This window comes from Spermophilus citellus, assembly GCF_964194105.1.
Source record: "Spermophilus citellus genome assembly, chromosome: 16".
In the NCBI taxonomy this organism is placed as follows: Eukaryota; Metazoa; Chordata; class Mammalia; order Rodentia; family Sciuridae; genus Spermophilus; species Spermophilus citellus.
In genome coordinates, this window is record NC_138196.1 from 8,122,205 (window position 1) to 8,266,383 (window position 144,179).

The window sequence follows — 144,179 nt, forward strand, 5'->3', positions numbered from 1 at the left end:
ACTATCCCTGAAAACATTTCATCAGCAACAGTGATAAGAGCTTTTATAACTGGTCAAGTGCAGAGTTTTGTTTTTCCATTTCTATGGAGTATAAGATTCATCTATTTGTAAGTGGAGAGAGGTTGTCATTTCCAGCTGATGGACATGGTGCAGGTGGCAAGGGACAAGGCATTTGCATAGAGTATCAAGTCACAGCCTGAACTCCCAGTGGTGCTACTCCAAATGCCTGCCTGTCCTAACTTCTTGAACTTTTCATGTGTCCAGGGTGAGAGATTTCCCAAGTGAGTAGAGTTATAAAATAAATGACAACCCATAGTGGGATATAAGAAAAATATGGCAAAGTCTGTAGTGACTTTTAGTTCTTCATCTTTATGTTTCACCATGAAATAAAGCATAATACAGGGATGGCACTTAAATGCTATAGGACAAATTTGCCTTAGTTGGATAATTCAGTCTTGGTCTGAATATAGGTGCTACCCATTCTAAATTTCTATATTTAAGCACTAGCCTTTTTGAGCTTGACAGATGGTTTTATTGTGTTTGAATACTTTGTTGTGCTACATATTGTAGAGCATATCATCCTTTTACCTATCACTTGCTTTCTGAAGGCCTGATACATTGGATGAATTAAAGTTGAGAGAAATCCTTGTGACAATGCCATAAATGATAATTGCACATTCCATATACTTTCTACTGTTAAATTATTTTGCCTTGCTAATTTTCTCTCCTAGATGGAGAGTTCTGCACTGGGAATGTTTCTAGAAGCCAAAGGTTTGGGTCAAATTTGGCAAATGTCATGTCCTTGATTAATTTTCTGTAATTATTTCTAATAGAGTTCTCACTGTCTCAAGGTGGTGGAGGTAGATTGGTATTAGGTTTATTAATCGGCTTTTAAAACTGTTTTTTATGACTAAATCTAATTATAACTTGACTCTTTCATAAGGTGAGGGGAAGGAGTGACACAGTTTATATATGGAAATAAACCAGCATAATACTTCCATCTTTTTTCAGTGTTGGGAGGAAAATGTTGAAACCTGAATGGGGAGTCCTAGTAGGTAGTATTCAGGCAAACTAACATTTCCTTGTTGAGGTAGGGCGGTAAGAGGGAGAAAAAATTTGACAAGTTCTATTGTAACATTGCTTAGGGGTGCTGTTTGGTTAATGAGAAAGTACCTATGGGGCTGCTCAAGTTATTGCAGGCTCAGCTATCTGGATAACTGGCCATCCAAGTTTTGGGGCAGTAGAGATGCTGCAAAATGGGTCAAGTTTCAGAAGGGTAGGGAAGGATTATTGTAATAATGTATTTTTATCTTTACTCACTTCATCCCGTTCCTCTGTATTTCCTATCACTTGTTCCCACCGAAGATTGCATAGTTCTTTATATTGTTTTCCTGGATTTATTCTTTTTTATGCCTTGCAACACCTTTGCCCATAATTTAAGACTTACTTCCTCTTTGTGGGATAGTATTTATTCAAATTCCATCCTGTATTAACCTCTCCATCTTTTGTCTACAGAAAGCCCTGCCCAGTAAATCCAGATTTTTAAAGTATTACAATTCCTCTAACTCTGATTGTCAACTGTAGGTGATATGACATAGACCCCATTTGAATTTTCAGGGATTTTTTTTTATAGGAAAAGTCAGTTAATAATAAGACTTTGCAAAAGCACTCAATATTTCTAGAGCAACACTGAATCATTTTGTCATGACATTCAATAATTTGACAAAATTAAAATATTACACTATATTTATATTACTAGCAATTTATTTAATAATTTTCTCTTTATTGGACATTTAGATTATTTTCTTTTCCTTGTGGAGTGACATTTAAATGAATTTTGACCGTATTCGTAAAATTTTTTCTTACAGAAACGTAAGAATATAATATATGTATTGGGGAATCTTTTAGAAGTTTTGAAAGATATTTAAGTATAATAAATTGTTTTGATAACAATTAGCCGACAAATAATAAATTATCATGAAAAATATGCTTTCTTCATTTAATTTTTAAATTTTTAGGTCTGTTCTAACACATTTGTCAGATGGCATGTACATAACCTGAAATCCATTGCCAGAGACATAGATTTTCAACCACAATTGCTATGCAAACTTTTCAGCTAACATATGGCTCATTATACTATTAAAGGTGACAGAAATTGATGTGTGTCTTTTGCACTATCTGAATTCTTTCCCTTCATTTCACATATTACTGGGATGAATCATGCTTGGAAGCTTTTAGATGTTATTGGGGTTTAAGTTTAAATATCAAGCCTCAATCCTTTTCCTAGGCCATATGTTTAATACCATAATGCCTGCATTAAAGCACAGGGATATATTGAACTGAATAAAATAATAAAAAAATATTTGGGATGATATTAACATAAATAATAAAATTTTTATATATGAAAGTAGTATATATTTGAAAACTAATTACAATATGTTTTTGAAAGATAAAAGCAATCCTGTGTATTCTTGGCTTGAGCCTGGAAAGTAGCTTCATTATGTAGGGGCAAAACATTGAGAGGAATATGAGAAATCCATGATCTGTTTCTAAAATGGTTCTCAATCAGTAACAAACAAACAAACAAACAAACAAGAAACACAATGCAAGGTGCAGATCTAAGCTTCATAGTTACCCTTAATGGCATAATTAAGTTATTTTTTTTCCTTATTCCTTAAGAACTTATTTTTATTTTCTTCAGAGCTCTTGAGGAGACATTCGACTCATGAGAAAATGGTTCATATTATATAATGTCATTGCTTTAGGAACAAAATGTTCATTACAGTTGGAAATTATTTCTGAACATAATTTCAGCTATACCATCAGAAAAAGAATGGAGACAAAAGAAACTCCTAACCCTTTCACCTTAGTATTTATTTAAATTTTAACATTTTTATTAATTCAGAAATTACTTTAAATGAGCTATCAAGGAAATTGATGTAAAATTTAAAAGTATAGGATTTATTTTGGAGAGTTACATTTCTAATATAGAATACATAACATGATTTTGAGATGTTTGCTCTGATTTATTAATTTTACAATATAGATATAATATTTTAAAATGTAATTAACTTTGAACAAAAATATTGAAGCACTATTAAATAATTGTAAGAGCCAGAATTTTGGCCATATAGAAAAACAAAAATAAAAGAGAACAAAACAAAATCCTAAAAACATACTTTAAAAAATATGTTCCTTTTTTACCAAAATATCCATTTGTATAAAAAGGTATTTAAGACATCAGAAACCAAATGAAGTTAAAAAAAGAAGTTTTGTGGGTGCCACAGTAAACAATCTCGAAAAAAAAGATTGGAAAACATGAATAAGAATGATAAATTATATCATTTGAGAAGTAAATTTGCCCTCTCTCAATTCCTTGAACTTACTCATTTTTTCATCTTGCTTAAGTGTTGCCGTTTATTAAGAAAACACTGAAAAATTGATGTATTGACATTTTCACTTATGATCAAAAGCACTTTGATGTTATTTCAAAAACAATACCATAATAGTCCTGTTGTAAATTTTATGATATTCTGTTGTCTATTTTAACACTTATTGACTTAGAACATTTATGGAATATAAATTTTTAGAACTTTTTAAATGACCCATACTATGCATTTTACTCATAAGTGGATCACATTTTTTGTAAGTGGGCTACATTGTGAAGAAGGAGGACAAAGAGGATGTGGAGGAGGAGGAGGAACTGGCTGGAAGAGGACAAAGAAAATGAAACCAATGATCTTTCTGCTCTTCTTGTTTCTTCTGGTTCTACGTGTAGTCTTGCTGGAGAAAACATGTCAATCTATCACTGATTGTTTTACCTCTACTGACTTATCCTAATATATATCATCATCTAAATTTATTATTAAAATATGATAAATTCTTTGTATATTAGGGTTTTAAAATTGATTTTGATTGATAAAAGATTTATACAGTCAGAGATTAAAAATAAAAATCATGCTAATGGCTTAGAATATACAGAGACAAAGCAATCCTGCCTAGGAATACTATGATTTTTTTGAGTTATAATAGTACAGAATATCCATACTAATCTGTGTTTTCACCTGAGAAGGTGATGGCTCCTCTTTCATTGGTCTTCATCATAAAAACTGGATCTTTTCTTTGTCCTACATCAGTGAAACTTAAATAGTAAATAAGGGTTGCTCTGGAAAGGAGAACTGACTAGGGTATTAAGTTACTTCAAGACTCAGATCATTTGGGTGTGACATGTATGAAACTAGAATAAAGGAGAGATGTTTAAAAAAAAAAACAACAACAACAACAAAAAAAAAACGCCAAGACCACTACCTCAGGGAACTACAGCCAAATGGCCAACATCGAGACTGTCTGGACTCAAAAAGCAGATGCTGCTCTCCAAAATGACTTTATTTTGAGGGGGGCTGTGGTGGTACTAGGGATTGAGCTGAGGGGCACTTAGGTGTCTCACTGAGTTTCTTAGCTCCTCGCTTTTGCTGAGGCTGGCTTTGAACTTGCGGTCCTCCTGCCTCAGCCTCCTGAGCTGCTGGAATTACAGGTGTGTGGCGGAAATGACTTTCTTAATTCTGCACTGAGATTGAATCAAACAGATTTTAACACTTTATGAATTGACTAAGGCACCTTCCCTGGTATAGTTTGGAATTAAGAGGGTACTTAGAGGCTCCAGTTTTTTCTTTCTTTATTAGGGAAAAAAACAAAAAACAAAAAACACACATCTTCAGAGTGAGGAAAAACGTCTCTGAACTCATAGAGCATTTAAGCTACCTAGTTGCTCAATGCTCAAGATTCCATTATGGTCTGTGTCCTTCTATGCTAAATTGAGATAATACACACCTACACACAAAGACACACATACTCACATACTCACATAGATTCATGTAGTAGATATTTTGTTGCTTACTTGAAAATTTGGGGCTGTAGATATTTTTGTTATTTAGATAAATCATCTCTATAGCAAGGTTATTTTGAACTTTTACTAAGTGTTTGATTAAACCTAGTAACTTTTATATCCATCCATGGAAGATGTTAATATGCTAAACCCTGGACTGGGGAACATTGTTTCAAGCACAACAGGCCTTGCTAAGTTCAAAATACTGAATTTTGAGATGAAATGGCAAAACTTCTACTCATATTACAGATATATTTTTTTAAAAATTATTAATATACGTCTATAACAAATGAAAGATATCTAGTCTCATTTTGTCTTTTTCATTCATATTTGAATTCTCAATTTTTCATATATATGATGAGTAAAAGAAAATAGTGTGTATCTTTAATCAACGAAATCAGTATTTTAATAGCTTATAATTTATCTGGTTTCAATTCAGGTTAGTTCAAAAATACTTGTCTTCTCAAAGGAAATGAATTTTAACCCTTAAAACATTTTCTTAGTAACTTTAGTGAAGGAATGAATCTGTTATTCTATTATCATGAGGGGATTTTTCTCTTACAATAGTTGATTTCGCTACATCTGAAACGGCCTTTTTACCCCCTTTTAAGTTTAAATTCATCTTTAAAAGGGACACTTAGAAAATCAAAATCATAGGGCTAATGAATATAAAATAAAAATCACTATTTAAATTGGTAATACACCACTTGACTTGACTTTCCTTTGTTATTTATTTGAATTTGTAAATATATTAGTTAACATTAAAAACAAAAGTATTTATTTGAATGTGGTGATTCTAACCTAAATATTTTTGCTTTATGTCCTTTAATATTATGATAATGCTGTTATAGCTTCACTGGCTATTAATCTGTCTTCAAAGTAGAGGCTCATGATATAAATTTATGACACTTGTATGCTAAATTCATTATTGTCTATGAAATAATATTGGTGAGTTGAATGTAGCATTCAAATGTGTTTTCTCTCATGTTTAGGAAAAAAATCAAGCAATTTTTTGAAATCACTATCATAAAAAAAAGTCAGATTTAGTGTTCGAATGTAGACTGATGCTTAATGATTAAAAAAAGATTAAAACTGAAAATCACTAGATACTACTTGTTATGACATTAAAGTAATCTAATACTTGTAACGTTGAAGAAATCATTGAAGGCGATTTGTTTTATTTTTTTATTAGAAAGTATTTTCTCTAAATTACTTAAACAGTAATGTTTTAAAAAGTATAAATACATTGTTTAGGTTATTATTCATTTTGTTAGACTATTCCTGTTTTTCAAAAACAATTATTTTCTAAAAATAATTTATTCTTTGTAAATTGAATATAGTGATTTCACTATAATTGTTCATTTTTTTATTAATATGGTAAAATAAGACAAAAAAATGAGTGAAATAAAATTGTATATTACAAAGAAATAGATTTAGGGTATTTCATTGATAAATTTTTAAATTCCTCTCCACGTTTGTTTATAATTGACATATTTTATAAATATATTATTTGGCATTAAAATTTGTAAAGTATTTATTTGCATATAATGAGATTAACTTGAATATATTTTGTAGTATCCTTTAATATTGTGATAATATTCTTATAGCTTCAATGGCTATTAGTGTATCTTCAGCGTAACTGTTTGGGATATAAACTGTACTGGGGACTGAGCCCACGGCCTTGTATATGCTCAGCAAGTATCCTACCACAGCTGTGCATCCCTTTCCTGTTTATGGATGATATTCAAAATAGAATTGTGGTCAAAATATATTACATAAATCTTTGGTATTTTGTGAAAAAAAATTGTGAGTATATCTGATTATTACATCTCAGGACAGAATTTTCCATGATTAAGGATATTAAAATCAAATGCAACAATAGTTTGGAAGATAGAGTTGTATTAGTTGTCCAAAAAAACTCTATATATTTAATTCTCAAATTCATTATTCAAGCAAAATAAGTGTATTTTCATAGTTTTTGTTCAGTAATTATGTTGGTATCACATGTCAGTGAGCTATATACTTTTAAGAAAAATTCAAAGTTGTTTGAAGAAAGATGTGAAGATGTTTCTCTAGAGCATAGAAAACTTGGAGTCATGGCCATAAATTTTACCCATGACAATAGAGAGCTTTTTAATGAAGTAAAACATGTTTTTTATTTTTTATTTTTACTAAAAATAGACACCTTTTTTCAGCATCAGTTATTCATGACTGTAACTATTACACCATTCCTGTACAAAGATTTTGCATATGAGAATCAGCTAATAATATATTATATCTGTGAAAAACAGTCAAAGAAGGGGATTCATAGTTCAGTAGGCACAGAAGGTCAGAATGAAGGATGAATAGTGTGGGACAATGTCAGTTAAAACAGGACACAAATTATATAAGAGTTCCCTATTCTTTCTAAATTAGAAAGGCCCACTGATCCATACTTTAAATTTCACCGAGTCAGTAGAACAAACAACTCAAGCCATTTGGTTGAAAAGTGCAGTCATTTTCTTTGTTTTTAGTGCTTTTTGGAAAATATGCTTTTGGATATACACATTTAGATGTTATGTGCTGAATTATTTTTAAGAATTGCTTGAAAGAATGTTTTGATTGTTATTCCATTCGATTCTCAATCATATAATAATATGTCACCCATTGGCAGAATTTGGCTATTACTAATTTGTACTTAAATCTTATTTTTTTTCTACTAGTGAGAGACTTTTTTTAGTCTATTTTCTTTAATAGGTAGGATACTAAGAAGCTCAAATTCTTTTTTTTTTTTCTTTTTTTAATATTTATTTTTAGTTCTCGGCGGACACAACATCTTTGTTGGTATGTGGTGCTGAGGATCGAACCCGGGCCGCACGCATGCCAGGCGAGCGCGCTACCTCCTGAGCCACATTCCCAGCCCAGAAAGCTCAAATTCTAATATTAACTTACATGTGGCAGTATGTCACCAGCTCAAAATACATCACTTTGGTATTGTGAGAGTTTTAAGGACTTTTCAAGACCAAGTATTAAGATTTCAAAAAAAAAAAAAAATAGTGTTCTGATGCAATCTGTTCAAGAGAGGGATGTACTATAAAGTACTTTTCTAATGGTAAATCCTCCACTAAGTTTTTCCATTAATGCTTCTTTTAATGAAAGAATGAAATGCTTTGAAGAAATTTCTTTTACAAAAATTCATAAAAAGTGATTGTCTTTTTTTTAAATTTTACATTCACAGCATGGGAATAAATATTTTCAATATCTTTTAATTGTCAACGTTTGATAATTACACAAATAGAGAAGAGTGAAATATTTATAGATGAGTATGTATGATCAGTGTGTGGTTCCTTCAGATGTGTTTGTGAGACCTGTAAGAGTCTGACCATGTGAAGCCAGAATTAGGCAGTCAGCGTAGATAAGTAAATCAGGTCAGGTCAAGGAGGCCAATTTTGAGTCTGGGAAGTTGGAGACTGTCCCCTGAGGGATCTTATTAAGAATCTGCCCCTGCTCCAACCTGTTGCCAAGGTCACCTACCCCAGGAATTTCCCCTCCCTACAGGGAGCTATAAGGTTGTTAAGGTGTCTTTGGCTACTCCACCTGGCTCTTCCCTCTTCAGCCCACCTGTTTCCCACCTTTGGGCCTCCCATCAAGCATTCCTGGGCCTAGTCACATGTGCAGGAAGGTGAAAGATAAGAGGGAAAAGGCAGAAGAACAAAGGAAGCCTAGGACATATAAAAGGGCAGAACACTTTGCTTCTAGGGATATCAGAATACCAGCTATGGCCCCCTTCTCTCGAAGAAGAACAAGTCAATGTTGCTCCTTTTTAAATAAACCCTGGTTCTATGCTTGCCTCAGTGTGCTTCTCTAATGTTCAAACTTCAACATGTGGGGAAGCAGGACTCATCACCAATAAACGGTGTATGTATGAATACCCATTCTTGAAACTTCCATGAAAAAAAAAAACTACATTATGAAACAAAAGGAACTATCTAAAAAATAAAAAAATAAAAAAGAAGTATAAAAATTCATTTTCTGAAAAAATTTATACATTTTATGTGCTCTTAAAATGTATAACATTAAATGCTATTAAAATGAAAAGCAGTTTATAATAATTAGCATGCTGTCAGTTGCATTTCACTCCTGTTTAGAATATGAGTAGTGCAATATAGACAAGCCCTGAAACTAAAAAGAACAGGCAGGCATTGCTAACCAGCAGATGTTTCTATCCACCTCAGTGCTTTAGGACCCATACTCTCAGTGCCTGTACTGTGAATTAAATTGGAATAACACTTTTCTGCCTCTCTGGATTTCCATCAAAAATATAAAGAATGAAAGAAAGAACTAATGAAAGAAAAAAAGAAAGTAAGTAGATTTGTAGAAAGGGCATGAAATTGATTTAGCAAATGATTCACCATTGACATTGCAGTTTATTTCCTGAAGAAGTTTGTTAGGAAAAGGTGTCTCAGAAGAGTATTAGTCTATGAGAGTGGATTTTTAAGGGACCCTGCAAGGTGTCACTTTGTACATTGCAATTGGATATGAAGAGTGTTAAGTGGGGCCCTGCAAAATATCTGTATACATCTGCCAGGGAGAATTGTGTTGTTTAATACACACTGCAATTTAATCCATTTAGACTGTTATTATATTGTGACATGTAAACTGAACATCTTTGTTGCATGAATGGAATTGCTAAACAGAAAGAGGAGACTCCATTGTTTTCCACCTTACAGACATGAAAAAATAGGGACAAAAAGCTCTAATTACCATATTTTCACTTTGTCAAAGTAGGGCCCCCACAGAGGTCTCTTTGTAATGCAAAGGATAGTGGAATCCTAAAAGACAAGTTTGAAAGATATTTTGAAGAAATTGGAGAATTCAAGGTTATAACCCAAGAATTGGCTAAATGAAACATTATAGTATTTCTAAAATACTGTATTTGAAGAAAAGATCATCAAGAAGAAAAATATAGAAATAGTCTCTCCATTATGTTTACAAAGTAGAATGCAAATTTAAAAAGTGTTTGTACTTTAATTGAAATTATAAGTTTTCACGCAATTTTGAATTTAGATTAAAAGTTTATTGGTTTTATTCCATTTTTTTCTTATACAAATCAGTCATTTTAGAATGTTCTGGGTTGTATTTTCATTGCCATTTGTGTATTTACTATTAGTTATAGAGCATGATAGATAGTGTAATAAATATATAGTTCAAAATTCCCTTAGTGTTAAAGACTGTCTTGCTCTTTGAAAGTGATTGCTGTCTGCTAATGTATTTATTTTGCCTTTCACATATGTACTGAAAGCATAATAATATTTGAATTATTGGTTATAAAAATACAGTAATATATAGAGTCTTACATTTTTAGAAATAGAGATTGAACAAAAAATATTGAAGTAGAATAAAATGAATTGGAGTATGAACAAAGTTAAAATGACTAAAGGCCATATTAGAAGTCTCTTTGAATTTCCCTGGAAAACTTTGAAAACATCTTTTTATTTTTTTAAAGAGAGAGTGAGAGAGAGACAGAGAGAGAGAGAGAATTTTTAATATCTATTTTTTAGTTCTCGGCGGACACAACATCTTTGTTGGTATGTGGTGCTTGAGGATCCAACCCGGGCCGCACGCATGCCAGGCGAGCGCGCTACTGCTTGAGCCACATCCCCAGCCCTGAAAACATCTTTTCTAATTCTAATTTCCTCAATCTCTTTCTTATAGAAGAGTAGGAGTGTAGAAATTAAATACTGTGTGAAGGCTAAAAAGAGACTTTTTGAAGTGAAATTGGGTTGAACATATTAGGCACCAAAATTGAAGTGCCTTTTCAACAAGATTACATAATGATAAAATTTAGTTAGAGTTCTGTTAACTCTGATCCTTTTAGCAAATGAGTCACCATTGACATTGAAACTTATTTTCAAAATAAGTTGGTTATGGAAAGGTAGGGATTTTGGAAGAGTCTTAGCTAATTGGAGTTAATTTTTAAGGAATCCTATGAGGTGTCAGTATATAACAATTAGATATGAAGAGTATTAAGAGGCTTTCTGCAAAATCTCTACTTCTGCCATGCCTCCACCTCATAATTTTAATTAGCTATATAACTTTTGATGATGCACTGTGTAATGAATAGGGGAAAATTATAGGCTACTATATGATTTGTTTCTGGATATAACTGTGCAAAATAGAATCATAAATAAACAATGAGTGTATGTTAAATTCAGTTTCAATAGAGAATATTGTGTGTTAGAATACTGGTAATAAGAAATAGAGACAACTGATAAGTAATGTTGTGTCCTTGCCTTGTTAATTGTTTCTGTAAGTGTATATGTCCATCAACCTAAATGTAAAAATAGTGCTCTATTCTCAAAATACTTAATCCCCCCCATCAAAGTAGATATTTTTCTATTCTTGAAAGATTAGCAATTTCTTAGATACAACTTTGGAGAAGAAGACATTACTCCACTGATTGATTTTCTTAATGACTTAGTGCATGTATCTAGGAAGTGTTTAAATTTTTTTTTTTTTTTAAAGAGAGAGTGAGAGAGGAGAGAGAGAGAGAGAGAGAGAGAGAGAGAGAGAGAGAGAGAGAGAGAGAATTTTTAATATTTATTTTATTTTTTAATTCTCGGCGGACACAACATCTTTGTTGGTATGTGGTGCTGAGGATCGAACCCGGGCTGCACGCATGCCAGGCGAGCGCGCTACCGCTTGAGCCACATCCCCAGCCCAAAGTGTTTAAAATTTTTAGTCATGGGATTGGTGTTAATAGGAGCTAAGATCAACTATCATTTGTACATGTGTCTAAAAAGATATAATAAAAACAAGCTCACGTATACATGCCCAGGCTAGATGCCAAAATATATGGAAGTCTGTTCTGGATTCACAAAGTCAAAAATCATATGGAAATGAAGGAGAATAGAATTAGTAATCTTGACTATGCTCTGGTGTGATATGCAAATTTCTAGTAGTTGGAACTCCAGCAATCACCCACAATTTAACAGGCAATATGGTCAAATATCCCTGAGATCAATACCAGGTACCCCCTCCAAATGACATGATTTAAAGAAAAACAATAACATCCCATTAAAGACACACATTATTTAAGGCAATATGCAAAATGCAGTTTGATATTTTCATAACCCCACTTCTCCTTTGAGGAGAGGGGAATGAAAGGAAGTGCAAAGGAGGGAGAAAGAGGCAAAGTGAAGGTAGAGAATTAATTTTAGTGGTCTGACCATCCATATGCAACTGAGAGAAGCATCAAACAATAAATTGATCTGAAAATAAACTTTTATGCTTGGTTCACTGGAAAGATAGAAATTATTTTAACTTAAAACCTACATATCTAAAATAAGCAAACTTTACTTTCCCTTAAACACAAATTCTATACCATATTTATTAATCAAATTCCATTCCTCAAAACATTTACTCTTTAGTATTATTTCATGGAAAAATTTATAGTCTTTGTGTGGTCAAGTCATTTCCAGAGAAAGAAGTCATATTTACGAGTTAAAGCAGTGGATACAAAAATAAGTCAAACTACAGATTTGATGTTATTCCGACCAAACAACCAGGAGTTGGAATATGGAACATATACATACAAACTCCTTTCAAATTAAAGGTTTTTTATTGTATATGAAATTTCCATGATGTTTGAGTTGGAAAAAAATCTATGAATTACTTTTTCAAGTCACTAAGAACTGTAATTGTTATTCTCAAAAATATTATTTCTAATAATTAGTATAACAATTATGAATTATATAATTTAATGATATGCATATGTGTATTTAAATATATATTTATATTTCCCAGATTGGATTCAGAAATATAATTTAGTATGTGAAAGAATATATATTTTAAAACATCAATTCTAGTCCTAATTAAAATTTTTTGCAGAACTTGATGGTTTTTAGGTTATGAAATTTAAATTTTGTTCTTTTTATCCTGACTTTGATCTGCACTGTACTAGTGAACACCTATGAATACCTACATCTATACAATTTTTCATGATTCATGAAACATGTGGAGACATAATATTAATTAGCCCATAATGGAAACTGTCATGAAATACAAATCCACTTACTATAGTCTCATCAAAAAAGTTTGTGCTTGGTTTCCTTCTTTAGATATCTTCTTTCTTATGGAATTTTCAATATTTGATGATATATGTGCAAATTTCTGGTTTTACAAATGAATAAACTGGTGCATTTTAGTTTGACATGGCTTTGCTCAAAATCATTTTTAAGAACAATGAAAAATTAAGAGTATGGATTTTGTGATCAGGTAACTGGTTTTGGTTCTATTCTTGCTACTTACTGACTGTGCCATGTAGCTAAATGACTTAAATTCTCTAAGAATGTGTTAACTAATCCATAAATGGAAATTTTAAAAATAATCTATATCTTAGGTTTTAATATTTTACTAGCAAAGAAGGAGATGTGTATTAAGTGCTACCTATTATATTTATGTTTAGTGATACAATTCTCAACCTGGGGAGATTTTGCCACTCAGAATATTTGTCAATGTCTGAAGGCATTTTCTTTCTTTTAACAACAAGGAAGGATTGGTGGTGGTACAGTGCTGCTTTTATCTAATGGGTTGAGCTGGGGTGCTGCTGAATATCCCATGACATACAGAACAGCCCCCAAGAACACAGAAGTGTCCAGCTCATGATGTTAATAGGAGCAAACATGAGAAATTCTGTTAAGTTGAAAAGAGACAAGATTAAATTCAAGTTTTTTTTTTATTCTTAGTTTATCATTACCTATTATAGTCAATTTCATCACTATACTAACAATAGTTATTTTGCTTCAAAGTAATATTTATTGGCTTCTAAGTTTTGCTGATGATTCTCTTCCATGACACATCTATCATTATTATTTAATATTGTGATTTAGCATCTTGTAACTGTAATAATATCTAAATTTAATATGCATATTTTAATAATAAATATATCTTCATCTTAAGTATCAATAGCATTTAAAAATATTTTTTGGTTACTTGTCATTTCCTAAAACCTTCACAGGAAATCAAGAAACTATAAAGGGAAAAAGAAAAGATATTATTTCAGTAAGCAATTTTTTGCAATATCAATATAGATGGAGTAAATTTAATTTTTATTCTCTGATAATTAAGAAAATCTTTTCAGTTCATTTGAAACAATTTAATTTTGCCTATAATAATCCTAATGTCATTGTCTTCTACATTCTAAAAAAAATCTGAAATGAATACATTTACTGAATGCAAAGATACTTCATTATTAGCCTAATCTTTTCAAAAAAGCAATTTTATGACATGCCAAACAACTTTTTTCATTTAGCATTTTAAATTATTGATGCTCATTTTTCCTATACCTAATGCATATTATTTTCCAACTATACCTGAATCATTACATTTGTCAAATACACACTTTATGGGAAGAGCATTCTTAAGTTTCTATGAAATAACATTGAAAAATCATAGGTGCATGGGTGCAGGAAGCTTCATAATATGCCTGGCTAGTTTAGAAATCTAAACATTTGTAATCTTCTTTGAATAATGTGCTTGTTTTAAAAAAAAACATAAGAAAAGTATCTTGTTTGAAGGACTTTTTGAAAGTGTGTAATTTTCAGCTCTAAATTTCAGTAAAGTTTAAATGTTATTTGATAAAGGAGAAAAGCTCTGGTATTTTGAGTTCAAAGCAAAAATTAACATAAAATATTGTTATAAGAGCAATGTATTGATGATTATTCCCTAAGGATATCTGTTATACATAATTATTTTATAGAATGATTCATTTAAACTGTTCAGTCTTCAACCACTTGACTGTAAAATTTTAAATAAATATTTTGCGCTCCATGAAAAAAAATGCACATGTTATAGGTTCACAATTTTAAAACTGTTCAATGAAATAGAACCTTTCAAGTTCAATACTTATTGGTAAGATGTGAAAATGTGTGTGTTTACCACTCTGTGTCATTAAAATCATTCTGTTTACCAAGAGGGGCGAATATGTTTTGTATAATTGCCTGTTATAGATACCTCATTGTCTGCAAAAAGGTTTTTTAGAGGTACAATTTCAGAGACTACCTTTGATATTTGGACCCTGAATGTCTAAATTGGGACTGAAATTTACTAGTTTCTGCAAGAAGTTTGCCCCAGCGTGAAATTTTGAGGTGTGCTACAAATTGAACCAATACATACATCCAATGTGTGCTTTCTTCATGCAGGGATTTGAGACGGCTTGGAGTGACTCTTGTCGGTCACCAGAAGAAGATCATGAACAGCCTTCAAGAAATGAAGGTGCAGCTGGTGAACGGAATGGTGCCATTGTAACTTCTGCTAATGTCACTTCTTCCAGTGACTGATTCTGCACTTTGTAAACAGCCCTGAGATTTATTTTAACAAAAAAAGGGGAAAAAGGGAAAACAGTGATTTCTAAACCTTAGGAGAGCTATGTCTCATCCACAGAATTTGTAATCAGTGTTTTACTAAAATCTCCATATCTTCCTCTCAGTTTCTTCATTTTTCATGAAGCAACAATGACCTTCAGAAAATAAGAACAAAAATACTATCTTATATTACATAAAAATCCTCACTACTACTTCTACAAAATTTTTACATGAAAATACAAATATATAGCACCTTCACAGACTAAATTAAGTCAGCCCCTTTCAAAACTTCCAGGGATCTACTTGAAAGGAAAAGTCTTATAGCCATTTGTGGGCTAAGAAAAGCTGCAGTTTACTGAAATTTACTTCAAGTCTTAATTGTCTACATAAGTGTATTGAAGAGCAATATGATTAGATTATTTCTTAATACATATCTTCTTTTGTAATTTTAAAATGCTATTTACATAGTGTTAAGTTATAGAAACTAGTTTATAAACACATTGCTTGATCAAGGAAAAGTACAATGCAGGGTGTGTATTTATTTTTCTGTGTTATAAAATTTACTTTTTGTTGCTCTTCTAGAGACTATTAGTAATAAATGTGTATATATTGTATATTTTGCAATATATCTGAGAACTGATTTAAGTTGGAATTGTGTGCGTATGCTTGCATATGTGTGCATTATCATTCTGCTTGCATTTTAATAGTGTCTCAATTTTAGCAACATATAAGGACAACTGTTCCAGAGTGTATTACAAATAAGAAAAATAGGGAAGCAGTAAAACAAAATTTAACACAAGCTGGTGTCTCTTTTTCCCTCATGTGTCCGAAAGCTACTAATCTCTTTATTCACTAACAGGAAATGTCTATAAGATTAAATCCCCTTTGGCTTTTTAAAAACACTTTGTGATATCTGTGACAATGGTGATCTTCTCGCCATTAATCTTGCACCCCTGTAAGAAATTTCACCTTTCTGATTCCCAGAAAATATCTTGTCAAGCAAAGTTGACACCAAAGGGCAAATTTTCAGCAGGATGTAGAAGGATTTAACTGTGCTGGCTTCTGTTAATGTTGTTAAATCCAGGCACATAGCACTAAGCATCACCCTTAAGTGTTAATCCTTTGCAACCATTTCCATTGTGCTTCATTTCTAGACATTTTGATACTAAAAAGCAATGAAATGATGATGAAAAATACATATTTTTCCTTCAGAATTTTCTTTATTTCAAGTTTTTTTGTTGATGGATGTTTATTAATTTGGTAATTTCACTTTGCATTCAGTTACTTGACATTGAAATTATTTTGAGGAACCAACCTGAAGTCTTATTTAATTGGACTTATTAGGGAATATAAGTCATATCTTCTGAAGGTTTCATAAATATACCTGGTGAAGAAGGATAAATAAACCATGGTAAAAATTACATAATTTATTAGAAAGCATACAAAACCGAGCTCCTTATGTGAACAAAAGTTCTGTATTATTGCACATTATTAAAATCATGTAATGGCACGTGATCATTCAAGGAGCAGAGTACTTGAGTTAGATATCACTTACTCAATGGTAATAGTAAGTATGTCAGAGTATCCTTGGAGTGGTGGAATCCATAGGACATGTACTTGTGTTACATTAATTGTACTCTCTTTTTCCTAAGCACCTGTTTTACTTGAATGTTGATTTATATAAGAATAAACTTGTGGGGAATAACTTCTTTCTATCCTGCCCACCCTTTACTTAAGCTGTAATGTAACATTTTGTCAAAGCACAAGAAAAAGCCAAAACAGCAACAAAAAAGAAGGGAGAGAGAAATGGTCTAAATACTTTTCAAATTACGCATTGAGTTCCATCTCTGTAGAGTACCATGGCTCCATATAAACTATGCTGTAAGTGTGCTCTATTAGGTTAGTGAAATTTCCAGAGAAAGTTGAGAAAATTAATATTGTTTTGATAAAGTCACAAGTAAATAGACATTACTGTTACTAAAGATGCATTTGTACAATACAGGGAAATGTTGAAACTAAATCCTTTTTTACAAAATAATTGAAGATTGTGTTTCAGTACACTGAATTTTGTAAAGTATGGAAATTTAAGTGATAAAGTATCAATTGAGAAACTTCAAAGTAGGAAAAGACTTAAGAATTGAAAAAGAAAGCTGTTATACATTTGTAGAACAGGTGGACAAGCCAATATTGTTTGGACATAAAATTATTTCCAAAATTGCTTTCCAACTTTGTATTTTCAGAGCCAATTGGGATTTTGGGGGTGGTGCATATTTAAATGACTAGAAGTTACAATGTACATTTACACATTTTCACAAAGAAAGAATATATATTAATTTGGATTGAGTTGATTTTCCTCCTTTGCAATATTGGTGTTCATTTCAGAAAAGGATTCTAATTGAAAATTATATAGTCCCATATAGCTTTCATCCATATCTCAAGTTGGTTGAGAATTTTTTTTAATGTTGATAAGATTTTTAGAACAGATAAAGAGATTTTCAAATAAGATGTACTCTGCCCTCCAAAATAGGAAAGAATACTTTTCTAAAATATTTGTTCACCACTGGATATGTCACCAATTGGAAAGAGCCAATCTCATCTATACCTGTGAGAAATAGAATGAGGAGAACATGACAATTTTCTGAAATACAGTGAGGCTGTAACTCAGGGCAAGATTTGAAAATCTCAATTGTATAATTTTTATTCTATTGAGTATTCATTTTTTCACCCATCAGTTTACCAAAAATAAAGCATAGATTAGATAATTTTAGCATATACAATAGATTTGCCAAATAATATGCAATTTTACTGTAGCAATATCTTTAGGGCATTGTCTTTCTCAGTGTTAGACTTTGAAAAACAGGTATGTCCAGAGAGTTATTTTCACTTTATTGATACCTGTTGAAGTCACTCAATTACTACTTTTATCAATCATAATTTGTTGCTAATCTTGCCATTTGCTCACATGTAATATGACACATAATCAGTTCCTCTTTTTGAAATGTATTAATTGTACATAAAAATGTAAAGATATTCATTGTCCCATTTTTAAAAATGTTAATGTGCATGACTTTTTGTTTCATATATTTTATTCACCAACTCAGTGTTCTGAAATTTTAGGATCATTGTAAAATTATATCCAAGGTTAGGAGTGTAGCTCAGTAGTAGAGTGCTTTGCCTAGCATGTACAAGGTCCTGGGTTTTATTCCCAATACTAAAAAAAAAAAAAATTGTAACCCAATATTTCATGTAAACCTATGTGTAATCAGTATCATTTTAGAGTTGCCTAAACAACACAAAACATTTGTAATTCTGTTTTAGAAAGAGTTTTAACCAGTGTGCAATGATGAAGGCACCATTTCATATCTCAAGTTTAAAATACAACATTGAGCACTAATGCATTTGCATGACCTGCATTTAATTTCTATGTGAAAGTAAAATATTTTGAAACACGGTACTTTCTCCCATTTGAAGTGGGTTCTCAGAAGCACAAGTGTAGATATTTACCTTTGGAAGGTTTTGTGGCTGTAATGGATAGCAAACACTATTGAGTCAGGTGTTAGAAATTTACCAGATGTATAATGTTGCATAGTAAAATAAGGTTCTTTTCTCATTTTGTTTGTTCTAAAAATAAGAAAAAAGAAGAAAACTAATTGTGATAGTAAACTGTCTTTGTTTATGTCCTTCCAGATGTTTAACTCAAAGTAAATACAAAGTAGGTTCAATATGGTGGTGATGACAGCAGTGACGATGATGATGAATAAACAGAATCAAATGCTAGCTTTATTTGAAACTGAATAACTCATCATTATTTTCAACTCTAACACAGCTGGTTACATTGAATATTTTCTCTCTATTATGCTGTGAATTATATAGTAATGTATCAAAAAAGAAATAGATGAGAATTTTTTTCATTTCTTGTTCATTTATGAAAAAGTCTTTTCACATATAAATGACTGAACGTTCTTGTTTAGAATGACCATGTAATTATTGCTTTGAAGACACCAATTCATTTTTTAAAAATCTGTTTATAATAATCAGAAACAAATGTTGCTTTTTCTTCGAAATGTTAATAGAAATAATTGAAGGTGGCCAAAATATATCATGTTATTCCTGCTGGGGGCTTTATTATCTGAAGTTTGAGTGGTCAACATATTTGTTAATCTTTAGACTGCTGTAGTTTTGCGATTAATTATGTAAAAGTGTATGAATTCCACTTATAATGGTCTGAGAATAAACTTAGACTCAGTCATTTGTTGATATGTTATCTTAGTTTCAGGCAGGTGAGAGCAGCTGCATAGCATATTTTATCCTATGATAGGCATCAAGATATCTGAAGTCCCTGTCTCAGAGTTAATTCAAAGAAGGATTAGCATTTCTGTATTTCTTTTCCCATTTGAAGCTCTATGTGCTTTTGGTTTGTGTACATGTTTTTCTAGTGTAAGATATGAAATTTTATATTTTTTCAGAAAATAAAAAACCCTTTGAATACAGTTAAATCCGACTGTCATGCTTGACCCTCTCCCAGTACTTTAAATTTACAATCTTTGTATAATGATTTCAGTTAGTTCTAATAAAAATGTTTGAATTTCCTATGCTATATATATTTAAAAGGCCACCAGGATTTGTTTTTTACAAAGAGATTTTCATGAACATTTGCATTTGAATGATTTTATTGAAAGTAGAAATTGATTGAGATTATGGAACATGAACTTTCTATGTCAACTCCCAATTAAAAGTTATTTGTGACAGTACAGTACAATATTAACTTGGAAAACAAACAGCTGTGTGCAGTATCTACAAAGAAGAGCTTTTATTGACCAGTGTCAGCCTCTGTCCTTCTCTTCACTATGCAGCTGCTATGTTATAGAAAGAGGAGTTGCTTACCCAAGAAAGAGGTATTATTAAGTACAAACCCTCCTTGCTTCTTGTAAGTATTATATCATACAAGTCTCTTTTTATAAAAAGCATAGCAAGGCCTGGACCCATCCTAGTGCAAATGGCACTAGCAGAACTGAGAAGCTGCTGTGAAGTTCCCGAGGACTCCCATAACTCAGCTGACTGTTAACAATAGATTGAAACAAAAGTCAGTTTGACTTGCTTCATCTTAAACACTTAGCAAAGACAGTCAAAGCCAAGACACAGCTATTCCTGGACATTTTAATAATAATGATAGTTAAATGAAACTTCCATAAATAAGTAAACTGGAGGCTACAAAACAGATTCTTAGACAGAAATGCCTGATAACTGTCAAAGGGACTGCTAGAGTAGTTTTAGTCTAAGGCCTTTATTTCTAACCAACGCAGGTAGGCTTGATGTTTGCTAGTATGGTTATCCAGCCCTGTGTAGCAGAATTAAAGATTTTTCTATTGGACACAGAGGTCGTACTAGTAAAAGGATTTTGCAGGATCAGATGGCATTAAATTATTAGACTATATCTTAAAGGAAAAGACATCTGTAACCCTAAATGTTGTGTTGACATCCCTGACATTTCTGGCAATGTGGCAAATATCCTTAAAGATTTACATGCTCAGATAGAAGCCATGTCCTCAGCAATATTGTCGTGGAAACAGTATCTTAACTCTTAGTTCCTGGTACTGCCTGATAGAAAACATTGTTGATCTTTGTCTTGGCCATTATACTCATTGGCATATTTCTGTGCTTTGGCATTTCTTGCTGTATCAATCTGGTTCCAGTACTAATGAACTCTTATTTCTCTTATAGACCACCTATCACTCGAATGGCCCTCCAGCCTATTACTTCTCAATTGGACTTTTAGCATGGACCACTCGATAGACCCGATATTTTTAAGGGGGACTCCAAACTACTTGCCCCAACATCGCCCCTTTTGTCAGCCTGAAGAAGCCAGAAAGATCTTCTTCGCCCCCTTTCCTTACAGCAGTAAGGAGTTCCCAAATTAGAGGGGGGAATGAAGCCAGATTTAAAGTTAGGTAGTCAGTGTAGTTAGGTAAATCGGGTCTAATACAGAGTGAAATCTAAAATGGAGGCCATGCTGGGAATGACTCAGGGAAAACACAGGACAACTCATGGAATGTTAATGAAGTCCCAAAAAGGCCCTAGGCCAAAGTCCACCTCAAAGAAGTGTTAATAAACAGCCCCCAGCAAACTTAAAGATAGCCCATCACAAAGAAGTGTCCCACCCCTCGGGCCTTCCAACCTACATTCCATCACCAAAACTATAAAAAGGGGAGACAACAGCCCTTCCTCGGATTCCACCTCTTGGGTCCCCTTCTTCCTCCGGGAGAAGTCTTTTCTGCTGTCCTTTGATAAACTTCTAATTTCTACTCTGAAAAAACAAACAAAAAGCATAGCAAAAAAATCTGCTGCACTCAAGGAAATGAATCACACTTTCAGTCTTTGCATCTGTATCATAATAAAGTGATATCACTGTGCCCATGAAAATAATCCATAATTCCTTTGCCTGTGCATAAAACTCAGCGTAGTAAGAATAGTATTTAATCTTTTAGTGAATAGTCTGACACAAATATTTCAGAGTACTTTATTACCAAGTAGAATATTCTTGCTTCTGTTTTGCTACAGAAGTAAAGATTGTATAAAAAAAGAAAAATTTCCCCAATCCTGTATTTACTCTTGACCAGATAGGAAAATAGGGTGGCAAAGAAAAATTAAAATTTAATGAAAATGCACCATTCTGTATTCAAATTTTTCATTCTTACTTTTGAAAATATGAATATTATTGCTTTGTTTTACTGATGATGAAACAGGAGCTCAAAGATGTTAAGAAGTTGCCCAAGACCTGACTACTCTTCAAAGGTAGAATGAAACCCATGTTTATTTCATATCAAACACATGAAAATTATACCACATTACTCAGACTCCACATTGTTAATCATGCTATTGAGACAACAGAATAATTTATAACACCTTTTAAATTAAATGACACAAAAACTGAGAAGCATTGAGAAAAAAATAGCTACACATTTTCATGAAGCAAAGTGAAAATCTTGCGTTGAAAACCAGAATCTGACTGATCACAGTCTAACATGTTTAGTTTTGAGGATAAATCAGACTTTGGTAATCAAAAACAATTTATCTGATTTGTTATTCTACCGCTGAGTAGCATCCCAAAGTAATTCATTTTTTCTAGGATAGGTCATGGTTTTTTGCAACAACTACAAAATGATTGCATAGACTTGCAATTTTCTAAAAGCTCAGGAAATCAATAAAAAAGGTTACTTATTTCTAGCTATAGTATCAGAACATCAAGTGTCTGGGCAATTTGCTACCTAGTTGTTAAACCCAAAGTAAAATAAATAAGTTATTAGCAGATTAAAAATAATAAACTATATAAAGCTGTCAGAAATGCAGAATTATAGATTTATTTCAGAGCAAGAGTTATTCTTTAATCTTCCCTATTTTTTTTTAAAACTGTTTAGGAAAAAAATCAAATTTACTATGATGATACTCAATTTGAAGTTTCTATCTCTTTCCAAGTTACAGACAGTAAGAATTAATTGAGAATTGCAGGCAACTTTATGATATTGGATTTCTAAACAAAACTATTTTTTTATTTATTAGCTTTTTGTTACTATTTTATTATAATAAAATTTTACACCAAATCCCAAGTAAAAGATGTCACTCTATAATAAGTGATGAAGATATTTTTAATTAATTATTTTTATATATGTGACAAATTTCTTTCATGAAATAAAATCCATTCATTGTGAATAAATTATTTTAATTATCAATCATTACTAAGTCAAAGATGTTTTAACAAGAGGTTCAAGTTTAGCCTAGTCCTAATGCTTTTCTCAGTTATCTGACAATTAGAAATATAGCTGTGATTTTTAAGCATCATGGTGTCTTTTACTCTAACTTTACTTCAGAATTATTCAATATTTTATATTGCTTTATATTTTAATTTTTTAAAAAATATGTTATAGCCGGGTGTGGTGGTACATGCCTGTAATCCCAGTGACTCCAGAGGCTGAGGCAGGAGAATTGCAATTTCAAAGCCAGACTCAGCTACTTAGGTGAGATCCTCATCAATGTAGCGAGACCTAGTCTCAAAATAAAAATTAAAAGAACTGGGGATGTGGCTCAGTGGATAAGCAATCCTAGGTTTAATCTCCAGTAGAGGAAAAGAGTACCAACTCTAAAGAAAACAGTTGCAACTCAGAAAAATATGTTAGAGGCAATTTTTGTGTCTTTGCTTAAAATGTCCTGTCAGATCCCTCTCATTGGACTGATGGCTTTCCTGGCTACAAAATTCTAAGTTTTTTTTTTTTCCTTCACAACTTTGAGGGCATTGCTGGGTTTTTGTTGGTTTTGTTTTTGGGGGGGTTATGTTGTTGTTGTTATCCATTGTCTCTTGACACATTTTTTCCCTTTCTACCTCAGTGAACTTTTTCCTCTTACTGGAAACTTACAGGAACTTCACTTCTAACACCTGCCCCCATCTTGTTTTACCTGCTGCTTACTTGGTATATCCCCAATTTAAAGATAAAATCCACCATCCGGGAAAATTTTATGTATATTTTTCTTTTATTATCTTCTTTTATAGCTCTTTTCTTTCTCTTGGGAGCTTCTAATGTCTAGATGATGGATCTTCTAAATTTATATCTTCCATATCTTTATCTCTGAACTTTTTCCTGTAACTTTAACCTTAACTGAAGAAGGTCAGGCTCCATCTATTCACTTTCAGATAGTAAGATTTTACCTTCTTCAGGGACATTTGCTTTCCTGGAAGAGCCACATGATTTCTACCTCTTGCTATGTTTGCTGAAATACTTATAATTTCTTTTGGGCTCTACTTATATTTCTTTCAGATTATAAACTTGCACTTTGTCATTCTTTTTGCCACTCTTTCTTGTAATAAACAAAAGAAATACTTTGTTAAATTAATGCAGAAAGTTAAAACAGAAGGAAAGTATGCTATTACCTGTTCTTCCTCTGCCATTGAGCCCATTGTGGAGACTCTAGTTTCCAAATGTATTTTCTCTAAATAAAAATCTGATAAATACAAATTAAGATTTTTATATGTAGCAAAAAGACCATAAGCAATTACCAATAACAGTTCTGTTTGTGAATGCATTTTTCTGTATAGAGTGAGCATTTTCTATGCAAAACAAAACAAAAAACTTATGTTGTTTGTCCATTGTTTTTTTTTTTACAACAGATCCAAAACCATTTTTTTATTTCATTTTAAGTGGCATGAACTTAGAAATAATTCTTTTTTTTTGCCTAGAAGTTATAGTTTCTCTCTTCCACCATCATCTCCATTAGTTTTCTCTTAAGCTCCAGAGAAAAATAAATGAAAAATCTGATTCCAATTAAAATGAAATTCGAGATAAAATCATCATCACTGTTTCTAAGCAAATTTGCACATTAAGATTCCCTCAGAAAATATTCTAAACTGCCACTGTAGGACCAAGCTTGGTGGATATTGCAGAATACACATGAGAAAAATATATTCATACTTTAATATTTGCTCTTGTATTATTTGTCAGGAATAAATTAGGATAAAGTTTTGAGGGTTCTTGATATTCTGGGCCACTGGCCATTCTTATTACCATTAAGCAAATGGTACCCAAACTCTATTTCATAGTAGATAACCTATAGAACATTATGTTGTGAACTTGCCAAGAGTTTCCATGTTATAACATACACAGAAATCTTTTATCATGTCTTTGATGCTAGAGATGAAATGATTTTTTTCACAAGAAGGCATAATGTGCTTGGAAAAGACAAAATTTTATATAGAAATAAATTTATCAAGAATTACGTGAAAGAAGCTTATTCTCTTTTAAATAATAATAATAATAATAATAATAATAATAATAATAATAATAAGACTTTATACTGCTAGAGACCTACTGTCCATCTCAGTTCTGATTATTTCTATATATGGTATTTGAAAGAATTCTACAATACTTCCTTATATTTCTTCAAAGATTTTCTGGTTTGATTCTCAAAGGGATTCTGTTAATCAGAATGGGAGCTCTTCTTTTTGTGGATCAGGAAACTAAATTTCAGTGGTATGGACAATGAAAATCATGGATCTGTTCAGCTGAAAGTCTAAAAAAAGTTCCAAGGCTTATAAAAGTCTTCCTTTAATCTAGTGACTAAGGATAATGGCAAATAGCAATAATACAAGCATTTGTTAAATGCCAACATCTTCCTAATTCAGCAGTGATTTCACTCATCTACATTTTCATCCCATCTTAAAACATTACTTTTACTGATATATTAATCCTGGTTTTCTTTTCAACAAAGACATAAACAGATACACTTCAGAGAGAAAACGACTTTCTTCAGATCACATAGCTCATGAATATATATCATCTTTCCAAATTAACCCTTCTTCCCCTGAGTTCCAGATAATGTTCTCCTTCCTGATTTAGAAATTGTTCCATCAGTTGTCCCTGTTTGAGAATGTCCTCAGCCAACAGTCTTCATGGCTCCCTTCTCTGTCTTCTGCATCTACCTAAGGAAGTAAAGCTTCATGGTTCTTGGTTCTTTTGATCCAGTTTGTCATATGCTACTCTGTCTCTTACTAGTGGGTGTGTGAACTTAGGCAAGACATTTAACCACTCTGCATTCAGGTACCTTATCTCTAAAATGCTGAAAAAAACTGTTTTAAGAACATATAACTAGGAAATGTGAATATAGTACTGGGGCATAATAATTTTCTAGTAAATATTACTTATTTTGACACCATACTGTACATTTCTTTAGTGTAAAATATATTAAAGAGTTACCTTCACTTTTTATCTTTTTTTCTCACTTATTTTACTGCACCTTTTCTCTCCTTACATTATTATAACTTAACACCATAAATAATTTCAAACATAAGATTTAATAAGTTTAGCAAACTCCTTAGTATATGTAATCTAGCTGTCAGTCCATTAGTGTTAATATAACAAAATACTGAATGTTGGGTGATTGATAAGCACTGGATAATTTGTAAAAGAAAAAAAAAAGAACTTTATTTGGCTCAGAGTTGTGGAGGCCCAAGTATCTGAGATCAAGAGGCCACATGTGCTGAGGGCTTTCCTGCTGTGTCTTAACATGATGCAAGCAAAAGGGCAAAGAACAAGTGTAAAATAAATGGAAACAAAACCAGAGTGCACCCTTTTATTAGGAGGTCATATCTGTAATAACTAATCTTTTCCCAGGATAATTAATCAATTTGTGATGGTAGAGCCCTGGTGACCAAATCACCTCTTAAAGGCCCACCTCACATTACTATTGTATTAAGGATAAAGTTTCTGGGCTGGGAATGTAGCTCAGTGGGTACAGTGCTTGCCTCACATGCAAAAGACTCTGAGTTCAATCACTAGCACCACATACACACACACACACACACACACACACACACACACACACACAAAGATTAAATTCCTAACACAGGGACATTGACCAATTTTTTTTGTACACCACTCTGTCTCACTCTCTGCTCTTAGTTAAAAGCAACAACACAAATATCTTTGCTTTAAATAAATAATTTCTATCTCTAAAATAGGGGGTTATTTTAAAACTATAATTATAGTTTTGTTAGACTATTTGAAAATTCACAATCTTTATAAGTATCTCCAATTAGTATTCACCTGCTTTTCCACATATTTTTTCTTGTGAATTAGTATCCAAATAAAGACTATTAATTTAGTCTCTCTTCCTTCTCTTCTGTTTTTCTTTCTCTTTCTCCTCCTCTTTTCTCTCCCTGTGCAACTTGTTTTTTGAAAATATCAATATTTTGTTGAGTAATTAAATATGTTGTTCTTGAGCACATTTCTATATTCAGATTATTTCTGGTAAATTAGAAAATAGATTCAGGGATTGAATTGAATTTAGGTTTGATTTTTTTAAAAGAATACTTCATCGATCCTTTTTGTATACTTCCATCAGGGTACATAGCCTGGCTTAATCCCTCTACTATTGATTGTCTATCACTGACAAATCATCATTCATTAAACATTTCAAAGGGATGATTTTTCATCATTCTTTCCTCATCTAATTGTCACACTATTTTTATAAAAATCTAATTTGCTTATCAACTGTTTAGTTACATGATGATAGAGATTACTTAAAAAAGCTCAAGTTTATAGGCAGTCTACTTTCTATCATTATTAAGAGTAGCCAAATGCTCAAATTCCTTTATCTGTAGCTCCTTGGCTTACTCCCATATTATATTGAACTTCTTCCCTCAATTCCTCTACTCTCATTTTGACTAATCCCTTAACATATTTAATTAGGTCCTTTAGACATTATATCCACCGTAAGTAGCCCTCTACCCCCATTTTCTGATTTGCCTACTTTTCTGGCCATTTATTATCATTCTCTCCACTATGTTTTACTTTTCTGCCTTTCTCTTAAATGCTTATATTGTGAGGATATATGCTCCCATATTTAATTTCCAGTGTTGGTCTGTGTTTTTTTTAATATTGTTCCATTTGTATAATTTTTTACTGAACATCTCTGTTTGGCTGTACTCTAAGCATTTTTTGAATCAGCATACACAAAACTGTCTTTCTTATCTTGGATGCAATGTATGTCTCCTCCCCTATTTCTTGTAAAATTAATATTAATGTTCAATTAAACAAAAGTATCCAAAGTTATATCTTAAATTATCTTTGCCTTCACCTCTGTTAAATATCATCATAAAATTTCACTAATTTCAAATTGAATGTGTTTCTCAGATATATTACTGACAAATGTTCAAAAGAAAGAAAAAGTCAAAAGTAGCACTGGATAGGAAAGATGGCCTAAAAAATAAATTTATTGTCTGAAACCAAATAAACCTACTTGTATGATAATACTTTATTTCATGCATTTCTAGAGTGGAAATTTAATAAAAATATGAGAATGTTGGGAATTCAATTATACACAGTAAGCAACATATTTTTTTTCAAATATTTTTTTAAGAAGTCTTTATCATGAAAGCAGAAATTAGAAAGCATGTGGTTGACTGATCATTTGTTCAAATAAATACATATACCCCATAGAGAAGTTTCTCTGAGCCATGTCTGCAAATAAATTGCATTAGATTATGCTGAAAATCTTTTTCTACAAAGATAGAATTTTAGTCACAGTCATTTTATAGTTTAAGACCTGAAGGGTTTCCACTCTGATATAAGGATAGAAGAAAGTGATTCATTACATGCTTGGCAGAGTGGTAACAGCACTAACCATGTCAGGTAAGGAGAGTAGATCACATAACAACAAATAACTTGGCTTTAATCATACTTTTATCTTCTATACATAAATGAAATGCAATTATGATGAATATTAATCTCAAGAAAAATGTATTCAAAATGCAGTGTCTGTGTTTTCTTTGGGACAAGTGAGTTGCAAACTCCTCAGTCCTTTGCTCAGCTAGTGCTAAGAAAAAGATGAGGAATTATGTTCTAATTTTGCAATGAAACCCTGGTCTTTATCAGGATTTGCTGAATATCCCTCATGATTAATCATGAACTTCGCCTTCATGGCCTGTCAAAACACATGGTATGGATTTTCCATAATGTAAAGTAAGTTTAAAGAAAAGTACAGTATCTTGCTCTTTAGAGAAGATTTTTAGAAAATGTTTCTTGTTCTTTCAAAGAGTAATCCCAAAGTCAAAGTCAAATAGGTTTTGAAATCCTGTCTATTTAATGCATACTTACAATTTCACAAAACTTCCTAAAAATACAAAGTCTTAACTAAATTTAGTGCAATGATTCCTGCAATGTTAACTATAGGACCCTGTTAGCTTGTAGGAATTATTACTATTGCCACAAGGTTGATTATGAGTGGAGTTGCCATCCATGTGAGCATTTCTCTAGTTAACACTAAGGATGATTTGTTTTCCCAACCAGTGTCACTCAGGGAAATAGGAAGCTTATTTTTAGTTTTATCAGTGTCAGTGAAATATACTTGCATAATGATTCGTTTCTTCTTATGCCTAATTTTAATTAAGACCTGTGCAACAACACAAATATGGGGATATGGATGGGATGGGTGGGCCCTAAAACCATAAATATTAATTACTCAAATTTATCCTCTTTGGAACATGTATTTTATGAATTTCTAATATCTAGAATTTGGCCTTAAATGAATAAGGCCAAATACTGAATACATTCTTACTGAATAAAATGTTAAAAGAACAATGGAACCATGAACTTGGACTTATTAATCTCAGAAATAATATATCTAAAATTTGATGTGAATTTCATAAACACACACAAATATGTTAAGTCAATAGACTTTAGAAAAGGAAGAAGAGGATAAGAAAATTTGAGTGAAAACAAATGTGTAACAAGCAGCTGTGAATAGAATGAGTATCTCAGTTGAAATGTACACAGACATATGCAGTTATATACACATATGCACATACATTTTCTTAGATTTTAAGGATATTACGTATTATGTGAAAAAAAGCATTAAAAATAGGACCACAAGTATATAGGACCCAGAGAAATGGAAAATAAATGAAGTTTTTAAAGGAAACTGTGGCAATTTTAAATAGATATTCTCTAATGTTCCAGAACCCAAAGTATTAAAGTTGGCATTATTAAGATATTCAGCATTATTTAACATCAGATATGATAGCCTGAGGGAACTGGGGATCTCCTGCAGTACTTCAAAAGTTGTTTACATATATTTTGAAATAAAAGAAATCATTAAATTCCCACAGGACCATCTGAAAACAAAACGTTAGAAATCATTGACTTAAAGTATTCTATGGAAAGCCAGTGACTTCTTGTATCCCTAAGCAAACAGTTTGCAATAGGACTGTTCTACTATTTCAACCGTTTTCCCCACAGTTTAATCTGAGTCCTAGGGAATCATCCTAAGATATTACTCTTAAGACATAAACTCCATTTCAGCTCTTGTCTAGTAGATTGTGATGATAATAATTAGTAATAATAAATTGGCATTACACATAATCTGATTTCTACTTTTTGTCAACTCAACAGAAAAGTAAACACTAAACAAAATCTTCTATGTAGCTAAGACAATAATATCATAGTAAACAACTTTAAAAATATTAAGAAGTCACTTAACTCTTAGACAATATGCATATCGAAATTTAATGATGTAAAATTTATAGGGCCTCAAGGCTCATCCCCTTTATTACTTCAGTGGCTGTAATTAATAAGGGTTTTATCTTAAGTAAAATTACTAATTTTGATGCTTTCACTCATCAGACCAGTGTTAATGGTTTATATAGATTTCCAACACCCATCTATTCATCTTCTCACTCCTTTAAGTGCACATTGTGTGAGGTATTCAAAAACGTAGATCATGTGCTCTGGAGTCCATTGGATATGGTTCAAATTCCAGCTCGGGCACTTACTAGCTTTGTGACTCATGTCAGGTCAGTATACATCTCTATGCCTCAGCTTCATCATCTGCAATCATCTGCAATGTGGACAATATTAAATATAAGAATGTTACTTATGACAATCTCTGTTATTTTCTGTGGACCTTTAAGCTACTTTATAACCTAGTACCGTTGCATTGCTGTTCCCTATATTGAGGAATATTATTCCCCAGATTACTATGTGGCTTTTATTTCCTGTCTGTATAGCCTCTGATTGAAGATGGATGTCTTGGTTATCAACCTTTGAGGCAAAGTAGTTCCATATAATAGTACATACAACGTGGCACAATGAATATTAAGCTTTCTGCAATCAGACTTCATATATTCCCTTTATAAAGAAGCACAAATATATGGCAGAATAATGAAAACTTTTCTTATTCCAATTCATTTTCCAAAAAGGCAGAATTGTTGTGGATACGTTTCCAAGATTATGACAGAAATGTAGGGATAAGAGTCAAATACAGTTCTTTGCACTTACTGTTGTTGAGGTTATTATTGTCTGATTTTCTAGGATGAGATCTCTGTCCTCTATAAAGCTACAGTCTAGCTGAGTCAGGTATACAGTGAAGAAATTAAGCACAGTAAAGCAAGATGATTTAGGAGCAAGAAAAATGGAATTAGCAATCCCTGGCAGCTAAGAAAAGGCTTCTTCATGGATGTTACATTCTAGAGTTATAATGTTCTATGTGGTAATCCTTTTGCTGCATGTTTCTATTTAAGTTTAAACAATTAGAATCAAATAATTTTAAAGTTCAATTCTTCCCTATCACCAGCCACATTCCAAGTGCTAAGTAGTCAGTGGTATCTGTAGCTATTCTATTGTGTATCACCAATATAGAATATGCCAGAATGGCAGACAGTTCTACCAGGAAGCACTCATCTAGAAGACAGATTGTCTTACGTGGTACTCTGTGTAAGGGATGTCTTAGCGCAAGAATAGAGACAAGAAAACCAACTAGGATAGAGGTATAGTAAGTAAGGTAGATGAGAATTGCTTAAACCAAGAAAATAGTGGGGTTAATATGGGGTGGTAAGTAACAGAGTTCTATTTTAAAAACTAAAGAAGCCTAATGTTAATATCTATGGGATGTGAATGAGTTCATGACACTTGGTCAGGAGAAAAGAAAGATAAGTTCAAAATTTCTGGCTTGAATGACTTAAGAAGCCATTTATAGTGGTCAGAAAATAAAGAGGTTATCTTGTTGAAGGTGAGCTTCAGCAAAACTAGGCTGGTTCTTTTCATGTTTAGTTTTCTGCGTGAAGGCAAAGACCAAACCTCATATCTTGTCTGGAGCTGCTAGATTTCAGCTGTTTCCAGTGACTATTCAAATAAGAAACATCTGCCCACCCTAATAAACCTGAGTATGTAGCTCAGTGTAGTTGCAGTCTATATCTGGAAAATAAACGCTTCTCTCAAAAAATGCAATACAACTTTTATTGGCAAAACTCTGAATCAAAAGGCATGGACATCAATCTGCATTATAAAAAACAAACAAACAAATAAAAAACCCCACTGAGCTTAGAAGTATAAAACTCTAGGGCTGGGGCTGGGACTCAGGGGTAGAGCGCTCACCTAGCATGTGCAGGGCCCTGGGTTCGATCCTCAGCACCAAATAAAAGTAAGTAAATAAAATAAAAGTATTGTGTCCAACTACAACTATAAAATAATAAAAAGAAGTATAAAAATCTATTACTACTTCAAAGATTTCATTTCAAATATTTCTTTTTTTATTTGCTGAATAAATCTGAAATTAAAGGGACAATTCTTCAGACTTTTCCCATGTACTAGAATAAAACAGAAAAAAAAATCTCAAAAATAAAGGAGAAAGGAGATTTAAGATCGCTACATCTTAGAAGACAGGGAATGGTTTACAGCACTGAAATGATCCCTCACACCCCCCATTTCTAGAAGGCTTATTATCAAAGTTGTGGAAGTTTCATTCATAACACTACAATTACCATAACCAAATCACTAAGAATTCTTGTTAAAGCACTGGAGAATGAGTGGAGGATACAGAACAAAATAACAAGTACCATTGGCACTAACCAATCACTTTCCCCCACCCACATCTTAATTGGTATTCCCTGAAATCAGTATATGATGCAAGATGTTTATTTGGGAGGTAACCTCAGAAAGAAAGAGCCGGGAAAAAGAAAGGAAAAAAAAGAAAGCATGGTAATTCTCTGTAAACCAAGGATTCCATTTTACCAGGATCTCTCAGAGGCTTTGAGGGTGCCATTCAGAAATGAGAATCATTAGGTGAAAAAACTGTGTATTTGTCCACTAGTTTCCAGACCACATTGATTGAAAATTAACCTCAGGGGCTTTTCAACAAACTTTCACACTGTCCTTAAACAGGGTTTCCATGTCCTGAAGGAGAAAAGTAAAGATACATGGCAGTGAAGGTGTGTTCTGAAGTTAGACCTATCCACCAAGGCTACACATAAAACCAGAGTCAGGTCAAAGGAGTGTGACTCAGGACTCCACAAATGCTTGTTGCAGCCCAATTCTTGTACTATTCAAATCTTCTCAGGCTTTATATTAAGTCCATCCTTCAAGGCAGAGGCAGCCTCACTAACCTATAACCTGTGAAGTATTTTAGAAGCCATACTCAGTAAGGCTTGATGCTTGGGTTTTAATGCTCAGAAGTTGCCATCTTGAAATTTTAAAACATTTTATGTCTGAATTTGTATTTTGTAAGTGGAATCTTAAATAATAATGAAGCATATGTCAGTTAGGGTACCAGAGGGGAGGAGGGTGCTACTAGTCTTGGCTCTTACACAATTCCACCTTCCCACCTCCTCCCTGGGAAGGGTTCTAGACTGTTCCCTGTGCACTAGCACTGAAGGTGGCTGGTTCCCCCTAACCGTATGGCCTATAGAACAGTGCTGCTAACTTGCACTTCCCAGAAGTAAACAGGTTGCCTTAATGTGGGGAGGCCTGTGTACTATCATCTGGTTTGCCACCAGCAATAGCTTGAAGACAGGTGCAGGGAGAGTTGTCATTGGGTCACATGGTCTGCAGAGTCTTGCAGTGGGGCGTGACAGTGGCAGTCCTGGTCTTGGTCATGGCAAGTAACTTGTCAGGAACTAGCCTCTTTCCCAACCCCAACCAGGTACCAAGTACTTTCTAGTGTGGGAGTTGAAATCCCTTGGGGATCACCCATTAACTACAATCTGGGGCTGCCAATTTTTGAAAAAGGAAAATTGACTCCCTCCAAACTCCTCCTGTCCTACATGGTGTGTTGGTTCTGCAGCTGGCAGAAAGGAAAACTTGATATCCTGTAGGCCACTCACAAATATTATGAGTCAAGGGGGAAATCTTGGGCACTAATGAAGGTCTGCACTTGTCCTGTAATATCCCTTTACCAGGACAACACCTTGAACAATCAAGAGAAATACCAGGAGGAAAATGGAAAAAATATTTTATATGGAATTTTAGTATCTGTGCTGGCATTTGATTTCTGCCTTTTAAGCAGAGGGCCTCACATTTTCATTTTTCTTTGGGGTCCACACATCACATAGCCATCTCTGTTACAAGGAACTAGCCAGCCATAGGCTCTCATAATCTCAAAGGTAAAAGCAATCTTAATTCTACATAATAATAATTAATCCTGTACATGCAATAATTCATTTGCTGTTGGATCAGTAGTCAAAATACAGATTCAGTAGAGAAAGCAGTTTCCTCTAATTCAAAACCAATACATTCAATACAGCATTGCCCAAAATTGGAACCTAAAAAAATAACAACATTTGCATGTTGGTCGCTGTATTAGTTTTCTAGGACTGTCACAACACAGAATCATGATTAGGTGGTTTAAACCTGTGAAACATTTTTTCTTATAATTCTAAAGTCTGGATGTCAAGATCAAGTTCTGCATATTTATTTCTTTTCAGACTCTCTCTTAGATTTGCAGGTGGTCATCATACCTTTGTGTCTACAGGTATTCTTTCTGTGGATCATATATCCTAATCTCTTTCTGTAAAGATGCCAGATTATATTGGACTAGAGCACATATTAATGATTTTATTTTAGCTTTACCTCTTTAAAACTCTATCTGCAAATATACTTATATGGACATTGAGGCCTCAGCATATGAATTAGAGGGGAAAACATTTAGTTCATAATAGTCACCAAGTCTGACATGGCCAATTATTATTTTCAAACTTTGTTTTTTGGACCCAAGTATTCTGACTCTCAAGGACAGAGCAGTATAAATTAGTGCTTGTGTTGTGAGAAATATTATATAATAGAGTATATCACCATAATTTTTGGTGAGTTGTTTCCTATCTGATGCCTTAGATAAGCCTTTAATTGACCGTTCTAGTGTTCTATTTGTTTGAGGACTTCAGTGTGATGTGTGTCTGGCAGAATCAGTAGATTTTGAAGTCACACACTCATAGTCAGTCACAAATTTTCCACCATCAAATGACCTTTTATCTAAGTTTCTGTTATTTGGTAACCCATATCAGAAAACCAGGTATACTATAAGCTCTCCCATGATGGTGTTGGCAGAGACACTGTCATCAGGGAATGCAAATCCACATGGGGCACAGGCCTATAAGGGTAGAAGATATGTGATGCAATTAAACATTCATCCAAATTATTTTTTCTGATATCAAGTGCTCACTGCAAGTAATACAATGGCTCAATTAGCCTTATAAGGGTAAAATGCTTTTGGATGCTGCATAACTTTCATCCCTGCCATTATGACTCTTCTACTCATAAACACTGAGAAGCCTAAGACTCACTGACACCCACCAGGTAAATTATCACATACACCTGGTATGTGTACCTTCTCTGCACTGTGTGGTTTGTAGTCAGCATCATTGTAAAACAAAAATTGTTTCTCTTGTGCTCATTCCTGCAGATCCCCTTAGCATTTTCACTTTTTCAGAAACCATCCTTTCTATCCATTTTGCCTTTCCAAGTCCTTCAGCCAATATGTAAAGGTATTTGCCAGATCCCAGGCTCTATGTGTATTATCACTTCAGGCCACTTATCCCTCCTTCGAAATATACAGCCAAGTGTATGACTTACAAGTCTGCTCAAGGCAGAAGCACTCAATTTTTAACTAACATCAACATAATGAGCTATACAATTTGTGAAATAGAACTCCAATTTTCCTTGATTATCAGATATTCATGGGGATGTGGCCATCTTGAATCATTTAGGTGTACATTGAAGAGATATCAAAGCAATAAAAATGGGTAACATGGGGTATTGTGCCATGACTTCATAAAACTGATTTAGGTCCACTGAATATGCTGGTGCTTATTCCAAAATGGGCTGTTTTGTATGATGGATTGCTATAGCACCCACTGGACCCTAAGAATCAGAACTGGAAATAGCAAAAGCTTTATTACATCATGAAATCCCTTATCATCAGTTCCAAATACTGTTCTTTCTGTAATATATCGTATCCATTGCACAATTGAATGCTAAAACTACAGCATTATATACTGCTTCCATTTCATCTGTTTCTTATTCCAAAACAGCTCAGATGAGAATCTCATTAACAATGATATTACAAGATACTACTTACCATCTCTAATGGAATATATTTTATGTTCCAATGATGAAATTATGTTCTGCAATGATTATACAGGTCAGATAACTGAAAGTACTCACTAAACTCAACAGAAGATACTTATATAAGGTTTCAGTGAAGCCAACATATTTTGTAAAGAGCAGTAGAAAATAAACACAGAGAAGTATATGGGGCCCAAGAAGCTTCTAGGCACACTTTTCCAAAACATATGTAAGATATCCTGATTTCAGGTGAGTTAGGGCACAAATTTCCAGATGGCCCTTTTATGCTCCATTGGACAGGTATCCAAGTCAGTTGTTAATAGGTTTCACCAGGTGTAAGATGCCAATCTACACATCCTTAAGTAACATAAAAAGGTGGATCAGGGTACTGCCAGTAATTATAAATTACTAGCTAGCCTATCTCATAGCTATCTTGGTTAAGAATCAGTAACAGACTTCTACAAATCCTCATAGATAGAAGATAAGCAGGTCAGCTTTAAGATAACTTTATCTTACACAGTGACCTAGTTTCACAATCTCATCTTGAATCATTGCTTACCTGTGCTTTTAACTTTTTAGACTTTTGGGTGTTCCCCAAAGGAGAACCCAAGTCAAGGACACAGTTGGAAGTGATTTATTTAAAACACTCCTAGCACACAGGTCTTGGAAGATTGCTAGGGAAAAGTAAGAAGGAAAAAAAATTAGAATGCATGGAAATCTTATCTGAAATAACTAACAGGTGTAAAAAATTGCTTTCCATAAATGGCAATTTGAGGCTTTGAATTCTGGGGCACTCATTTTGAAGTTTTTGTCCCTTTGGTTAGAGTGCTGTTCTTGAGGTGTTAACTCCTCCATTCTTGCAAGCCTCATTGAGATGTAGATTGAGCTGTCTGTTATGGTTTTAGAGAAGGTCATATCTGTGAAATGGTCCTATGATAGAAAACTTTCAGGCATTTCAAAAACTGTCTGTAAAACACAGCATCAAAAAATTAAATTACACAAATTTATAATTAAACAAATTGTATGCAAAATAAGGTTGACCATCACTAATTTCAATATCCAAAATTACATGCTCCAAATTTGGAAATTTTAGGCTCTAGCATGATACTACAAAGAAAAAAATTACACACCTGACTTCATAAGATGGTTTATGGTCCAAATGCATCTGCAGAAAAAGTATTGCTTAAAACTACCTTCAGCCTACATGTATAAGATGTACTATATAAAATGTAAATGAATTTCATATTTAGTCTTGGGTTCCATCCGTCAGATAACTCTTGGTACATATACAAATGTTACAAAATCCCCCAAATCCAACTTCAAAACACTTCTACTTGCAAGCCTTTCAAATAAGGATACTCAAAATGTACTTTTTATTATCTATCCTCTTTATGCTATTTAAATCTATTGTGTCTGTATGACTGCATATGCATTTATTCTATCAGAACTGCATTCAAATACATCATGCTATAGCTTGAACTTGGCCACAGTAGGAATACTTAAACCATGAAATTCAACTAACAGTATAAATCAGAACTTGATTCCGGTCTCTTGCTCCAGCTCCATCAACTTGCTCCTTACTAGTACATTATTGCAAAATATATATATATATATATATATATATATATATATATATATATATATATATATATAGTAAAGAGAAACCTGATAAATCCTTGAGATGGAATACTAACAGAGTAATTAGGAAATGCCAACCCATGTGAGAGATGAACCAAGGAGATATAACATTGGTAATTAATATATCTAATATAATCTGCAGTCCCTGATTTTGTTCCAAAGTAGTAGTAAAGAAGGAAAGTTTACTTTTCTTCTAGTTCCCATCTGTCCTTCAACCTGCACTTTAGACACATTATTATAAATGAACATAGTTTTGTCTTAATGATTTTGAAGGGTGAAAGCTACAGTAATGAAAGGTCAAGGAATTGAGAGTGAGGTATTGACAGGGATATCATCCTACACCATTTAAATTAGGAATGATAAACACATAGGTTGACATAAAATAAGACAAGGGTAAAAATCTTCAAAAACTAAGAGGTCTTTTTAAAAAGTAAAAAATCTGAATAAGCAGTGAATAATGTATTTGAATAATACATTCATAAAAAGGGAGGTGTGTTATATGTGAAGGGTATAAGAATGATGAGCAATCTATAAATGGCACATCTCAGTTTAGAGTTCTCATAGTAGGACTATCCCTACCCACCTGTGATGCACAATAGTCTTCTCTTTTTCACAGATACCCATTTCACCTCCAGCAACATACTAAGGACCACTTAAAAAAGAATGATAACAACTCATATGTGAGTGTTTACTGTGTGCTAGGACATGCTTATGTCTGACAAATATATGTTATCCTTTAGATCCTCAAGGCACTCTATCAGTTTAGACAGTATTGTCCTTCCCACATTAAAGATGAAAAAATTGGGGCACAAAGAATGTAAGTAACTAGAAAACACCATGCATTACACAGTAAAGCCAGAGGCATGGTGATACAAGCCTATAATCCCAGCATCCTGGGAGGCTGAGGCAGGAGGATAAGAAGTTCAAAGCTAGACTCAGCAATTTAGCAAAACTCTGTCTCAAGAAAAAAGAAAAGAAAAAAGAAAAAGAAAGAAAGGGTTGGGGGTGTGGCTTAAGGGTTTAACACTCCTGCATTCAATCCCTGATTTAAAAAAAAATAAAAAAAAATATATATATATATATATATATATATATATATATATATATATATATATAGTAAAATCAGGATACAAGCTCTTATATTTAATCTAATTCAAATCTGCCTTTACCTTCAGACACTGCTTACCTGACAGCTCTCTCAAATAGTGGAAGATTTTATAGCCAAAGGACCTGTAAACAGAAGGGTCTTTGCTTCTTATAAAGTTTCCAGGTAAACTTTTTCCCTCATATTTCTAAAATCTCAAAACCTTTGAAAAAGAGATCAGCAGAGCACACTAATTTTCTGTTGTGATCAGGTACAAACTTTTCTTTCACTCCTCATTCACTGAACATTTTTACACCATCTTTACTACAGGTTTTGTGATTAAGAAAGAAGCTACAGAACTAAAAAAATACAATTAATAATTTAGACTTAAAGGACCTATATAGAATATTTCATCCATCAATGACTGAATACACTTTCTTCTCAGCAGCACGTGGATCACTTTCTAAACCCAACTGTATCTTACGTCACAAAGCTATATACATGGTAATATGTGTATATGTATTTACATGTAATATATCTCCTTCTAATCACATCAACCTGATCCTACTGTTGTACCTCAAGCACATTAAGCTCCTTTTACTTCTGTTCTCTCTTCTAGAAGTACTCTTCCCCCAGGTACTTCTATAATTTTTCTAATTTAATTAAATTTCAGTTGAAATATCATTTTATCTCCCTCTGCGTGACTCTGTTTTTTTTTAAATTAGGCTTTGCTTATCAGAATAGAAATTATTACTATTTGAGTTCATTTTATGTATTTGTTTTTGAGCTTATTGTCTCTTTCTACTACGAGAATATAATCTATCCAAGAAAGAAGATTGTATCTGCCTTCCTTACTGCTGTTATTTCAATGTCAAGATCAATAACTGACACACAGGTGTTTGCTCAATGAGAGAACAACTTGATTAATAAGTAAGTCATTTGAGAAGATGGAGAATAATTTAGGTGGTTCTGAATTACACATAAAAATGAAACAGATTGAATCTTTATTAAATAATGAGATGGTAATTTGGAAAAAGGAATTATAGTATCGCCAACATTTGTCACACTTTACTGTAATCACATAGTTTACTATCTATCTTTCTTGCTGGATTTTTAAAGTCCAGAAGGTATCAAATGATATTTGTAAGTGCCATTGTGTCTCAATTGCATGACAACTATATCTGAAGGAAAAATCAGCTGCTGTGTAAAGACTTGTTGAAAGAAGAAAATAAAAATGGCCCTGGGACGCACCTGGTTTGGGGGACAAGGTTAGTCATCAAGATACATGCCAGGGAACAATTCAATATAGTCTAACTATATAGTAGTCATATTTAAACCATTTGTTTTGTATGAGGAAAAATAAATGCTTCTGGGGAAAAAATCCTTTTTTTGTTTGGGAAATGTTCTGTAATTTTCCACAAATTATTACTATAATGATGAAAATATTTGTGAGACTATCGCAGAACTAAGGAAAAAATGCATGAGGTGGTTGGTGTAGGAATTTTGAGTTAATTTGATAAACATCACCAACATACTTCTAAATACTTTCATTGCAACATCACTGATAGTGACAAAAGTCTAAAATCTGTTTCAGAATCTATATATATTTATATAGTAAGATAAATGATTTGTAAATTACTTAATACTTCATGTACACAAGTAGCACAGCAGGAAACCCTGGTAAGTTTGCGCTAGATGTACGTCTGTAAGCAACTTAAACATTTTTATTAGAAACAACATTTTGTAGAAATTGTCAGAATTTTGACATTAAGAATGCAGTTGCATGTCCACCATTGAAAGGAAAATGGACCAGAAAAGAAATCAAACAAGAAATTTACCAATTATAAAATTCTTCATCAGCTTTGTTCGCCTTACACCCATCTACACAAATGATCATGTCTCCAACTCTAGGGCTCCAGTGCCCAACTCAAATCCAGGAAAACCTGTCATTTTGTCAGTCAGTGAATATTTAAATGAAGCTGAACCTTTTAATCATTTATTACTTAGATCCCTGCATTTGCAAAAGAATATTCAACATTTATATCATCTCTTTATTGTCCTGTGCTCTCCAGCATTGGCTATTTGTATCTTCTTCTTCCCTAGTCCTTTTCCTTTAGGTTCCATTGCATTGTGTGTCTGTCTCTGTTTGCCCTTTCTCTTATCTCCTCTATTTTTCTTTGGTGTAAAAGAGCTATCGGATATCATACAATTATTAATAGGTAATACAGACTGAAGAAAGATATGTATGATGAAATGATGATTGCTGTTTTATTGGCATTTTTAAAAACAAGAAAATCTGCTATGCTATATTCCACATAGAAAATAGATATTAATTTTTAAAATGTTCTCTAGTTTTCAGAGTAAAAGTCAGTGCAAAAGCAGTTACTCACATTAAGTTTATTAAGGCTGGCTTTATTATACTAGAACTACTCCATTATCAATAGACCGCTTGACTTAAGTAACGTCACTAGACAAATATAGTGTTTTGCACTATTCTGTACTTCTATAAAGAAAGTGGTGGTTTTGGGCTAGGGTTGTTTCTCAGTGGTAGAGCGCTCACCTTGCATATGTGTAGCTATGGGTTTGATACTCAGCACCTCATACAAATAAAATAAAATAATATAAAATAAATAAAGGTATTGTGTCCATCTACAACTAAAAAAATATTTAAAAAGAGAGTGATGGTTTTGTAGAAAAGTACTATTTATCATATAAGATAAATGGCCTTTAAAATATCTTCTCTTTATTTAAAAAAATAAAAGAAAAATCTAAAATTGTACCTTTTAAAATAATATTTTCTAACCAATTTTATACTCTCATAATTACCAGGGTCCTAAACTGAAAAGAAAAATGAAGAATTTTGCTAATTCCTTTTCTACATCTTCATATACAGAATGACAATATTTAAATAAATGTTGTAACATAAATATGGAATGGAAATGTTGCTATCATAAAGAATTTCCTTATAATTATGTTTTCAAAGTAGACAGTTCTGGATTCTTCCTGTACTACAGAGAAGAAACAGATGTTTTGAAGTCAGAGAAATGTAAACCTGAGTGAGCAAAACAGAACAGAAAAAAGGCAAAAAACAGCACAAGAAATTCATCTGCATAGGTCAGGTAATGAGGACCACACTTGGAGTCCCAGGGACTGAGGCAAGAGGCGCTCAAGTTTTAGTTCATCCTCAACAACCTTAGCAAGATCCTGTCTCAAAAGCAAAATAAAGAAGATTGAGATGAAGCTTAATGGTTGGTATAATGCTATGTGTTCAATATCCAATAAAAAAATCTAATTTCTCTGTGACTTAGTGACAGTTATCTTTTTGGTGTACCATGTAAAGCTCATAATTTGTGCATAAAATTGAGCACATTATATAGGACTTTGGACACTAAAATTACAATTTGTTGCTAAAAGTTACAATTACAGATTTTAATAATTTTATTTTACTTGGAGACATTAATTAGTTTAATATAGGAACATTCAGAGGGTGTTCTGCAAAGCACTTAAAATTAATATCGTTTTAATTATAAAACTTTCTAAGGAATGTTATTTGGCAATATTGGGGATTGAATCTAGGAATGCTTTTACACTGAATTAAATATCCTGTCCTTTTTACTTTTTATTTTGAGACAGTGTCTTGCAAAGTTGCTGAAGGTAGTCTTGAACTTGAATCCTCCTTCCTCAGTTGCCAGAGTACCTGGAATTACAGGCATATGCCAGGGTTGTGGAAATGACATGTTAATTGTAATTTCCCTAATTGTTGATAAAAATGAGATACTTAAGCAGGATGTATAATAGACAATAATTATTTTTTGCAATTAGTTCTGTCTTTTAAAAGTTTAAGAATAATAATAATAAAATTTGTTGTGGTCATTATTCAGTACCAGGTGTTCTCTAAGCAATTATATTTGATTTTATAACATCTGTGAATCAGTTATTTTTGTATGTATGATCAAAGGCATAGACAAGTGATTTGTTCACAGTCACATAGGTGTGGAATATTTGAATCTAGTCAAATTGCTCTTACTCCTCTTATGAATTCAAATCTGCTTTCTTACTTGATGCCCCCTCCCCCAACTTATTTTACTTCCTTGATTGAACCTTTTTTCTTCCTGTCACATCTTCCTTTTCTTCACCCAAATTCTATGGAAGAAATGAATGACCATGCAAATGAATTGGAGTAAGAATGAGAGTCACACTAAAGGCTGCTACTTTTTTTATCCTCCTATTTATTTTTATCTATGGTCTTGAGTTTCTTAGTTTGATTGTTTCCCTTATATTTTGAAAAAAATATTCTGGGCATTTTAATTAAATCACATAGAACCCAATATATATTCAAAGCCTTTCTAGATACTATGTGGTGAATATGAAATAATTGCTGAGATTTGTTTCATTAATCATAAAAAATGGCATTAAATTAAATTTTCAAGAGGAAAGTATAGTTTATTACTAATATACCATAACTATATTCTTGTTTTTAAATTTTTATTTTAAGCAAATTCTTTATTTATTTCTATGTAGTGCTGAGGATCAAACCCAGTGCCTCAAACATGCTAGGCAAGTGCTCTGCCACTGACCTACAACCACAGCCCCTATATTCAATTTTTAAAAATAAATATTGCATTCAATTTAAGAGCTCTAAAGATAATGAACTTGAAGAAGAGAAACCTATTAAAAATATAAAATTTAGTCTGGTTCTACCTGTGGGGAGCCACTCTGAATGATTGATTCGTGTCTTCCATCTCCATCTTAGAGCTGAGAGGCTTTGACTGTCACTACATCTCATAGTGACTTGGACATTGCTCTAGTCCTGGAAGTTTGAGGATTCAGACATAGGTGTGGACCTACAGCCCTTGTGTGGAATTACACTCACATGTCCCTTGTAACTCTGCCCCTTCTTACCTTTTGTGGATGGAACTCCCAAACATGCTTGCTCTCTCTCTCTCACCAGCCTCTCATGACTATCCTTCACTCTCCCATTTGGGGAGTTTGAGGCCGAGAGTAGAGGAGCCACCCTGAAGCTTGTTTAAAGGTAAAGTGCTTATCTGTGCTTTATTTAGTGTCCCTGGAAATTCACACAAGCGACCTTAAATTCAGCTGACCCTGCTGGCCGGGGATGGCACCTACCTTCAATGACTTGGAGCCTAAGATTTTTTAAAAGGCAACTGAATAAGCAGTAGTTCCAATAGACTCCAGTCATAACCTTACAGAGATAATAATTCTGATATATACATGTACACAAAGAAAAATCATAATAACCAAAAATATACATATTCTTTGGTGAAATTTCTTCTTCTACTTCAATGTCAGGTCATTGAAGGAACTTGCATGCTCACCTGCCTCTTGTCCCACACTTAAAGAAAACCTCAAAACAGAAAGTTAAGCCATATTGTAAAATGCTCATCTGGATGTGACTCCTTTTTTTTTTTTAAGAGAGAGTGAGAGAGGGAGAGGGGGGAAGAGAGAGAGAGAGAGAGAGAGAGAGAGAGAGAGAGAGAGAGAATTTTAATATTTATTTTTTAGTTTTCGGCGGACACAACATCTTTGTTGGTATGTGGTTCTGAGGATCGAACCCAGACCACAGGCATGCCAGAGGAGCACGCTACTGCTTGAGCCACATCCCCAGCCCTGGATGTGACTTCTAATGCATGCATTTGGGAGATATATTTCTGATTATTATTTAGGGAATATTGTCACTTTGAGGAAATGCAGAAAAGGGCAAATATTGGTAAAGATTCAATAAAACTGTGACTGAATGTTACTTTTCATTAAAAACTACAATACATTCAAATGTATGAAGAATTAACCATTTGTTTTTATTGATGAGTACTCAATTTATTTTAGATGGCTAAAGAATCAAAGCAACAAAGTTATAAAAACAGAAAACTTTTTCTTCTGGATACTTGGAAATGGTTTGCTTTGTTTATTTTGCATTTTTCTTAATTCAAAAGCATCATTAGGAAAATGGCAGCACTCTGGTAAAGCATTTCTTGGGAGTAATTTATTTTTGTGTGGCTCTCAGACATATCACCAGATTTATTTAGGCTTAAACATAGATAATTATTCATTCATTTATTTGTTTTCAAAGATAATTGCCGCAGTCTAGCTGGGCACAGAATCACGAGCCACTCAAGCAGGAACAAAACTTTATTTTTGAAAATGCCACCAATACTCCATACAAGTCTGGGAAGAAGCCGGTCCACCCACGCCGTGGTGTTCTACCGGAACCCCGGGAACAGAAGTTCCTCCCCCGGAATTCCCTCCTACTGTACTTCCCCAACCAATGGGAACTCTCCAGGAGTCCCGGCAGCAGGTGAACAGCAGGAGTCCAATATCCATATGAATGCAAGTCTTAACATAATCATATCATCTCAATGGCTAGCTGGCATCACCTTACAACCAAAAGTGCCATGCATCATATTACTTGGCTGTGGCTCTTAGCAGATAATTAAAATATCACATAGAAAAATAAAACATTGAATGTTTAATTTTTAACTCAACATTAGTTTTATTTAGTTGGGTCCAATTTTAGAAAGTTTTCACTATTTATTACTTATTTTTGGTACCAGAGATTGAACCCCAGGGCACTAAACCACTAAGTCACATCTCCAGCCCTTTTGAGACAGTTCTCACTAGGTGGCTTAATAGCCTAAGTTGCTGAGGCTGGTTTTGAATCTGTGATCCTCCTGCTTCAGTCTCCTGAGTTCCTGGAATTACAGGTTTGTGCCTTCATGCCCAGCAGTTTTCACTGTTCATTATAACAATTCTAATATCTATTAGATGTTCTTTCGCATCTTCCAGTATCAAATACATATTTTTATATAATGCAAAATATGAGATGGGATAGTATATGCCTATCTCAAATACAATAAGGTTACCTTGTGACATAATTATAATTTAGTGCATATCATTTATTAATTTCAACTTTCTTGCAAACTTCCAACGATACAATGCAGACAAGTTATAGTCTCATGATATGTCAAAAGTACATAAGAAACAGTTCTTACTAGAAAAAAAATAAAATTTTTCTATCCATAAATCCAAAGCTATTTTTAGTTAACATTTTATTGATCGTCCAGCATTTGGACAATTCATATATTCCCTTTCTCTTGAAATAGCTCCTATTATACTGTGTTAGTTTTTCTCCTTCAGATATTTTTCTTGCCCCTTTGGGGATTGATTCTCTATATTTCAGCTAAGAAATGTTGAAATTTCCAAAACTTGATCTGAAGACATGAGACAGAGATAGAGATAGAGATAGAAATGGAAGAGGGAAGATAGATTCTGTTCTATTTCTGTTGAGAATGTTGAATAATATACTACTTCAATGTGGCCTAAGTTATAGCAGCATCAATGTCATTGAAGAGCTTCATAAAAATGTAGAATTGGGGCGACATTCTGAATCCACTAACATAGAATGTATATTTTAATGAGTTTTGTGGTAATTTATTTACACATCACAATTTCAGAAAGAGTACACTTTCCTTAGTTTAAAAGTACACATTTCTTAGTGTGATTTTTTTATGTTAATAGCCATCTCTTACTGGGCTATAATTTCTTTGACATAAAATTCTGTCTTAGATAACTAGTGTAGGTACTACTCCAAATTAATTGAACTCTCCAGCCATGAAATCATTAAATGCCACTATGAAGACAATCACAAGTAATCTATAACACCAGATATTGAATTATTCAAATTCCTATTATATATATTTCACCACAGTTGTGTAATACTTACCCTCCTTACTTATGCTTCTTATAAGAAGTTAAATTTCTTTTTATAAGAAGTTAAATTTTACTGACCTGGAAACTAAATTTTGATCATTAAAATAATAAAAAATGTGATGAAGACAAAGCAAAATGAAACTACCATTTGAAGGAATTTTATATGCTTGACCATCTCTATTTACACATAATATTGAAAATAGCCATTTGTGTTTGCTAATTCTAAGATAAAAATATAACCCCAAGAAAGTACATTGCTTTGTCTCTCAATTCCAATCTGTCCAAAATATTCTGTATAAGTTTATATTATTCCTATAATTTTGCTCTATTTTGCTATAATTTATTTTTGTTTTATAATGAACAGCACATTTACCAGATTTTCTTTGATGTATTAACCATGATGCTTTTATAATTTGTTAAATGGAGTATGTTCTTTTTTAATGGAGTAGTTAACCTTGGTTTCATGGGCCCCCAAGAAGACTGTGAATGCATTCGGACCAGTGATTAATCTTCTTTCTGTGGTCCAGTTCTATTCTCATATTTCTTTTTTTGAATTGATATAGCAAGACAAACACATGTTCTTTTTTCTTAACATTTTATAACCTCCTGCAACAACATAATAAGAGATCCAGAAACAGATTATATGATTCCTGGATAATATGGCATCATGTATATTTTAATAATTGGGCTTTTCAGACAAGCATGAATCTACAGCTCAGGAATGATACAATCAAATTGCTTTAGTGCTTTCACTGTTATGCTAAGATTTTCTATTATAGACAAAAGCAAAACATAAAGAACTGATATAATTAATTTTTTTTTTGGTTAGATCTCTCCATATTCCTCCAATTGTCATATTTTTGTCTAACAATACTAAAAAGAAAACTCAATCAAAAAGAGCAATCTCTGCAGGGTGATCCATAATAAAATCTAAGTCTGTATCTTTACAATAAAAATAGAGGGAAAAAAAAAGGCAGACACAGAAGAAGAGATGATCCTTGGTCTCCTCACTTACTGGAACGCAGTAATAGAATAAGCATGAAAACCAGATTTAAAAAGCTTTTAAAACTTTACTCATTTTTCTCCATCATTTTTAATGTAATACTAAGAAATATATTTCATTTTCACATGGTGAATGATTGAAACCAAAGAAGTTAAAGTTTTCTTCTTCCTAATGGAATGGATGTCTTATCTTTTCAAAAAGCAAAGTGAGTCAGTCTGTGTTGCAATTTGTTTGGCTAACACAGCAGTCTGGAGAAAGAGAATGGTTGGCTTAGGGATTGCCACTACTCTCCTTTTTTTCCCCCTCTGTCAGGCATCTCCTGTTTTATTTAATGTTTGTTTTTGGTCTCTGTGACATAGTCAGGGATTTTTATGAAAAAAAAAAAGATGCTATGAAAAAAAAAAGATATAATGAAAGGGTAAAGTTTCTAAGCTGGAAAGTTTGAATTAAAATGTAAAAGATTAGGTACTATTAAGTTCCTCTGTTACACCCAGATTCCTGAGATAGTTAAGACAACGCCCTACTGGCCATTCAGCCTAGGGCCCTGTGCAGTTTGTCACAGGGCCCGAACCAATCAGTTTGAATGTGTACCCAGTTTGGAAGTGACCAATCACCCCTGCCCAGCCTGTTCCCGCCAATGAATGGACTAATCATGTATCAGAGTTGTTGTTCAATTTTCCCGCGCCTCATGATGATTTGTTCTGATGTATGCAAAGCCCCCCACCCTCTCCAAAAAGTGTACTTAAGCTCTGCTTGACCTCTGCTCTGGGCTCCGGGCTGCTCTCCCTTCTTGAGTGAGCATGGAGTCCCAGCGCGCTGGAATGGATCCAATAAATCCCCCTTGCAATTGCATGAAGCTAGTCTCGTGGTCTCTTTCTCCGACGTTTCGCCTGACCCTTACAATACTTTCAAACAATTACTCTAAAATGTGATGATGATTTTTAAGTAAGTAATGAAAAGGGTTTCAAATAAACATAAGAGATGTTAAGACTAAAAGCTATTAAGGACTAAGGACATTAAGCAATCAAGGAAGTAGATATCGAACAAAACACATGCTTAATGGAAATTCAACTGGTGGCATCATACAAAGTATTCTCTAAGTTTACATAAAAATAAAGAATAAAAGGGCCAAAAACCTTGCTCCATTTACCAACTAGAGAAAAACATTAATTAGCAAATGAAAAATTACTGCACACCCAGATAATGGAGGACAGGAGCCAGTAGATAGGTTCCCAGGCATTCAAGGCACTATATTTTCTCCCTAGCCTTCACCCTTGCACTCCTCCAGAATCTTACAGCAATTATTTGAGAAATTGCTGGCATGCTGTCTTCAAATTTGTTTATGGTACTATTCTTGTTGATGGATGAAATTAACCTGTTGGCTCTTTGTTTTCATTGACTAGATGTGACTTCTTTACAACATAATTACTCTTAAATTCTTACAAAAGTATACAGCTCCATTCTTTTTCTTATTTATATCCAACATGGCTTTTTTCTTGACTTTTAATGCAAGATTAAAAAAACAAATCCTGGAAACACATTTTTTATAAGAAGGCAATAATGTGAAATTTTAAGATAGTTATAAATATGATTTTCAAACAAACCTGAATTAACCTTAGATAATTGCAGTTCAGAAGTCTATTTTAAATATCTGTAGAGTGAGTAAAAGTGTCAGTTACATATATATCTCCCTCATCCTCACAGTGGTGGACTCCTGCGGGGCTGTCACATGGCCAATAAAAGAGTGACCTCAGGGAAATGAAAGTGAAGACACTTCAAGGTTTCTTCAAAGAATTGGTTCCAGAACAATTGAATTGGCTCATGTAAGCAGACACATCACATCACTTTGGAAAAATAACTCCAGGGAGGGCTATATACTGATAGAGTCAAGTTTTTCGTTATACATCAATGCAGCAAAGCAGCCCTTGAGAACAAACCATAAACCCTGATGTGGGTGAGTTCCTTTTTTAAAATTATGAATCTCAGAAGCTTCCAAGTGAAAAATAAAAATGACAGTTAAAACAAGAATAACAACCTTGTAACTCTGAATAAACTTGAACAAGTTTCTATACATTTCCTTTAGTTTTTAATTTCTTTTGTTTCATATTTCTTATGTATAATATAGAGATGAGGATGCTAAGGTGTTTACCAGCTAAAGTGTATGATTCTGTGATTTGTAAATGTTAAATGCAGCATAGCAGAGTTTGGCTATGTATTATTTATGTTTACTTTATCATTTTTTTAAACTCATGCTTACAGAAAGTATAATGTCTTTCTAGAAAAAACCTTCATTAAGCATATGGTTATTGAATGTATTGGAAACACTGTAATAAAATATGGGGATCAAGTAGCATTAATGAAATTATATCCTAGCAATAAACCTACAGTAAGAAAGAACAGAAGCTCTTTTCATTTACTATACTGTAGGTGATAACTTCATCTACAGTATGTATTTCTTTGGATAAATTATGAAACAGGTTTTATCTTTCTTTTGAGGCTTCTAAAAAGCATTCCTCAATTTCTGTGAAACTTAATTTTCTTCTTCTCATCTTTCTTTTTCTACTGATATAATGTTAATTCAGCCTTTGACGGACTGGAATGTGGACTTTATAAATGCTTCTTAACCAATTTATTTAGCTTTAAACTCTTTCATTTCCAATTTTATTTCATTCATTCAATGTCTGAATCACTAAATATAGTTCTCACAATGTCAACTGACATCAAAAAGTTTACTTATAAATAAATTCCTTAGTTAGGAATTTATTGCCAACTGGTTTCAGATAATCAATAATTCCTTTTCCCTCATACTTTCAATGTATATATTTTAGTGTTCAGTCACAGTAGATAATTCACACATATTGAAAAATTTTGCATATATTTTCATCTATCTATATAATTCCTTTGTTTCTGAGTATCACGATCAGGTTTCTAAAGCTGTGATAACAAAATCTCAGTTGCATCTGATGCTGTTACCTCCTATTTCAGACAAAAAGTAGATGCACTTGTTTAAGAACAACCCATTATTATTTTTTGCCAGTCTTTATTTTCTTTATTTTAATTTAGTACAGTGAATATGATATTTGTGTTCCCATACAAATCCAACATTTGTGTCTCACTGTAGACACCACTTCTTTTGACTTTCTCAAGTTCTTTGTATTGGAATTATGCTTTTTGTAGTTAGAATAAAAAATTTCTCATTTTGTACTGGGTCATGACATCAGCATTAAAAATGTAACCCATTTATAGCACATAGGTTGCAAAGGTCTGCATCTAGTCTGGCATATGAATCTAAGTTTCTGTATCATATCACATAATAAGCTTTCAAATCTTTCAGTTTGCATAAATGATGCATAAGATGATTCCTGTTAATTTCAAAGGAAACCAAAGAGGCATATAGCTATTTTAAAACTAGAGCTTCACATCACACAAAACAAATGGATAATTATACATCATGGTAAGCAAAAACAAATTCTAATATACAATTAAAAGACAAATGCTGACAGAATTTTTGGAACTTAAAAATACTGGAGCCAGGCATGGTGGCGCATGCGTGTAATCCCAGCAGCTCAGGAGGCTGAGGGAAGAGGATGGAGAGTTCAAAGCCAGCCTCAGCAAAAGCGAGGCCCTAAGAAACTCAGTGAGACCCTGTATCTGAATAAAATATGAAATAGGGCTGGAGTTGTGGCTCTGTGGCTAAGTGACCCTGAGTTCAATCCTCGGTCCCCCTCCCCCATTTTTTTTAATTTAAAAAATGGAAATAGCACATGATTTGTAGTATGGATATTATGATTATTGTAATTGATCAAATTGACTTTCCCCATATAATTTAACAATGATTTGACTTAATATGCAATGATTTTATAGCAAAGCATTTTAAATAGGATGACACATCCTATTTCATTTTGTAGGGCCAGAATCACTCTCATAATAAAATCAACAAACATCTATTCTTAGATGAGTACTTTTTTTTCTCAGAAATAGAATACTGAGCCCTGGAATATTAATGATAATTGTATACCATTAAAATGCAAAGCTATGATCATCACAAAAATAACCATTAAGAGAGTTGGAAACACAACTGTCAGAATAGAATAATTTAATTACAATATTTAGTCTACAAGAGAATTCAGATTAAGAAGGTTTATAAAACTTCTACAAACCAATGAGAAGAGAAAAAGCAATTCAATTTATATATATTTATATAAAGCTTGAATAGAAATTTTGCAAAAGAGAATATCTAAATGTACAAAAAGTTCCCAAACATATATCAAATAAGTGAACATATAACAATAATGGGCTAATACTACGTGAAAAAGTCTAAAACTGAAAGATTACACAACAAAATATTTAATAGGATGTTGCATGACTAGAATTTTACAATATAGTAGATAGGAGATAAGATGGGCACAAAATCTTAGGAAAACTGATGCTACCACTAACTCTGACCATAAGGAAATCCTATGTTCTGGCAATGTCACTGCTCATCATGCTTCTAAAAAAGTAAGTAAATACATATATGAAAAGACATCTACAATAATATTCATTCTCAAAAAAAAACAAAGACTGGAAGGCACCACAAAATCCATCAACAGTGTAATTAGCAACCAAATCGTGGTATTGAAACCAGAATTTTGAGATAAGACTAAATTTCCTGCTTTGCCAATTTCCTCTCAGTTTTTTTTTTAATATTTATTTTTCAGTTTTAGGTGGACACTATATCTTTATTTTACACTTATATAGTTATGAGGATAGAACCCAGTGCCTCATGCATGCTAGGAGAGCCCTCTACCACTGAGCCATAATCCCAGCCCTTCCTCTCAGTTCTTGAAGAGTAAAATACATGGCCAATCTTGGAAGGGAAGAGTAAATGGATTAGGATTTATTTAAGCCAAAAGAGAGAAAACTCCCATCATGTGGGAGTGGGCCTGATAGCTGAAAAACCCATTTTGTTATGAAAGCTAAGGAGTTTATATATGATTCTAGGACACAGCATTGAACATAATCATCTAAAGTATGTATTGAAATGGCATCCTAGCTACCACCCATGTTCACTTCCATCCTCCTTTCTGTAACCCATTCCCCTTCCCCTAACTGCCTTCTGTGTTCACCCTAGCCTTCTGTTTTCCACTTCTGGGACTAACAAATTGGCTGGAGGTTTTCCCACAGATGAGCCTTAAGGTCTTTTACATTTGAAATAGGCCTTGATGGTGCTCATTAACAAGTCTAAGGGTTAGTCTCAAGGTGTAATGGAATGGGGCCCATTATCCTGACTTCCTGCTCACTTTACTATCTATTCTGTTTTATCCTCATTCAGTATAGGAATGCAATAACACTCAATGGCAATAAAAGACTGAACTGCTTCCATATGAAAAAATGCTCATGCATCTTACAAATGCAGCACCTTACAAACTTAATGCTAAATGAAAGAAAACAGACACCAAAGGATAAATACTAATTAAAATTATGCAAAGTTTAAAAACTTGATATTTTTAAAAAGTTTAGAAGTGAGAATGATGGTTGCCTGTATGGGGGATAATGTCAAGGAAGGAGCACTAATGGTAGAGGGATGCAAAAGGATAGTCAGTGTAGTTAATGAATGATTGGGTCAGGAAGATGGGACTGTTTCAGAGGAAACAAAATTGCTAATACTTCAGGAGCACTTCCCCCTCCTCCAGCTGTTGCCAACACTACCTTTCCCAGGGAATTCTTCCTCCCTGCATGGAGTTGTTAATGAGTAGCCCCTGGGGACTCCCTTCCTGCCATATCCCTGGGTGACTTCTTTCTAGCCCTTGGATCACTCCACCTTTTGGGTCACCTAAGCAGGATGGGAGGAGGAGAATGCATAAGAAAAAAGAAATCTAAAATCTAGATAGAAAAGGGGACATGAAAACAAAAGAAATCTAAAATCTATAAAATCTATACATTTCCTACTCCCTTTGGCATCAACTTGAACCCCTTTCTCTTCAGAGGAGCCTTTCTCTCTCTCTCTCTCTCTCTCTCTCTCTCTCTCTCTCCTCTGTTTATTTGATCCTTTAAATAAAACTTTTTAATCTTTCCTCAGCATTTCTTGGGTTTTCAATCTTCAACACCAGGGAAACAGGACTGGAACTGGATTCTCTACACTGGTATCAATGGGACTTATTTCCTTATTTAGAGATTGTGCATAAAACTGTATGCAGTTTGTGAAAATTGATAGATCTCTATGCCTAAAATGCTTAGGTTGTAAATGTATTTGTTTGATTAAAGAAAGCAACAAATACTAGGTGACCTAAAAAGTAGTAAGACACGCTACATCTCTTACATAATCTGTAACTTTGAAGCCAGATTTAAAGTTAGGTAGTCAGTGTAGTTAGGTAAATCGGGTCTAATACCGAGTGAAATCTAAAATGGAGGCCAAGCTGAGAATGACTCAGGGAAAACACAGGACAATGGAATGTTAATGAAGTCCCGAAAAGGCCCTAGGCCAAAGTCCATCCCAAAGAAATGATAATGAAGTCCTTCCTGCCCAGATTACTTCTTTGGCCCACCTGTGTCCCAACCCCTCTCACCTACATTCCATCACCAAAACTATAAGAAGGGGAAACAACCGCACTAACGCGGATTCCACCTCTTGGGTCCCCTTCTTCCTCCGGGAGAACTCTTTTCTGCTGTGCTTTAATAAACTTCTAATTTCTACTCTGACCTTGCCTCAGCGTGCTTCTTTGGTGTTATTCTTCAACATTGGGGAAGCAAGGACTCGTCACCAGTCAACAGCGGTATCAACTTTGTACCTTTGAAATTCCAAAAATAAATAGGAATAGAGGATTAAAAATCAAACATATGCATGTAAATCTGAGACAAAAGACATGATGGAATTTAACATGAATCTTTATTTTAATTTATTCTATTAGATTCATGCCACTAATTTTTAGTCTTCTCTAATTTCCAGTTTGATTGACTGAGGCTGGAATTCCCTACAGTGCCAACAATTTTACCTTCTCATTGGAGAGTACCTAGCAAACAACAGAAACAATTCACAGGGCTGTACAAGTACAAGTTGGGATACATAAATACAGATAAATAAAGACATATATTCAAATACAGGATTTTCTTATACAAAGAATTTTAATGAATAATTTCTCTGTAAACATTAGTTTTTGTTCTTTTACCTGCTTTATCTTACTTAAATCAGTAAAATTACTTAGAAATAATAAATGGAGATTTTTTTTTCAGTTTAACAAAGTGACAAAATAAAATACCAGCCTTTGAAAGCAAAACAAGAACCCATATCTTAATGGATTAATACAATAAAAGCTTATTTATTATTCACATTACCTGCCCTTCTTGTGCAAGCTATGCCTCTGCATATGAGGCAGGTGATCATACTTTTACTTGAGGATATAGACTGATGGGTACTTCATCAATACTCACATTGCCATTGACTACTGAGGTTCTCCATACATGAGATATACAACGCTCACTCCCATTTCATTGGCTAAAGCAAATAAAATAGTTATACCTAATACAAAAGATGCAGAAAAGTACCATCTTACCAGACATAAAAAAATAGCCATAGTATCTCATGGGAGAAAGATAACTATGATAAGGAGAAGTCTAGAAAATTCTGTTGAGTCCCACCCTGGTATGCACATCCTATATAATTTTGCTTTGACTGCATGAAGAACCTGAGAACATGATGAAACATTATTCATACTTGAGATTTTTTTTGTATAAAGTAAAGCTAAAGGGTTGTTAATATGTAATTAAGGTCCAAATCTGTTTATTTTATGGTGATCAAAAGAAATTTTACGGGTGGCCCTTACTTAATCATGTAAAAACACCTGAAAGAGACACATCTTTCCTGAAAAGAAATGTACTTTTGACCTTGAAGAAAACAGCTTCCAGTTGCTCTACAACTGCAAGGAAATCAATTCCATCTACAAACAAATGGGCCTGGGATAAAACACCAAGTCTCAGATGAGAACTCATCTTTAGCCAACTCCTTAATTACATCCTTGTGATACCCTGAGTGAGGAATCCAGATAGGCCATTGCCAGACTCTGGGTTATTGAGACTCTAATATTATAAAGGTATATGGTTTGGTAATTTTTTATACATCATAGAAGCCCAATAAAGATAATATTCTCATATCAACTTCACAATCACTCTATAATTAGATTATTTTATTATCTCTATAAACAAAGAAACTGAGTCATAAGAGGTAATAGAGAGACTAGTACATGGTAGACTAGATACTGTTGCTATGTTATATGTTCTCTTTTCTACTGTACAATTATATAGTTCTCTAACATTCTAGATAATTAGAATTTAGTATTTAAAACTATTACGAAGAAAGAAAATATCCTTTTACATTTTCTGCTGAGAAATAGGGAATCTGTAATGAAAATAGTATGATGCACAATGAGAATAGAGAAATTTACCGCAATGAAACAGAACAGTTTGCATCTTTTGCTCTTTTTATTGTCTTTTTATCTTCTGTTCTCAAAAACAGTAACTAATTCATTAGTCTTATTGCCATTTTATATGCTGGATCTGCTCTTCAACACATCTTCACTTCTTTTTCCTATGCAAATTTTTCCAAGTTTCAGACAGTGACACCCAGGAAAGACATTTTATAAAGCTAAATACTAAAGTTTGGCAATATAAATAAACCAGAAACAATGATCACATCAATCAATAATGCTGTCATATGTGTATATTTATATTTATAAAGCCAAACATTCATTATGGAAGGATATTTATCATATTTATATATTTATATTTACTATTCTGTAAACATATTGAGCATGTCTATTTCATATATGATCACACATAATGTCATTTATTGGCAAGTAAGAATGACTTTATCAAATTATATCTGTTTCATTTAAACAAAATGAATTCAGAAGAAAATGAATTTGTAAACATTACCTAATTTAATGAGTTTGATACACATGCATATTACCTGTGTATCTCAGAAAATAAATCCATTTGGAAAATAAAATTTATCACTACATGGCTCATTGAATATAATCAAGAATGAGAAAAATCAAATTTTAAAAAGCAGGTTTTCATAAAAAAAGCTGGAAAGAAATTATTTTATTATATAGTTTCCCTCCACATTATGCCATATTGGTGAAGTTTCTAGTAATTTTTTCCCTTTTTTTTTTGAAAATGTCCTGTTTTCTATTATTTATGAAAAACTATATGGCTTAAGAATATCTTAGAAAATGACACTGAAAAGTCAATCACATGATATATTCTCAAGGCTAATTGTACTAAATGCATTTAAATTTGTTCTCACATTTTTGGGGTCAAAGTAGTCCCAATTTTTTTTTAGAAAAAAAATGAGTACAAAATGTTCTCCAAATGCAAGTCTTTGAAAATGCCCTGACTTTGACAGTCATAATTTGAAACATTCACTTTAATTTTTGTAGGAATATCTGGATGAAATAATATTTATAAAATAAAGAAAACATTAAAATATTATGGAGGGTGTTTTACTTTTCACAAACAGTATCTATAGAAAAGCTGAATAATGTTCAAAGAATAGACAAATTGGATGTTATTTATTGTTCATTATAAATTTGTATTAAGTTTAATGTTTTTAAAATACCAAAGGAAAATGTTTTGAGTTATATGATTACTTCCAAATTCATATTTCTCTTTTATTTATTTATTTATTTTTTTATTGATTGTTCAAAACATTACAGAGCTCATGATATATCATCTTTCATACATTTGACTCAATTGGGTTTTGAACTCCCATTTTTACCCCAAATACAGCTTGCAGAATCACAACTGTTACATACTCACATTATTACATAACAGCATATTAGTGACTGTTGTATTCTGCTACCTTTCCTATCCCCTACTATCCCCCCTCCCCTCCCCTCCTCTCCCATCTTCCCTCTCTACCTCCTCTGCTGTTGTTCGATTCTCTCCCCTTTTTCCACCCTCCCCCTTGCCCCTCATAACCTCTTATAATTTTGTGTCATTGAAGGTCTCCTACCATTTCCATATGCTTTCCCTTCTCTCTCCCTTTCTCTCCCCCCATTCGTCTTTGTTTACTGTTAGTCTTTTCCTCATGCTCTTCCTTCCTTTTCTGTTCTTAGTTGCTCTCTTTATATCAAAGAAGACATTTGGCATTTGTTTTTTAGGGCTTGGCTATCTTCACTTAGCATAATCTGCTCTAATGCCATCCATTTCCCTGCAAATTCTATGATTTTGTCATTTCTTAGTGCTGCATAATACTCCATTGTGTATAGATGCCACATTTTTTTTATCCATTCATCTATTGAAGGGCATCTAGGTTGGTTTCACAGTATAGCTGTTGTGAATTGTGTCGCTATAATCATTGATGTGGCCTTATCCCTATAGTGCGCTCTTTTAAGGTCCTCAGGGAATAGTCCGAGAAGGGCGATAGCTGGGTCAAATGGTGGATCCATTCCCAGCTTTCCCAGGAATCTCCATACTGCTTTCCAAATTGGCCTCACCATTTTGCAGACCCACCAGCAGTGTACAAGTGTACCCTTTTCTCCACATCCTTGCCAACACTTATTGTTGTTTGACTTCATAATGGCTGCCAATCTTACTGGAGTGAGATGGTATCTTAGGGTGGTTTTGATTTGCATTTCTCTGATTGCTAGAGATGGTGAGCATTTTTTCATGTACTTGTTGATCGATTGTATATCCTCCTCTGAGAAGTGTCTGTTCAGGTCCTTAGCCCATTTGTTGATTGGGTTATTTGCTATCTTATTGTTTAATTTTTTGAGTTCTTTGTACATTCTGGATATTAGGGCTCTATCTGAGGTGTAAGGGGTAAAAATTTTTCCCAGGATGTAGGCTCTCTATTTACCTCTTTTATTGTTTCCCTTGCTGAGAAAAAACTTTCTAGTTTAAGTAAGTCCCATTTGTTTATTCTTGTTATTAACTCTTGGGCTATGGGCGTCCTATTAAGGAATTTGGAGCCCGACCCCACTATATGTAGATCGGAGCCAAGAGAGGGGGAAGGAAGCGGTACAGTTCTATCCCCCACAACGGAAACAAGACAATAGAGTGCCAGGGTCCCCAATAGACACCCTCCACATCATATTTCTCTTTATTTTGCACTTTAATTCTAGCATTAATTTCAGCCTACAATAGTTAAGGAAGGATGCAAAATTACTTAGGAATCTTGAATTGGTCTAAACACATTTGTCCATTCAAAAATGTGGGATCTTCTTTTCTTTTTTATTATTGGAAATATCAAATAAAATCTACTTGACACCTGAAGAGAGCTATCCCCCAACCTCCACACCAACCAATTTTGAGTCCCATTACTTGCACAGTATTTGAACTCCTTAAACTTAAAGAATAACTGTTTTAATCAACTTTTTTTCACTGATGTGACCGAAGACCTGACAAGAACAATTAGTAGAGAAAAAGTTTATTTGGGACCTCTAGGTTTCAGAAGTCTCCATTCATGGATGGCCAAGTCCATTTCTCAGGGTCTGAGATGAGGCAGAACATCATGTGTGTGGTGGAGGAAAACAGTTGAGGACATGGCATCAGGAAGCAGAGAGAGACAGCTCTCTTCACCACAAAAAAATGCAAGCCCCAAAAACATGCCTTGAAAGCTCCACCTCCACCAGCTACCCACTACCTGCTTCATTTACAACTTGGTAAATCCTTATCAGGGGATAATACATTGATTGGGTTAAAGTTTTCATAACCCAATCATTTCACCTCTGATAGTTCCTGCATTGTCTCACACATGAGCTTTTGGGAGACATTCCATATGGAAACCATAACAATAACATATCATAGATCTCATAACCAATAGTTTGCCCCCAAGGGTAACATAGGATACTCACATTTTACATCATCTGGAAACTTCTGAAATACTTTCTTCCATCTTTTTTGAATCTTATCAAATTTATTGAATCACATGGTACCTCAATCCCTGATTCTATCACTGATTTGTGTATTTATGTACACTGAAATTCTGTATTTTTAGACTAAATTCAATTACACTCCTCTCTAAATATCCTTGTAATTCTTGCAAAAAATCTAAAAATATAACTTATTTTAGTCAGATAATAGAATTAATTATGATGAACTATTTATACTTTCCCTTAAAGGGTATTTTGAATAATTAAATATAAACCAAATTTTTATTTGGCTGGATCAAGACAGAAAACTTTTGTCTAGGTAACTCTGTTGATATTGGCCTTTCACATCAAATATGAACTCCAAACATTCATTTTCCTAGAGCATGATATTTTTTTCTATTTTTATTTAATCCTATTTATTAATATAACCCAATACAATTTTATACTTTGTTGGAACTCTCCTTTTCACATTCAACACAGATACCAGGCTCTGTGTCCTACTTGGAGGAACTCCTATTATTTTTCTTATACAAGTTCTGACTGCTATTCTAACTTCTGCTCAGTTTTTACACTGTCCACAAATTTGAAATTTAGTGTTCCAGTTCATACTAATCTAATATTTTGAGCTAATAGATATTGCTACACCAATAATATCAATTATGTTCCAACATTATGACATCATTTATTTTATATCTCTAACAAAATATAGAATTTCTAAGTTTAGAAAGATATTCCCTGACTTGTCTTTTTTTTTTCCTTCTCCATTACTTAGTACTATGGGAATTCCCAGTAAAATAGATACAATAATAATCCTCGAGGGTCAGATTGCATGCATATCATCCTAAAATATAAAATTTCTAGCACTTAACTGTGCACTAAATGTTACCTAATAAAGGTTAATTAATTCATGCTCCTGTTTTAATATTGCTAAAACTACTCATAGTGTTTCTTGAAATATAATCGCTTTGGAGGTTTAATGTCATACATTTGAATAATCAAGAGTATATTTTTATAAGAATATATATAATATATTCCTACTATGTAGACAAAGTAAAGTAATTTTGTTTAAGTTGCAAAAGGCAAAGGGTGACAGAATGCTTTAGTAAAAATGTAAATTAATTTATATAACAATTGGTCATGTCATCCTTTAGTGTTAATGTATACCATTTCAACTGTGAATGTGTGACATAAATGTTAAAAAATGTTTTAAGATTAAGTGTAGAAAATCATTTTAAATTCTAAAAATAGTCCTTAAAGTGATGATCAAATTATTTCCTTTATGAATACATGGTTATTCTATTTGTAACTCTGAAAAGTCTAATATAACTTTTAAGCTATAGTGGTGGCAATGATGCAGGTAGTACATTTGTCTGACTGTGTGCATGGTAGAGTGTGGCATATCCCTGTTTGTGATATACACTAAACTTGTCTCTACTTGTTCATCTGACATGAAAAAGAGCAAACAAAACCATATTAATTAACCTCTACCCTGGTTTACTAAAAGTTGAACCTCCATATTGTGAGTCAACAAGTATCTGACTAAACAGTTACAAATGCAGAAATTTTATCACAAAAAAGTTCTATTTCTATGAAGGTAAAACCTTTCACCTTTCTCAAGTCACCAGTACTTATTTGTTGGTCTATAATGAATCATACTGTCAAGTCTGAGATAAACAGAGTCTTGTTACTTCTAGGTAGCCCTGGTCTGTTTCCGTGATTCAGAGTTGATTTGAATATTTAACTTCCTTTTGGAAAAATCATAATTAAATTACCAGAAGCTTTTTTAATTGTGCCAAGCCTAATAAAGTAATGATATTTATTTAGAGAAAGAACTGGATGAATGAATGTGATATAAATAATCTGGTCAAAATAAAATTGTGGTCCTATTCCATTTTACCTTCCTTTAAGGCATCTGGTACTATTTCATGTGTCAGAATAGTTCACCAGATGAACTGGGCCTGTTTTATTTATGAGACTGTTATGTTCTCATGGAACCCTTTTTATGGAAAATAGCATCATTGATTTAATAAGAAGGACACTGTTAGAGAAGATGTAACAATCTGCTATTTCCTTTCCAACAAACAACAAACAGGATTTCCAAGGCAAAATTGCTAGAGTTGATGTTTTCCATCTGGTGGAGGTCAAGAAAAATGGTAATGGATATATTACCAAAAAGCTAAAGTTTGTATCCAGCTTCAGATGAGAACATCTTCCTATAGTGGTTGGAAAAAGACCTAAATTTTGCATTTACTTAAACTTCTCTTCAAACATTTTCAAGGAATGTTTGAAAAAAATTTAATGCAAGATTGTGTTTATCACTAAAAAATTTTAAGTGAGATTAAAAAGTTTAGATTACCCTTTAATTGTATTGTTCTTCTTTTGTCTTTTATAATTTCACATGTGCAATTTTAATTATTCTAATATATTAATTAAAATACATGTTAAATATAAAGATTCTATAAGCACACTGAAATAAAATCCTACATGAGTCACTTTCTGTGTGACCTTAGATTTGTGACTCAATTTTTCCCTTCTTGAGTTTCGTTATCAGAAACTAGAAGCTGTGATGATTGAATGAATTAATTCATATATAAAACTTTGCCAGTGATTAATATGTACTTAAATATTAAAAATATAGCTTCCTTTACTCTTATTATTAAAATTATTTCATTATTATACCAATTGATAGGGTAAATATTTTGTTTTATATTTTCTGGAAATTTAACTCTCCCTTTCCTATGAAAAAAAGTAAACCTGATAAAGGCTAGAGACATTTTGTATTTTATAATGTTTCTGATTATTTATTTTGAAGGTTTAAGGTTGCAGAATTACTACCAAGTCTAAATTCAAGATTTTTCTTATCCTAGAATTTCAAGTACAAATAGGAATTAATAGTATTATTTTAATCTCAGGTTCTTAGACATAATTTTTCTCTAGTGTTACAAATATGCTTCAACAAATTGTGAGTGATTAAAGATGAGTTTTTATAATGATGTATGCTAAGTTAAATGCAACTGTCAGCAGCATTCACCTTGAGTGAATGTGATTTGTCTAGAATAGGACATGGATTTCTCCCTCACCATAAGCTACTTCAATACTATGTATTGCAGATTTGGATTGACTGACTAGTCAACTGAAAACGTCTGCACATGAACTGATATAATTTCAACAGTTTTGCATTCTATCTTTACTCTGCAAAACAATTATATATATAGATTATTATTTTTATTAACTTGCATCTCTCAGTTTTTGCATTCTTTTCCCCTAAAGTATTATTTTGATTCTGAATAAGATTATTTAAAATCTGACATTTATGAAGCACATACAAACAATCACAAAATAGCTCAATATTCTACCAAAGATGACACACTTATCTTAAATTTAGGCAGATGTATATTTAACTGCCTTCTTGACATCTCTACCTAGACATGCCTTAGATACTCTAAATACATATGTCCAACCATTTACTTGTCAATTGCTTTACTTCTTTTCAATTACCTCCAGTTTTTTCAAGTCATTAAACTTTGAATTGAATCCTGGTTTTCCCTTGCCAAATAAATCCTTATTCTGCCTACTTCTTGGAATTATCACAGTAACTGTTCTAATCCAACTAACTTATTCATATATTCTGACATCCAAATCCATAGTTGAAACTGTAGCCAGAATGATCTTTAAGAGACAAAAATTCCTTAGTATTACTCTCTTTCTTCATACCTCTCAAAGTATAGAATTAAACTTATTATATAAGATGTTCTTGAAATCATTCCTAATCTGTCTCTCTTTTTGTTTATGCTGTAGACATAATAGTCTTATTTAAATCTTTAAAGTTCTCCATTGTCTTAGGTCTTTCAGATATGACTTTCCCACCTCCTCCTCTCCTACCTCCTCTTCCTTTTTTCTCTTGCACACCAGGCATGGAGCTGGGCAAGTCAATGAGTGAGCAAGCTCTTGTGAAGCTTACACTTTCATTCCAAAAGCTACAATAAAATGAAATGGACAAATAAAGATAAGTATTTATCAAATATACTTTTCTACTACCTTTTTTGCCTTTTCTGACTAAAGTGTACTGATATCCTATGTGAGAGCTTAAACATAGTTTAAATCTCACTTCTTCATGGAAACTTGCCTTGACCTTGCAAATTGTTACACTCCTATCTTAGGTGGACAATATTCCTTGCATTTTGTTTTTAATTATGGCATATTTGTCATGATTTGTTTAAGGTGTCTCATTGCTGATAATCTGGAGCTCCAAAACTGTGGGAACATACTAATTGTCTACTTCTATCTATATCTTCAGACCATTGTATGGTTCCTGTGAAAGAGAAGGCATAAATAGCTACTTACTAAGTCATCATTGATTGATCTGTCATAAATTAAGTAAACAACAAAAAAACACATACTTTGAAGTTTAACCAAATGTTACACTAATTAAATCAATGTGAAAACACAGGAGAACTCATTTGCTTATTTTAAATCCTTATCATCCTACATACTGTGTGTGTGTGTGCAAGTGTATCATAGCATCCCTTTGTACTTTACAAAGATATGTAATGATGTTTGTTAATATCCAGAAACATGACTTTAAAAATAAAAAAAATACTAATAATTTTTTCCTTGGTGAAATAGCATTTATGTATCAAACTGTGTAAAAATGTTACATGCAGAGTCATGAACGATCAAAGAGTTAAAGCAGAATTTCATGGAGATAAAAATATTTTAAATAAATAAATTTAAAAATAAAAAATAAGATATTATATTAGAAATACAAGTAATCATAAGAGATTCTATGGACAATTATTCAGCAAATATGTAACTAAAAGAAATGGATACATTTCTAGAATCGTGCAATCTACCAAGAATGGCTCAAAATTCCTTAATAGGACACCCATAGCACAAGAGTTAATAACAAGAATCAACAAATGGGACTTACTTAAACTAGAAAGTTTTTTCTCAGCAAGAGAAACAATAAGAGAGGTAAATAGGGAGCCTACATCCTGGGAACAAATTTTTACTCCTCACACTTCAGATAGAGCCCTAATATCCAGAGTATACAAAGAACTCAAAAAATTAGACAATAAGAAAACAAATAACCCAATCAACAAATGGGCCAAGGACATGAACAAACACTTCACAGAGGAGGACATACAATCAATCAACAAGTACATGAAAAAATGCTCACCATCTCTAGCAGTCAAGGAAATGCAAATCAAAACCACCCTAAGATACCACCTCACCCCAGTAAGATTAGCAGCCATGATGAAGTCAAACAACAATGAGTGCTGGCAAGGATGTGGGGAAAAGGGTACTCTTGTACACTGCTGGTGGGACTGCAAATGGGTGCGGCCAATTTAGAAAGGAGTATGGAGATTCCTGGGAAAGCTGGGAATGGAACCACCATTTGACCCAGCTATTGCCCTTCTCGGACTATTTCCTGAAGACCTTAAAAGAGCACACTACAGGGATACTGCCACATCGATGTTCATAGCAGCACAATTCACAATTGCTAGACTGTGGAATCAACCCAGATGCCCTTCAATAGATGAATGGATTAAAAAAACGTGGCATTTATACACCATGGAGTATTACGCAGCAATAAAAATGACAAAATCACGGGATTTGCAGGGAAATGGATGGCACTAGAGCAGAGTATGCTTAGTGTAGCTAGCCAATCCCTAAAAAACAAATACCAAATTCTTCTTTGATATAATGAGAGCAACTAAGAACAGAACATGGAGGAAGAGCAGGAAGAAAAGATTAACATTAAACAGAGACATGAGGTGGGAGGGAAAGGGAGAAAAAAAGGGAAATCACATGGAAATGGAGGGAGACCCTCATTGTTATACAAAATTACATATAAGAGGTTATGAGGGGAATGGGATAACAAACATGGAGGGAAATGAATTACAGTAGATGGGGTAGAGAGAGAAGATGGGAGGGGAGGGGAGGGGGGATAGTAGAGTATAGGAAAGGTAGCAGAATACAACAGTCACTAATATGGCAGTATGTAAAAATGTGATGTGTAACCGATGTGATTCTGCAATCTGTATTTGGGGTAAAAATGGGAGTTCATAACCCACTTGATTCTAATGTATGAAATATGATATGTCAAGAGCTTTGTAATGTTGTGAACAACCAATAAAAAAAATTAAAAAAAAAGAAATAGAAAATGTAAACAAATCAATATTAAGTAAGAAGACTGAAGCACTAATCAAATACCTCCATCAAAGAATATCCAAAGACCAAACATTTAAAGAAGAACTAATGCCAACACTACTCAAACTTTTACCAGAATTGAAGATAAGAAGTACTTCCAAATTCATATTACAAGTCCAGAATGACCCCAGGACCCAATAACAATACAAATATTGTAAGAAAAGAAAAATTTATGCCAATATTCCTCATGAATGTAGGTTGCAATAATCCTTAAGAAAATACTAACAAACTGAATTCAACAGCACATTAAATGGATTATATATCATGGTTGCAAAGGATTTATTCTGGGCTTGCAAGGGTGGCCCAATTTATGCAAATTGATAAATGCGATATTTTGTATCACAGGAAACTTCCTTCTATTGTACCTACTGAGGTGAACATCTCAATAGGTACAGAAAAAGCAGTTGTCAAAGTGTAAGATTATTTTCATGATAAAAACTCCCAAAAAATGAGATATTAAATGAATGTAGGTCCACATAATAAAGGCCAAAATAAGCCCACACCTAAACTTATACTTGGTGAAGAAAAGCTAACAATCCTTTTTCAAATGATAGATCAAAATAAGAATGCCCCCTTCAGCTGTCAGAAGAAGTCTGCATCACAAGAGAACCAGTTAGAAAATAATGAAAGCAGAGAAAGAAAGAGATAAAAAATAACAATAAGCACTTGTAGAAATATTGCTTTTAAATTAAAAATTTGACTTTAATGCCCCTTAATAATCAAGGTAAACATCCATTATCATTAATCAGATGATATAATCAAGTGAGATCATTATACTCATTTCAAAAATTTGGAAACTAAAGCTAAAAAGTAGATTTCTGAAAGTCACCTAATTAAATTTTAATAATCATTGGCTGATTGTGATTTACTTAATGTGTCAGTTCAATAACATTGAAAAGCTTTTTAAAAAATCATATCTACTCAAAAAAATGCCTTAAACTAGCCTCATCCATTCAGCATAGTACTTGAAGTCCCATACAAAGCAAGAAGACAAGATAGAGAAATAAAAGACATTCAAATCAGAAAGGAGGATACAGAATTATCTCTGTTTGCATAAGACATTATCTTGTGTAGAGAAAGCACTAAAGACTACAACAAAACTAATAAATTGTAGCACACAAAATCAATATAGAAATCAGTTTTGTTTGTATATACTAATAATTTTCTAAAAAAGAAATCAAGAAAACAATCCCATTTAAAATAGCATCAAAAAGAATAAAATATGAATACATTTAAACAAGGAGGTAGAAGATCTGCAAACTGAAAACTATTAGATATTGATGAAATAAATTGAAAATACAAATAAATGAAAAATATCTCATGTTCATAGATAAGAGGAATTAATATATTGATATATACTACATAAACTTGTCTGTGGATTTAATTTAATCATTAAATCCTAAATTCCAATAACATTCTTCACAGGAATAGATAAAAATAATCCTAAAGTTCACATGGAGATACAAAAGACTCTGAACAGCAAAACAAAATCTTGAAAAAGACAAACAAATCTGGGGATGCATTATATTACTTGTTTAAATATAAAACAAGGTTATGGTAATCAAGAGAGTTTGGTATTGGCATGAGAAAAGACACTAGGCCAATGAAACAGAATTGAAAGCTTGGAAATAATCCCCTGCATATATGGTCAGCAGATATTTCAAAAATTTTAAAGGACATACAGTGAGGAAGTGATGAAAAGAAATGCTAAAATACTCTAATTGGTTTCAAAAGAAAGTAGGAAAAGTTTGGAAGATGATTGTATATCTGACCAGGCTACTTCATCATTTTGATCTGTCTAAACCTCTATATTTTATTGAGAACTTTTTGTCTATTTCAAAAAACAGTTTCTCAAGGTTTTGATTTTAAGAAATAAATTTCTTGATATAATATCCTTGATATAGATTGAAATGGAATACCATACTTTCTTAAAAATATGTTCTTTATGATCTTAGAAAGTGCAAATTTGAAAACTGAAAGACTTCTATTGGTATATTTTAGTCGATTTTACTTTTTTCCATTGCTATTATGTATAATTATATATAATGTTATTTTTAATAATTCCTCATTCCCGTGAGAGTAATTTCCTTAGTACTACTACTAATTTATCTATCTCAATAGCTTTCTATCCATAGTCTCTATTCTTATCTTTTGAATAATCAAGATGGAACCATCAGATTCATCTTAGTCTGCTTGGTTCTTTTTGGTCATTCTCACTGCACCCTAACAGGTCCATTTTCAGATGTTAATATTGTGCAGGGAATCCTCTGCTTCACTGATTTTGTATTACTATTTGAGGAAGTTTCCTCAACAGAAGAGTGACATGGTTGTATGGAGAATTAAGGAGGACTAGTATCCTGGCCCAGGTTTGACTGCACTTCTATTTTTGAATCTGCTTGCCTTTAAAGTAAGTACATTCTAGTTGACTAGGCTTGAGACTGAGACAGACTGGGTCCTTCTGTTTATTATTGAGCCAATAAAAGCCAGGATGGAAAGCAATAGCCTCAGACTGGCTATTTCAGTAAAAGTATTAGAAAACACATTGTCCTCAGGTCAAAACTCACAACCTCCACTTAGCTACTTCAGTAGTAAAATTGACATTTTGGTCAAAATATTTCTGTGTTCAATAAAGACTTTAAAAGAGGTTCATGTGTATTATTTTAGAAAAATAGGAGCTGAATCGGATGTTGTAATTAAATCTGATATATACTGTATATATATATATATATATATATATATATATATATATATATATATATATAAAGTATTTCTCAATTGCATTCTAGAACTGGATTATGTGATACTTAATGGATTTGAGTGATAATTTATAAGCATTTTAATATTTACTGTAATTTTTTCCTCCTACCTCAATTTTGGTTATCTATCAATAATTGGCATAAAATTGTGATTTACCCCATGGTATCAGGTATCACACCTGCATAACTTTGACTTCCATTTCTTCTTATTGACTGTGTGAACTTGTACCAGTTGTGTGTTCTGTAAAATGGAGATACAAATAACACCAAAAACTACCATTGTTTTGTTTATTAACTAAGAAAATATGTAAACAGTTTTTAACCATTATTCATTGGGTGAAAATATAAAGAGTGTTTTATTCTTTTTACCTTGATGCACATTAATTCTCAGAAGCCCACATAGCTAGTATCACTTAAGATGTAGAATAATCATGTAGCTATTAGACCACATTTATATATTTTTATAAACCCTCATAAATCTACTTCATGCCAAATATTTGTCGAGAGGATTGATGTTAGAATAAGTCATATGCAATAACTATCCTAATAGTTAAAGTCCATCATAACAATAAATTTTCTTTTGTATTAGAAAAACATTTCCCATAGAAAAATATATAATACTTATTCAACATATCATTTGGTCATCCATGCACTCATTAAACACATCACTTAACATTAATTATTTGCCAGAAACTTTAAGAGATAAAGGGGCTTATATTTTATTCTCAAGTTGTTAATGGTCAGAGGAGAGAAAATAAAGTTCAATGCAATGTCAAAAATGGTGTCAGTAAAGAAACAGTTTCTCAAGGTTTTGATTTTAAGAAATAAATTTCTTGATATAATATCCTACTTAAGTAGTATTGATAACTGGGAAACTAGTTTTAGCTGGAAAAATTAAACGGTATCATGAAAGATACTATAATTTTTTTAGACATTGAAAATTCATGTGATTTATACAGTCAAAAGCAAAGTCTAGGTAAGAATTTAAAATTAATTCATGAATTTAATTTTACATTTGATTGCATTTTAAATAACTCATGTTATTATTTAACTAAATAGGAATTTCAGCATGTTAGTTTAAAATTCAGCAGCATTTTTCCATAGTAAGGGTTGTCTTCAGAAATCATTTAATCATTTTAGATTAAAGGAATAATAACTACAATAAATATAATAACATCATTTTGTGAGATGGCTAGAATAAGTAGAAAATGACATGAACATGTTTTGTTTCTTTGTTTGTTTTGCTTTTTATTTTTTTGATTTTGGTTTTTTTGGTATCAGGAATTGAACTGAGAGCATCTTACCACTGAAATACATCCCTAGCTCTTTTTATTTTTTTATTTTGAGATAAGTTTGTACTGATTTACTTAGGGCCTCACTATGCTGATGGAGGTTGTCCTTGAACTTGTGATCTTTCTGCTTCAGTCTCCCAAGTTGCTGGTATTTCAGGCATACTGAAATCACTCAACATAAGCATGTTTTTTGATAAATAGAAATATATTTTTTTTCACTTGGCTTCTAAGGTAAAACATTTTTTGACTTTGCATAATATAAACTATTTATTAACTACAGTCATCTTAAATTATTCATCATTTAAATTGTCTATTTATTGTTTTCTAAATTTAAAATTTTTTTCTTGTTGTCACCTCTGAACACAATTTTTTGTTGTTGTTTATAGGAACAAGAAGTAGTTTGCAAGCCACTGTAAAAAGGAAAGAACTGAAATTTCTGAAAAAAATTGCCAGAAAAAAAAAACAACATCTTGACATTTTCATATTTCTTTTGCCATTTATTAGGAATACAATAGGTGAAAGCAAAAATCTATATTAGCTATTGAAGGAAATCACATGTTTACAAAAATATATAATTAGATAATAGATTCATTAGTGTGGAAAAGTCTTTTGAAGAAATTTTCATGAAACAGGAGCAAAGTCAAGTGATTTGAATCTCGAATATTTGAAGATTGAAAATGTGCCAAATATCATGTAAAGTCATAGGCATTGTTGAATTATAGTCAATATACTGACTTGTTTTGAGATTTGAATCAATATTTTTCTTTTAAGTATGAATAATAGAAGAGATTTCTGTTTGCAGTGAGCCAAGACATCATTGTGTACAGGTGTATACTCTCCTCTTGTGTGGAAAACCTTCTTTAGATAGGAAATGAAAATGGATACAGTATATAAAACATATTGAAAAGAGGATCTAAATCAAAACTGTTCATCAATGTTTCTAATTGTAAACTCTTTAAATCTTAAGAACAACACTTTTTTACCAATGAGTGTGGGATGAAGAGGGTGAGAAGTATCTCACTGAAATTTCTTTTTTCTTTGAGTAACCACTATTTAAAGATGAAAGGCATGTTTTGCTGCAAAATTCAAAGTCAAAACTAAAATAACAGATGTTTCCAATTCATAGATTGAGAATCCAAGTTTTTAGGAGGAGTGTGGTTTGTTTTACCAAAGTTAGACTTATCAAATTCATCCAAATGTAGGTATTTGATAAAAGGTGAATTTTTTATTAAGAAAATATTTTCAATAACATAGAAAGAAGTGTCTTCTCCTACCCAACAGCCAGACTCCCATCTTAGATGGAAGATTTCTTTCTAAATTTCTATGAATCTGAAAATGCTTTCCCAGTTTTCCTTACTACTAAGGCTAGTTATGTAATTCAGACCTAGCCATGGGATCTGAGAAATTTTCTTCATTATTAAAGTGAATTAAATACATAAATTTCTTCATTGCTTAATGTCTATACATGAAGCATGATTGATTTTAATAAGTGACCATGAGTGATGAGGTAGTAGTAATATGGGCTGAAGATGACATAAGGGTTTTTTTTTTTTTTTTAATTGGGTGCAGTGACACACCTGTACTTACAGCAGCTTGAGAGGCTGAGACAGGAGGACAGAAAATTCAAAGACAGCCTCAGCAATGACAAGGCAATAAGCAAATTGGTGTGAGCCTGTCTCTAAATAAAATACAAAATAGAGCTTAGCGGTGTGTCTCAGTAGTTGACTGCCCCTGAGTTCAATCCCTGGTACCCTCCAAAGGAAAAAAAAAAAAATTTTTTTTTATTGTTGGTCGTTCAAAATATTACATAGTTCTTAATATATCATATTTCACAGTTTGATTCAAGTGGGTTATGAACTCCCATTTTTACCCCGTATACCGATTGCTGTATCACATCAGTTACACTTCCATTGATTTACATATTGCCGTTCTAGTGACTGATGTATTCTGCTGTCTATCCTATTCTCTACTATCCCCCTTCCCCTCCCCTCCCCTCCCCTCCCCTTTTCTCTCTCTACCCCCTCTACTGTAAATCATTTCTTCCACTTGTATTATTTTTCTCTTACCCCTCCTTTCCTCTTATATGTAATTGTGTATAACCCTGAGGCTCACCTTCCAATTCCATGCAATTTCCCTTCTCTCTCCCTTTCCCTCCCACCTATCATCCCTGTTTAATGTTAATCTCCTTCTCAAGCTCTTCGTCCCTACCCTGTCCTTGGTTACTTATAATATGTCAAAATACATTCTACTGTCATGTATATCTAAAAAGAAAAACTTGTGTGAGGTTCTGAGTACAATCTCCAGTAATACACAAGCAAAGCAAGTAAAAGAAAACAAACTTATCTTCTCCATAGTATCTCTGGTAAGATTTGGACAGATTAAAGATGCTCAATGAGTTTCCTCATAAAAGACAAATGGTTGAGAAAAACAACATGGTAATATTAAGTGAAGTATTTATATTAAAATATAACTAAAGTACTTACTTTTACTTATGTTTTTAATAAGCATTGATAGAGACATTCAACTGTGTATATAAGTATTTTGAATGTAAATTAAATTATTTTGCTGGTAAGTCTGTCTCCACAGATATGATCTTGTTTAAGAGCTTTAGGTTGCCTTCCCAAATAACTTTTCTCTCTTAGAGATCAATATCTACTCAAATTTTATTTTGATCTAAATGCATAAGTAAATTTGAAAATTCTTCATTACCACATAGAGTTGAGGCAGAGAATTGGATTACCACCAAATACTTCACTTAATATTACCATGTTGTTTTCTCAACTTTCCCAGCAAATCTGCTTTTTCACATGTACTGTATATTTTCCATTACCAGAGTAATTATTAGCAACTGTTTATCAGGTAAAAATGTTTACTAGCAAAAACTTTGGAGTATTATTCCATTATACCAACCAGTTGTTTCTTATGAGGAAACTCATTGAGCATCTTTAATCTGTCCAAACCTTACCAGAGGTACCATGGAGAAGATAAGTTTGTTTTCTTTTACTTGCTTTTCTTGTGTATTACTGGAGATTGAACTCAGAATCTCACACAACCTATGCAAGCATTCTACCACTGAGCTATATGCTCAGACAAATAATTTTGTTTTCTAATTAATAAAACTATGCCTGTGAGAGAACACTGATAACAACCATACTTAAAAATTATATCCTGCTATAATTTAGACTGGCCTGTTTCCACACTACTCCTCCCTGACTTGATTCTCCATTAGAACAAACTATAAACTTTTAAATGCATCAGATTACATCAGTCATTCCTGAGTAATGCCAGCTTACTGAAGAAGATTATTCCCTACATTGTTTATTTGGGTTAACAAGTGGGTCCAGCAAACCAACTCCAGTTCACAAGCCCCCAGATTCCTCTCAGCTCTTAATTTCCAGAGTTTATGTGCAGGCCATGTACATCACCGAGTACACATGGTATGAAAGTACTTTAAGTAGCCTTTGTGTGCACAGAACTATTGTGTCTCTTAGAAACTTGTAGTTTGGGTGTATTCAAATTCTGGGTGAAGTTCATCCTGAATGTTCCAAGAGCTTCCCATAAATGTCCCTGGTGAATTTTCAGGAGCAAATCATCTGAGATATGGGATCATGATGTACTTCCTTATGCACATTCTTGGGCCTGGTTTCAATATTCTTAATATTTGTTTCAATTCAATCCCACCCTCCACCACATCTGGTGAATTAAAAGATGTTTAAGTGATGTCATTCTGAAACATATTATGTATATTTAAGCTATAGCTGCTGCCACAGAATATATCAGCTTAGGTCAAGCTAGGATTTCTCTTAAGGCTTCAAATGCAATAATTAACAAAACAAGCAAAAAAGATCCATGTGATACATGTAAACCTAGTATTCTGGCACTCATCAAGGGACATATTGGTAACAAATGATCTCACTATAACTCTCAGGTATATCTTGTACCTTCATTTATAGAAAAGTCAAATCTGGGCACTTTTCCAGCATTGACCATGACTCGGTGCTACATCTGAAAAGAGCATCTAGGAGGGTTATACTTTGGTCTACAACATTTTCTCGCAGGAAAATATCATCATATTTTCTTGAAGTCCTTGTTTATGTGTTATCTATTCCATATTATACATTTTCCACACTGCTTATTTACTTATCACTATTCTTAACACTGATTCAGTGTTTAAAGTTATGATTGTTGATTCTAATCTCTTTTCCACCTATGGTACTGCTGTTTCTTTTTTGCCAGGCTTTTCCCTTTTCCATTCCCAGGAAAAAGATCTAGGTTTCAAAATTTGGCAAGAAGTGGTGTGAAGTTGATTGTCAATTCCTAGAATCGAGAGAGTAGAGGAAACTATAAAAGTTTAAAAGACAAAGACTTAAACAAATATTCCTTGAACTAAAGTTTGGAAAGTGCCTACAAAAGGAGGAATAAAGGAGTAAAATGAATCAAATAATGAAGTAACATGAACAATTAGCCTGAAGGACATCCTATTAATGCCAAAAAAAGGGCATAATGACACAGATGAATAAAAGCAATCATATGTGTGGATAAAATTCTCTTTGTAATTTTTGAGAGCCTTCCTGAGTTAACAATTTTTATGTGCTAATATACATGTATTCTTCTATGAATTATTTTACTAAATTTAGGCAGTTGTACAACAATTACAACATAGGTCTGTACATTTCATTTCATCATTGCAAATGTTTGTTCATGCCCCCTTGCACTCAATACTCTCTCTACAGTTCTAGGCAGTCATTTCACTGATTAAAACTTTTTCTTGTCTACAAATTTAAAAATATGAAATCATATTATATTACTCAGCTTTCTGCCTTGTGCCAAATTTCTAAGAAAAATAAACTTTAAAAAGTAGAAAGATTTATTTTGGTCCCAAGTTTCAGAGGTTTCAGTCTATGTTCACTTGGCTTTGTTGCCTTTGGGCTTGAGATGAGGCATAACATCATAGTGGACAGCATGTGGCAGAGAGCTCTCCACTCACCTTGTGGCAAACAAGAAGCAAAAATAGAGAGGCAGTGGGCTAAGACACCAATAGCCCCCATAAGGGCACACCCCAGTGACTTTCCTTTCTTTCACTAGATACTACCTCCTGAAGGTTCACCCATTTCCCAACAGCACCATAAGCTGGTGGCCAAGTATTTAGCATATGTGCCTTTGGGGAATATCTAAGATAAAAATCATCATACATATTACATGTAGTTTTCTTTTTTTCCTCTCATTTTTTAATGTTTTTTTTTTACATAGCATAATGTTTATATGGCTAATCTACATACTGCACCATCATGAATCAATCCTACATTTCTGTTTCTTTGAATTATGAAATAATATTCCACTATATAAAAATACACATTTGGTTATCTGTTCATCAATTGATAGATATTTAGTTGTTTCTAGTTTTGGAGAGTATGAATAATATGACTAAGAATATTCTGTTCAAATCTCTTTATAGACAAATTTTTAAAAAATATTGTTTTAATTATATTTACAAGAAACTGTGTGATAATTTGACATGTATACATCATGTAATGATCATATATTTTTTTCCTATGGGTATATATCAATACCTAGAAGGAGACTTACTAGGTTTTATTGTAAGCGTATTTGCTTAAGGGTCCTCCATCTCTCTCTCTCTCTCTCTCTCTCTCTCTCTCTCTCTCTCTCTCTCTCTTTCTCTCTCTCTCTCTCTCTCAAGTCATCAAGTGCTAAGCATCAAACTCAGGCCTTGTGTGTGCCAGGCGAGTGCTCTACCACTGAATTTCAACCCTGTCATATGCTTAAGTTTTTTTAAAGAAACTACCAGATTACTTTTTACTGCCATTAAACCATCTTAATTTTTAATAATAGACTCATTGGCACTTAGTATTTTCACTTTCCATATTAAATCTACCATAGCTGGTGCTTAGTAGTATCTCATGTTTTTAATGTGCATTTTCCTAATGACTAATGACATTAAAACATTTTCATGAGCTTATTAGTCGTCTAGTAAATATCTGTTCAAATCCTTTGCCTATTTTAAACAAGTTGTATTGTTTTCTTAGTATTGACTTTAATGGGTTATTTTATAGATTATAAACACAAATCCTTTATCAGAGGTAAAATTTTCTCAATTTTAACAGCCAGTGATTTTAACTAATTTTTATGTGATATGCCCAATCACCATTGCCAAAGTTCTGTCTCCAATATGCTTCTCTTTGCCACTGTAAAAAATGGATGTTAATGAGGTTGTAGTGGTGGGTCCAGATATGTAGTATAAAAGAAGGAACAGAATTATGAATTTTGAAATTAGACTATCCTATGATGAAGTAGATGAAAACAAAAAATCAAAAAATAAATATACTATATTAATAGGAGCAAAAATGCTGTTTGTTTTTTCTCATTCTAACTTAGTCCTTTTGTGTTTCATTTATAAGTTATAGAGTTTTTGCATAACTACTATGTTAATGTTTTCATTTTATGACTAAATTTTACATTAAGTAATAAAATATACATCTAATAAAATCATAAAACATAGCATGTTGGTATACTAATTCTTTGTTGAATTAAAATAAAGTAACTACTGTTTAAGAAAATTTAAATGTCACAAATTTTTTAATGTAAAGGCAATTCTGCAACCTGTTACACGAAACTTGAAGAATTGTTTTTCTTATACTTTTACAAATAGACCAGACAAATAAATAAATAAATAAATATCCAGAAAAATCTGCCTCAGTAAATGTAAAATACAAAATAATAGGAATCACCATGAGATCCTTGGAAGCAGATGGAAGTGAATTGTGCAAACAGTGCAATCTTTTTTTTTCCCCTACTGTGGTAGAAAATCAAATCAAAAAAATCCAGACAAGATCTGAGATTCTGAGAAGACCAAACAGTGTCTCCTCAATGACTATGCCTTCAGAAAACCCCTACTCCAGCTCTCTATCACTCCCCTTAAATTCTCTAGGTGAAATGCACTTGAAGTTAGAACACAAATAAATTCCTTAGACTGTCTTATGCTTAGATTCTAACAGACTACCCAACTTAATCAACAAATATTTAGAGTATGAGGTTTCTATAACCAAAGAGGTTTTGTCATTAAAAATTCAAAATGTGTGGGCTGGGGATGTGGCTCAAGCGGTAGCGCGCTCGCCTGGCATGCGTGCGGCCCGGGTTCGACCCTCAGCACCACATACCAACAAAGATGTTGTGTCCGCCGAGAACTAAAAAATAAATATTAAAAATTCTCTCTCTCTCTCTCTCTCTCTTTCTCTCTCTCACTCTCTCTTTAAAAAAAAAAATTCAAAATGTGTTTCTATATAAATCAGAAAATCTCATACCAGCAGAAACCTGTGATGTGAATGTAGCCTATTTTTACCACAGAAAACAATATGGCTTCCATTCTTTAATGTTTGATTGTATTATTTATGCTGTTGACGAAAACTTTTCTGTCTCCACATCTAGTTTGTCATATAAATCAGGTATGAAATGTTGTGCTTGATATTTTGGATACCAGCAGAATTTAACCATAATTTTCATCAAATATAAGAACCATTAAAAATAACTGACCCAGCTGGGTGCAGTGATGCATGCCTGTAATCCTAGTGGTTCAGGAGGCTGAGTCAGGAGAATTGAAAGTTCAAAGCTAGCTTCAGCAATTTACTGAGGCCCTAAGCAACTTAGTGAGACCCTATCTCAAAATAAATAAATATATAAGTAGATAGATATATAAATACAATAAAATGATAATTGATCTCTACTTTTAATTTTTTCTCTTGCATCCTTTTTTTCTAAAATTGTACTAACCTCCCCAGGTTTCCCTGCCCTCCACAAATATACACACAACACAGACTCACACACATGCACACACAGAAAAAAAAACACAAAAGGAAACAACACAGACAACCATACATAGTAAGTATCAAATATAAGTTAATTCTTTCTTTTTTTTTAGCTCTGCTGTAGTGTTTTCTAAACTCTCTTAGCACAACCAGCAAAAATTCTTAATCAGCTTGTCTCAACTGAGCCCAGCAACTTCATTGCATGCTAGTCTTTTTCTAGTTCATCGTGTTTGGCATCCCTGAGAATGTTTTAGCAGAACCTTGTGTTGCTTAACATCAGGGATATGTTTTTTTGAGAAATGCTTCATTAGATGATTTCATCACTGTGCAAACACATACATACATATGCAAACTGAGATATAAAGGTCCATTACTCAATGTGGCATTCAGAGACAACATAAACAAGTCATTTGAAGCTGCTGCTGCTGGCATATCATGACGAACTGTTTTATAGTAAATGTTTTTATAAGTAGATGAAGTATACTCTAAAACAGTGATGACAACTATAGCATGTAAAATAAACATAACCCAGTAACAGTTACTCATTACTATTTTCAAGTGTTAGGAACTGAGCACAATCATGTATGCTATACTTTTATACTGCGGGCAGTGCAGAGTGTTGTTTACACAAGCACTGCCCCCAACATATGAGTAATGCATTGCATTTCAAAGTTACAATGCCTACAACTTCACTAGGTGATGGGAATTTTTCAGCTCCATTATAATCTCATGAAGGCACTGCTGTCTGTGCAATCTGTTGTTGTTCAAGACGCCGTTATATAGCACAGGGCTGTATTTCATTCACATATGCCCTTCCTTTTTCCATAAAATGCTCTTAATCTATTTTCTTCAGTCATATTCTCATCTTCCAAATTCTATCTTAACTGTAACCTATGCCAGAAAGGCTTTCATGTTTATCCTATCACCCACTCAATGTTCCTTGGGCTCATTTTTTAATTGCACTTGTCATAACATGTCAATATGGATTTCTTTGTTTATTATTGAAAAATCTCTCTCATCTGGCAGTAAGTTGCAAAAAACCACAGAGCCCAGTATAATTTACCAATTTTAGCTTACACTTCACTCCTATTGTGTTGCCTGGGAACACTGTACATGATCATTAATTATTTTTAAACAAATGTTTTCCTACATATTTTTCCAAGAATTATGTTATCTGGCATTAATAACAAGTGGTCTTAGTAGTTTACTTCTATAACACTTTTCTTTGGAAAGATTGCAATATTTTTCAGGCTTTTTACAACTGAGATTCACAAGTTATAGCATAACATCAATTCAAAGTGCATCTTGCACATTTAACATCTTTGTGAAAAGAATCAAACTTGAGCATTCATGGTCCTATCTTATTCTAAATATGTCAAATACTACTCAAGTGGCGCTGTTTTTCCCCCTGCCTTTTTGATTCAAATATTCAACCAGAATAATTAGAGATTTTTAAAAGATATTTTTAAAAAATGTATTTTAAAAGTGCTCGATTTTAAAATATAGATAATTCTTTAATTCAGAAGTCAAACAGAGAAAATGGTATAGAGAAATGTTTAATTACTTTATTATCACTCATTTAATGATTCATTATAATTTGGGGGGCTACCAGGGATTGAACTTAGAGGCATTCGACCACTGAGGCACATCCCCAGCCCTATTTTGCCTTTTATATGGAGACAGAGTCTCACTGAGTTGCTTAGCCTCTCACTTTTGCTGAGACTGGCTTTGAACTTGCAATCCTCCTGCACCAGCCTCCCAAACTACTGGACAACAGGCATCATTATGATTTTTACACAAAAGCCACACCACTATCTTCATATTAAGATCTTTGCCCATTGTATGAATAATCATACATTAATCAAAGAGGGCATGTTAGTCAGCTTTGATAATACCCCACAAGAACAACTTAGAGGAAGAAAAGTTTACTTTGACTCAAAGTTTTAGAGGATTCTGTCCATGGCAGATTGTCTCCAAGGCAGAAACATCATGGTGGAAGAACATGGCTGAGGAGAGCTCTCCTCAGCTCATGGCTTCCAGGAGAGAGAGAGAGAGAGAGAGAGAGAGAGAGAGAGAGAGAGAGAGAGAGAGAGATATTTAAGGGGGAAGATATACCTTTTCAAGACATACCTGAATTGACCTACCAAACTAGGTCCCACATCCTAGTAGTCCATTCTGCTATCAATGGTTTAATTCATCAGTGAGATCAAAGCCCTCATCATCCTATCATTGCTGAAAGTGCCTCCTGTGAACCTTGCTGCACTGAGGACCAAGCTTTTGGACCATGGGTTTTTTTCGAGGGATCCCAAATCAAAATTATAACAGATGGTTTGACATATAAGTGATCACATGGCACCGCATACCAAGATCTCAAATCATAATGTTCCCTACAGAAACAGTCATAAAGCAAAATAAGAAGAATAAACAATTGTTAAATTCTTTTTCTACAATTGTATTTTTGTGGTTGAAGTGACATAATTTCAAGTTAAATTAGCATTTGAAATTAAATTTATATATATATATATATATATATGTATATATATATATATATATATATATATATATCAAGAAACTTCAGTAGTAAACTTAGCTTCTGGAATAAATGAAAACCATGTCATCAATTATATTCTTCCTATTTGCTGGCACTGTTTTATTTCATGAGAACCTTTGATTTAGTTACATGAAGACAAGAGGAGCAGCAGAAACTGGCATTGGTCAGCTATTGAGTTGCAGTTGAATTAAACCCTCACCATAGTTTAGCTGCAAAATTGGCATCTAAAGCTCTATCTACCAACATATGATAGAATACAGAAGGAAAAGTCTACTGCTTAGTAATATTGAGGATTAAAGAAGTGCCTTGACTTGCATGAAATACATTATTATTAGTCAGGTGTTCAGAGTCAGAGTCTCAGCTCTCTTTTCCAACCTTGGACTATCATTTATTTCTTCAAAAGTATGTTGATTCTTAACCCATATTTTATTATTTAGCAGTAAGAGACTGAAAATAGTATAAAGCTATTTAACTAACCTAAAAATAGAATTCATTGGTTTTTTTCCTAATCTTTCCACATGCTAATAGTTTCTGAGGAGCTAGTCGTTTTCCCTGAATATGACACCTTATCTGTGGTTGACTGGCTCTGCAATTTTAGGGGTATTTCTCTTGCCTGTGCTTCACAGCTTTGTGCAGTATTTACAGCACCTCCCAGATGGGTGTCTTTCTCAATTTAATTATCATCCAGCTTATCTTCCCTTCCAACCTCATTTATGAAAATGTTAAATAAGACCAGTCATAATACCCATGTCCCTGAAGCACACTCCTCAACACCTCTCCTTAACTTGATGTGTTGCCATTTATCATTAAATTCCTTTAGCCAATTTAAGTCCCAGGAAGAATGTTAATATTGAATCCAATTTGAGCTAAATTTTAATTAAGATTTCCTGAGACATTTTGCTTAAGTGATTTACTATAATCAAAATTGATATCTCCTCTCTTACCCCCACCCTCTAATTATCTAACTTTATCCACACACAAAAGAGAATGAATTTATCTGACTTGAACAGTGCTTCATAAATATACATCATTCATTTTGGCTGTTTCTATGAATAGTTTCCTTCTTTTTTGCCTTAAGGTCTATGTCATTCTCATGTACGTCACAGAATCATTTAATGAAATGTCTTTCCTTCTGGCAGCCACATCTGTCTACCTAAAGTATCCAGCCACAGGATTTAGCTGTGTTAATGCCAGTCTCTCAAATTTCCTTTTATCTTCCAAGTATTTTTGTTATTGATATTTCTGTGTACAATATCAGGCTAAATGCAACTGCAGTAAATTCAGAAATAGAACATATCCCACCTATCCATGTAATCCTCATGGGGTGTTGTATAAGAAAAACTTTGTTTACATTTCTGGGGAATATTAAAACTGAACCTTCAAATGGGCCATTCATTACTATGAAGTGAAACTGAAGTGAAGTTTCAAGGTACATGTGGACATTCACAGGGTATCAAGAAAGCAGTGTGCCCCAGAGGACTTGTCAGATTCCCAATGGAGTCTGTGAGCTATAAAAAGCTCCTGACATTATAGAAGTAAAACATGGGATTAAAGTCACATGAGAAAATGTAATTAAATAAGGAAAAGGTTTCTACTATGTATTAAAGTTGTATATGTTTTCCTTATAGAAAACATAAAAATAGAAATAGAAACATTTTGTCTTTTTCCATGTTTAAATCTCATCTATTTTCCTCCTCATGCAAATTTTGGTATGAAGAAAACATAAAGTTCTGAGAATGTTTGTAAAATGCATATTATAATACTTCCCACTAGAATCCATTTCTATTCTTTTTCTTTCTTTAGTTTGTATATATGTATCAGGAAATCAAGGATCCTTGTCTATAATAATCATTATTCTTTAATGTTGTTTTATAAGATTAATAAAAGTTATTTTCTTTTCATATAGTAACCCAAATATACTGTTTTATTAGATACTCTTTGCCTCAAAATGACTATAAATAGGTGCATATTAGCTCTACCTGTGTTTAGATGCTTATACAATATCAATTCAGGGGGTCTGAATATTTTTATTTACTCAAAAAATTATATCTAAAGTTGCATTAACTTTTATTTTCTGCAATTAAAGAAACACTAGTTTATTTTCTATACTGCAATTCTGGAACCCTTATCAGTCTTTCACACATCAGTGTCAGCAAGATTATAAGGCAGGAATACATTATGATGGAAAAAAGTGAGAGCAAAAGGAAAGATGGCAGTAATAAAGAGCACTTTGCCTATTTTTCCCCTGATCTCAGAATTCACAAATATGTATTTATGTATCAACAACAGGAAGTGAGAAAAAATATTAAATATTCTACAGGATATTGGATTTTATGTTAGGAATTTCCTTTGTTTTATTTATTTAACATAAAAATAGTCTTCAATATTCAAAGGTTTTCTCTCATCACTCTTAAAAAAAGAAAACCTTTTTGCAACTGTGATTTTTTTCAGTATCCTAATAGAACACAGGATTCTCAAATCAACAAAACAAAAGCATATATGCCAAGAAAAGTTTCTTCACTTATATTTTGTCTTTGAAAACAAGCTCCTTGTGGTTTGGGGGAGGAAAAAAATAACACAATGGTGAAAAGTTGAATCCCAAGAGGATTTATGTTGTGATTTTCAATTCCAGCTCACAGCAGTCGACGCAGATGAAGGGTCAAATGGGGAGATCACATATGAGATCCTGGTTGGGGCTCAGGGAGACTTCATCATCAATAAAACAACAGGGCTTATCACCATCGCTCCGGGGGTGGAATTGATAGTAGGGAGGACTTATGCGCTCACGGTCCAAGCATCAGATAATGCTCCTCCTGCAGAGAGAAGGTAATTTATATTAGAGCCAATGCAGTCTTTTTTTTTATTGTTGGTCGTTCAAAACATTACATAGTTCTTAATATATCATATTTCACAGTTTGATTCAAGTGGGTTATGAACTCCCATTTTTACCCCATATACCGATTGCTGTATCACATCAGTTACACTTCCATTGATTTACATATTGCCATTCTAGTGTCTGTTGTATTCTGCTGTCTATCCTATTCTCTACTATCCCCCTTCCCCTCCCCTCCCCTCCCCCTTTTCTCTCTCTACCCCCTCTACTGTAAATCATTTCTTCCACTTGTATTATTTTTCTCTTACCCCTCCTTTCCTCTTATATGTAATTATGTATAACCCTGAGGATCACCTTCCATTTCCATGCAATTTCCCTTCTCTCTCCCTTTCCCTCCCACCTATCATCCCTGTTTAATGTTAATCTTCTTCTCATTGCTGCTCCTGTTTAACCCTATAATTAAATTTAAGAGGCTCGGCAAATATTCTTTTATCCTGTAAACATCTAAATTAGAACAGAAAATATCAGAGCATTCTCAGGAACTGCGTATTCTTATTGGTTAAATTTTGGGAAGAGGACATTAAAATTAATGTTAAACCACAAAATTATTAACTATGATCTCACAGATGAAGGAGGAAGGTCTCTGTTCTAAAGAAGAACTGGAAGATATCAGAGGCCTGTTTCCAATTTATTACTCAAAAACAAGGTTGCTGACAGTGAAAGACTCTTTTCTTCAAAGAGCTTCACAGATTGTCAGAAGCACATTATTGTCAGGATTTTGAAACCACCTCTCAGTGAGTAATTATTAAAATTTATACATAAAATATAAATGTATATATATAATATATATATATTACATACTACAGACATGCACACACACACATAGAAGTTTAAAATTTTACTAATACAACTATATTCTTTTAGTTCCCCATTTGAGATACCTCTTAATAATGAATTATTTCCAAATTTTCAATAGACATTTCAAAAAAAATATTAATGAATATGAATATAATCTTACACTTTATTGGATTATTTATCTTTCACAATTTGTCAGTTTTTGGTTTGAATTTATCCATATGAATTCTGGATAAATTTCTCAAATTTTTTCACAGTTATTTATATTTTTTCAGATGTATGTGATTCTGTTTAAGAAGGCAACTTTTCATGGATTTTTTATTTCATTCTTTTATACTGATAATAGAGAAATAAATAAATTGAACATATATCACTTTAATGAATATGTACAAGTGTATAAATAAATTCCCAGTGGAAATTTAAAATTTTCTTGATAACTGCCATGTTGCCAGCTATAAAACTTATAGTCTAAAATTTCAACAACAAAGTCTAAAAATGATATTCTATACAATTTCTCTAGTTGTTATTAAGCATTTATTTTTAAACATTTGTTATTCATATTGTCCCTATTCAATAGGTAATATATAGTATCTATTTTTATCCATGTGAGTATATTTCCAATGTTTAACTGCCAACTCTATTACATTTGCTATGAATTCTGGATTCATAAAATTTTGTTTGTTTTTCTATTGGTATGTTAAGCCCAGCTTACAATTCATCTATATTTTCTAATATTGCTTTTGGGGATTACAATTGTTACTGTAGGTATAATTTCTTTCAAGCCTTTGTTGCATTTGGGAATTATTCTAGTTTTCAGTAGATGTATTGATGCTGCCACATTTTTTCAGTCAATTATCCTGTTGTCCCAACACAATATATCGCATAGTTCATTTCTTCACTAACTTGCAGTTTCATTGATTATATCATAATTGTAACATATATTCCTTATGTATTTGGATTCGGGTCTATTCTATCTCAATATTCATTTATTTTTCATGAGCTATCATCATATAAGATTTCACTCTGTCCTGATGGACAGTTTTGAAGGGGACTGTAGGCATAGAATTTATATACAAAACCACCATTGGAAGATTTTAGAAAAAAAGTTTCTGATACTTACACCAAACATCTAGCAAGAATGGAGATGAAATTGTCATAAATATAAATAAACCTCAGGTGTTTGATTAAGGTGACTTGGCAATGGTATTGTCAAAATAGCACACATGATTTAAGGACATGAGTTCAATTTTGGGCACACTCATTTTGGATGTAGCCATTGTTAATATACCAGAAAAGCAAATAGGTATAGATGCCTAAAATGATAAAATGATTAAATGCTATTTCTTAAAAGAAAAAGTGTAATATTTTTATATATTGAATAGTTATGGAACTTAAAATAAGTGTAAAATGAAATTTGAATCCATTTCAAATAATAGCTTAATTGAAGATAAGTTATTCTAAGAGGAATTAAAGATTATTAATAACACTGAGCATGCAGTAAGGCTAAACATGCTATCATTTTACATACATAATTTCTAATCTTAATAACATTGTGAATGTTTGTATAATTATATTTATTTTTGAGTCTAGAAATCTGAGATTGAAATAGGATAATTTACTTTACTAAACACTCCATCTAGCAACCTCTAGCTCTGCAATAAGCAAGTAATAGAACTAGAACTTGAACTGAGATATGTTGGATTCAAAAACTTTCTCCTCCCCCTCTCTTCTATATCCATAAACTCTGTGGTTATTATTTTAGAGAAAAGATACTACAATTGGTTATTAGCAACAAAATAATTCTAATAAAAGAACAAGTTTACCTTTATTTTACTTGAAGCTTCAATAAAGTCCTTTCATATTAATCAATTTATTTTAAATTCTAATTTTTCTCCATCAAACACAGTGCTGTGTCAAATGTTTCTGATCTGAGCTGTATATTCCAATATGTTACGATTACTATGACTGATTACTATGTTTTTGTTTATTTTGTAATTGGGAGTTGAACTCAGTGGTGCTTTACCACTGAGCTACATCCCCAGTACCTTTTATTTTATTTATTTTGAAATAATAATAATAATATAATAATTCAGGTGTCTTACTGTGTTGCAGAAGTCTCGGGAAGTTGCTTAAGCTGGCCTCAAACTTGAGATCCTTCTTCTTCAGCCTCTTGTGTCACTGGGACATACACCACTGCATGTGGCTAAATGAAAAGCTTTAAATTATTATTTTTTTGAATAGAGTAGGTGGCCTCTCTTGTGAAGATTATGTTTCAAAACTCCCTAGTGACTTCCTGAAACCTCAGGTTGTGCCAAATCCTATATATGCTATGTTTTCCTTCCACTATATGCATAATTACATATTTTTATAATACAAATTGTATTATAAGAAAATTTAATTAGTAATTTAAGCACATAAAATATCAACAATAATATGAATAATAATAAATAATAAAATAGAAAAATATCACACTGAAATAAAATTGTCAGCATCAGTACTCTTACACTTTGGGGCCATTATCAATCAAAATAGGGGTTATTTTGGGCTGGGGTTGTGGCTCAGCAGTATAGGGCTGGTCTCGCTTGTGTATGGCACTGGGTTCAATCCTCAGAACCACTTAAAACTAAATAAACAAAATAAAGATATTTTTAAAAATACGGGTTATTTCAACACAATCATTGCAGTTCCAAATGTCCATGTGATAACTGAGATGGCAACTAAACAACTGATGGGTAGGGAGCATATACTCTGTGGATATGCTGGACAAAGGCATGACTAGTGTCACACAAACAATGGAAAGGAATGATATAAGAGTTCATCATGCTATTCGGAATGGCTTTCTATTTAAATCTTAGGAATTGTTTATGTCTATAATTACCATGTAAAATTTTTGGACTGTGGTTGTCTGTGAGCAACTGAAAAAAAAAAAACAGAAAGCAAAAAACCACGGATAAGGGGGACAACTGTATTTAATGAATGAGATTTCATAATCCTCAGCTTGCTCAGTTCCTATTTGCAAGTTGTTATCACCTCTTTGCCTGAATAAGCTGTTACCTGTATTGATCAGTACAAGAGTAGATTGTACCTGAGTAAAATTGTATTCCTCTCTGGGAAACAAAGGGCTGCCTTCAGAATCTAATTGCTATGTCTTTTCACTGATACCAGGCATAGTTGACCTAACCTCTGTTTTTCTTTTTTAAGAAAATGGGTTGGATACTAAAGAATCACCTTATAGCATGTGGTCAAACAAACGTCAGGTGGGAGCTGCAGAGAGTAAAATCCATATACCTTCATTTCACTTGCTGGGATAATGTCCTGTGCACTGCAGGATAATGACACTTGCAGTTTTTCTGGAGGGCAATGAATCCTTCAAATTGAGTTGATGAATGAACTGTGTTGTGAGGTTTTGCTTTTTGTTTGCTTTATGAAGAAGATGCTATTTTTAAATTTTTAAATTATGAACATAAAAATATAGGTTATGATATACTTCATAGATTGACCCAGACAGCCACAGTATTAGCTAAATGTAATTAAATAAAAGCATCAAAAACAGTAGTAGCAGTGTTCAAAATTTGAGGAAATTTCCATATTAGTTTTCTTTCAGATTGGTAACTTCAATTTAGAAATTTAAATAATATTGAGTCTCAAAATATCTAAGATGAATTTACTGTTTATGTGTCTGTTATTTCAGTTTGGTAAAGGATCTAAAGATTCAAAGTGAGAAAAGAAATAGTCTATAATTGACTTTTTTGGTGCTCATTTGTTTTAGGCTTTGATGAGAAGGATGAGTAGAGACAAAAGGTAAAAGCTAACAGAAGTCATAAAACATTCTGGGGTATTGTTAACACTAATCATGTCTCTAACTCACCTTCTTAGTATATAATCCAGTTAAATTGAATAAATATTTATTAAGTTCTGGTGTGAATAAAGCACGACTGCTAGGTATTTATGAATATGTAAGAAAAAATAAAAGGCCCTGCTCCTAAACAGCTTCTAATATTTATTGTAAAATGATTGTTTGATAGAGAACGAATCATTTTCCCCACTTAATTCTTGGAGTCCAAGGCTATATATAAATAACTATATATAAATAATCTATTCTCCAATTGAATAATTTTCCATTGTGAATATATAGTCTTTAAATATCTTTATGTGTTATATTTAACATTAATAAAGACATGATAAATAAATACTGATTTATTTTAACAAAAATTTACTTGGTTTGCACAAGTCCTAGTCTCTTGGGTAGGCACTGGAAATAGAGGTAACATGAGACCTCTGCCCTCATGGCACTCAGAAGATGGCAGAAGAGAATGTCAGACTCACACATAAAGGGGTAGTAATGGAATATCCATCTAGGAGAAAAAAAGAGCAAGATATTGGAGACACAGGAAAGCAATGCTGTGGGAACAGGAATGGTTTGACAAATTGGATTATATCATTGACCTGCTTAAAATTTGTCAACCATTCCCCATTGGCAAGATGAAGTTTGATTTAACAGTATTTGCAATCTCCAATCATAACTGCAACTGCTGTTCCATGTATAACCATATTTTTAGTTTTATAAAACTTATAGTTTTCTAGTTTATTTCTCTGTGAATTTGCACATATTTTTCCTGTCTGTAATGCCCTACTGTTTTTACATGTAAATACATTTTACATTTTAAAATTCTGCCCCTTAATTTCCCTTAAGAGTTTATCTTTGACCTCTTATGTTGGTTTTAAATCTGAGGTCTACTGTGAATTGCTATTTGTACTTTCAAAATAGTAGAACAGAATCAATGAGCATTGAACTATAAGTATAGCTTTTCTAGGACCATGTTTGTGAGAAAGGAAAAACTACAGTAATTTCTTTAAGTCTATTGAGGAACGCAATATAAACTCCTGTAATCTTTGTCATAGAAGCAACATGGTTGAAATGTAGAGTTACAAATAGACATAACACATGTTGACATATTTAATAGAAAATTGTATAGAAAATAGCATATATTGTACAATCCTCTAAATGCCAGCAACATTCTCTCGTTACTGATTATTATTGTAATATGACAAAAGTTTGACTTTAATTTGTACCATTTCCAAAGTTAAAGCAACGTAGGTCCCTTTATTCATGTTTTATTTTATTTATTTTATTCTTAAAAGAGTTATGTTTGGGGCTGGAGTTGTGGCTCAATGGTGGAGCTCTTGCCTGGCATGTGTGAGGCCCTGGGGTCAATCCTCAGCACCACATATAAATTAATAAATAAATAAATTAATTAAAATATCTATTGACAAGTAAAATATTTTTTTTAAAGTAGTTGCTTTTGATGACGTTTCATTCCTGGTATAAATAAGTAAAAATTGTGATTTCATAGTCTGAACCCAAGACTTGAAATAATTTATGTCATCATGTGACATAAACATGATGGTTTGTTAAAAACCAAGAATGTCTTATATTCACAGACATCAGATGAGTAAAAATTCTCCAGTGTATTTCCTAAATTTGTTCTTCTGAGATGAAAGGAAAAAGGGCAAGCAAAGTCTGAATGTTAAAATCTTGCTTTTTTTGGTTTAACTGTTTTTGCTAATTAACTTTGTAAACTTAATTCAGTGACTTATTATTTCTGATTTTTAAATGACCTTTATAAAACTATCTGCCCAAATTTGATGATGTAAAGTCTTTAAAATCATAAGATTATTTGAGAAATGCATTACCTCTTTTGTTCTTCTTTGACCTTTAATACCAAACGTGAAAGAATAGAGTATAATGGTTTTCGTTTTTGGAAACAGAGATTTATATACATCAAACCAGCTTTATACAAAATAAAATTTGGTTATATAAATGTTCAGTTTTATGTATTTAGAACTGGAAATAAAATGTAAACATGAAATACATAAAATATTATTTACTTAGTGTATCATTTATGTGTTTAAATGATGCTGTTGAAATACTACTATATATTACAATATGTATGTTATCATTTTCTTGTTAATACTGTTGGTTTTCAATTTAGAAAAGCTAACTCTGACACTCTGTTGACATCAGTAATAAAAAGAAGATATCATTTTAAAAGGCAATAACTCTCAAGATAGTGCTTATTTAAACACATGGAAGGGAAGTGACAGGATGTTCAAGATGATAGTAACCTTGAAATGAAATTTTTCCAAAACTCGAAGATCAAAGTCCAAGAAGGAAAATAACATAATTAGTAAATATAGCATAAATTATTTTAGAAAGTGGAAGGTGAAGCAAACAACTAAGTGTAGATGAAGGTAACAGTCACATTGGACAAAAGCTGGTCTGTGTCCTGCCCAAGATCACACAGTGGCAGCACCAAAAGTGTAATCTGAAAATGTCTGAGCACAAATCCTGGCCTCAATATCACTTGCCTAAAGTTATCAACACTAGTTATGTAAAACATAGTATGCATAGAGAATAATAAGTCCAATGTTACAGAACATATGTATAGAGAAGACACAGGAAAAAGGAAGAGACATAAAATTACTGAATTACTTGATAAATAGTACACTAAAACAAGCCAAGATTCTCAAGGGTAAAAATATCCAGGAGAATGTACCTCTTGGTGTGGCTGTTGGGTTCCATTCACCATCTAGAAGGATATGACTTCTACCTCCAAATTAAATCCCATTGTTCTAACAATATGAGAATTGGGAATCTCCGTAAAGTATAATAGATTTTGTAAATTTCTATTATTTTATTTTCATATGAATTAAAGTTTATAAGCAACATTTCATTTATTTTAACCTACTTTAAACACTCTGAACCTAAAGACTAATCTTATTATTAACAATTTTAATTATTTTATATATTAGTACATATAAATAAATTATTTTTATTATCTCATACATTTATATATGAAAAAAGTAAAATTTTATTAGGAAATTTTAATAGTAAAGTGTTAACTCAGATGCAATAATGAACGGAGGTATCATAATTGAATACAAGAGTCTAAAATTTGAAATAAACTTCCTTTGCAACAATAAATGCAAGAATGAAATTCTCTAAAGTCATGTAGCTTTTCAGTGATGCCTAATATCCTATGGCTATGTGTCTACTGAGGATCTGCTCAGAAACAACTTAGATTCCAGGATATTACAAAGTGACAAGATATAAAACTAAATCTCAGTGCTCATGATCTGTGTTTCAGTGAAAAGCTTTTCAAAAAGTAGGATGGCATACTTAATCTGAGAAAAATGTGTTTGGTGATCATGTCTTTCAATTGAAACACTTATTAAAGACTTTGAAAAAACAAGAACATTTTAGCCACAAACAGAAACTATAATTAATATGTTTTAAACTAAAAATCATGATTTTGTTAAAATAATGTTTAAAGCATACATTTCAGGCCATGTTTGTATGTAAGATGCATATGTATTTCAAGATGGAGGACTACCTTTTTGTAATTTATTAAATTTTATAAATTATATATTTTTGCCAGTGTTTCTTTTTTTTTTTAAACAAGGCTTAATTATAATAACATGCTGTTATTATAGTCTTTATTACAGTAATTTTAAGCCCCTTTTCATACATGGAATAAAGGCAAGCATATAAAATCAACCACAAAGACATCTCTTCTGTTGAAGCAGTAGAAGTGTTTTGATAAGTGAGAACACACTGAAAATCTTTGTCACTTTCTTTTTCCTAGTTTGCTTTATAAACTTTGCTTCTTCAGTTTTTATTATGGAAAAAAAAGAGTTTAAGATATCAAAAACATTTCTGTCAGTGTTATTTCTTTTATGCTTGTAATAACAAAGTATTTTCTTATTCTTCAAGAAAATTATGGGTCAAGAAAGGCATTAATTAAATCTCATCTTTTAGTTTTTTCATATTATACTCTTTAAACAAAGACAGTAAAACCCATTTAGTTTTGTTTTCAACTGTTTTATGTAAGAATTAATTTATGTTCTTGACTCTACATATACTTACATTAAGTCACTCGTGTCAGCTATGCACCCTAGATAGCATATTGAGCTTTCTATTGCACTGAGTTACCTTAACAAATCACAAACCTCACCCACAAACCTTAAAGCAATACCAATTTACTCTTTACTGTTCTGCAGCTCCAAAGTGGATCATGCTGGGCTAAAATCAGGGTATCAGCAGGACTGTGATTCTTCTGGAGGCTCTAGGACCATCAGTTTCTTTGGCTTATGGGTCCCTTTTCTATCTTAAAAACCCACCACATCGATCTGAATTTGTCTCATGCTGCTGTTTCTTCTATTTTTCCTTATGTTGTCTCTCTGTTTTGCCTTCCATCTTCTACATTTAAGAACTTCCATGATTACAATAAGCTCAGAATTTAATATGATTTTGTCTCAAAATCATTTAATTTACCACCTTCATTTAATTGACAGCCTAATTCTCTTATGCTGTGTAACCTAACTTTTATGGGTTCTGGGAAGTAGGACATGTACATCTATTGGGGATCATTAATACCACAGATAACTCTTAAAAATGAAAGCATTGTTATTCTGTGACACACGCCTGAAATCCTAGCAGCTTGGGAGGTGAGGCAGGAAAATTGCAAGTTCAATGCTGACATCAGCAAAAGCAAGGTGCTAAGCAACTCAGTGAGTCTCTGTTCTCCAAATATAAATATATACAAAATGGGGCTGAGGATATGGCTTAGTGGCTGAGTGGCCCCAAGTTGAATCACTTGTACCTAAGGTGGGGGAAAAACACGAGAGCATTGTGGAGAAGATTTCAATCTAAACCCTGACCTGGAGCCCCGTGCAGCAGAGATCAACAGTGTAGCCCCAAGAGACCTGCAAGAAAGTAACAAAACATAATATCTATTATCAGATCACTGAAATATAGGAGTCCTTTGCTCTTGTGGCATAGGTGACTAAATAATTTGCAGACAAATGCAGCTTAAAATTTTAACCTGGCTTCATAGAAGCCAAAAATTTTCTGAAATTTCTCATTATCTTTTCTGGACTAAGCATGCACATTATTTGATCCTTTTCCATAGAATCTTAATTTATGTGATAATACCAGATTGCTGTCAGTTCTTATCACTGCCATCTATCTTTTTTTCTAGAGCAAGGATTTTCTACTGATTGAATTCTGATTCAACAATGAGTAGTACTCCAACAAAATTTTGAAGGCAGAAAAGAATGAATAATCATTAATCTTTGAAGGCAGCTCCAAATAAGGAAGTGAGCAAAGGAGATATAGTTTCATCTTCCATCCAGTCATGAGAACCATTCTGTTCAGTATCTCAGGCTTCCCAACCTCTCCTTCTCTCAAACTCTTCCATCATTTTAAAGTTACTTTCATTGTATAAAGCTATGGAATTCATGGAACAAAGTTTCTTCCTGACAAACTAGACAGAAAAAAATGTCCACAGATGAATTGAGGACATACTACCTTCCAATCAGTATGTGTGGTGCTTTCTGGTTTATTTTAATCTCTACCCCTTTCAAATTGTCATTTCAATGTAGACCCATACATTTGTCCACATTCTCTTTATTTTAAGAGACTAAGACAATGTTTTCCTGTTAATCTTATTATATCTAGTATTATGTTGACTTCAGTAATCTTTCAGTACAAATGATTTGTTATTACTTCCATATCATCTATATGTTAAGTGATTTATTAGGAGGGACCTTATGATAATACCTTCCAAATACTATTTAATATAGTCTTTCAGGCAAATGCAAAAACATTGCAATAATCCAGGTTCCAAATCCCCTGAAAGAATAACCACTTTCTTAGTTTATGTAATAGTCATCTATGGGTTACAATACAATGATTTATAGTATTTTTAAAAAAGCTTTAGTGAAAAAAAACAAAATAAAAAACAATAAGTTAACATTGAATTCATTGAAGTCAATTGTGCTACATTTAAAAATATAACAAATTGAAATATTTATATTCAATACTTGTGCATAATTATGGGAATTTAAATTTTGTTTCTTCACATTTATTGGCATTTATATTTGTTGACATTTGGCATTTGTTACTATGTTAATATTTGATTTGTCATCTCTCGTAAAGCAAGTGTATATGATGTGCATGTTTGGCCAGCTCAATGATATGTCTATTTCTATCATGTCCTCCATTATATTTTATAAATAAAATGGTAAGATTTGGATTATGATTTTAAATGGTGATTCAAATGATGATCTCAACATACAAAGTAATCAAATCCTTCTTTCCCCAAACTCCAGTGAGCTTTTGGAAGGTTTATGCCTTTTCAGATGATTATTGCATTTGTCTAAAATATATCTTTCTTTCTTCCCTTCCTTACTTCCTTTATGACTTTTTTAATGTATTCAATTTTTTATTGGCGTATTAATATTATAAATGAGAGTTGGATTCACTGTTATATTTTTATTTCCCTTTCCATTCACATGAACCATTTACTAGGTATAGCCTTTAGACTTTGATATAGTCTTGCCTGTAATTACCACCTACATTCCAATAAAAATATTTTCATTTTCAAAGTTATTTATTATAGCAGACATATGTGGCAAGTGCTATTTTACTAGGGCTCATACTTGTACTCAAATCCCATGTTCCTTTATTGGTGATTTTGTATGTCTGCCTTTCCCACCAACTTGCTTAATATTTTAGGTTCATAGTTTTCTAGGAATCTGGAATTTGATCTACTGTATGAACTTGCTTTCTAGTGACTGCCTGCTCTTTTCCTTGATGACTTTTTGATTTTTCCCATGGCTTGCCTTGCACTTGAGCTTCAATGTTCACATTCCTCACTGTCTTGCTTTGAGCACAGGACTCTCTGCAGCCAAATTCTGTATGTTTTTGACTTATTCAAATTTTCTTCTTTCATCCTTTTACCTTAAAGAGAGTGAATATAATAAAATGATTCCACACAAATAAACTTTAAAGTGACAAAACCTTCAAATTTTAGCAGTTCAGCATGTTCAAAGCACAAATTGAAGTTCTGAGTTTAATATGTAAAAAAGCTTGCACAATTAAAATGTTTTCATGCTTCTGAATATTTTATGGTTTCGGTCCTAATTGGAAATGGATTCTATCTTTATTGGAAGAGGTGTATAAAATCAAATAGCTGAATAAATTATGCTCTGGATATACAGAAGACTTTTTCAAAATAAACGTCTTCTGTATATCCAGAGCATAATTTATAGTTCATGTCATATTCACTGATCCTAGGTATATAAAACCAAGATTGTGTTTGTGAAATTTAAGAAATACTGAAGTTTATCAAAGTTAGACAGGTTTTTTAGGTTTTCTCTGAACCACAGGGCTGTCTGACATCCAGGGCCAAGAGCTAAAGGCACTGACCTACATGACACTAGACCTTAGCAAGTTGGCAGCACCAAAAGAGCCCCATGCAACTGCTCTCCAGTTGCTCCTGTTGTGGCTATGTACCACCCCGGCCCTGTGGCTCTGCACACTGTAAATGGACAATGGAAGTTTGATATGCAAAAAGCTTCCTCACTGTTTAAGTAGGAAGTGTGGTTAAGCCAAGTCTATAAAGACCCAGTGGAAGGACTGAGGGAGAGGACAGCATAGATGCTAGTTCTGCCTCATTCTGACCAGATGTGACACATGTGGAAAATATGGTGAATATGTGTGCTCTTGGTGTTAGAGCATGACAGACCTAAAGGTAATAATGCATAGCAATGAGCCTGAGGAGCCTAGTGCCAGCTCTTCATTCCTATAAGCTTTCTCACATCAAAGGAATGGGGCTTTTTGAATAAAGGACTTCATCAGAAGATACACTAATGGTCCTGGAGTGTCAGTGTACCTCAGTGTATAGCAGTGCTTAAAGAGAAAGGCAAATAGTAAGGTACCTTGCTTCCTGAAACACAGGAGACACCTGAACATGCTCCCAATGGCCAACGCTGGAACAATTGATCAATTGAATAACAAATAGCCAAGTGCCTAAATAAACAGTCTTACGTCCATTTTGGTTTAAACATATGTCTGAATGGATAGGCAAATGTGGAGAAAAGCTCCAACTCCTATGCCAATGAGTTCTCACATTGATGCTTTGCCTTCAAGGAAGGGAGCAGAAACCTTCACTCTTCCTTCCTGAGATACCAGTACTCAATGGAGAATAGAAGAGTAACTTTCATTGAAGGTGATCAGGGCCAACATCAGAAGGGACTTCCCCTTAATTTTCAGTGCCCAGATCAGATGTGAACAGAATAGCACTATGTATCTGGGTATTTCTTCTCCAGATCCATAATTCCAGTCTACTTGTGACAAAAACCAAAGCAGCAGCTATTGAGGTTCTTTCTCCCAGACACCTAATCCCTATCCACCTGGAGAATCTCTGAAGTGGGAATCCTTGTTTATAAATGTGATAGTGGTTTTGTTGACTGTAAGAGGCCCACCATGCCAATATGAGAAAAAAAAAACCTAGGAAGAGAGGGAAGAAGGGAGAAAAGGTGAGAGGGAAGCCTGGGCATGGGGGAGTCCTCCCAGCCCTTTTATGAGCCTGTCACTGTGTAGAATAAGAGCTGAGGCTAATGTAAAACTTTTCACTGTTCTACAAACACCTAATAGAAACACAAGGGAAAAGTCAGAAATTCCAGCTTCCCACCACCATTACCATCAGCAAGCTAATGCTTATTTCACCTTCATTGGTCTCACACACATGCACACAGTGTGTGTAAAGGGTGACACTTGTGTGGACTGGCTTGGTTGTGTAGAGGCCCTGCTCCTCCCAAGCCTTGCACTTGTGGAGTTAAACCACTGCACAGGCCTAGCACCTTGCTTCTTTGTCTGCTCAAATAAGAATGTGCAAGCACAGTGGGCAGGACTCCCTGTACAGCTGGGTCTCCATCTGTGTATCTACCTTCACTTTACACAAAGCTCCCCAGTAGCTGGGGGTGCTTTGCATCTTTCCTCCTCGGTCTGCCCAGGGTCCCCAGGAAAACATTGCTCAGTCATTTGACACTGTCTCCAGTGACCAGCATTCTACTTGTCTCCAGGTCTCTACCTCTGTGTTTGTCTGTGAGTGACATCTCAGGCAGCATTCTAATCCTGCAGTAAACATGGAGGACTGTAAATTATTAGCACTTTAAAAAATGTGTGAGTTGACTGTTTAAACTTTTTTACTCGGTATTAACTTTTTCTATGACTAGATTTTCAAGGACTACCTCTGTCTTTCCTAAAGATCAATCCATAATTGTTTTCAATCTACTTTTAATAACTGAGCTTGTCAAATTTGCTTTTCTTCTTGGATCATTTTTTATAGTGATCATTTTACCAGAAAATTGTTTCCATATTTCTCTCCCCCCATGTAGAATTTTGACTAGTTTTTTATTCTAATTATATTAACTCTTAGTAGTTTGATTGTGTCTCTATGATCCTAGGGTTGCCAATTTGTGAGCTGGAGGTGGAGCACTTTCCCAGCATGCCCAGGGCTGTGGGTTATGCCCTTGGCAACACTCCTTGCCACCACACACAGAAGCTTGCAACTCTGTGTCTGAGACTCATGTGCATCTTAATTGTGTTATCAAAGGAACATTTTAGTAAACCTTATCATTTCTCTATTATATTAATTTTATGGAAATATATATTTATGCAGAAACACACATATATATGTAATATACATACATACATTATATATATATATATATATATATATATATATATATATATATATACAAAATTATTTAAACACACCACATATCTATACTGTATTCTGCAGACCACAACATCACAACTAACTTCTAAAACAATAGAAAAAAATTAATTATCAAACTACAAAACACTTAGGTACTTGGGTCAACTTGAATTACATTACACAAAGTTATAACAAAAGAATAAAAAAGCAAATTAAGTGAGTAGACTATTAATATCTGAGGTCATAATAAAACTGACACATCAGGTTTTACATTCCCAGATTTGTATTTGTATTTTACATTCCCAGAAACTGTATCCTCACCTGGCTCATTTCAAAGTAGAAATTGAGAGAATACTAAGCAGTTAAGTAAAAAATTCTGAAATGTCCTGGCACCCTAAATGCCTCCCTGACAGCACAGAAATACTTCTTTTTCCAGTGTTTCAATTATCACTAGTGAAGCAACACATACATGAAGTTAGTTTAACATTCTGATCTGTGATGTTTTTCTTCCGCAACATCATCATTATTTTTTTTAAATTTAGAGATTTAACCCACTCTACCCCTGAAATGCATTTCAAGAAGTTCTTTTTTTTTTAATTGTGATAAATTGGCTTACAAAATTGCTTAGGGTCTCTAAATTACTGAGACTGGACTCATATTTACTTTCTTTCTACATCATTTTTCAACATCACTGTGATATCAGGTGTGTGCCACCAATCCTGACTCTGCAACCACTTTTGATAACAAATGTGCAAACTTGCACAACAACCAATATTTCAACAACTAGTAGTCCATTAATTCAATTCTGATACCATCTATTACATATCTCAGAAGTTTGAGGTTCACTCCTACTAAATTTGACTAACTTAGGTGCCAGTTTCAAGCCCCAGAATAGAATAATATTTATATTTATGTTTCATTTCCTAAAAAAATTAGGAGTTTCTACATCAACACACTCAAGTTACTTATTCTGATGAAAAAGAACACACTTATGTATACCAGCTTCTTATAAATTATATAAATCATGAAGTTGACAATTGAGACCTTGCATAGAATATAAAAATTGTCAGAGGAAAATGGGATACTATATAGGACATTTTAGGAAATAACTGGTTGAAGATATTACTTCCAATTTTTCTGTTTTGCTACAGAAGAGCTCCCTTCCCAATATGATTTAGAAGATCCTCACTATTTTAAATATGCTGGTTCAGATCACTCTGCTTCAACTTTTATCTTTCTTCTTCAACCTCCAGGTTGTGGTGATTACTGGCATGTCCTAATAGGCCCAGAAAGATATGAATGTTCTAACCTCCTTTGGTCCATTTCCTTTCACCTTATTTATTTGCTATTTCTTCTAAAAAAAAAGCTCTTGAAATCCTAAGATTTTGGATGCATCCATATCTTATGTTTGATGAATCTGAAGTACTGCAATGTAGATTTAGAAAAAAAGCAGAAGCTGCTTATTACCTATCTGAATTTTTCCAATCTGACATTCTAGAAATAGCTCCACAGCAATGAAAATTATAGACACAGATACAACTAAGATCTTACTTAACTTTCAACAATGTTCATTTACAGGCTCAAAAAATTACCTTAGTTTGAATACAATTTTATTTGAAATTGTCCTCTATCTTCCCTCTTTGGAACTTTTGTTTTAATCTTTCAAATATTAATGATAAATTACATTTTATAGGTAATAAAAATGTTAGACTAAGTGAGACATGCTCAATCCACCATCCTATTTACTTAAATATTTAGTTACCACCCCAAACTTGAAGTGCTACATTATGCCTTCCAATTAGCATACATTGAGTTTTTCCTTGAAGACGTCTGCACAAACACACAAGATTTTTTTTTCTAAACCCTTGCTACAGTTTATTTTTCTTTCAAAATTCTGGCACCTTATAATCAATCTTCCCTAGATGAATAAGAAAATGGAGGACAAAAATCATATATGCCTTTCTTCTCAGATACAGAATCAATGGATGTGAGCAGCAATGTGTTTCTGGGGAGCTGAACCTAACATTTGGGAAAAATAATATTAATATTCCAATATTTGACCTGTTTACATGAAACCTATAAAGGATATTTCTGTAATCTCTAGAATATCTAGAGTATCCAGCTAGTCCAACAGGGTGTTCCATTCCCTGACCACAAGCTGCTCTGTAGGAAGAGAGAACTACACAGAGTTTGGTATTTTCTAGGTGATTCAACAAATAGGAGAGCTGTGGGCACCTTGGTTAGCTTCATGTAATTTTTTATACCATGGCCACTCAAAGACATGGCAGATACTGAAGAGACTCACACTCTAAAGTTTCTTAAGGAGGCCCTAAATTTGCTATCTATACTTATGAAAGACAAATAAATAAAAGGTTTAAAACTGTTTTTAATGTTAATACTAAGGGGCTGGGGATGTGGCTCAAGCGGTAGCGCGCTCGCCTGGCATGTGTGCGGCCCGGGTTCGATCCTCAGCACCACATACCAACAAAGATGTTGTGTCCGCCGAGAACTAAAAAATAGATATTAAAAATTCTCTCTCTCTCTCTCTCTCTCTCTCTCTCCTCTCTCACTCTCTCTTTAAAAAAATCTATAAAAAATAATTTTAATACTAAGGATTAAACTCAGCAGTGTCTACACATTGAGCAACACCCCCCTCACCTTTAGAATTTTTATTCTCAATATACTGATACTCTTGCTTCAGCCTACTAAAATGCTGAGATTATGAACATGCATCTTCACACCTAGCATTAGCTACAAATACTTTTTAAAGAGTTTCATGTTATAACCACATGTTTCTCTCATTTGAAAGTACAATCACACATGTGCACCCACACACTTATTCACTTTTAAAAATTCCATACAAAACTAAGAGGAAAAGATAAATTAAAACTATGTGATATTTGAAATATTTCAGGGAACCATACTTCAATATATAGTGAATTAGCTGAGAAAAGATGACATTTAGGAAAATCATGCTTACTACACATTTGGAAAATGCACTTAAAAAAGTGGGTGCCACCTGGTAAGGAAAGAGAAACTGAAAAATCATTGGACCACAGCTCCTGCCAAATATGAATTATTTACTTGAGTCAAAATTTTCATGCCCTAATCCTATCTTTAACATCCATTCTGAATGGGTGTAGGCAAATAAATACAGAGTTACTTTCAGTCCAGGCAGAGATCACCAATCTGGAACAGGACAAAAAGTAGAATCCTGACTATCAACCCAATTCTTAGGGCCAGAGGTGGCAGTATATTGAGTGTTATCAAATTTAGAGTAGGGTTAAAAGATTACAAAGGTGATCTCAGGAAAGCCTAGATTCTCACAATTAGTTCTGACTACTTTTACTCAGCCCCTGTCTTCCGTTTCATAATGCCCATCCCTGCCGACTTATCATTTTTAAAAATAATCTAGGGCCAGAGGTGGTGGCTTAGTGGTGGACTGCTCACCTAGCATACATGAGGCACTGCGTTCAATCCTCAACACCACATAAAAAGAAACTAATGTGTCCATCTAAAACTAAAGATACATAAATAAATATATAAATATTAAAAAAATACACTAGACCCTGAGACTCAGAGACAGAGCCACCTAGGCATCACAAAACCTGAAGATGGAGTAAGAGATTTGCCTAATACAAAGATGAATTGTCCCCCAGGTTTTGAAGCCTACTTTCTATTCTTTGGTTGTTTCTCTGATTCAATAATTATCACCCACATCACTTCTGATTTCATAATTTTTACTTGAATAGAAAAAATAACAACATCAGAACCGTCTGCCTCTGAATGTCAGGTGAAACAATTTCAACTAAGACTGTAGGACCCAAAATAACAAAATATTCATTATATTTTTTCTCAGACAGGGCCTTTTATGTACAAGAAGACCTGACCATACAATGGGACATATGTATTTAATGTTGAATATAATATCAATTATCAGTGACAATAATGCCAATAACAGATTCACAAATGCAAATAATATAGTGAGAATTACTTTAGAATTTTGGGTTTCATAACCTTCATACTCAGGCTAAATGAGGCTTGTTTGTTTGGTTGGTTGGTTTGTTCCATGGATAGATCCCTGTGATGCATCACAAAGGATCATCTCCAGTTGTTTTTAATTTTTATTTTTGTGCCAAAATCTCACTGACCCTAAGCTTGTGATTAACTTTTTTTTTTTTTTTTTAGTTTTCTGATTCACCAGCATTATAGGTATGCAACAAAACACTCAGCTCTTATTCAGGAAATCTCATGCAGCTAGATTTTAGAAAAAGTAGACAATCTTCTATAATATCAGAGTTGAAAAAAATAAAATGATAAATATGTGTAACTGAACTTTTAGAGATCAAAAGTAAAACAAATAAAATAAATAATTATGATAATTTATAAATTAATTTCTATAATTTTTATAATTAACAAGTTATCACAAATAATTGGTACTTTATAATAATTTAAGTTATAAAATAATTTAGAATTTTTATTACATAAAATTATGATTATAATTTCTAAGAAAATTATTTATATTTTTAACCCAAAATATTCATAATTTTATCATTCTAATATAGAAACAATGAAAATTGTTAGCGAACTACATGTATTTTTCATTAAACTTTTAAATCTTACACTTCTTTCCACTTCTAATACTTCTCAATGTAGATCAGCCATATTGCAAGAACTCATTAACCACATGTGGCAATGGCTGCCACATCCAAAGTGTATATCTGAGGGTTGTGGATCCCTACACTGCAGAAAATTGAATGAATGAAATCCTCCTTTTATATCAGAGGTGAGAAAACATGTCTTCATTGACAATATTTCTCTCTCTCTCTCTCTCTCTCTCTCTCTCAGAGAGAGAGAGAACTTATATATGTATATTGCCTAAACCATTAAACCAAATGAGAAATAAATAATATTTTTAGACACAGGAGGGTGCTATAAGATGAGAGTTGCCTAAAGCATATCATTCTTCCAAACTGATAACTGTTAAGATCAGTAACTTTTTATGTATTAGACAGCAAACAATGGATGATGCAAATCCAGGGGGAAGTGTCCTCATGTCTTCATCTCTGTCTACACCTTGATAGTGAAATTTTGTAGTGAACAAAAAGATTATTATTATTTTTATTTTGCCATTGGGCCTTTATCCTAGTGCTCCAGCTATGGATGTCTCGTTTATCTTTTGTTGTAGAGTATGCTGTGAGTTAAAGTAGTAACAACATTTTCATGTCCACATGCATTTTGGCATTACTCAAAATTATTTTATACATATTTCAATGTTAAACTAAGAAAAATAAATTCAGGGCTTCTTCCATGCCTAAATCTATGCAGTTAACTTGAAATGAGCATGTTTTGAATTCTGGCTTCCTGTTTCTATTAAATATATTTTAATTATCAAGTATTACAAAGCTATTAAGTATTACAAACTACCAGCAAACTTACTAATTCATGAATCAAATGAACAGTTTATGAGTAAGCCAAATTTATAATGGACTTATCTGAGATATTCTGATTTCAGCAGAAATTTTACAAGTGTATGCTCTGTTATTTGACATGGTCACCGTGCTCCTGGAAGAGAGATGGCTGTCCACTGTGGTCTTTTCAGTCTCATTCACATGGGCTCTCCTCCTTCATAAGCCTAATATGAGCTTTTTCTTCTTAAGATAATGAGGCTTACAAAGATAAAAACTGGAAGAATTCAAGACACTTTAGGTCTAAGTACAATAGCAGTACACTTCCATATTTTCTCTCTTCTACTGGCTGTAATATAATAGCCATTTTCTTATTCTCATATTGGCAAAGAGACACTGCCTCTTGATAAGAACAGCTATAAAAGAGAATTGCTAAATTCCTGGGATACAGGGAAGACTATGGAACTGGAGATGTTTTCGAATTTTATATTTTTTACTTTTAGAGAATAATTGTATTGTCTATTCTAAATTAATAAAATTTTACAATACCACAGGCACTAAGAGGTCATTCAGGTTTTGAACTCAGAATCACAACTCTCTGTCAAAAACTCAAAAGATTTTCCTAGGCCACAATAATGATGCAACATATCTAGGGCTATTGATATAGTTCAATTGATAGAGTGCTTTCTTTGAATACAAAAGACCCTGGGATAAATTCCCAGCACCAAAAACAAAATCATAAAACTTTTCTAGGATTCTAGGAACTGAAGAATTACACCTTTGCTATAGAAGCACATTTTTACCTTCATATCCTTTCCTACTTTTTACTATTCAAATACTTTCAAGAACACTCAAGGTTTTTGTTTGTTTGTTTGTTTTATTTTGTTTTAATAGGGTATAATTTGGGTAAATCAATGTGGACTATGTATTGAAAATAAAGCTGGATGATTCATTTTTATTTCTCACCATAATAGTAAAAATGTGCATAACACACAGTATAACTTCAACTTAGTTTATTCTTTTGTGCGTGTGTGTGTGTTTGTAGTCTACTTTTAATCTTGAACCCAGACTAAACCTAGACATTCTTTTCACAAAATACTTTCTTGATATGAAAGATAGAGAACAAGAGGCATCTACTGAAAAAACTACTTCCTCCACTAGCAGTTTGACTAAACACCTGAAGATTTAAGAAAATCATCCTTTTATTTTTTTCAACATGGCAAATCTGTTCTCTATAAACACCCACATGAAAGGCTGAAGTGGACAAATCCACACAGTACAGAAGGAAAACAAACAGAGATAATACATTTTCAACTGGGCACCAGTGGTTTCCAGTTCTGACTTAAGTGCACAGTCACCTGAAGGGCTCTATAATTTCAAAAAGAAAAATAATTGCAATAAAACAATGTAATCCATATCGCTGGAATTTATATCCCTGGAGAAAAAGCCAGCCATCTGTGTTTTTGAAAGATAGAAAAGAAATGATCATGTGTAGTAAAACTAAAAACCACTACTTAAAGTTAACGTCTTTTGATAAATAAGTTGCAAATACATATAAGATATGTCCTTATGAATTTAGCCACACAATTTTTCAGGTTTTTTGTTTTGTTTTGTTTTTAGCTAGGAAAAGTACTTGTAATAATCAACTAGCAAACAGAAAAAAAATCTTATTTTGAATCAAAATTCTAGAGATACTTGTTGATAAGTTATTGGTATTACAGCTTTATATTTGAGGTGAGTAAGCACATTATGGCAGGAGCACATTGCATAAAATAGCACCAGTTGTCAACAATTTGTTGCAAGTACATACTCTACAATGAACTAAACAATTCCCACTATGCTTTTTCCTTGTAAAGTTTCCAGTAAATAAAACAACCATAGGAACAGACCTCTAATAAATGGCCCATTATGATGTAGTTATTTAAACCACAGCACCTGTATTGTATTATTGATATCCTTTGAATATACTTATCTTTGATAGTAATTTTTGCCCTTTCAATTCAGTTAAAATCTACTGCTAATACACCAGGCACAGGACACAGTTATAAGTGCCTTGATCATGAACAACATCATTTTATCAAAGAATTTAATAGGAGTCAATTATTAAAGAAAATGTGTTAAGCCATGGGTTGTGTTGAATGCCAATAATCCTACAATGAAGGTAAAGGTGTCTTTTATGCTGGATTGCAAGTTAAATGATAGGCTTGATAACATAGTAAGATGTCATTAAAAAAAAAAAAAAATATATATATATATATATATATATATATATATATATATAGAGAGAGAGAGAGAGAGAGAGAGAATGAGTGAGTATTGTTTACCACTGATATATATATATATATATATATATATATATATATATATATATATAGTATATACTTTATCACTGAGATACTATATATCTCAGTGGTAAAGCAATACTATTTATATCTCAGTGGTAAAGCAATACTTACTACTATTCCCTGTACTGAAAACAAAAAATAAATGAATAAAAAAAGTTTACCACATTGTTGCTGAAAAAAACAAGCAAACAACAACAACAAAAAAAAAACTTATGTCCAAGTGTTAGAACATGGATAAATGCCTGAGAATAATCAAGTATTAAAATATAAAGTGAACCAATTTGAGATTTGTACTGAATTGCAAATTGATGCTAGTATTCTCAGATACCTAATTATTTCACAAACATAACATTTAAAATTTCCATTAAAGTATGATGCACATATAAAAATGCATAAAGCATTTATGTAAAGATTCAGAAATTATTCAAAAGTAAACACATTTTGAATCAGCCTTGCTCAGGACAGACTAAATCAGTGTTTCCATTTATGATCCCCCAAAGCAAAGAGATTCTTACTAAACTACCATGGGAATGTTTTATTACATAAATGTAAAATGTATATAAATAAAGTGAATATTTAACCAGTTAACCAGATTTAATACCTGTTTATCATATATAGTTTTTAATTTTTCTATGCTTCTACCCATTTCCCAAAATAGGCCAGCCTCTCTCCTTCTATATTTATATTTTGGTGAAGTCATATGTATATATCTTGAATGTCATAGAAATACATTATATAGTTTTAACAAACAAAATAATAAAAACCTTCAGTGCTTTTAAGCACAGAATATTTACATCACCCCCCCCAAAAAAAAAAAACAACCATTTTATTTTACATGCAACTTTTTGTTCCCAGAAGGATGTTCTGTAATGGATTATAAAAATGATAATTTTATTTTGCCTGACATCATGCAATATAATTTAAATACAGCTGCTGAACTATACAGTATAGTGAGAGTCAATAAGCATGTGTGCACCAGTAAAGTGTTCCTTTGTATTTATGACTGCTTTTGTATTTTATGGACACACTCCAAATTGTTTATTTCAACATTCAAGAACATTTGAATTATTTCTTATATTACACCATTAGGACTAGTGGGACCATCAATAAATTTAAGCAAATAATTATTTCACTCAGCTTATTCTTTCCTAGTGTTTCAATGACACTATATTTTATTTTCACTGGTTTCTATGAAAATTATAATTTTCATCTTATCATTTCAACTTAATTTGAGTCAATATTATATCTGTTCACTAAGTCCAAACTAAAAACCTTACCACAGACTGTTTATATTTTTGAACCCTTTGTACAATTACTATAAATATTTATGTACAAATTATACACCCCCAAAATACACTGTATAAATTTTATACAAAATAATCATAGATTATTATAAAACAAAGAGAAACAAGTATCAATCATAAAGCTGCTAATGTATGCTACTCATGGGAATGTTTCTGTGATTACCTACTCCACCTGAAGAAGGATTTACCAGTGTTAAAGAAAATAGGTAGAAGACTGTGTGAGGCTTAGGAGCTCATCAATTACAATATCATACTGTCATTTAGTTTCATGATTTTTGACATATCAAAAAATCATGTGCCTAAACAGATCATGTAGACTATTGGCCAGTGTGATAGATTTATGATCTTGTATGGTTAAAATATAAGAAATCTCTTCCTTCAAGTACAGAAGAGGAGAAGACTGATAATAATCTCTCAATCTAGTCTTCTGAAAAAAAAATCATAATTTAAATGATTGCCCTTTCTAGTGATATTATTTAAAAGACACACCATTTTCACAAGACATTACTTTCACAAACTCAAAAAAATATTACCTATCAGAGAACTTTGAGATCACATAATTTGTCCTTTGTTTTCAAGGATAAGCAAACAGACCAAATAATTAAAGAGAACAACACTTTGGAACAACAAATAGCTGCTCTGTAGTCTGAATAGCAAATTAAAACTGAAGAAATTAATTGTAATTGTGAACAAATTTTTAAAGGATTTTTGAACTATCCTTAAATCCCACAACATGAAAACATGTTCCTCCAACTCACTGAAGCCCCTGCACTCATACAGGGTGACCATTGGTGGCTCCTAATCCACTGTCTAATGTTCAGGCAAATAAAATTGCAGCTAATTTAACTTGATGATTTGGTTTGATTAAGCCATATACAAACAACAACACTAATCCTGTATCATACAACATCTACTGATTTCTGTTTATTCTGCTAAAGTATGTCTACTTTCCAATTTTTGAAACTTTCTACACTGAGTAATACACCTTCAAGCTACGTAAGGAACATTTACAGGAAAAAAAGTGGCTTGATGACAAAGAAACATGTTTATTTTATGCATTCAGATAAACATATATTCAAAGCATATCTGCTATGCTCATGTCCACCTCCACCAAAATAAAGAAGAAATCTTTCATTAAAAATATCATGTTGGGCTGGGGATGTGGCTCAAGTGGTAGCGCGCTTGCCTGGCATGCGTGCGGCCCGGGTTCGATCCTCAGCACCACATACCAACAAAGATGTTGTGTCCGCCGAGAACTAAAAAAAAAATAAATATTAAAAATTCTCTCTCTCTCTCTCTCTCTCTCTCTCTCTCTCTCCCCCCCCTCTCTCACTCTCTCTTTAAAAAAAAAAATATCATGTCAATCATGGAAATTGATTCTGTCACTTTGAGAATTGATTCAAGAAAAGGTACATAAAAAAAGTCCAATACATTTCTACACATTACCTCTTTGGAGATGAAGCCACCTGCCTACATTTCCTCTGATGGGGAAAGCGTGTACAAGTTCAGAGAAGAGTAGGACAGTAGTGTGTCCAGATGATTTTTACCAAGTTCACATGTAAATTGTCATATTCTATCTTAAGATGAAGAACTGGTCAATGAAAGACAAGTTTTTTCTCCAGGCTTCTTTCTTCCCTATTGTTCTGTTCCCCTGAATGTCAGGGAGGTCTTTGCCTTGGGGCACTCCTTTGGGGTTCCTCAAGAAAACAGTTTCAAATGGAAATGAAGAGGCCTAATCTGTGCCTTTTAGGTAAAGTGCTTTGTAAAAGCTGTGTCTGAATCAGACTCTTGGCCCTGTGTGTGGCTGTGAATTACATTCTCAGCACCCCAGGAAACTCAAGAAAAATCCCATGTGTCCATCCAAATCTAAAAGGATGAAAAAGAAGTGTAATATTGGATGAAGTCGACTTCTTGCCTTCCTCTGGTGAGGCTCCTGACCCCTATGAAGTAAGAACAGGGATCCTCTGGGTCAAATGAGTTGTTGCAAGCCCTCCAGTAACTAGCACACAGGTGTTTGGGTTTTTACATGACTCCAGTACACATAAAGAATCTACTCCTGGCAGGCAGGAGGCCTCTAATTTGAGAAGCAGAGCCGTATTCACTAGAGGCTCGTTTTATCTCTCTGTTTCTCAGGAAGGGTGTCCAGGCCACCATGACATTTGGCATATGATGGGCATGAGAGCTTACTTTGCACACCATCTTAGACTGCTCCCCCTGTGGAAACCCCCAGCCAGAATGTTATGATGAGTGTCTGTATGGAAGAAGATGAGGGCCATGTGGGAGTGTTTTTGTTAGAATAGTGGTCTCTTGTGTGGTGGTTGGAAAAGATGACTGGGTCCACCTCAGCTTGAACTCTGGTGTGATGCCATTAGAGACTGAGTTCTGGAACTGATCTCAGAGAACTCTTGCCATGAATTGTGTTGGGATTTGAGAAGGCCAGGCATCCGAGGAGCCTTTGGAAACTGAGATCTAGGCCAAGGGTGGCTTTCTCCACAGCACTGGGAATCTCAGCCAGGATTTCACTTGATTTTGCTGTTAAAGCCTTTTCAGCTATACTTGAGAGCCAAAACTCACATGAACCTCATATTTTAGACCCCAATGGGCCTGGATTCCTGTGACCTTTCACCACTCCTTGAAAAGCCTTGCCTGCATGGGATCTCCAGAGCTTTTATTGAAAGGAGATTCCTCAACACTTAATGGCTCCTGAATGAATCAAAACCCACAGTGTCAACTTCTTCATTCTTGAAATATGGCTAGGCCAATACCATGAGGTTTTTGAGAATCCCATGACCAGAAATCCCTGGAGAACCTTTAGATCTCCTGTTGCTCATCATGACTGAACCAGTGAGGGCTGTTTTTGACTGAGTGGAATTCAGGACCATGGTGAAGAACAGAGATGCCACTGAGTAGGAGCCAGCAGGGAACTGGGCCAGGAGCAATGGAGTGCAGGTGTGTGACCAACATCTGTGGTGGGCCCCTGGGGTTCTGTCATTGGCTTCTAAATGACCTGTGACTGACAAGGTGCAGCCAGCAGACCCTAAAATATAAAGGCATGTTGTTGTGGGGAGAGGATTGGGTGCGATGCTCAGAATCAAGTTGCTATGCTCAAGTGGGTAAGATATATGGGGTAGCAGCCCAGTTTGTGTTTTTTTTTCTTTCAGACCCTGACTCACCCCACGTGACAGAGCTCCCTCCAGCACTGAGTCCCGGTTGACCTTTATGTATTTCAAAAACAAACACCAATTTTCCAGGGAAGCTGCAAGAAATGCCATTAAAACTGGAGGGTGATCCAAAGGCTTCACAATCCACCCAGGGAGACATTCATACCCCAATGGCCACAGTTAGCTACAAAGAGAGGATTCAGCTCTACTGCCTTCTGTTGGTACTGGAAAATATGAAACCATGTCCTCCTGTTCACATAGACTGAGACCAAGCTTTCATGGTCTCACTACAAAAGAAGCTAAAGCACAAAGCTATATTTCTAGTGCACAAATGTCGGAGGCAGATAGTCAAGAAGTCATTAAGCCAGCAAAGTTCCATATTTGTGGAAGGTTTACCCTGTCCCCTACTTTTGAGATCTCTTCTGCCACATACAAGTTTGTGAGCTCCTCAGAATTTCCAATTCCAGATACGTATTCACAGATTTTTTTCCTCTTCTCCTCTCATTGTGTCTTATTTGGGGTGATAGTAATGTCAAGGCATGGTGGTGGATGACAGTGGAAGATTTTTATGTGGCACGTGTTCGCATATATAGTAGACTCATTTTCCCTTTTGCCCTTTGAAACATTGAATCTCTGACACTGACCCATAACCTACTAGACTCTGACTACTTATCATAACATCCATAAAAATAATCCTAAAAGAATAGAAGTAGAGGCATTTGATAGGAGGCATGGTGTATACATGGACTTGCCTTTTGCTTCATCAGAGATACATATTATAAAACCTGTCACATGTTTTTCTCCTTTTATTTCTCCATGAATTTTCAAAAGGAACAAATATGTAACTTCCTGACTCCCTGTCTCTGTCGCCTGGGTCACAATGTATATGTTTGTATACATATATATATATACATATATATACTCCTACTGCCATCACAGGTATATTCTTGAGAGTACTCTCACTTTGGAAAATACGAATTTCATGAAGAGATCACTGCCCCCGAATACACTGAGGTAACTGAAAATTCAAACTGTGGTGAGCTTTATACTTCAACAAGTTTATACATGAAACAATGTAGAGGAAAATGAATATTTTGGGTATGTGAAGGATATATATCCCTTTATGAATTTCGATTGGCATAAGTACTACTACATTTTAATATATATTTATACATATACATACACACACACTATAATTTGCAAACATGAATTTTATGTGTCATATACTTATACTACCTTGATTCTTTCATGTCCACCATGTATTTCTCAGAAATACTCATTTTCCTGACATACATATTCATTTCTGAATACTCAAAATGACCTTCAGTGAATATTCAAAACTATATATCCAAATCAGGGGCCCAACACCCTTGTGTGCTTCAGATCTTACCTAGTTTTCTATTTTCATACTTACATTTCACCTTACATTCTGAAAAATATCCCAGTTGCCCAAGACCAGTATTCATCCAGCAGCATGACTCCTAACCCAAATCAAACATGATATGACCCTTAACCACACTCTGTTCCCTCAATCTATTTTCACATAACAGCAGGTCCTGAGTTGCTCTTGCCATACGGGTATGTAGGGAATCCTACAGCTGCTGAGAAGCTCAAAGGCAGACACCGAAATGATCCCTGGAGCAAATGTAGGCAGCCAGTTAGGACCTGTGAGGTCTAACGTCATCTTCCATGGCCAACTACCCAGTCAGGATGAAGGGATGAGGCTGAGTCGGCCTCTGTCTTCTCAAGGCAGGGAAGATGGACACAGTCAGGCCTGTGTGGATTGCTGATCCCGGGCTCCTAGGGTATATAGACCTTTGTGTCTTGTGAAAATGTCACAGGAAGGTGGGGCAGCCTCCATCTCATGGGACACTTGGAAACAACTGTTAGGACAAAGTGGTTGCCAAGGCAGTGACCTCATTCACTTCCCTGAAGGAAGTGACCTCACCTCACTTCCTTGGTGATGGAACTCTCTGAACTTGGGATCCAGGAGGCGAGGCACCAAGAGGCAGTTCCAGTCCCAGTGGGCTCACTTGTTTGTCTGTACCAAGGCCAGAGTCCTTCTTTCTTGGCACCTAGTGATGTGTGGATAGCCAAATGCCTTGAATGGTCTGAACAGGGGCCTTTCCTGAGAAAGAAGTGTTGGCTCATTGCTGGCTCCTGACAACTACACAGAGGTTGCCAAGGAGACCAGAGCTGAGACAGGACAGGCCACTGCTGGGTAACATATTTTGACCCACCAGTCAGAGGACAGAGTGGATAGATGAAGATCAAATACAGGTGTGGTTTTGTGTGTCTTAGTGGGTGTGTGTTTCAATTTGTCGTTTTGTCTCATGGTCTGAGAACATGAAGGAAAAACCTTTTGTTGTTGTTGTTGTTGGTTTGAAATGGACTGTTAACTAGTGAGTCTTTCTATGTCAGTGGATCCCACTGGGTTTGTGGTTAAAGAGAGTAGAGAGAAGAATGCAGCCGTGAATGTGTCCTGTCTAGTGGAAATCTTTGCAGGACTCCTCATGGCCAATTGATGAATGGACTGCTGCTTGCCTTGCAGATGGGCAACACCTACCAAGATCCTAAGTTCCTGTATTCTTCCTGAATTTTGGCCACTCTCTGAAGGGGTTCGTGGTTTTGTGTCCAAGATGGGTACCACCTTCAAGCTCTGTGACATGGCCATGGACTGGATTGCTGATGGGAATGCCAAGCTTCTCAGAAAAGTCCAAAATTAGCATGACTGGTAAGGATCTCTCTGGAGAATCCCTGCTTGGATAGAGAGCCACCCAAGTTGCATGATTAGGAGCTGTCAGTGCCACAGTGTTCAATTAAAGAAAAGTTTTTCTCCAGGCTTCTTTCCTCCCTATTGTCTGTTCCCCTGAATGTCAGGGAGGGGTTTGCCTTAGGGAACTCCTTTGGGGTTCCTCAAGAAAACAGTTTCAAATGGAAATGAAGAGGCCCAATCTGTGCCCTTTAGGTAAAGTGCTTTGTAAAAGCTGTGTCTGAATCAGACTCTTGGCACTGTGTGTGGCTGTGAATGACATTCTCAGCACCCCAGGAAACTCAAGAAAAATCCCATGTGTCCATCCAAATCTAAAAGGATGAAAAAGAAGTGTAATATTGGATGAAGTCGACTTCTTGCCTTCCTCTGGTGAGGCTCCTGGCCCCTATGAAGTAAGAACAGGGATCCTCTGGGTCAAATGAGTTGTTGCAAGCCCTCCAGTAACTAGCACACAGGTGTTTGGGTTTTCCCATGAGTCCAGTACCATAAAGAATCTACCCCTGGCAGGCAGGAGGCCTCAAATTTGAGAAGCAGAGCAGTATTAACTACAGGCCCATTTTCTCTATCCTGTTACTCAGGAAGGGTGTCCAGGCCACCATGACACTTGGCATATGATGGGCATGAGAGCTTACTTTGCACACCATCTTAGACTGTTCCCCCTGTGGAAACCCCCAGCCAGAATGTTATGATGAGTGTCTGTATGGAAGAAGATGAGGGCCATGTGGGAGTGTTTTTTTTTAGAATCGTGGTCTTTTGTGTGGTGGTTGGAATAGATGACTGGGTCCACCTCAGCTTGAACTATGGTGTGATGCCATTAGAGACTGAGTTCTGGAACTGATCTCAGAGAACTCTTGCCATGAATTGTGTTGGGATTTTACAAGGCCAGGCATTAGAGGAGCCTTTGGAAACTGAGATCTAGGCCGAGGGTGGCTTTCTCCACAGCACTGATAATCTCAGCCAGGATTTCTCATGATTTTGCTGTTAAAGCCTTTTCAGCTATATTTGAGAGCCAAAACTCACATGAACCTCATATTTTAGACGCCAGTGGGCCTGGATTCCTGTGACCTTTCACCACTCCTTGAAAAGCCTTGCCTGCATGGGATCTCCAGAGCTTTTACTGAAAGGTGATTCCTCAACAGTTAATGGCTCCTGAATGAATCAAAACCCACAGTGCCAACTTCTTCATTCTTGAAATATGGCTAGGCCAATACCATGAAGGTTTTGAGAATCCCATGACCAGAAATGCCTGGAAAACCTGATGTATCGATTTAGATGGATGTGAAAAACCAGCCTCTGTCTCAGAGCAAAGTCTGTCCAAGGAAGGGACATGAACTTTGTCCTTGGAAAGACCCACAGAGCTCTCCTAGGCACATTCTCACTCTGCTAAGTTGTTTATCTACAAATAACAGGAGAGATGGGGCAGGGTCATGTGTGTGAGAAAAAAAAATGGAGAGACGAGTGGAGGGAAATCAGACCACCCGCCCACACTGTAGGAACATGATGGCACCATGATATCTCCTGCCTTGCCACTCTGATAGACCAACGAGGGCGCAGCTGCATCCTATCTTTATAGGTGTATTGCTGAGTAATAGAGTCAAGACTCATATCTGCATCAGCAGAAAACAGGCAAACAGAACTAGACGCTATCAGGAAAGAGAAAGTGCTGGGTACTTTCAGAAAGGAGATTATTTCCAACTAGGCCACTGGGGGTGAGCAAGATTTTGCCTCAGGTATGGTGAGAAAAGTATTCCAGAGTCAAAAGAAAGATTAAATCATAGATAATGAAATATCCTTGTGCATCAATCTCATCATTGGGGTCCTGACAAGTCCACATTTTCCTAATCTGATACTTTCCCCCCTGTCTATTGGGGAGTTCCCACACCCCACAAAAAGTACAGACACTACAGCTCCGGGCTAGTCATTGTCCCCACAGCCTACACAGGAAAACTCACCTGTAGGGTGAAGCCCTTGGGCCTAGTTCACAAAGGAGGAATGTGAGGCTCAAAGGGGAAGATGGATTCTCCAAGATCACAAAGCTGGTCTGTGCTGGGACTTCTGACATGAGTGACATCCCCATCCACCTGACTTGGAAGCCTCCACCCTCTATTCTTCCCCTCACTTCCACACCACTTACTGTTTTTATGTCCCCAGACATATCTACACATTTAACACAATCCCTTTCGAACTCTCAGTAGGCTTTTTCACTTTTTCAACACAAATTAATGAGTTGGTCCTCGAGTGTATGTAATAATTCAGAGGATCTAGAAGAACAGAGACGACGCTCTTTAAAAAGAAGAACAAAGTTGAAAGATTCACACTTTACAACTTCAAAACTTACTACAAAGCTACAGTAACTAAAACCATGTTGAATAAATTGCTGGCATAAGGATGGACAGATAGATCAACAGAATAGAATGAGAGTAGAGAAATCCGTAAATTTAAGGCAACTGAGTTTTGATGAGGATGCCAAGACAATTCAATGAGGAAAAGAATAATCTTTTCAACAAATGATGCTGAGACAGCTGTGTGTATATATATATATATATATATATATATATACATATATATATATATATATATATATATATATATATATATGTATATATGTGTGTGTGTGTGTGTGTGTGTGTGTGTGTGTGCACGTGCAAGCGCACATAAGAGAAGGAGATTAGAACTTACCTCACACCATATGCAAGAATTAACTCAAAACAGACTAAAGACCTAAATTCAATGTAAGAGCAAACACTACAAAACACTTAGAAGAAAACATACAGGTAAACTTTTATGATCTTGAATTAGGCCAGGGTTTCTTAGCATGTAATGTACAAGGAACCAAATAACTAAATTGTACTTCACTAAAATTAAAAACTGTTGTGCTTTAGAGGACACTATGAAGAAAGTAAAAAGACAACCCATATATCTGACAAGGATATAGTATCAAGAATTTATAAAGAATTCCTATAAGTGGTTAATAGAAAGATGAATAACAATTTAAAAATGGTCAAAGGATTTTAATAACTATTTTACATTTCTTATGGTCCATAAGTACATGATATGGTCCTCTATATCATTAGTCACTGGAGAAACATGTATAAAAACCACAGTGAGATACCACCTCACATCCATGAGAATGGCCAGAATAAAAAAGATATATAGTAACAAATGATGAAGAGGGTTAGAAGAAATTGAAACACTTATACACTGCTATTGGGAATGTAAAGTGGTGGAGAGATTTTAGAAAATAGTTTTGGAAGTTCATTAGAAAGTTAAATACAGAGCTACCATATGCCTAGCAATTCCACTCCTAGCTACATAACCAAAATAATTGAAAATATATGTTCCCACAAAAAAATGTAGAAAAATGTTTGCAGAAGCATTTTATAGTAACTATAATGTAGAAATAATCCGAGTGTCCAACAAATAAAGGTGGATAAACAAGGTGTGGTACATCCATACAAGGGACTATTATTCAGCTTTAAGAAAAAGTGAAATACAGACACATTTTATGACACAGATGAACAGTCACAAACGACTGTATCTTATATGATTCATTTCTTAAAAATATCCAAGATAGGTAATTTACAGAGACAGAAAACAGATGTGGGGGCAGCAAGAGAAATTCAGAACGACTGCAAATTAGCCCAGGAATTCTTGGTGAAGGGAACGTAAATGTTCTAAAATTGTTTGTGTGACAATTGTCCAAATGTGTGTATGCTAGAAAACATTGACGTGTGCATGTCACATTGGCAACTTACATGGCATGTGACTTATATCTCATGACATCTAGTTAGAAATAAATGGGTTAAAACAAAAAAGAAAGGAAAAGGTGCACCTGCTCACTGAAAGTTGGAATATACAAAAAATTGAACAAAGGACAACGATGTCACTCTCCGATCCCAGCACCCAGAGGTAGGCATTGCTAAGATTTTGGTTTCTTTCTTTACAGAATTTTTTCAATCGTCATTTTTTATGGTTGGAATATGTGTATGTAGATACTATATTATGAGAAGTCATTTCTTGCCTCAGAATAGCTATGGAAGATACAGTCCCTGGATCCCCTTCATCCTACCTCCCCTCACATACCCTGCCCCCGCCAGCTCCAGAGGACACATGTCCTCACCTATAATGGGGCCCTCTATAAGGGCCCTTTCCTGCTTGCTGGCTATCACTGTCCACCCAGATGTCCCCTCCTTATGGAACCTTCTCTGACTCCTTTAGGCCCCCATAGCCACTGTGTCCTTGGTAGCTGCTGTTATTAAGCCTTCTTTCACTGAATCGCCCTTCATCCCTGTAACTGGCATGTGCTCCTTAAAGCAGGTTCCTCAGACATCTGTTCCCTGTGTATTTCCACTTTAGGAAGAAAGGGGAGGTAGAGGGTTAGTCTGGAGATGTTAGCTCTTCTCAAGTTCATCCTTCTACCTGATTGAGGCCCCTTCTGGGACACCTGAGAGCCTGAAAGCCTTATCCTTAGACCATCTGAGAAAGAGTTGAGTTTCCCTCCCTCCCTCACTTCTTATTCCTGGATTTCCTACCCCGACCCCAATGCCCTTGGGTACTGCAGCCATGGCTGACAGCCCCTTTTCGCAGCCTGGCCTCCTCACCACCCTTACCCTCCCGCTAGGGCAGATGCCACTCACTGTCCCAGGGATGAACCGGTTGGGGTAGACTATGAAGAACCACAACCCAGGCTTGATTACCCTGCAGAGGTTACCAAGGAAACCACCCCTGAGGTTCCAGGAAAGGGGTCAGCTCAGTCACACAGGGAGGCTCCTTGTGTGCTGGCCTACCCACAAACATCCAGGTACAGTATATTAGGACCAACCCAAAAAGAACAGTGTCTCTCTTCTTTCTCCACAGAGATGGACTTATTCTCAGATTGCAGGATGCAGGAAATGGAACCATCTCCTTGTTATCAATGTAAAAACTGAGCTGGGCTATTTGTGATCTAAATCAAAATAGAACTGTGTCTGGCAAACTCATTTTTTCTCAGGCCCCAGCAGCTCCCCTAGATACATTGTCTACTGATGGGGGGGGGGGCGGAGAGAGACAATGGCAACTGCCAGGAGCCATTGATCACTTGTTTTATGTGCAGAATGAATCCTTAATCAGGGTCGCTTTGGAAAGAAAGGGGAAATTGAGATGGATTCTCAAGTGCCATAAGGCAGAGAGCTTGGTAATTGTAGCTCTTCATTAAAACTTTAGAGTGCAGTAAGTTCACTCATGGCTGTTTATCTCCACCTTGTAGGGCACAGACCCCACTGTGGCTCACCACTGAGGGGCCACCTGAAAGTCACTAGGGATCGCTCCTCATCCTGGGCTGGGGCTTGAGAAGCTCACACATTGACTGGAATTGGACCTCTCAGCCTGTCCCTGGCAGGCCTGCCCCGGGGGACCAACTTACCCCTCCTCACATCCCTACTGCTCTTACCAGGTCTCCTCTTCCTTATTTGTTAATGGGGGCAAAACTCTGCACTTCATCTCTCACCCTATGCTATTTTATTCTTCTGTCCCACTTCTTGAACTAGTTCTTCTACCGACAATGACATTTATTTATGTGTTCATTTAGTTTGCAAACAATTATTAACTGCTTATTATGTATTTGATGGTTACCAAGAAGAGTTTGGTCTCTGTCTGCCTGAGGTGCTTCTTCTAAAGCCTGCATTCTCAATGAGGGACAGTAGAGCCCCCCTTGGTTCTGATGGTGTGAAAATATCTTCCTGTTTTATATATAATGCATGGATATATGTGTAATATGTAAACAGATGTACAACATGTTTTAAAATTTCATGGTGGGCCAGGAGGGAATGATTAGGAAAAAGATGTCTTAAAAGGACTCTTAGAGAAGCAATAATGAAAAAAGCCAGCTCCTGTGGCTCTCCAGAGCCTATTACATTTGCAAGAACTTTATGATCCAGTTGTTAAATCATTAATAGTTTTAAGTTGGCCATGATGGGAATATTTACACCACTGAAATTGGCAAACATTACAAATTAGGACATTTATTTCCCCCACCCCCGCTTTAAAACCAGGTTACCAGCATGGCACTCACTCCATGGCTGGCAAGTGACAGCCAGGGCAGGATTTTTTTCCACTGTACCATGCTGCTTCCCTACCCTAAGGGGCCAAAAAGAAATATCCTTTTTTGCATCAAAAGACTTCATGTAGCATCTCAACTAATACCCCCTTTCATTTATTAGAACAGCTTTTCTTGACATTAAGTAAATTATTGTGAGAAAGGAAACTCAAAAAAACTACCACTCTTGGAAACTTTGGGTCACTACTGCTCTCTAGGAGGCACAGGCTCAAGAGCCTCTTCAGAGTGAAGTGCCCAAGGCCTTCCAGTTACCCTGCAGGGAGTCCTGCAAAGCCTTACCAAGGCATTGCAATCTTTTGTTTTCCCATCTCTCTTGCAAAGACAGCTTTCATTAAGGCAGAGACCAAGGGTACATTCTCCTGTAGGTCTCTAGAATGTGGCCCAATGCCTAGCATGCAGTTGGCAGTCAGTGGTTGCATCCATTGAATGAGATAATGCCCACCCCATCCAGACACAGCTCTTGAGGGGTCCTGAGAAATGCCCTCAGCAGATTTCAAACCAACTGAGTCAACCTCTAAACTCAAACAACTCTCCTAAACCTTGACCCTTTTTCCTGTTCCTTAAGATTCAGGAAAAATTCCAATGCCTTGAGTGCTCTTGTTCTATGTTCCAAATGTTAAACATCTGTCTATTAGACAAAGGAGTTTGGATGGAACTCCTCTAGAATACAGATCTTCTCATAGTAGCACGAGCTGTAGGTGGTGTTTGGTCATGTCACAGTATCATGAGGAACCAGTTATTCAGCATGTACATTTTACCATCCAGTCTCCATTTTCTGACTGCTTGACAAGCCAGGGGGGGAAAATATAGATGGCTTCCAGTGCATCTGGTTTTCTCTCACGTTAGGTTCCATGATGGGACCCCTGATTTAAGACCAGGATTCAATCAAGAAGCTGTACGGATGGCACAATAAATAATAGGGAAATGTCAAGCCTGAATCGGTGTGCTGTGTTTGTCTCGGACCGTGTGCTGGGTCATTATTTATAATCAAGTAAATAATTATTTGGGTTTTCAGGAAAGGGCATCATGGAGGGAATTAATATTGAAAATGAAAGAGAAGGGCTTGTAGGGGAGAAAGACTGTTCTCGTTGTGGAATAAAACTCAACAGGTTAAAATATTTTCAGTAGTTGTGTTCAAAATAGTTATAAGGGACAAGGGAGGTTTCCTTTTTCCTGGCTGCTTTTGCCATGATCTCTCCACCAAGGTCCTCTTGCAACTGGTAAAAAGAATTACAAGGATTTCTTATCATTATCCACAGTGATTAAATATCCTAGACTTGTTTTGCAGCAAAATTCTGAAGACAGGCTGCTAGTCTTAGAAACAAAGATCAACCACTCAATTATACCAAAAAAACAATTTAATTCTGTAACTTTGTAAGACATATCAGCACATTCAAAAATCAGGGGGGAAAGTCTGTAGTAAACAGAAAAATCAATTAAAAAAAAAACTACTATGGTCTTCATGTTTTTATTCACCCCTTAGCCTCTCCTTTACCCTTTTTAAATCTGTATGACCACCCGTGCTGTACTCTGAGAGTCACAGATGCAGAGAGTTTACATAAATCACACAGCCTTGGGTCTGGGTGTCAATCCCAGGGTCTTCGTCTCTCAGTGTGGTGCTTTCCCACCCCTCCACTGAAGCCCCTAAGAACTTTCAGCCCTACTTCTAACACTAGTTCTGCCCCAGAAAGCTTTCCGGGAAAAAGGGTTCCCTGCACACACCCTTCCCCTCTTCCTCCTGCCGTGAATTGCACTTTCAGGGAAGCCAAGATTGTTCCCCTTAGATTCTGCCAACACCTACTCTGACTGGGAAGCCATGGGCCTGGGTGGCAAGGTAAACCCAGGATGGAAACCCAGTTCTTAGAGGGCAAGGGAGATCTGGATGAACTGTCTATCCCACTACCCTCCACAAAGTCACCAGTATGGGTCAGAGTGGTAGGGGTTAGCATTCGTGTTATCCCAGTTCTCTCCCAAGACGTCTACTGAGGCAGTGGAATCACCCCCACTTTTTAGTGTGAAAAGAAAAACTTTGGATGAGTTAAATTCAATGGAGTTTAATTGAGGAAAGAGTGATTCGCGGATCAGGCCATCCTCAGACCCAGAAGAGGTTCAGAGTGCTCCCTCCACCTAGTGGGCAGGCAGCATCTATGGACGAAAGCAGAAGGGAAGCATGGACATGGCTCATTGGTTACAATTCACATTTGCCTCATTTGAATGAGTTGGCCGCCTGTGGATGGCTGAGTCTCTGCTATTTGTTACAAAAGCATGCTCCTTGGTTAGGCTTTTAGTTTGCACACCAAGGTGCATTTCATCACATAAGGACACCAAGTATGGAGATATCTTCAAGGGGCTGGGGATGTGGCTCAAGCGGTAGCGCGCTGGCCTGGCATGCGTGCGGCCCGGGTTCGATCCTCAGCACCACATACCAACAAAGATGTTGTGTCCACCGAGAACTAAAAAATAAATATTAAAAATTCTCTCTCTCTCTCTCCCCTCTCTCACTCTCTCTTTAAAAAAAAAGAAAGAAAGTTAGCTTCATTTAGCAAACACATAAGGCAAATGAAGCTCACCAGTGTTAAGTAACTTGATGAAGGTCACAAAGTGAATGGCAAAGCCAGGACTCAAACCCACACCTCAGATCCCAAATTCCCTTGATTTTTCTGCAGGAATGAGAAGTTCTGGTATGGGTGACTTACAGTCCCCAGGGGCTAATTATAAAGATCTGGGCCATTAGAATAATAGAGACCTTGGATGCCTTTGTTTTTTTTTTTTTTTAAATGACTCTACCTAGACCTTCAGATGCCCTATGAGCAGCTACTAGCAGGATAAAGCTTGACATCGCTGCCTTCATTTTGTATGTCTTCTTTATCTCCTTAGATTTTGGATTCAGTCCCTGCTCAGCGATGCCACAGATGTGTTAGTCATCTAAGGAGTTCATCGAAGACCTAGGGATGCAACATTTACTAGCCAAAATTTATTGGACCTATTTTATCCCCCTTGAAAACTGAGAAAATATTTGCAGTGTCCTGTTTCAGACCCCTGCAGTGGTGCCTCAAAGTCTCCACTCGTCTCCCTCTTTCAAGATCACAGGTGGAATAGACAGACATCCTGAACAGCAAGTGGAAATGGTCCCCATTAAATAACAGACTTCTCTGGAGCCACCCCACAGAACCAGAACTGGAGAATGGTCAGCGAGACCACAGGTTGACAAAGGCTGCTGAATTCTGCACACTTCCCCCACCAACACCCAAACTCCTCCTCTGTTTAAAACTAAAGCTCCCATCAGCACCCCAAAGATGGGGCTGAGGTGCTGGATCTCCCTTTGTCTTCCCAGTATGGCCATATTGATTAAAGTTCCCTTTCCTGCTTTACACTATTACCTTTCCTGCTTGTGTTTTGGGGGCAAGTGACTGGATCTGTTTAGTTGAGACCCCCCAGAGGCAGGCCTCTGGCCTTGGTCTCTAGAAGCAAGACCAGAAATGCTAAAGAGCCCTGGCTTAGAATGGTGGCAAGTTCTTCCACCTGTTTCTCAATTCCTTCATTTCTCAAGCAAAGTCCATGCCAGCACTGTCATGAGGCCTATGGCAGTGTGCTGACCTCCCAGTGGGCCAAAGGGTGTGGATGGATGCTGCTTTCAGGATTTGGGATCTTGTTTAAAGCAGTAGCTCATGGGACTCACCTCGTAAGGGGCAGGGTGGAGACATGGAGATACACACGCACACACACACACACACCCTGCACAGGGTTCCTGATGAAGGACTAAGCCCCAGCTGATCCCCAGCAGTTGCTTTTATATCCAAGGAGAGAAAGTGAGGAAGCAAAGGTGAAGTTGACCGGGGACAAAAAGCTGGAGATGTAGCCAGTCATCACTTGGAGCCCAATTACCCAGCAGTCGAAGCACTGGTGACATCTGAGATCCCTATCAACCCCAAAATGCTTTTGGATGCTGCCCAAGCTGGAGTTTTCTATCTAGGCAGTCAAATTAAGCAAGGTACAAGTACTATGGTGGCCTCCAGGGGCCATTTCTAGTACAGACCCACTAAGTCTCTGGCTCCTAAGAAAAGTACAGGCTCGGGCCTGCAGCAGAGAGGCAATATCAAGCAAGAAAGATACAGAAACAGAAAACAGGATCCTGGAGTCCATCCAATTAAGCCTCTAATTTAACAGGTGAAGAAAGCAAAGCCAGCAGCTGGACAAGCTTACCATAAATCACACAGCAAAAATGCAGCAGAGCTGGTGCCACACCACAAGGCCCGACCTTCCACAAGACCCCTTTGGCCCTGCATGACCTCTTGCCCAGCTCTAGAAATGTGCTTCTGTCTTGTCATTAGCAGAGGCCTGAACTCTCTGAGAACCCATTTCCAGGTTTGTGATCACAAATACTTGCTTTACCTGTCATCGTTTGCCCAAACTTCCAGCATCTCTTTCATTAACTATTTGCTGGGGACTGAATGTTTGAGATTTGTATGTTGAACGCCCAATCCTCAATGTGATTGTGTTTGGAGGTGGGGCCTTCAGGAAGTATTCAGGTTCACATGAGGTCACCAGGGTGCAGTCCCCATGGTGGGATCAGCACCCTTTGGAGAGCAGTCTACAAACCAGTGAGAAGACCAAGCACTTGGCCATCTGGCACCCTGATCTCAGATTTCCAGGCTTCACAATCATGAGAAATATATGTCCACTGTTTAAGCCACCAAGTCTGTGATAACGTGTTCTAGCAGCCCTGACTAGGATGGTGCTCAACAGGACAAGGTGCACAGGCCAGCACACAGGGCTGCCCTTGGGGAGGCTCACTCCAGCCTTCCTAGCCTTGGTCATCCGTCATATTCATTCATTCATTTACTCATTCATTCAGTATTTACTGACATTGAGCACTAAGGATCAAACAATTGAGGACAAAACTGCTTCTATCCTCTAAAATCTTCTAATTTACTGCTAAGAAATAGTCCTAAAAACAGGTAATTCTGATAGAGTATATTCAGGGCTAGAAAACAGATATTCCCAAGGAAATATGGAAACCCAGAGAAAGGATCCAATAGGAAGAGGGAGGCTACTTTTAGAAAAGTCTTTCAGGAGGAAGGAGGCCTTCCTGAAATTTTGAAGTGGATGTGAGCAAGTGAATGGAGAAGGCACCCAAGCAGGGTACAGCCTGATAAGAGAAAGGTGTGGAGTTAAAATGGAAAGTCCAGATGGGCAGGTGACATCATCTCTTCACCTCTGCACCCTGGTGACTCAGAATATAAAGACACAGGTTCTTCTAGGTCACTAGAAGAATAGATGGTCCATGAGGGGAAATCCAAGAACCCCAGGGTTACTAGGACACTGGAGTGAAGTAGGTGGACATAACCAGAGACCAGGAGAGGGGTGACGGGTCAGGCCAAGAAGGGCCACATGTGCTGCGCAAGAGTCTGGAACTGGATCATGCAGGTCAAGGACTCAAAGTCCACAGGCTTCAGAGTCCCTGAAGTTGTAAGGAAAGTTCTATGCATTAATTCAGTTTTCATCAGATTCTAAAAAGAAATCATGACCCAAACAGGTCCTTAGATCACAGGAATAAGTGTGGAAACAAGTGTATGAAGGCTGTGAGCCAGAGAGGCCAGTGTGACAATCTATTATTTATGTGGATCCCACTGATATGTGAGTACAGGGTCCTTGACTATGACCGACCTGGTGTGCATAGGCCTTCAACAGGGAAAAGGGACAGCTGTGTAGAGGCTGAGCTTGAAGGGGAATGACTAGAGGCAGGAAGACTGTCAAGAGTCTGTTGGAGTGGACCTGGACTGGGGATGGGGCAAGTTGGTTGTTGGTATTGAATGAAAGTGATAATATATTTTGGGAAACATTTAGAAGTAAAATTAATAGAATTTGATGGTTTAATGAATATGAGAGGTGAGGGAAAAAGGAAAGGTCAAGAATGACTCAGTTTTCTAACTTGACAGCATAGCTAAGTGGTAACATCATCACTGGAAACAGAGGAAACAGGAAGCAGTACATGTTAGAAGTGGTTGGTGATTAGGCCTGCCACCTAGTGCCTGAGAGACACCAACTGGTATGGATCAGTGGATAAATGGATAAAGAAAATGTGGAATATATCCATACAGTGGAGTATTATTCAGCCATAAAAAACAAAATAATTATGTCATTTACAGGAAAATGGCTGAAACTTGAAAGCATTATGTTAAGTGAAATAAGCCATACTTGGGTAGTCAAGGGTCATATGTTTTCTCTCATTTGTAGAAGCTAGAGAGATAAAAAGGGATTAAAAGGTGTAGGGAGGATATCATGAAAATACTACAGAGACCAGTAGAATAGAGGAAGGGAATCAGAGGGAAGAGAGGAGGGAAAGGTGAGGTATTATACTGGGGAATGAAACTGACTAAATTATATTTTTATATTATATGCACATAAAAATATATAACAAATTCCACTATTATTTATTCTCTATGATATGATACAATACACCAATTTTAAAAATCAAAAAATGAAAGAGAATTCATGTCAAAACATGATTTAAAAAAAAACCCTCTCCCTCCATGGTATCTAGTACAATCTGCTCAGAAAATATGAGCATTCACTCACTTATACATTTAGTGTTTATTGAGCATCTACTACATGCCAGGCACTATTCTAAGCATTTGGACTAAATCGGGAAACAAAATAGACATATATCCCTGTTTTCCTACTATCTAATTCTAGTAGCAATGGATAAATATTAATCAAGGACTGTAATAACTAAATAAAAAACATAGTGTGGGAAAAAAGTGGCAGATGCTATCACAACAGTAAGAAAAAGCAGTACAAGAGGAATGTGGAGGGGTGAGCTCCCGAGGCAGCGGGCCTCACTCAGAAGGTAAGGTGTGAACAAAGTCCTGATGGAGGGAAGGTGTCTGCCTAATTGGTATTGGGGAAACAAGTGATCCAGAGACCAACTGTCTTAGTTTGCCTGGGACTGAGGGATTCCCTGGGATGTCAGACTTAAACCAGCTCTACACCCCCTCAGAAAGAGAGCCTAAGGTCCCCAAAGCAAAGCATGGCAAAGGTGTCCAAGGAAGAGCCTCAACCCAGGGTGGCTGCAGTGGCATGAACACTCCACAGCCAAAGGGTGGTCCATGCATCCAGTGCTCCTCAGCCCTGTGTGCCAGGTGCATGCACTGAGCCCAGGGAACATATAACTTAACCAAACAGAGGACAGTGCAAGTACCAGACAGTGAAGACGGACTGCAGTGACTCCCAGTCCACATGATCACCTTTGAGGACACCCTTCTGCTCCACCCTGCCTGGCAGCAGCCCTCTCCTGCCCACGGTTCCCTGGACCAGCTGCTACCCTCAGGAGCACTGCTGTACCTCCCTGACAGGCTGTCGGGGAAGAAAGTCCTGGTGAGCCAGACACAAAGGCAGCGTGGGACACCTGCTGTCACAAAATCGTACCAGCCACCGCCATCACCCAGACAGAATCCATTCTGCCGTCACTAGTTGCCCTTTGGGGAGAGACCTGGCTTCTTACAAGGACTTCCAGATACTTGGTGGCCCATCAAGATGGTAATGAGGAGGGTTTCTTCTGAGTTTTCCAAGATTTCAAAAATGCCCCCCAAATAATACCCGAGAATTGTCTTCTGTTTTATAAAATATAAAGTTGTATACACGTGGAATGGATTCCTAATTAGTTAATGAAATTTGCTTCTTTCAGAAGCACATGGCTGGTGAGGGGAACTGTAGTCCCCAGTGTGAGCAGACCGGGAAATTCTGAGTCAAAATTTCAGCAGCAGAGAAAGCATGTTCTCTGAGGAAAGCCATTGTATTAAGCTCTCATCATTTTTTAACACTTGAGTGTAACTTAGCTGGCAAAATTAGATATTCACCAATCAAAGATGTGAGGGGAGACCAGAAAGGTCATCGGGCATGGCAGAAGAGACTAGGAAGCCAGGAAGTCCTGAGCAGGGAGCTGGACAGACACAGACCCAGGCTCAGAAAACCTCAGATTAAAATCCCATAAAAATGATCACACTGCCAACAAAGTAGTTACCCAAGCAACAATAAATGATATAGGGGAAAAGGTCCACTCATATATTGCAGGTGGGACTGCAAATTGGAGCAACTGTTATGGAAAGCGGTATAAAGATTTCTCAGAAAACTTGGAATGGAACCACCATTTGATCCAGCTATCCCACTCCTCTGTTTATACTAAAGGACTTAAAATCAGCTACAGTGATTAAATTACTACAGTGACACAGCCACATCATTGTTTTATAGCAGCTCAACTCACAATAGCTAAACTATGGAAACAACCTAGGTGTCCTTCAACAGATGAACGGATGAAGGGGAAATCTGGGGTTCATGGTTCATTGAGCAGAAGGTACAGAGATATCCCATGGAGTTCTGCTCCCACAATATACAGCCTCCCCATTATCAAGATCCCATCCCCCAATGGTACATTTGTTGCTATGGATGAATCTACATTGATACATCATTACCATCCAAGTCCATAGTTTACATTAGGATTCACTCTTCTCTTAAATATTATGCATTCTATATGTTTTAACAAATGTTGAGTGACCACTATGATGTCATACATTACAGTGTAATACAGAAGAGTTTCAACTGCCCTATGTGGGTTATTTTACTTATAAATATGCATTTAAGTTTTCCATCTTTCCAGGGCTTGATACTTATTTCATTTTTAGCACTGAAAAATATTCCATTTTCTGTATGTGCAACACTTATCCATCCATTCACCTAACAAAAACACATGATCAATTCATACATTGAAGGGCACCTAGGTTGTTCCATAATCTGGCTCTTGTGCATTGTGCTGCTGTAAACTTTATATGACTGTGTTCCTCTAGGAGGCTGACTTTAGATCTTTTGGGTATATACTAGGGAGTGGGATAGCTGGTTGCTTCCAAATTTTGGTAATTATGAATAGAGCTGTTATGGAAATATGAAGATTTTTGTATGGACATGATTTTCAACTCCAAGACATGTGATTGCTGGATTGTAAAGCAAGGATTTGTGTGGCCGAACTCTCCTCCAAAAATGGCTACACCATTTTGCATTCCCACCAGCAATAAATGAGACTCCCTGTTTTTCCATGTCCTTACTAGAATTTGGTTAAGTTAATGTTGTGGTATGGTGTTTTTATTTGATTTTGGATTTTCCTGATGACATAATGTGGAGCATCCTTTCACTGAAGTTAATGTTTTAAGCCTGGGAAGTTAATCTCTCTTCTTTGCCACCACAAACCTGAGCACACCCTCTCTGGAAGCCCCTGTGATTTGATATCGCTGTTCCCTCTTGCAGGCTGGGAGGCTTTGAAGCAGGCCCTTCAATTTTCATTCTCCTATTCCCTAGAGCACTTGGCACACTGAAGGTATTCAATAAACATGTGAGATGCCTGCATATTGGGGACTAGTCAAAATTTTAAACAGGACATTGGTCTAGAGGAGTTATTGCTATGGGCAAAAACAAAAAGACATGCAGCAGCATTTGTGAAGTAATATTCAACAGTGTTATATCAGTGACCAGATCAAGTGCCACTCTCAAAATTGCGAATCGACTTCTGGCCACAGACCTCCTGGAAGTCTCCTCATTCTGCAAGTGCAGTTCTTTCTCCTGTTTGACAGGGGAAAGTATTGAACACTCTCAGAAGGGCCCACTGAGGCCTGAATGAATCAAGTTGAAAGGAAAAAAAGCAGAGTCAGCATCAAGAGAAAGACTCAACTGCAAGGTCAAAGCCCAGATGAAAACAGTCACAAAGGAAGACAGACAGTTCTTCCTGGATCCTAGTACAAGGAAAAGATTCTCTGCTATTGCTGATGCACACCTGCTCACTGTGAAACTAAATAAAGCCCTCAGGACTAAGTCTGTGCTTATTCTCAAGAGAGTCCCAAGGGAATGCTGGTGAAAGCCTGGCACCCAGTGTTGGAAGGTTTGCGTTCCAGCCCCAGCACCACCCCGGATCACTCACATGTGACCATGGATTCCTGATCTCTCTGCCTCAATTGCCAAATCAAAAGAATGTGAAAGCTTTCTTCTGGATCTGCTATAATAAAGTATGCCGGTTAATCTGAAGTGCCTTGAAAAACTTCTATAAAAGTATTAATATTTTCCTCTTAGAAGCTAATCTTCAAGTGACCCCTTGCCTAATCAGTATCTTTTCCTTTTCTCTGTCCCTATTGCAAAGCCTAAAACCATGACAAATTAAAAAATAAATAAATAAAAGAGCATAGATTACAGAATTATGGGAGCAGAGAAAAGGAAATAATGGTGACAGCACAAGGACACTAAATAGTAGGTGATAACTGGCATCAGCAGGATGTTTTGTGTCATTCAAAGGATATTTACTCCTTTATTGTAGTCTCATTCCAGCAGGTCTTGTCTATCAACCAGGATAGACATCTGCTATTATTCTAATGATAAACCAACTGAGGCCCAAAGAGGTTCAGTGACTATTTGAAATCAATCTAAGGGGAGTAGGACCAGAACTAGAAATCATGTCTCCTCTGTCCCAGCCTGGAACTTGGCCCAGCATAGCACACCATGCTCAGGATGGGGCAAGCACACCTCACTACAGAGCCCCTGGACCTGAAAGAATCTCAAGAGCAAGGCCTGAGCTGCTTAAGTCTTAGTAGGCCACCTTGAAAGCTCTCTAAAACCATCTTCCAGAAAAGTACATGCACCTCACTCACAATTTCACATACAAGTGCAAAGATATGCTTGAGGCCAATTAAAAGTGTTTCTTTTAGAGTAACTTAGAGGCATGCTGTCAGCAAAGAAGCAAAACATCACTGACTATATAGGGGATAGCTGATACATAGCAGAGTTCTTCGGGTTTTTTTTTTCTCCTTACATCTGATACCTCAACTAACTCATATTTTTTCAAGGAACTGAGTTTGTGAATAGAAAAATAAAAAGCAGACTTTAGTTTGAACATAGCATTCCAAAGAATGCTAAAACTTCAGAAATATAAACCCATTTTTTTAGATGCTTCAAAGTAGATCAAAGATGCTGTTGATTTTAGGAATTGCTGTTATGACTGTGAATTTTACTGTTACCATTTCTGCAATTTTAATCATTCTTTTTCCCTGAATCTGAGATTTTACCTAAAGAATTACTGTAAAAGGAAACTGAATGCAAAATAGTGAAATTTTCAAAACTTCTCACTTGGAAAAAGACCAGCTAGTGGTTTTATTTTATTTTTTTAAATATTTTTATTTTTTTACTTTTAGTTATGCATGACAATAGAATGCATTTTTGGCAGAATATACATACATAAAGTATAACTTATTCTATTTAGGTTCTCACTCTTGTGGCCATACATTATGTGGAGTTACTCTGGTTGTGTATACAAATAGAAGGCCAGAGATTAATTCTACTGTCTTTCCTATTCCCTTCCCCTTGTCTTTCCTTCATTTCCCTTTGTCCAGTCCTAGAAATAGGTTTCTATTATTCCCTTCCCCAAACTCCCTTGTTTTGGGTTATCAGTTAGTGATTTTAAAGGTCAACGACTACACCGAAGAATAATTTAATCTTCAGTACATAAATGGACACTGTGGCAAGTTTAGAATGGACTACAGCCACAATTTTTCCTACTAGACGTATAAATGGCCACAACCATTCCATTAAGCCTTCAGTCCAAACATTTCTGTACCATTTTTAATGTAAATCCAAAATAAATAAATAAATAAATAAATCGCTGAGAAAAATCTTGGTCCAGTGGTGTCAAAATATCATAATCAAAGACATGTTCAGTGTATTAAGTGTGAGATCTTTTTACTGGTAAGAATTCCTTAAAACTGAGTATTTTTCAAAATCTTGCCTACTGTAAGCTTCTCTCTCAAAGATCAATGTACAGTCCCTCTGGACTCTTGCCAGGGTTTCAATCCCTCCCTCTTTTCACCTGCAACCTAGAAATGCCCCTGGAATCCCTCATTCAAAATATCTGAAGTTGAAGTCTCCTTTCTCTTTGAGACTTGGTTGTCCTCCTCCAGCACCATCGTCCACCCAGGTCTGAAGCTCCCCTCCCCCCCATGCCCATTTATTTAGCCAATTGCAGGATCCTAAATAGTTCATCTTCACGTCCTCTCTCAAGCCAACCCTATCATCTTCATTTTCACAGTTGCTCCCCTAGTTCTCGTCTGGTCTGATATTACAGATTTTCCTGTATGTAAAGTCTAGACACTCCTTCTTCCCTCCAAATTTCAGAGAAATACCAACCAACAAACAAAGCCCCTGTTTGTGAACAACATCTGTATTCAGAATCTTCAAAGACTTTCCAAAATCCATTCAAATTAGTGTGGTATTCAAAGCTTTCCAGGACTCCTCGCCCTGGATTTCTCCTCCTGGTCTTAATGACACACTCAAGACTCTAGTGAGGCTCCACTCCTGTTCTACTCTCATGCTTTTCTCTGCTCTCACCCTTTCCTCTGTTAGAGGGTTTCCAAACTCAGCCCAATGCAAGCTGTTCACTGAGCAAGGCCCATAACCTCTCTGTGTCTCATGTTGGTAAAAGGGCATACTATTGTGGGTGCTGTGAGATGGCATGATTTAAGTATGTACAGCAGTTGGCAGAGTACCCAGGACACAGAAAGATATCTGCATTTATCAACTATTATATTGACAACCAGAATGCAGGTTATTTTCTTCTTGAATTCTTAGTCAAATTATTATTTTTGAAGGCCAAACACAGATACCACATTTCTTTTGAAATCCTCTCTTGTCCTCGCAAAGTATAACCTTTAAGTTCCTCAAAATTCAGAATTCAAAATACCATATAATCCAATAATCACATTTCTGAATATTTATCCAAAAGAATTGAAATCAAGATCTCAAAGAGATATTTATATACCTCTAATTGTCATTAAAGAATTATTCATAACAGCCAAGAGGTGCTAACAACCTAAATGTCTATTGACAGATTAATGGATAAGAAAATGTGCTATATACATTCAATGGAATACTGTTCAGCCTTAAAAAGGAAGTCCTGAAATAAGAAACAAGATAGATGAAATAGATACCATTATGCTAAGTGAAATAAGTCAGTCACACACAGTACGACAAATACTATGCGATACCACTTATATGAAGTATAAAATAGCCAAACAAAAAGGAAGCAGAGAATAGAATGGTGATTGCCAGGCACCAGAGGAAGGGGAATTAAGTTATTTTGTAATGGGTATGAAGTTTGGCTTTGCTGATGGTTAATTTCTCACTATTTGCTATACAACATTGTATCTACAGTTAATAATACCATACCATATGGTTAAAACTTTGTTAAGAACAGGGGATTAAAACTCAGTGCCTAGCAGGCACAAGATGCTGGATTTGATGCCTAGCAGCACACACACAAATTTTCATTAAGATGTTAGATATGTTGAAGGTTCTTATCACAAAAATAATCTCTGTCCTCTGAACTATCCCATTGTACCCATAACCACCTTCTTTGATATTGTTTAATATACTCATATATATTCTTAAGCACACATTATCTATGCTACTAAACTACAATAGAATGTATTAATTCTATTAATAGTAATGGAGAGCCTACTATGCACCAGGAACTGTGCCAATAATAAGATCAATGTCCCTCTTTCAAGCCTCACCAACATCTAACACAGTGACATATTGGCGGTTACAAATATTTCTATCAGAAATGTATAATTGTGCCCATTTTATTTAAGATTCAATAGGGATATAAATAATCTCATTTTCTCCAAATTGGAAGAATGCCTGAGCTTCAGGAAGATAGAATTAGCAATCTCAGACTATAAAAACATCCTGTAATCCTAGGAACTTCCAGCTTTTATGATATTTTTAAAATAATATTTTATATAACAAATTTCTAGTGTATATTAGAACTTAAAAACTGGTACAGGTTTATGAAATAATGCTCAATGATTCAAAGGAAGAACTAAACATATGTACAACAATTTGGTGGATCTCAAGGGCATTTTACTGAGAAGAGCCAGACCCAAAAAGCAGCATTCTGTGTGAGTCTGTTCATGTAGCATTCTCCAAATAACAAGTTTATAGAGATGGAAAACAGATTGGGGGTTGCCAGGTATTGGGATGGTGAGGGAAGGGTGGATGGGGCTCTAAGGGAGCCACACAGGTGATGTTGGTGGTGATGAGACAGTTCTGGCTCTTGATCATGGTAGCAGGTACAGGAATCAACACAGGTGATAAAATGACAGAAGTGCCCACAATTGTAGTAGTGTCAATTTCCAGGTTTTCACTCTGTGCATTGATTACCTAAGGTGTCCCCTCCCCCACCCCCACTCAGGGAAAACCAGATGAGTGCATACAAAATTCTCTAGACAATCTTTGCAACTTGCTGTGAGACGAATTATTTCAAAATTAAAAGTTTAAAAATGTCTAGGTTTTACTCAGAAAGTTGCCTGGGCTTCTTCAGAGAAATCACCAAGTTCTCCAGAGACCCAAGAAGTCTGGGATCTCCTTAGGTACTTCATGGGAGAGACTCCTCCTGGGTCCTCATGTCACAGCTCCTGACATGCTATGATCGGCCCTCTTTATCCCTCCTCGGCTTCCTTTAGTGAGCATCTGCCTGTGATAGGCATCCTCTCCATCCCTGCCCCCCCACCTTCAACCTTATTTATGTTTTAGGTGTGTTTTTCATAAAGAGCATTTTTATTTGTTCTTGATACTATTTGAGAATCTGTGCCTGTGACAGCATGAGTTTAATCCATTTACATAGATCAGTCAGGGTTCAACCAGAGAAACAGAACCAATAGGAGATATATATATTAAGAGATTTATTGCAAGGAATTGGATCATGCAATTATAAAGCTGGCTGGGCAAGTCTGAAATTGTAGGGCAAGCTGTCAGAAAGGCAAGCCGGACTCTTAGGAATGAGCTGATGCTGCAGCCCAGAAACTAAGTTTCCTCTTTTTGAGGGAAGCTGCAGCTCTGATCTTAAGTCCTGTCAATACATGGCACCAGGCCTTCCCAGCTGGTCCAGGATAATCTCCTTTACTTAAAGTCGACTGATGATGGACTTTAATCACATCTATAAAACACCTTCACAGCATTATCTATATTAGGATTTGAATAACTGGGGACTCCAGCCCAAACTCACAATCACAAATAGTATGTTGTCACATTAATACATTTGGATCAATTTCAACATCGTACTTGGATTTTCTATTTACTGTCTTTGTGTGTGGTTGTTGCCATTCTTCTTTCCCCCTCCTTCTCTCCTTCCCAAGCCCCTTCTCAATTTCCTGTCTTCTGTTGAACTGAGAGTTTCTCAGTGGTCTTTTAGCTATTTGTTCACAAGTGATAAATTTCCTCTTTATTCTTTATGTAATTGCTCTTAAAATTTTAACATCCATATCTAACTCTGCATTTATCTAAAGAAGTCTAAAGCTAATTAGCATCTTTATTGACTCAGACAAGACAAGGGAAATAGAACATCTTACTTCTCTCTGAAATACTCCACATCCTGACAAAATAATTCATGTCCCATCATGCCTTATCTTTGAACTCCTGCATTCCTACTATTTTGCACTATTTTTATCACTATCAACTCCCATTTTTACTAATGATAATACTAATGTTTTTATTCACCCTTGCCTCTTGGATTCTGCTCTTCCCTTGTAGATTCCATCTCGCTCATTAGAACAGTATTTCAGTGATTAATGAACTCTCTTTTGTATGTCTTCAAATATCTTTATTTTACCCTCATTCTTGTGATAATTTAGGTAAGCTAGGATTCTGGGTTTGTCGTTATATTTTTCTCCTGACGCTTTAAAGACATTTTTTTTCTTTTTTCTTTCTTTCTTTTCTTTTTTTTTTTTTTTTTCAGATTGCCTTTTGTGGCCAATAAGAAATCTGTTGACAATCTGAATTCTGCTCCTCATAAGTTCTCTGGCTTCTCTCTTCTGGTAGTTTTAAAGACTTCTTCTTTGACATGTTCTGTGGAGTTGTACAGTTATAAGAGCAGAGCTTTCCACTTCTGGAATACATGTTGACTCCCAAATCTGCTTACTCTGCTTATATAATGACTTCTAACATGGTGAGATCAGTGGATTCCTTTCTGTCTTTGAACATTTTTTTCAAGTATTTATTTTGAAGTCCTTTGGAAACTGCTCTATTTTTCTTCAGTTCCTCAACTGTGAGTTCTTTCATTTGTTCTCTCTGTTTGAGCTCTTTAAAAGCTGGAGTTTGGTCAAAAATGGAAAACTTTTCAAATAGAGGAGGACTTGTCTTCAGTTATAAAATGAGATTCAGATAAGTAGAGGCCAGGGAGAAATATTCTTTGCTAGAATAATGCCAAGCACAACAGAGGGAGTGAGCAGAGCACATGGAGGTCCCTACGAAAACCAGGATGACAGGGCAAGGGCCCACAGTGAGAGCCAATGTGGGAGAGATGAGCCAAGACCAGAACCACATAGTGGAAGGCTCTCAGTATGGACGAGGAGCTTGGATGCTAAACAATGGGGAGGCCCTGAATATTTTTGAGTAGGAGATTGAAATGGTGTTGTAATGCCAAAACACAGAATGATAACAAGAAGGGGAAACTTGGAGGACTGAAAAGAGCACTTTTGGGGTTCACCAGAATGGAGTATAATAAAGAAATTAGGTAAAGCAGGTGGTGAGTGACAACCTTCTTCACTCCCAGGTAAGAGAGATTCTGATGTTCCCTCCAAGGAGTACCTTGTTGTCACAGGTGAACTTGTTATGGCAGGAGCTTGGCTTGCCTGATGACTTGCCACAATTTTGTTAGAATCATAAACATAATGGAGACCTTAATACTGTTCCCCTTTCCTGCTGGCAAAGCTTGTGCCTACATGATCCCACTGGGACCAAAACCACATTGAGTTTCCACAAGTGCGTTTTTGATAATACTGGGCAGTAGCTTGTCTGAAAGACTCTGCCCAGGATAGCTACTGCAATCAGCTTTCTTACTTTGGGTTTCTGCTGTAAAGAACTTGTCTGTAGGTCTCATGCAGAGAATTCAATTTATATCATCCAAACAGGTGAAATGCAAAGTGTACCTCGCTAGCTCCCGTGGTTGGTAGCAGTCACCATGTTTACCTTCACTGTTCTCTGGTTTCTGGGGGCAAATGAATTGAAATTTGTATGTTACAATTAAAAAACCATTAAGAGCAAACATCAGAGAGAATCAGCAATTAGTTAATGTATTATTTAGGGCTTTACTATATACTTTGGCTATCAGGGGCAATCATTCATTCTGAGTAAGTTTTATTTTTATTTTTTTTACCCATTATTAAAAGCATATGTATCTACCCATAACTGAAAATATGTTTACATTTGCTTGAATTCTACTCCAGGGAGCAATATCCTGACAATGTTTCCTGACCGAATACCTCAAAGTATGCAATGGGGTATAAAGCTAAACACATTAACTTTCCAACATAAATATAAAACCAGTTTATAAATTTTGCCATGGATTCTTTGCTGTATATTGATCCATTCATAATTTTAAAATATCTGTTCTGTTCAGGGCACCATGCTTGAAGCCATAGGGCAACTGAAATACAGTTTTTATCTTTTAGCAGTTTCAGCTCTTCTTGATGCTGTATATAAATAGTCATTAATAATGACAATAAAAGTAGTAATTACTTGTCCAAAGATATTTTTAAAAATTTAAGAACTTTTACTTATGTAATTTGTCTTTTAATCTTTCATTTAATAGTCAAGGGAACTCTTTGAAATAGCTATATTAAATTTAGGAAAAAATCATTGACACCAGAGAGATTAAATGACTTATTCAAAATCACAAAGTTAGTGATGGAATCAGAACTAAGACACTAACTTCCAGACATACAGTACACTAGCTACTGTCTTTACTGATCAAATTTTTAGTTTCAGCTATGACTATCTCCCATGTACTACACAAATTCAGATGGGTATATTGAGGTAACCCTAGATATCACCTTCCCATTCCATGCGAGATGAATTATAGATAGGATATTTAAGATTTTAAAAAATATGTAAGTGCAAAAGCAAGAAATTAAAAAAAAAATGTGTGATGCCAGGAATAAAGAAAAAATAAAATTATTAGAAGACAGGAATACATGGGCCATGAGACCTACTAGGAGTTATAGTATAGAGAACATGATGCCTAATGAAAAAGGAATCCTGAAATCAGGCAGATACCATTGGACATCTGGTCTTGGCCCTAAGAAACTCAGGTCAGTAGCCTGAGCAGAAGCACAGTGGCACACAGATCACCTTAGGCTGTGAATGACAAAGCATTTGCCCCAGAAAGAAAGAAATTGGAATTGTATGCTATGGCTGCTATGCTGGCAGGGGTCAAATTCATATTGCCTGAGAGACATAGGGAACCACCTTCAAAATTGGTAGAGGAAATTTCTTACTAGAAATCATCATTAGAATATTATGTTGCTGCAATTTTAAAGGAATCACTAGAAGAATAAAGAGCATATAATTTCCTATCCAGTAGAGTGGAAAATGGCAGGGGGGTGGGCCCTCCAAAACCTTGATCAATTAAAAAACAAATAGGAATGAGATGAAAAATTTTTCTAAAAGGTATCATAAGACTTATACACCATTGGTTAGATTCTAATTTAGTACAACCATTATGGAAATCAGTATGGAGGCTCCTCAAAAGACTAGGAATAGAACCATCAGATGATCCAGCTATACTACTATTTGATATTTATTCAAAAGATTTAAAGTCAATATATGGTAATAAAACAGGTTTATCCATGTTTATAGCAGCCCAATTCACAACAGCCAAATTATGGAATTGGTCTAGATGTCAATGGATGAATAGATTTATAAATGCAGCATATCTACACAATGAAGTTATATTCAGCCATAATGAAGAATGAAATTATGTTATTTACAGAAAATGAATGGAATGGAGAGCGTTATGTTAAATGAAATGAGCCAAATTCAGAAAGCCAAGGGTTATGTATTTTTTCTCATATAAGGAAGTTAGAAAGAAAAAAGGAAAAAATGTTAGGGTTGGGAATCTCATAAAAATAGAAAAAATACCAATAGAGTAGAGGAAGGGAGCCATGAGGAAGGAAAAGGGAAGGAAAGGGGAAGTAATAGGGAATGAAATTATATTGTTATAGTGTGTGCATGTTTGAATATGTAACAACAAATCCTACTATAATGTATATCTAAAATGCACCAATAAAAACATAATATGGAGTGTAAATGAGTACAAATGCATTATAAGAATAAATGGTCTAAATTAAGTGTTTTGGATTAGATAAAAAAAAAATTAGATTTATATTCACCTAAAGCTTAAGGACACAAAAAGATTGAAAATAAAAAAAGAATGCACAAATAAATACAAATAATTAGTAGGTGTGACAAATATTTTATATATATATATATATATATATATATATATATATATATATATATATATATAAACATACACATTTTTATCATGAAAATACTAACCAAATAATAGCTAAGTAGCATTATTAAAAACTGACAGAAGGGATTTTTATGTCCAAAAATATTATTAGAGATAAATATTGTCTAAATAATAATAAAAATTTCATTAATTCATTAGAAAGCTACATTTCTAATGAACTATGATACATAAACAAATTGCAGCTCCAGGGTGTATTCCAAACACCAAAATTAACAGAACTACATGAAGAAATTGAAATTCCACAATATGTAGAGGAAATTTCAATTTGTAACTCACTATAATGATACCTCCTGCAGATAGATTTAGTAAGACTACAGAATATTTGAACAATATGAAAAAATAGGTTTAGTAGAGTGAATAGAAATACCCAACAATTGGGAAATATTAATTCTTGTCAAGTGTGTATAGGTCATTTATAAAAACTGATCATGAAGCATGTCTCATAAATCAAAGCCAAAAAATTCCAAAGAAATTATATCACACAGATTGTATTACAAACAATGTAGAAGTTACCATAAAAAAGACAAATTAATCTCAAATACTTGAGAAATGAAAACTCTTTTCCTAAATAACTCACAGGTCAGGAATAAATCATAGTGGTCAATTGAAAATATTTAGAATCAAAAAATAATGGAACTATGATACATAAACACATGTAGAATGCAGCTCCAGGGTGTTTTCCAAACATTGTACCTTAAATGCTCCTATTTGAAAAAATTGAAAAATCAATAAGCCAAGCACGCCCCTCAACAAAATTGGAAAATAGACTGAAATAAAATAACATATAAGGTGATTTCCATTCTTGTCTATGATGAAAAAGATTATGTAACATTACCCCTACCACTAAGAATAGTTAAGCAAGCTGGCAAGATCCAAAACAGAACTGTTTTAGAACGCCAGAAGATCAATTGATGTAGACAGGACTTGAGAATCTATTCTCAAAGTGAAGGTAAGTCCTGTGATTGCCACTGAACTGGAAAGGCAAAGTTAGAGTTGGGAGAAGTTGTACTCTGAAGTTAGAAGGCAGAGCCGGAGAGATGGAAGCTGGGCAGGACCTGGGGAGTTTAGACCTCAGAGAGTAGGAACTGCAGAGAGTGAGTCTGAAATCCATGTGCATTTTTTCCTTAGAGCAGACTATCAGCTCCTGAACTTCATGTGCTCAGGGTAGAGTGCCAAGAAATGAAGCAGAAAGCAGTGTCTCTCAGGCTGCAGAGCTTGACTGGAGGCTTTGGTGGGAGAGAAAGAGATGGGAACTGGGTAGCCACCACGTGGAGAAGATCTGGTGAACACTGAAGCTTTCAGCAGAGACACCTGAGAGATGCACTCTAGGAATAAGAGCAGCACCCAAAGAGCAAAAACAATTTAAAAATACAGACCTCATCCCTCAATAAAATCTGGAGCCCAGACAACTAGATCAAGGGGATCTGCTTGTACTCTATTCACTCACCAGAAAAAAAGTATGTCTTCTGTATAGGAAGATAACATAACCCAGCAACTTCTTTTGCTATATACAATATCCAACATTTAATAAAAACTTACCATACAAGTCTAGAAACAGAATCAAATGATTCAAAACAAAATTAAAAATCAAATGGACAATAGAGATAGTCCCACAGGTGGTCCTACTATGATTCTATGTTCCAAACATTGAGGAAAAAGTGAACCCTTCTTTAGAAGATGCATCACAGAATTTATTAAAAAAGAAATCAGAAATTTTAAAGTGAAAGTTTAATGATTCATATTTTAAATTAGTAGATTAATAGTGGGTTAGAAGAACAAATTAGTGAATCATAAGTAATTTGTCAGTAAAATAAATTTCATAGAAGTTCAATATGAAAAAAATAAAAAGCACTTTGTTTTACATCTGTGATACCTGGAGTATAAAGTATGTCATTGACAATGGGCACAAAAAAAGGAAAGAAAGAAAAAGAAAACATGCACCTAGAAATAAATCTAAAATACGGATGCATGACATTTAGGGAAAAATTTGTAAAGATCTTTGTAATTGGGAAGATGTCCATATTTGTGGATTACACAGAGCTTTCCAAACCCAAATTGTATATATGAAACAACCAAGATCTTGTTCAAATGTAGATTTTGATTCAGCAGGTCTGGGGTGAGGCTTGAGTTTTTGCATTTCTAAAGAACACCCAAGTGATGTCCCTGCTTCTGGTCTACAAACCAGCTTTGAGTATCAAGACTTTAGAAGACTCAGCATCATGAAGATGTAGGTTCTGTGTAATTTACACTAATTTTTCAATACAATATCAATAAAAATTGACAATTTCTTTAGTACAGTTGGATGAGCTGGTCCTGCAGTTTGTAGCAGTGCACCCTGAATAGCCAAGAAAATTTTGAAGAAAAATAATATTGAGTGGGGTTTATCCTGTCAGGTATTAAATCCTTTGATGAAGCTCAAATACGTGAAATGAAGTGAAATTTGTAGAGAGATGACAGATAAATGAATGAAATAGAAAGGCAAGATACAGTCCTGTACATAAATACAAACTAGATACACAAAGAGATGGAAATGAAGAATGTTTAGGCAAAAGGGAAAATTTAATAAAAGTTGTTGATATAAGTAATCATATACAAAAGTTAGAGTGAAATTGAATGCCTATCTCACACCATACACACAATAAATTCTAAGTGGGCTTAAGCACTAAATTCAAATAGCAAAACATTTAAATTAAAACAAGTTAGGTAAAATTTTTGTGACTCAAAGTATGGAAGGATTTCTTAACAAGAAAAATAAAAACGAACATTAAACTAATAAATTAAGAGCTTTGGTTATATTAAGCTGAAAATTTCAGTAAACCTAAATTTGCAATTAAAAAATGGCAGGCATGGGAAGGGGGAAAAGACTCCAAATGGGAGAAGGCATTTTACAATGCTTGTGTCTGGGAATTAACTGGAATTCTGGTAATTCTAAAGCATCCTATAAATTGAGAAGAAATAGAATGTGAAAATAACCAGAATAAGAGGGAAACGTTCAAATGGGAAAAAAAAGAAAAAGAAAAAGAAAAAAGAAAAGATGTTACATATTACTGGGGACTAGAGAAAGAAAACACAAGTGAAAATCATGAGTTATTACTTAAAATGCAGATAATCCCAGCAATTGGTGAACATGAAGGGCAGCATGAAATGACAATTTTAATTGGTGAAATGTTAAATTACGTGTAAATTTAGAGTGCAGTTTTACAAAGATAAGTTGACCATATAGTTTTCCTATTTCCAATAATTCATTGCTCAGGAATATTTTTCTCTGAAAAAATTCTTATACATGAGCGCAAGTTGATATGTACAAGGAAGCGTTAGCTAGTATTTATGGTAATTGTTAAAAAAAAAAAAAACAAGGAAGAGCCTAAATAGGAATAAGCAATAGAACAAATAACTAAATTACGTAATATTCATGCCATGGAATACAATACAGAACTGAAAGTAAATGGATTATGTAACAACATGGTTAAATAGAATTTTAATGGATAAGTAGAGGTAGTGCAAGGACAACATGGGATGCCATTTTACCAAGCAACACCACATATTATTTGGAAGAAAATATGCGCATGCAAGTGGGGACTGAAAAATCACAAATTCAGCCATGTTTATCTCTGGAGGTGGGAGAGGAGAGGTAGCGGCAACTGTAAGAGATGCATGGAGGCTTAAGACGTATTTATAATATTTTGTCTGGTAACCTGGGTATTGGTTACTCAGCCATCCATTACACTATTCTTCGTGACTTTTTATGTCTGAAATATTTTATTACAGAACCATTTTTAAATGTCCAGAACTGGTAAATCTGGAGGGTCCCAATAGAAGGCATACCTGCTAGATCAAGGTCACCTCCACAAACCAGGGCACTACCGAGAAAACACTGTGGAAGACAACTATTGAAAACAAGCTAATGGCAAAGGGATATAAAGCTCATCAGGAAATCCACCCCCATAAGAGAGACCATGCAGGAGAAAGGACACCTTTCTAGCCATCTGGGTGAGACAAATTAATGTAAAATCACAAAATGAAGGACAGAAATTATATGATCATTTCAACAGTTGCAAAAATAAATAAATAAATAAATAAATAAATAAATAAATAAATAAATAAATAAATGTATTTGACAAAAATTATAAGATCATTTCAACAGTTGCAAAAATAAATAAATAAATAAATAAATAAATAAATAAATAAATAAAAGCATTTAACAAAGTTCATGATCAAGAAAACTCTCAAAAATTATAACAGGATTGAAATTCAACATAATAAATTATACACACACACACACACACACACACACACACACACACGAATTGCAGATCCCATAGCTAACATCATGCTGAACTGGGAAAGTTGGAAGCTTTTTCTCTATGATCTGGAATATGACAAGGATGTTCACTTTTACCACATCTATTCTATATAGTGCTGGAAGTTCTTGCCAGGGCACTTAGGCAAGAGAAAGAAAAGGAATCCAAATTGGAAGTTAAATTTTCTTATTTACTATAATATATTAAATTAATATATATATATATATATATATATATATAATATATAATATAATATATAATTCATTTATTATATAATAAATGAATTCAGCAAAGCTATAAAAGACAAAACTAGAAGCAAAAATCAATATCATTTCCATACACTAATATAGAATTGAAAAAGAATTTATAAATCTCATAATAGCTACAAAAATAAAATATTCAGAATAAATTTAACTAGAGAGGTGAAAGATCTTTACTCTGAAAACTATTTTTAAAAAGGTGAAATAAATTGAAGAAGACAAATAAATTGAAATATATCCCATGTTCGTGAGTTAAGAGAATAAATATGGTTAAAAAATATCCATTCTACCCAAAGTGATCTACAGATTTAATACAGGCCCTCAAAATGACAATTACATTCTCCAAAGAACTAGAAAAAAATCATCAAATTCATATAGAATCACAAAGGTCTCATATAGCCAAAGCAAATAGACAAATAGACAAATGGAATTATAGCAAACTAAAGAGATTACGCCCAGCAAGGGAAATAACTAACAGAATGAAGATACAAGATACATAAAGGGGGAAACTATTTGTAAACTCTACGTCTGATAAGGAATTGATTTCTAAAATTTATAAGGAACCTAAACAATTCAGTAGCAAGAAAACACATAACCCTATTTAAAAATGGGCAAAAAAACCTAAATGGACATTTTTTTAAAGACATACAAATGGCCAACAGGTATATGAAACAATGTTCAATATCACTAGTCATCAGGGAAATGCAAATCTAAACCACACTGTAATATTATCACATACCTGCTAAAATGACTATTACCAAAAGTGAGTCATTTTAATTTTGATAGACTATTATCAAAAAGATACAAGTAACAAGGTCTGGCAATGATGTGAGAAACAGGAATGAACCCTTGCACGCTGTTGGTGAGAATGGATATGAATAGATCTATATGGAAAATAATTTGGAGATCCCTCAAAAGAATAAAAACAGAATTACTGTATGGTACAGCAAGCCCACTACTGGGTGAATATCTGAAGTTATAAAATCAGTATGTGTAAGAGACAACTGCTCTTCCATGTTTATTGAGACACTATTCACAACAGTTAACATATGGAATCAACCCAATCGTCCATCAACTGATGAATGAATATAGATGGCGCAGTTCAGACATTGAAAAAAAAAACGATAAAATCCTATCATTTGCAATAATATGGATGAACATGGAGGACAGAATGTTAAGAGACATAGATAGTCCTAGAAAGACAAATACACATAATCACACATATATGTGAAATCTCAAAACAATTAATCTCATATAAGTAAAGAGTAGCGGGGTGGGTACCAGAGGATAGGGAGGTTAGGGGAGAGGATGGCAGAGGGACATGGTAGTCAGAGAATATATAATTATAGTTACATCAAAGGGATGTAAGAAAAAAAATGTCCAGAAGAGGCAAATATAGAGAGACAGAGAGTAGGTAAGTGGTCACCTGGGCCTGGAATAGAGGGAAAGGAGAAGGTAGGTGATAGTGGGAAAAGTGAAGGATGACTAGTAATGGTTATGGAGTTTGTTTTTTAGGTGATGAACATGTTCTGAAATTGATTAAATAATGATTGCATAATTCTGTGCACAAAAAAATGAGTTTTACACTGTAAATGGGTGAATTATAGGATATGTGAGATAAAGCTCAGTTTTAATAAGGAAGAAGGTGTATCTAGAAGCTTATATTTACATTATATTTTTGCCTTCAATCCAGGGGCAATGCATGATGGATTTTAAGGAATCGAGAACCATCATGGATGTTGGTGTTCATAGACAATATGAACATTACTAGATCTCTCTCATTGTGACTCAGAGAGCAAAGGAAAAAAATGAAGTAATTTTTAGTAAGGTTAGAAATAGTGTG